This window comes from Barbatula barbatula (assembly GCF_947034865.1).
Source record: "Barbatula barbatula genome assembly, chromosome: 10".
In the NCBI taxonomy this organism is placed as follows: Eukaryota; Metazoa; Chordata; class Actinopteri; order Cypriniformes; family Nemacheilidae; genus Barbatula; species Barbatula barbatula.
Genome location: NC_136773.1, coordinates 9887878 through 10016406, shown reverse-complemented (window position 1 = coordinate 10016406; position 128529 = coordinate 9887878). Strand labels below are relative to the sequence as shown.

At 39.5% G+C, this 128529-nt stretch overlaps 5 protein-coding genes across 7 annotated transcripts; 4 read left to right on the top strand and 1 right to left on the bottom strand.

Moving 5' to 3' along the window:
• Positions 1 to 46371: 46371 nt before the first annotated feature.
• sphkap (SPHK1 interactor, AKAP domain containing) lies at positions 46372 to 94304 on the top strand (the record flags this gene model as incomplete). The annotated part of the gene is made up of 13 exons (XM_079465347.1): positions 46372 to 46383; positions 48486 to 48577; positions 67404 to 67506; positions 71974 to 72084; positions 81976 to 82035; positions 82652 to 82789; positions 82881 to 83124; positions 84989 to 88334; positions 88772 to 88942; positions 91095 to 91178; positions 91586 to 91632; positions 92537 to 92721; positions 92904 to 94304. The coding sequence occupies 13 exons, from the start codon at positions 46372 to 46374 to the stop codon at positions 93051 to 93053; spliced, it is 4743 nt and encodes a 1580-aa protein (XP_079321473.1). The 3' UTR covers positions 93054 to 94304.
• On the bottom strand, positions 94162 to 101567 carry daw1 (dynein assembly factor with WDR repeat domains 1). 2 transcript variants are annotated; one of them, XM_079465223.1, is made up of 14 exons: positions 101551 to 101567; positions 101204 to 101376; positions 100951 to 101023; positions 99314 to 99458; positions 98679 to 98737; positions 98471 to 98593; positions 98124 to 98223; positions 97784 to 97891; positions 97122 to 97228; positions 96714 to 96816; positions 96106 to 96220; positions 95573 to 95649; positions 94808 to 94970; positions 94162 to 94706 (listed from the first exon to the last, which is right to left on the bottom strand). In XM_079465223.1, the coding sequence occupies exons 2-14, from the start codon at positions 101241 to 101243 to the stop codon at positions 94672 to 94674; spliced, it is 1248 nt and encodes a 415-aa protein (XP_079321349.1). In that variant the 5' UTR covers positions 101244 to 101376; positions 101551 to 101567; the 3' UTR covers positions 94162 to 94671. The 2 variants fall into 2 exon arrangements, with proteins under 2 accessions (XP_079321349.1, XP_079321348.1); XM_079465222.1 differs by lacking the exon at positions 101551 to 101567 and having other exon boundaries at positions 94302 to 94706; positions 99386 to 99458; positions 101204 to 101346.
• slc19a3b (solute carrier family 19 member 3b) lies at positions 101510 to 105103 on the top strand. 2 transcript variants are annotated; one of them, XM_079465220.1, is made up of 5 exons: positions 101510 to 101821; positions 102225 to 102972; positions 103308 to 103500; positions 103612 to 103753; positions 103898 to 105103. In XM_079465220.1, exons 1-5 carry the CDS (start codon positions 101675 to 101677, stop codon positions 104084 to 104086), a joined length of 1419 nt encoding a protein of 472 aa, XP_079321346.1. In that variant the 5' UTR covers positions 101510 to 101674; the 3' UTR covers positions 104087 to 105103. The 2 variants fall into 2 exon arrangements, with proteins under 2 accessions (XP_079321346.1, XP_079321347.1); XM_079465221.1 differs by having other exon boundaries at positions 101551 to 101821; positions 102380 to 102972.
• On the top strand, positions 105055 to 108717 carry irf2bp1 (interferon regulatory factor 2 binding protein 1). Its single transcript, XM_079465219.1, has 2 exons — positions 105055 to 107165; positions 107309 to 108717. The coding sequence occupies exon 1, from the start codon at positions 105305 to 105307 to the stop codon at positions 107150 to 107152; it is 1848 nt and encodes a 615-aa protein (XP_079321345.1). The 5' UTR covers positions 105055 to 105304; the 3' UTR covers positions 107153 to 107165; positions 107309 to 108717.
• Positions 108718 to 112235: 3518 nt separating this feature from the next.
• On the top strand, positions 112236 to 115865 carry foxa3 (forkhead box A3). The gene is made up of 2 exons (XM_079466302.1): positions 112236 to 112656; positions 113505 to 115865. Exons 1-2 carry the CDS (start codon positions 112585 to 112587, stop codon positions 114750 to 114752), a joined length of 1320 nt encoding a protein of 439 aa, XP_079322428.1. The 5' UTR covers positions 112236 to 112584; the 3' UTR covers positions 114753 to 115865.
• Positions 115866 to 128529: the final 12664 nt, after the last annotated feature.

Genomic DNA, 128529 nt, shown 5'->3' with positions numbered 1-128529 from the left:
ACAACCATTGACTTTCCTCGTGTAGAATTGTTTTGGTTTAGTCCATCAGGAATCGATTGAAGGAAAAGTGGATACCACTGGATTAAGAATTATGACGTATTTGTGACATTCAGAGGACAAACTATATCGATAGCTCAGTGGTTAGAGCGCCAGCAGTGCCAAGGTTGTGGGTTCGATCTCCGGGGAGTCTACATACTTAGAATCAAATGTCTAGGACAATGCAATGCAAGTCGCTTTGGATAAAAGCGTCTGCCAAATACATAAATGTAAATGACTACTATAAACATTCATTGTATTACCTTCTAGTGTAATAATCCTGTTCTTCTATGGAATTTTAGGAGGAACGTTGAAGACTAGGCACACTGAAAAATCATTGAAGTGTAGTGAGTTGTAAACATTTGACCAGTAAAATTTCTGATATTTTTATATCGGGAAAACTGTGTGTGTGTGTGTGAGAGAGAGAGACATGAGGGCCACAGATGATGCTCACTGGGTGAATGGAGAAATTGAACAAAAGGATGTGCAACACAGCGAAAAGCCGGGATATAATTGAGAGCAAAATAAAGGTCAAACAGAAATGGGAAGAGAAGAAAGAGTAGACGAAAATCACATTTTGGCTCCGTTGTTCACTGTAGGCTTTATTGAGGTAACGCTTATTTCATTTCTTTGTGTGAGACGTATTGCGAGATAACAGATACACTGTATTCCAGGGGAAGATTTTATTCTCTCTGCTGTCATAAGATCTTCATTCTCACTGCTCTGAATTGATTACTCTGGTGTGAGAATTGTTTGGAAACAAACATCAGACACTTGCAGTCGGTTGGATGTTGTGCTGGATCGCAGCGGGGTAAATTGATCACCAGAGAGACACAACAGTAGGTATCCTGAAGTTGGGAGGAAGGGAAATTGGAGATATTGAATTTGTTGAATTTTATTTCCTGGCTTATGGTTCCAGGCTGGTCCCTGGTGAATGAGGGTTGTATTGAGGGATGGACGCGGTCGTATCCAAAGACATATTCAGACCTGAGGGTGGGCTTTTTTTAACTTGGCCCAGTAGTGAATCTACCTAGCAACCCCCATCCAAAGACAAATGTATTAAAGGAACTGCATAGCTCTTCCCTTGACCCGGCACACTGAATCTTTTCAAATACAAATATCCAAATATATATTTTATGTTTTCTTTTTAGTTCATATTTTAGGTCACTTTCCTTGTCAAGTAAATATATCAAATATAGTGATATAATATAAATGATTTGCATCAGCCTGTATTTTTGAACGGATTGGACGTTATGTTTTATCGGCCAGTCAGCCACAGTGCTTTCTTAAAGGTACAGTTTGTGAAAACCGCCGCTACAGGGCGTAGTATCAAAACAACAACAATGCCTTAGTTTGACGACGCTGTGAAGGAGCGCAATTAATCAGACGGGAACGAGAAATCATGTTAGCGGATGAGGTAAAGTAATAAAGTTTTATAAATATTTAACTGCAAATGTCACACACTGCACCTTTAATATCGGTGACAGCTTTGATCGTTACCATTTATCAAATATAAATACTGGTAAAAATATTATTGAAAATAGGGTAAGAAAACTTTAGGTGACTTGAGAATAGCTCTGTTATTCAATTAAGTGCCTAATTCAAGTTTATTTTTCTTACCCTTTCTTTAGATTTTTGCTCAGTTAAACATAAACTTTCATGATACGACACTAAATATCTTTGTCACTTTCCTGGTGAAGTAAATGTATATTGATAAGACATTTTTGATATTTGTGCTATATTATGGTCAGTAAGAAAATTATTTTTCGCAGTGTACCAAGAAATTATTTTTCTTTGCTACCATTTACTGTACATCAGCCCAGCATTGTGCTGGTGAATTGAGCAAGCGCCACTTAAAAACAAGTCATTCTTTATATCTTTTGACACATACGCCATTCAGACAACAATCTAGGGTCAACTAGCAAGGCAAAGAGACCAACTTACACAAACCCATTTTCAAGATGTGTGCGAGTGTCTGTTTGAAGGAGAAAAGTAGTTAGTGAGAAAATGACAGACGGAGCGAGTGTCATGTGTGTCTAAGTGCATGCCGGGTAATCCTGTTATCTAGTCGGGAGCAGGCTATGATTTCTGTTGTGTTACTTGAGAGCTTTTTGACTATGGTACATCTAAAGCTGCACTATTGATTTGCTCTAATGGAATTCTTTCTTCAAAGGTCTGCTTTTCTTTTACATTAGGGTTGTGCGTGCGTTCACTCTTCTCACAAACAGTCATTTCACGGCAGTAGGCTTCAGAAATAGACCTCATTAATATTGCACTGCTAAACAAGAAACACAACAACAACAACAAAATGTGCTATAAAATATGTGGGCTGTCTTTAAAGGGCAAATGGCTGCGGTTGCAAAGGTTGCAATTTGTGTGCTGGTGCCAATAGGAGGTTCTGTTCCTGCTGCTTGTCGTGATGGTGACATGGCATTGTGGGGTTTGGGGTCACCATAGCGCCGTGAGTCAGTCAGACAAGATAATTACTGAGCACCCTCGGAGGGATGAAACAAACGACCAATCAAAGCGACCAAAGATCCCCCATGCCAACAGAAAGCCCCCTCCCACTCTCTTTTGTTAAGGGGAATTGTTTTGTGTCCTGTAAAATTGATCATTTTTTGTTACATATGGGAATTACATTCAAGAATTGGATGAAATTATTTCAGATCAATATCCCTGACCGTGGATGGCAGACTTTCTCAAATTGTGCTCAGATTTGCCAAGATAACATTGTTGAGATCACATCTAAAGAAAGGGACATACATCAATGTTTCCCATAGGATTTTGAGAGACTATGGCGCTGTGATGTCACACACCAGTTAGCATATTTGTGATGTCATCAGATGCTTCAGGAGAGTCGCATCTCTACAATCAATTAAGCTGTGAAGGGAGATATTTCTTTCCTACTATGACCATAGTAGGAAAACATTGAGTAATGTTTTGGTTCTGTTAAACACAAAAGAAGATATCAATGTTTATAGCTCTGGATGTATGCTTGGTATTACATTAATGAATCATCCTATGTATGCTGACGATTTGGTTATCTTTTCTCCAAGTAGTAATGGTTTTCAATAGCTGCTAAACAGTTCGGATTATGGGATCAAATATGATGTGCAATATAATAAAAAAAAAGAGTGCTGTCATATGTAGAACGAAAGCAGATATGGATCTTAATTTTACAGATTTTTATCTGGCAGGGCAAGTACTAAATGTACGCACTAAAATAAAATATTTGGGACAGATTATTAGCAGCACCGTATGCTATATGCCCAAGCCAATATGTTAGTAAGAAAATGTTACATGTGTTTAGATGAGGTTAAGATATACCTGTTAGGACATTTTGTACAGCTTTTATACTGCTCCTTTATGGGTCAAGTTTAAAACAGTGAGCATGCAAGCTTCAAACTGCCTGAAGTGATTGTATGAGATTTATTTATTTGTCGGCTGGATACTTCACAGAATGCTATTATCATGTTGTTGTCAAATCCTAGGAAAAGTGTGATCCGATACCAGTCATCTATGAGAATATACTGGTATAATTGTCTTTTTTAAATGTTGTGTATTGTATGCGTTGTATGTTTCTTTTCTAATGGACCTTGAGTCTGAGTGAGTGAATGAATGAATCCTGAATAACCAAGCAAAGGTTCTTAGTTTGTCGCTGTTGTTTGTGAATGTGTACCGGAAGTCAAGGGCAGTCCACGAACGCTTGCATGTGCAGTAACGTTTTTTTATGTTGTCACGTTGAAACGGTCTATAAGATTGATGGGGAGAAAGAACATTAGAAACATCCAACAGAAAAACATAGTGATGATGGATTCTGAGCAGAGATATGAAAGAGAATAGTTGGTGAGAAGAGGAGTGTGAAAGACACAAGCCTCTGGATTTGCGTGCACATGTTCAATAGAGGAAAAGAGAGACAGGTCTGTGCTCAAGTCTCATGGGTTGTGCTGGAAGACCCGTAGAGGCGTCTTATCATCCGTAGACAGATGGTCCTTCCTGCTAACTTCTGTCTCTTCTGGTTTCATCAGTTAGCACCTCTCTCTCTCTCTCCTCTTCATCGACTCTCTCTTGATGTCCTTTTGTTCATTTTTCCTCCACTGATCTGATCAGCCATTGTCAGGTTTATTTTGAAGGGACAGTTCACCCAAAAAAAAGAAAATTTACTCTAACCCTCAGATTTGTCCAAACCTGTATACATTTCTTTGTTCTGCTAAACACAAAGGAAGATATTTGGAAGAGTGTCAGTAACCAAACAGATCTTATCCCCCATTTACTTCCATAGTATGGAAAATAAATACTATAAAATAAATGTGAACATAATTTTAATGTTATAAACAGTTACATTTTTGAGGTATCCCGCAGTTTCTATTTAGCTTCATTATAGAGATTTTCCTAAATTGTATCTTTTGGGTAACAAATGCTTTGGAATGACTTGAGGGTTAGTAAATAGTTTCTGGGTGAACTGCTTTAAAGGAGCATTGTGGAAATGCGGCGTCTAGTGGTGAGGTTGCAAATTGCAACCAACGGCTCACTCCACCCCTCCCTTTCGAAGCACGTCCACCGGAGTCCATGTAAGGAGACAAAGGCAAGAATGGAGAAGACCTGGAGAGAACAGCACCAAGAAGGGAATGAGAACAACAGCAGCCCGTTCAGCCCAAACATATATATTTCATTTCATAAAGTGATAAATGGAGCGGTTGGTTCTTCCCTCTCCTCCCTTAAACCTCTACCCGCTCCGCTGCGTTCAATCAGGTGAAGAAACAGGGGTCCTCGGCCTGTCGTAAGGTCTTTGCATCTCTTGCCTGGCCAGTTGGTTTTTTCTGTGTTACTCTGACCATTAAAGACCCACCTGATTCCAGGTCCGTCTAGCCTTAAATGGGGCGGCAATAAAGTGCTGTAATGTCAAACTCAGATGGCATTATTACAGTCCATTCGCTGACCATCTTATGCACATAACACACTAAAGGGTTATACATTTTGCTAAAAGTCAAGAGTCTGCCAATGCTGACAGGTTGTATTTTGCATGTCAGAACAGAGAATTAATTACTTCCAGTCGTAATAGGATCGAGCTTGTTGTAAGCTTGCTGCATCTTATGATTAATAGTTTTGTATCTTTATCTTATAAGCCTGGCTTGCTGTCAGACACCTTAAGGAATTAATCAGAACATCACACTTTTCTTTCATCTCTCTCCATTGACCATTGTGCCAATAATATTGCTTTATTCAATTTTGGGTCTCTAAACCCCAGTTTTTCTTATGGCAGGGTGCTTTGTACATGCTGTTCTGAGTCTGGTTACAGATGCACAAAACTATGTAAAATCGTCAGGATTTCATCTTTAACTGCGTACAGAAACGCACACTTCCCCGAGCTTAATTTCATGGGTTCTGAGAAAAGGATGTCTGCTGTTTAGCCTCACTGATCCGTACAGAACAATTCGCAGCGGGATAGACAGAACTGTGATGAAGTGTATGTATGTATTGGAGGGTGATAAGCTGGAATTGTCTCTCTCTTTCGCTCTCTCTCATGCTGTCTTGTCAGTATTATTGGCTGTGATTGGTGTAAACACGCATGTACGGAGAAAGGTACAGGGTAAACGTTGTTCTGTCAGGTGACCTTTAAAATGAACCTTCATGGAGTGAATTAGTAGGTTCAAAATGCATTGATTTAACCTGAAGGCATAAGGTTAAGACAAACACTCATTTATAAGGGTCAGGTCAGGTGACAGAAGCTTCTGAGACTGTTGCGTTTTGCTTTATGTATGCAAAGCAAATACATTCTATATACTATTTATTTATATTGATGCAACAGAAATTAATATTAATTTATAACGCAAATGTTATGCTCGCAAAAAAACAAACTTTATTTCTTGAGTATAAAGTGTAAGTACTCAAGATAAACATGAGATTTGCCAGAGTAGGATGGAACCCTTCAAATATCTGCAGTGTCTTTAGTTTGATCACATTTATAAAAGACGGATACAGCTATATATGATTATTTCCATAAACATGCGACGCGTGTGGGGGGCGGAACTAAAGCACGTGCGCACACATTGCTAAGAAAACACAGACATCGGTTTCACTTACCGCGTGCAGTTCATGTCCGGCATCTTTTAGCGCTGGGACCGCCGCTCCATCTATCAGTTTCAAACGATCTCAATATCCACATGTAATATTACATTCATCACCCAAATGCAGCGAACAAACAACACGGCTGAACTTCGCGAACATAGCGCTCTCTCTCCTGCACACAACTGAAAGTGACAAGTTTTAAAAGTACAAAGGCCCAAAAAGAACACCATGCCATCATTTGGGTGTAAAACAAGTTGTGATGCAGTGGACGTCAGAGGTGGAATTCTGCATTATTATTTTCATGAATTACAACATTAATGTGCTTTGATTTTATTTCAACACAACACTACCGTGGTTTAATCAAAGATGTTTGATTAAAATAAACCAACTAATCCTGTTATGAAATATGTTTACAAGTCATATCATTGAAATGGGATTGAATATAAGCAACAACGCTGATTATTATATTTCGGATGTAGTTTGTTTATACATAATGTAGAAGAACTCTGAGACTATACAGTGGTGGCCAAAAATGATGTCCAATGTTATTAAATAATATATTATTAAAGATGTGCGTCATCTTTCACTCAAACTATAAGCAAAATATGAATAAACGAAACCCTTTGGGTTATAGCTAGCAAAATAACATCCATGCAATAAATGTCCCGATGACTGTCATGCCTCTAAAAAACACGAACACTCTCTCTTCTCATTAATTTGCATGCGTCAGCCCCCAGACGGAGCGGGCAGGTCACCGAATGCAAATAAAATGTATATCTGAGTAAGAACTGGTCCACGCGCGGACATGCATAACACAGTCCTCAGGTCAGGCTCTACATGTGGTCAGTTAGAAGGATGTCGGGAGAGGGCACCACAATATTCATGTCCATAGTTTCTGACTGCTACCATCTTTTATCTAAAAAATGTAATCCTGTGCCATGGGAATGCAGACCTCTACTCTATTGTGTACCGTATACCTCATATTTTGGTGGTTCGATCAAACCTTCGATAGCATTCAAAGCTAATATTGTGTAAAGATGCCCTCTGGTCATCACTTTTGGCCACTACTAAACTGTAGCAATCTGGATAAAATAAGTAATGAATTAAATGAATATGGAATGTGAGAATGGCTTTTGAATCAGTATGTCCCAATACAATCTTTTGTTTGGACCCTGTGAGTTCATGCTAAACTGATGGCCTGTGTTTGCCCAGCGTGATTTTAAGAACATTCAAAAGAACATGTTGTGTGCTTCATTGGAGGCAAGCAAATCTGACCTTTTGTGAAAAGTTAACACACTCAACGTCACAGTGGGTTTGTTGACCTACTGCTGACCTAGAAATAGCTGAGAATGTGGTTTACAATGCAATTTACATCATTTATATGAAAGATTTAGATTTGTTGACCTAAAGTAATGTAAGAATTTGTATTATTATTTAATGAATTTAATTGTTTTCAGAGCTGTAAAATATTTAGTTTTTATAATAAAAGTGAACAAAAAGAAATCTAAATCTATTTCTTTAATGTATGATGAAAAGAATGAAAAAATGTGATGATGATTGAAAAGTATCATGTAATGTATCAAAAACACTAAAATTATGATTGGTCAGATCACCTGTCAATCAAACTGCTTGCGAAGGGTCAATTGGTAATGTTCGATCGAGGAGATGTTCAGGAGATGTGGGTCGACTAATACACATCATATTTCATCACAACATAAACCTGTTTCAATCTTTGTATTTTTATGTTTATCTGATGGTGAGAGAAAAATTGTGACGGGAGATAAAAAAACATGTTTATCTCTGGAATGAAACGCTCTTTGCCATTTCTTGCCTTTTCTGGCAGACTTTCTAGATTTGTTATTAAGTGAATGGATGGCAGTTAGCATGCGCTCATTAATATTAAGAGGAAGAGAGAGACGGAGTGACACCGTCCACAGCAATTTCAGCTTCTCACATTTCAAATGGCCTCCAACCACTTTGGGTGAATGCGTTTGGGCATGTGGAATGTCCTTGCTTTAGTGTGATTTTGAGTTTTTTGCCAGCATAAGATTGCATCATGTCATGTGCCTGCTCTCGTACATGTCAGAAGGTTTTGGCTCTGTACTTCAGGAAAGTAGTCGCCACTGTTCGCCAGTAGCTCTTTCATGCCTTGTCTTCTGTTGTACCATAAGAAAGTAATGCACAGGCAATGCGGCAGGTGGTAGCGTTCAATTTTCTCACTTATCGGTGTATCTTCTTCTGCCTTTGATGTTATTACCTTGCGAGTTTGATCTGATAAATGCAAGCAGATGTAACAAGTGGACCTGTCAGATCTCTGGCAGATTGTTGCAGTGATATACTGCGTGTACATAATTGAGCCCCGGCCCTTTAAGATCCTAATTTCGATAGGATTTTTCCATTTATGCTGAAACTTAAATGGCTTTCTTGGACTTTTTGTGTGTTTTCGTGTACGTTTGTGTGTGAGTGTGTGCCATTGTGTGTGTGAACGAGAGATAGAAAAGTGAAAGGAAACAGGTGGGGTGGTGAGGTTCAAATCAATGGCATTTAATTAGAAAGATATCTGTCAAGGGTGATGTTATAGATCAAACGTCTACATGCAGTACAGATATCAGTGTCACTATGGATACCATCGTTGCCGCGGTAGCATAGCGATTAGTCTAGAGAGGGCCACGGTGGTCAAGTGTTGCCTTTCATGCTCGGTTTCCATTGATACATACACGAGCACGTCAGTTCAAACACTCTTAAAGAAACAAGGTCACAAAATGACACCTCCAAGATGTGATGCTCAAGTGTCTCAGATATTTCTTTCTGGGGAAATTAATGATAGTAGATAGATAGATGATAGTAATTGTGCAATCGTCCAATTACATGAAGATGTCAACCTTACCGTGAAAAAATGCTGCTTTCCGAATTGTCACTTCAATAACGTCCATATCCGTGAATGGAAATGAAAATAAAAGAACTATTTTGTGTTCTGTGAAGTGTCATCACATCTTTATTTGTTGCGTATTATTGCTTCTGGGTTGTGCAATTTCTTTCACAGAAATCCTACAAAGATGTTGTTTCTAAGAAATGTTGTCACATCCATAACGCATGTATAATCTAAAAAACTGATATCTGCTGTTTAGACTATCCTCGGGGTAAAATATATACAGATTCTTCAATATATAAACTCTCAGAGAATGTACGTTACCAATATGTCACATCCATAACGCTGGAATTGGCCAATAAATAATACATACTGTACATTAGGATGAACATTGATAGATCAAATAATTGGGTCTTGGAAAATTTACAGTGAAACGACGATCTCAGCTTTTTGTTTTTATTTCATGGCCCTGTTTGGGGAAAAATGCTGAAACTCGCTCAAGATGGTTAAATCGGTCTGGTCCAGATCTATAGGCTGGTCTTTCTTGAATGGTTTCATAAGGGCTCTTGTCAGCTGGTAAAAAAAATCAACTTTTAGAAAGGATGACAGCATATCTCAAAGTCTGTTATGAAAAACGTTCAACATCAGATTCCACCAAGACCCAATTTTCAGAGGCATCAATGCTCGTTTTACATATTCATACTCTTGCTGTTTGTCAGCATGAAATTTATTTGTGCCCATTTGAAACGTTTCATTGAAGTATTGCATCTGATAATTCGATAAAAGAAAAATGGAAAACTATTAAAGTGTCCGCTATGACATGAAATTATTTTTTTGACAGAATGCAATATAATGTAACAATTGACAATGAACAATTATATGCTATTAGGACAAAAAACTAGACAAGCAGAAAACAAGCCAATGTCCCTGTTTGCGCCCCAGTTCATCTCATTTCAATCTCGGCGAGCAAATCGAGAAAAATATCCTGCCTGTAATTTTTTTACGTCTGTGAATCTTAAATGATATACAGAGGAACAATATGTCAAAATGAATGGAGGAAGGGACTGATGGATGAAATGAGCGGACTATAAGATAAAAAAATGAAAGAATACTTGCAGATGGGAAAGCAGGTACAAAAGTGAGGGGAATAAAAACATCCATGTCCTCTGGGCGCCCTTGCAATGAGGAGATGGACGAGTTAATCAGGGCTCAATAATGGGACATTAAGAAATTGACTGAGACCATGACCTGGGGCCTCATGTATAAACCTCGCCGTAGATTTCATCCTAAAAGTGTTCTAGCGCGCAGAGCTATTATCCCTCTATATTTTTGCATATTCTTTGCATCTCCACATCGTCTCCTCCCGGAAAGTACAACGCCTAGTTTTACTCTGCACAACGTCATCTGCATATAATATCAATGCATAATCCAACCGTTACAATACTTTGAGAAAATATGAGATACAGATTAGCCTTTAAATGCCATTTGTTACAATACATATCACATTGTTCCAAAATCATCCAGTATCATTGTTATGCTTTAGAATGAATGTTTCAAAATGTCCATAAAACTATTTAATAGTTCTCAGATAAAGACTTTAGAAGTGATCTCATTCTTTTCCACTGGCCACATATTATTTCAATTGTTTTAAAAATACAAATCTAATTAGAAATCTATCTAGTTTTGCTGATAAGGCAACATCTGTTAGCTATTTTAATGAAAACGGATATATTGCGATTGTACAATTGTCTTACTCTGCGTATTTTAAAAAGGTGTAAAACTTTCATTTCATAATGTTGTGGAAATGCCTTCACACGACATCAACCTCTAGCTGCGATTGTACCGAAAACTATTCATCATTAGATTCATTTTTCAAACCAGACAATGGACCGCTCGACCGCCGCGTCTAATAGTGCCTACCGTAATATTGCAGTAAGTGCGCATCAATGATTATTGTTCACGATAAATAGTTATATCTTCTCGTAACCTGAGACATTTGTGCACCTACAACATGCACTTCTGTCATTAAAGCATAGCATCCCACAGAAAGTGATCAAGCACATCCACCAGAAATATGTGTATGTTTTAAGGGAGTCCTCGACTAAGGATTTACATAGTCGAATCAGAATTGTCATGTCTTGCCACATACTAGATCTCGCCTCAAACCTTTTTTTTTAAACTTCTCGATAATAATTATCTCGCCTACTCTCTCGCTCACCTGTATCAGACTTCATTTCTTCTGTTCCCATTTACTTCAATTGTACTACTCTCTCTACTGTTAACCCCCGAGCGAAGTGTACTTAACTAAGTATAGATATTGTGCACTAGCCAGGTCCATCAGATAACTTAAAAATTATTTTATCTATTACAGCTATAGATCACACAGATGCTAGACCACCTAGGAATTCTTGCCTGTATTCCTGTGCAGTCCTAACCTAACCTGAACAAATGAGGATGTCACTGCATTGCTTATAACAGGAGCATTTTAGTTTTGGCTCATTGTAGACGTGGTGGTAGAGAAACACAATCTGCAGTGTAATGGCTGTGGATCAGATCATGGATTAGAGAACTAAACTGGATTTAAATTGAAAAGATCAGATTTAATAGGTTTACAGAACTAAATCCTGTGTATCACACGGAAAAACAGATTTCCAGTGTGAAATGGTGAATGCACTGGATTCAGTTTGGAGTTAAATAGATTATTCTGTCTTTCTGGTTGTTTTTTATGATTGCATTTTCTCTTGGTTTTTAGATTCTTCATTAACTCATTTTATTCATTCTGGTTTGTGTTCTTAAACTGTGTGCTTTAGTTCAGTAGCTGCACCTGCATTATAAATGCTTCTTGGTTTTTAGGCTCCTTAGGTTATAAAATAAAAAATGCAAGTCCCCCTTTGTTGAAAATCACATTTTTAAAGTTGTTTATATGTGTTTGTGGTGTTTTTAATACATAAGATATTGTAATATTGTAAGATAAACCTAGGGCTAATACATCATTTTAAACTGTTGCGTAAATATGAGTATAAACTCCATACCACGTTTAAAAAAGGTGTTTTTAAAATGCATCTGTTGACGACATCACAAACAGATATGAGCCATAGATACTGACATTTTTTTAAATAAAGCTTTTTTTCAGATTTTTCATGTGTAACGTTATGGGATTTTCTAGTTATTAACAGATTTTTGAAATACGGTCAAAAACTGTCAAATTACAGAACGCAAAAACAGGTCATTTACAGGAAAATACCTACAGGTTTTTTCCAGCACGTTTTTAGTCTACTTTTGAAATTCGGTAGAAACCGTCAAATTACAAGAAAACTGGAAAAGTGTTATTTCCAGGAAAATTTGACGAATATTTCTGGCACCCCAGCTCCCGGTAAATGTCCCATTTTAACAGGATTTTTGCAATTGATGTAAGGCGGCATCAATGTACCAACAGTCCTGAATGGATGCGGAGACTTATTTGCATATTTATGAATCTGTGTATACTAAATGAGGGGTTTAGTTACATTTAAGTAATTACCATCACAGGAAAACATTAGCATATTCTTGTGTAATGCTTAGATACGTTTTTAGTGTTAAAATCGCCAAATTCAGTGGGACTTTAAAAACAAAGTTTTGAGCATAGGTCCAACAATGTTCTATTGATGTAAGAAAGTAATTTTGGTCAATTCTTATTCTAATAAAATACACACACATTTGACAGTCAAGGCTCTTACTGCCACCAATCAAGGGCATGGTGTGGTCTTCTAATGTTCTCTCTCTCTCTCTCTCTCTCTCTCTCTTTCTCTCTTTCTTTCTTTCTTTCTTTCTTTCTTTCTTTCTTTCTTTCTTTCTTTTCTTTTCTTTGTTTCTCTGTAGTAGTGAAATCAGAAGGCTGGTGCGGAAATTCAACTCATCACAATGGGCTGAAACAAGAGAAAATTGGCCTTTTATCTCCTGTTTTCACTGGGAATAGCTTACCTACAGAGCAGCTCTTTACTTGTGTTTACGTGGCACCAAGTTTGAATGCTTTTGCCATTGCCGTGTGTGTGTGTATATGTGTGCATGTTGATGATTGCCCAGTCCTGTAAAAGTAACACACACACACACACTTCTGTTCTGGTGTCTGCTGTCAGATGTGAGATGTGAATTTAACCCCATGAACCAGTGCTGTGAATCTTCAGTGACACGCCTGTCAAAACATGAGAATGCCACGCTAATGCAGAGCAGGGAATTATAAAGCCAGCAATGACATCATTTGAGTAGACCTTTCAAATACACATTTATATAAACTGCTGTCAAGAAAAGAAATATTAAAAGATAAATACAAATTAAAATAAAAAATGTAATTAAAGATTTTTTTGGATAAAAAATAGAACTGAAATTAAAAACATGAAATTGTATATTCAAAAGCTAATCATAAAAGCTGCTTGTATTAAAAAATATACTGTATTTGTATTAGGAGAATAACTATTGTCATTGTGTTTGAGTGTTTGAGATTTTTCGACTGATTGGTAATTTGGGCAACATAACAAAAAATGTGTTTTCTTCTACACAGACAACACTGCCTACATAACTTCTGTCATGATCATCAGCTTGGGTTTTGTCTCAGTTTTACACTGTGATCATTTTATTTTCTTAAAGCTTCAACAAACTCAATGCAGAACTGTCTGAGAATATTGACACGTTTAATCTTATGTATTTTCCGAACGACTGCACTGTTTATATGTTTGGGGTTTATCCATCCATCCTCTGAGTCCACTTGTTCTCTGCAGGGTCTCGGGGGGCTGGAGTCTATCGCAGGGTCTTGTTAGATGGCCAGTGATCTTAAAGATGATAAAATGATATTTTAAAATTAACAAAGAAACTTATTAGAAATGTTTACATTCATTTTTTTTAAGAATAAGCTTCTTTTTTAATCACAAAATGCACGCATACCTTTTATTAGATGTTTTACAGTATTTTAAAGTATATGTAGTATACAGTATATTATTATATTATCCTATATATGTTTTGTCATACCGATTTTGTCAAATTTAGATCCACTTTTGACAAAAATTATATCAACTATAAAAGAAACATTAAAATTTGACAGTGACCAAAATCAAACCAATATATTCAGTTTGGTTAATATGTCCCTGCGGGAAGTCATTACTGTGAACAATGTCGCTTGTTTCTACATTAGAACAATGATAATTTTATTGGCATATATATCTTGTTCTACCATGACTTCATAATGCCTCCAGGGCTTTATAATATCTTACCAGTCGGGTTAAAACTCCCAGATGCACTTATTTCATTGCCAAGATGATAAAAGTTTGTTTAGGGGTTTTGTTCTTGTACTATGTAGCTCTCTGCTGGAACATCACACATTATGTTGGTGTTTGACATGATTTTGACTGACAGGCCACCCACGGATGTAGATGCAGACTACTTGCTTCGGTTGAGGGGTCAAATAATCCAAACACGGACAGAAGTCAAACGATTTTCAACATTATAATCCTCAAAGTAGGCTCTCTGGATGGTTTAGACAGACCAGTCCAACCAGACTCGGAAGAGAAATCAAACATTGAGGTTTTTTGACATTAAAAACATTATAGAAGATCATAAAGACATTTGTACTTTTCTACTATTCCATCTGCTCTATATAAATGAAATTAGGGGCTGGGGTGGTCGCACACATATCGGGCCCAAACTAAACTATATAATTGCAATACCCAGGGCATTTAATCGATGATCTTTCTTCCTGAAATGTTTGATATTTTCAACATTATTTCCTCTAAAACCTTACGGTACATGCCTACTGTATACAGATGGGATTGTCTGAAATATTCACTTGAGAATGAATTGTAACAACTCGCCTGCTCTCATCTCCATTAATCGTCAAACAAATAACTTGCTTTGTTGTTTGATCTCTGCACGGCTCTCCTGACAACGTTTTGAATATCATATTCATGTTTGGATTGATTCGCCGTGATAGGATGGAAAATTGCTTAGCTTTTTTGGTTAATAAGGGCTTTTTAAAGTTACTCTTTAGTTTCAATTGATGTCAAGCTTGGAAGTCAAATAGAGAATCTGCGTTGAGGATGGAGGCTTTGGCCCATTAAATAAGTCTTTGCATTTCATTTACATTTATGCATTTGGCAGATGCTTTTATCCAAAGTGACTTACATTGGCTTATCCTATACATTTATACATGGGTATGCGCAATCCCCTGGGATCCAACCCAATGCTCTTACCACTGAGCTACAGGAAAGCATTAAAAGTATATTTCACAACTAGTCAGAAAGTTGGAGCACTCTCTGTGAACGTTATCAGAAGATATTTTCTTTGCAGTCTCGTGTGATGTATTACATTATTATGAGTCTCTTGTGATCCGCTGTTAACTCGATTATTGGTGCTGTTAATTGAAACATAATGACTAACATGTTACAGTGGCCACTGACGTCAATGTCATAGATTTTTCTCCAATCCGGACACGCATCATTTCCTGTTTGCTTGAGAACATATCTTCTCACTTTAAAGTTTAGACTTCCTACTGTATCAAATAACGGAACCGTAAATCGAAAGATGGAGTTATTTTTGTCTAGTTGCTGCTTTTACTGAAATTCAAAGTTGGTTTTTGTTTGTGTTCTTTATAAATCTGTACACATTTTTAACAAAGTTTAATTAAATACATATTAGTAAATGTGTACAGATTTACGAAGACTTATTTACCAATATGTATTTTATTAAACTTTGTGTTCTATCTCTCTACCTACTGAATCAATTTCCCGAGATTCATCACAGAGACTCTTTTGAAAGCGATTAAGGTTGTTTTGGCATTCGTGACATTTCATAGACAGAAAATCTTTTCGTCTCTGCTTTAGGCTTGCGAGAAGCCAGGCCCAGAGCACCCTGAGCTCCCGATTCAGGCATTACATTTTTCTTCAAGAAAAAAATGCCGTGCTTTGGGAACAAAGTGCACCTCAGGCACTGAAATGCATTATGGGTGGTGCACTGCATTGCGGTGAGGCAAAGAGCAAGATGATTTTGAAGACCATCTTAGGCCGGATCCTGACCATAATTATTATTAGACCAAACACAAATACAGAAGTGCTCAGCCCACACCTGGTCCTGAAGGGCAAGATGGATGATCGCAGCACCAGTGTGGCCAACACATCATCCAAGAGTCTCTACGCAGCAGAGAGGAAAATATTGGCTGTGCAATCTGAGTAATTGAAAGGTAAATGAAGTGTTTGGAAATATGTATGCATTTGGCACGGCTGTAGAGAACATGCTTTTAAACATCACCTGATGCAGCAGCATGTTCATAGTGAAGCAAATATACACACACACACACACACTGAAGTGCATTTGACGGCAAAGCAGAAAATGTGCTTGTGGACAAAAGAAAAACGGAAGGCAGGCAAAGGTTACATATGAGATCTGGGAGATGGAGGACTAGGAGAGCAAAAGTGTGTGGGAACATTACAAATCATGTTTTGGACAGCGTACAGGGCGTTTACTTTTACAAGTAACTTCTATTCCGCAGGTATTTAACTGAATCTTAACTACACTGCGTTCTGGTATACTTCGCTCTGATTGGTTAATTGAAGCATTACATAATTTTGTATGACGATAGTAAAACTGTATTTGACCGATAAAATTGCCGCTACTTTGTCTTGTATCATTCCACAGTCCTTTTCTTTTCGCATGGTGCCAACACAGGTTGATTTGTACGGTTCTGCAACTCCAAATAGGTGAAAATCGCCTAAAAAGAAATGAACCTTGTCAGGGTAACGCAAATGGGTGGTTGTGGTTTATTCTGTGTTATGAGCGAATGGCAACATAACGGAGCTTTTTGTGGCTTTTTGTTAAATATTTTGGTCATGTTGCATGTCATGGGCACATGAAAGAGTAAATAGCGTCTTAAACATGGAGATGCTTAACAAAACAATTTGGCAACACTCTTGTTTTACATTACAGTTTACTGTATGTCAACTACAAAGAAAAAGAGGAGGAAAAGATAGAAGCACTGCAAATATCTGCAGATGGTAATAAAGAACCACCTGGTTTTTCCCTGATCTTGCCTTGTTAGATGTCTTTCGTCTCTCTTATAGTGATCCTGAGTGACTTCTATCTGTCTGATGTGAAGTCACTCACCCTGCCTGACCTGCTTTTCTTACTGCTCGCTCTCGCTCTCTCTCTCTCTCTGTCTCTCTCTCTCTCTCTCTCCTCTCTCTCTCTCTCTCTCTCTCTCGCTCTCTCTCTCTCTCGCTCTCTCTCGCTCTCTCTCTCTCTCGCTCTCTCTCGCTCTCTCTCGCTCTCTCTCACTCTCTCTCTCTCTCGCTCTCTCTCGCTCTCTCTCTCTCTCGCTCTCGCTCTCGCTCTCGCTCTCTCGCTCTCGCTCTTTCGTTCGCTCATTCAAACTGTAGTTGCAGAATGATGCACTTTTCATCCATTACGGACCGTGAACAGTGCGTAATAATCAGTTAATTTTGTTTATGAAGAAATGTGAAGATGAATGTGTTTCATTGGCTTGAACATAACCTTCGCGGTCGTCCAGCTTCAACTCACTGTGTGATCTAGCACCACTGTACATCACAACAGAACATGGGATGCTGGGATGTTTGACCTTGATGTTCTGGACAAGATGTTTGTTGTTGTTATGATGCCACTGATCAGCAATGTTTAATCACACAGCGTGTCAGACCGTGTCATCTTCAGGGTCTGGCACATCATTTATTCAAGCTGTGTACTTCTATTTAAAGGTTTATTACATTTTGCGACATCTAGCGGCGAGGTTGCGAATTGCAACCAATGGCTCAACCACCGCCTCCGTTTCAAAGCACTACAGAGACTGACACATTTTCGCTTCTTTGCTGAAGGAGAGAAAGTATTTAAGAAATGCGGTCTGTAGAGAAGTTTGACCGTTTAGGGCTACTGTAGAAACAACATGAAGAATTACATGTACCGGGACCCGCTGTGTATTGTTTGTAGATAGAAATAACTAATTCCAAGATAATAAAAAATTTAACCTTAACTTATGTATTTCAATTATATGTCAATTTTCCATTCAATTTATTTACATAAATCCAACGAAAATGAAAGCTTTTTCTTTTAGCTTTGCCATCACGATCAGTGTACGTGAACAAATTAAATTATCATTTCACATAATATTTAAGTATGATTAAAGATTGTGCGATACATAATATTTACTCTTTTCAAATAACTTATTACTTTTTATATAGATATATATAATTTAATTCTATTAAGTAAATTATCCAAAACAATTGAATTAACAAGCATTTATTACGTTGCAATTGCTCTATGAGTCAAAGTAACATTCAATCTTAATACAAGCATATTCAGGCAACTGTTTACTTCGGTTTCATTCCTTTAACATTCTAGTTATGTTTGTTTTAAATATGTGCCAGCATGTCGGGAATCACAAGGAACCATGTTTCAGCATTGAACAGTATTTTACCATTTTCAAGGTAACATTGAATTTGTGCTTTCTCCTCATCTGGAAGTTGTAACACAAGTCACTTAAAGAAAAGAAAATGTACAAATTTATATAAAAAAAGAGGAACGCTGTTCTAACTTGACAGTTTACAGTAACAACCTTTTAACATTTTGACATAGCAAGTTTTCACATTAAAACATTTAAGGCAGTAGTGTCCTACTTACTGCTTCAGCTGCTTAAACAAGCTCTAAGCAGGGTATGCGACATACATAACGGTTTTACTAGAACATGGGAACAACAAAAACCCTTTTTTACTTTTAACTTTTACAGTTGTTGACACTGGTTCAACAGCACAGGGGTTGACACATTTTGTGTCAAGAGTATCAGAGATACAGGAAGAAGGAAGGCATCTCGGGTGCATTCTCTTGCATCAGTGTTGTCACTTCAGAGAAAATGTTTTTCAGGGTATTCATGTCCCATCCCAAGTGTGAGTTTTCAATGTATTTCCAGTCGTTGGAAACATCAAGTTAGGCAGTTAATTTCAACATTTTCTGAAACATTTTAATTTTAAGAGTTTGAATTTTTGGGGAAAGATGGCTACCATCCAAATTCATCATTACCTTCTGGAAGAATTCAAATGTGAATTTGAGACTCTGAAGGTAGCTTAAGTTGAGAACGTTTCCGCATTTAGTCATTTGGCAGATGCTTTTATCCAAAGCGACTTGCATTGCATTATCCTATACATTTTACATAGGTATCTGCAATCCCCTGAGTTTGTACCCCCAACCTTGCGTTGTTAACACAGTGCTCTTACCACTGAGCTACAGGAAAGCATGAATTCTGCGTTTATCCAGTTTATTGTTGTTTACAAAAATGAATTGTTTTTACAACACTTACATCATTTACTGTGACAGTGCCGGCAACCTGCTTTGTAAATCAGAAACCATCGCCCTGTCCTCAAACAGCTCTTGTCGTCTATAGGAGAAGGTCAATTGCATTTTTCCTTGATGACTGCTTCATTACTTTTCTTTTTCTCTTCGGTCAAGAGAGCAATTCTTTCCTTCTCCTTGCTCTCTGCTGTTTGTCCTTTTGGGAGGCAAGGAAGGAAATTTACCTCAGCTTTCCTTGGCTTTTTATGTCCTTGGCTGCTGCCTTACTTTGACCTTTACGCTTATTCTTAAGAGAATTCACTGTGATTTCAGGGTGTCCAATCTTGCTGAGTTTTAAGTGAAAATTTGCCATCTTAATCTTTAGGTAGTGTTTCCATCCTTCATGGCCAGTGTGAGTTCCTTGTTCCCTCAAGTAAGGGTGAGCATTTATCAGGGATTCAGCTGCCTGATCAAGTTGATTATCTGTGGGATATGCAGTAAACCAAAAAACTGCTCCGCCGTGCCTCCAAGAATGTCCGATCTTAGTTTTGGTTGTGGAATAAGTAGTGTTCCACTTTTGTTGAATTCTGCATCAGCTCTCTGAAGATGAATTTCAGCAGGGCATGAAAACCAAGGAATTACAAAAACCTGAGGCCAAGAACTGGTTCTTGACTCAGGAGATTAAACTACGACAGTATCAGCACTCATGGAAGCCCAGTCATCAGATAAGTTGACTTCTTGGGCTGTGACCATAGAAGAGGGGCTTCCATTTGTCACGGCAGCAGCATCACAGGTAGCTGTACTAAATGTACTAGGTGAAGGAACATGAGTGGTGGTGCAGTAAGCTGCAGCAGGCTCTGTCTCTTGCATGCTGGAATTAGAGTCCTCAGTTGATAGAAAAATCAGTTTCAGGGTATCACTGTATTAGATTTCACTGGTAGACATGAGATTCACATATTCATTTCCAAAGTCCTTATCTTTGTACTGCAGACTGAACTTTTGCTTCACCCCAAAAACATTGATTACTTCATGGACAAAGTCATCGACAGGCACTGGGATTCTTTTCTTGGGTGTAAGTTTTCTTGCATCATCCTCCCCACCAAAGACAATCCTCAGAATCACTGCTGACAATTTTCTCTTTTCTAAAATAAAAATAGATTAATACAGTTTTTCATTGTTAATGTACTAAATAAAAACTTCATAAACATTTTACCTTATATGAGAATGTGCCTCTTCAAGGTTACCATTCATCGTCCTCCTACCATATAATCATACAGTGGATAAGCATCAGTTAGCTGCTCAAGATCAATCAGGGCAACCTCTCTATCAGGTGAGACAGTCAATTGAAAAGCTCTGAAATGTTCCTGATACCAAGCACATAGTATCTTCACAACAAAATGCAATATGCTCCTGACGATACATACGATTTTAGTCCATTGCCCAACCAAAGGTCCAAAACTCTTTATCATTTGTGGATAGTGTTCAACGTAACGATGTTTTGGCAACAATTTGAAAAGAGTTCGACAAATTTGTGTCTGTGGTTTGCAATTTTGCAGTTTAAGTAGGCTATGGTTTCTTCATTTTGAATAGGGGCAACTGCAAGTTCAACTATTTCTTTCAATTCAAGAAGAATAAGCCAGTCTGGCTCAGCCTCTGGTATCAAGTCCCCGAAAATGAATGGAAGCAATCTCAATAAATTCCAATTTTCATGTGCATTGCCTCCAATGGACCTCTTGGAGGCATGTGTATATGGGATAACGTTGGGTCGATTGGTTCTGTCACCCCACTTATAGGTAAAGTTTAAGATCAGTGTGTTGTATCAAGAGATGGGTGCTTCTTGGAAATCAATTCTCTTAAACAGGGTGCAATCTCCAATGGCACAATACCCTCAAATACGTCTTGTAAAATGTCAGCAGGGCCTTGAGTGTTTCTCTGTTAACACACAACCCCTTTTTACTTCACAAATTATGGCAGAGTTTTCCTTTGCAGATGAAACATGTGTCTCATGAGTTCCCTTAGTTTGAAGAGCAAAATCCCCAGTCTGAACAGAGCCTGGATCTCAAACCTCTTCGCTACACAAAACCTGCAAAAGTATTTACCAGAAAAACTTTCTATAAAACTGGCTACACCATGCGGCCCTATATTATCTATGATGACAGACTGGACTGTACCTTTCACAAACCGTCCCAGTTCTGGAATATACACCCCGTGACTCTCTAAAGTGATCAATTCCTGCAAAAGAGGCTCTAAAATCGTGCCATATCCATGTGACTTCATGTTCACTCTAGCATAAAACTTAGAAGAAAGTTATTCAAAATCCAATTTACTCCACAAAGTTTATGCTGCTTGCGTGACGTGCCTAATGGGTTACAGAGTTCGAAATCATCAATGTACAATGACAAAGATATTTTTAATTCCTCGCCACAAAAAAAGGTCCTGTACTGCTTATCTTTCTTTAAACCTGAGTCTCTCGTGGTCATCACTCTAAAATATTACTGCAACTTTACAGCAGGTGAAGAGAAGGCAAAATAGGTATATACTGTCTTTTTAGTCTTTTGATCTAGGATAAACTCGGGGGTCCACCTTTTTCTATGGCTTTAACCAAGGGATTGGACTTGCTAGGTGCTTGGTAAGCTCTTGAATGACACACTCATCAATTTCGAAGTTATGATTTTGCTACGAGTCACTGGAGTTGATGCAGAGGTTAATGAAGAATGTAGTTCAAGAAGTAATTCACCGACTGCTGTGGCTGGGACATGCAAAATGTTTTCAATTTGAATAAAACCAGGGCAAAAATGTAAACAATTGTCTTAGAAAATATCTTCATGGTTATTCATTTCACTGCATGACCATGATTCTGAAAATGAATCTGTTGAACAAGAGGGAAAATCAATAGGTGGATCGGCTGCATTGATAACCTCCGATTTAAAGTCAGTTAGACAATTGGGATTGTTTTCTATTTTTGTGTGTATGTACTTTTAAATGTACATTATTTAAACACACAAGTCACGGTTTCATGATTGCGCAAATGCTCAGTTACATGTCTGAAGTAATCTCTTTCATTTGACTCCATGCATGTACACAGCTGACATGAAAATGTGGATATTGTCCTTGTTTTGGAGATGACTGATCTAGGTGGGCACGGTGTATGTGACTTAAGAGATTTTTCCATGATTTAAAAGTGCAAGGACAATTACTCTATACACAAGGATGATTAAACATTGAATGTTTTAGTTAATCATACCTGCTGGATACCTCTGTGCCCCAGTTTTACATTGCCACGTTCCCAGAACTGAAAGTACAATAATACATCAATATTTGAAATCAACACACTGAACACAGTAAAGTTTAATAATAATAAAAACACATATCTTCATTGAATGGTTTTCTCAAACCAAAAACTTGGAATAATACAATTTTCAAATGTCTCTGAAATAGTAAAGATGACATTTAGTTAGACTTTATTTAAAGCAATAACAATATTAAAACGATACCTTCTCCATTGCATGGACATAATTTGTTAAAAGTGTGCAGGTAGATAACATATTTATGCTCGATTAAATGTGTTTGTAGACCTTTGTTGAACGTTTCTGCATTAAGTGCAAAGAACATAGCAAATAAAATACGGTGTGTACATAAAAATGATGCATGTAAGTCGACCAATCTTCTTAAACAATACAAATATAGAGATGATGATGCCATTTTCGGTATTTTCTTTTAAATCATGTATGCGTAAACTCCCTAGGTGCAAAAATGACAAACATACATAAAACATCAAGTTTATTCGCTTAAAATAATTTACGTGATGGCGAAATTATGATTTTTATTCGTGTGAAGTGCTAGCATGTGTTTTATAAGGTATAAAGACAATTGATGTTAAAGCCTAAATCATTCAAATATTCCTCCTGAATGCTGCTGAGTCAACCACGCGCCAATACAGTCACGAAAAATAAAGTTTTAAAGCATATCATTCCCCAATCCCCTCGGGTTCATTTGTTTTTCAGCACCCGACGATTTGAGTCTTTCACCTTCCTGCCTCACACAGGTGACATTTTAGGCTATTTCCTGAAAGTTACTATAGCTCGATGTTCCCTCTGCATCTTAAAAGCTGTTTTATCACCGTGGCATTTAAGTTTTCCTGTTTGCTGTTCTGTTTTCACCTCAACTGTTGTAAACATCTACGCTCAGGGAACACAAGTTCTTGCTTGTGTGAAAGTGTGGGCATCAACCCTCTTCGTATGTGTGTGCGAGGTTGCATTTTGAGGGCGTAAAAAAATCAAACTCTCCTGGCACCATCTCCATCATGTGTAGAGAACCCTCGCGCTGCAATTAGCATTCTTCTCGCTCTCATTAGCTGCACAATCGAACCTGTGTGTCCCTTTAACAAGCCTTTTATTTTCTCATTATAAAAGCCGTCTCATATTGAGCAGTCTGCTGGGAAACGGTCGTCATGGCGGCACATGAAGGAATCACGGGGTGCTGAGACACCAGGACCTGAATTGACATGAACACAGTCAGCCAGATCATGTCCTTGGCTTTTTACACATTCGCTCAAATCGAGAAGAGGTGATGCACCCTAGTGAGAGGACACTTTTCAAACTTTGCACCACTGAACTGAGTTCTAGTACATGGACAAAATCAAGTCTCCTTTACATTTAGTCTCCTTTCAGACGCCATTTTACTCCTGCATGTACGCACGGATATATGTCAGGAATCCTGATGCGTAAAAGACAATTGTTTCTTGCCGACTTTAAGTTATATCAAGTTTCACTTATTATAAATTGTTAAAGCTTGTTTTTGTCGCATTTCGTGTAACTACATATAATAAAATTGTATTAAGTGTGTAATCTCGCTGTCGTTCTCAGTTTAGTTCCGCGTCACTCGGTGCAATGCCCGCCTACGTTCCATTTGTGACACTGTACACGTTAGACCAATCACAGCAGACTAGACCATCTGACCAATCAGATCAGAGTTTGCTGACAGAAAGGAGGGCATTAGACGGATGAATCGCCGAACGAATCATTTGAGAGAAAGTCAAGAAGTATGGTAGTAATAACTGACTATTATTAGAAAATGAAAGTGTTTATACACCTTGTAGATACGTACACTTGTTGGACACTCCATAAACCAAACTAGGACCTAAAAGATCACACAATATTCACTCATATATTTTTAAACAGTAATATAATGTACGTATAGGTGACTTGTAATCCAACTTAATTTGATTTAAACATTTATGGCAGGTTTTCAACTAAAGCTTTTGCGTTGAATGGTAAATGCCATTTTTTTACTGAAATGTAAACAAGTCTGTGGTTAAAAATCAAGGGGTTTAGCTAAAGAACTAGATGTCTCACGATTTTAGTTGTGTTTTTTTATTTTGATTTGGTTTATGGAGTTTCGTTAGCTAACCCAGGCTTTCCGACTCGCACCCACCGAAGGACAGACAACTTGTGTCATATTGTTGTGTGCCATAGAATCAAAAGGTTCAGCTGACAAAATGTAAAAAAGCTTTTTCTAAAACCGTCTAGAAAACATGTATTATAAAATTAGACATGAGACTTTAGACACTGTCAGATTGTATGTAAGCCTCACAGCCTTGTCATGCAAATATGTCTGACAAACATGCGCTGCTGGATTTCTGTTTCAGAACTGTGTTGAATATTTCAACCGTTTTGACAGACTGTCTGCTTTTTCATTAATGGCTTTATGATTGAAGAACGATGCTAACACATCCGTGCCAAAACAAACACACACAACCTCATTTGTAGTCATAAGCTTGTTCTCCGGCGTGACTTAATAAACAAGCTGTTTAGCATGCGCCATACAGAAATAGATCCGTTTGACTTCAGAATCTCTCTAAAAATCGTCTATGGTTAGGATGTGTAGGCTGTATCTTCCACAGCTGAGCTTTACATGAACAGAGGAGAGGGTGTGTGCACTCATGTCATGTTTTAATTTGAATCATTTCAACAGTGAATATCTAAGCAGGCTCATTTTTATTTATGAACATTCAGTTTTTGCACCAATTTTATTCTCCTCCTGGGTGTCTCTAAATGTCACACACCCACTCTCACCCTTAACTTTTAACCTACATGCCTGTATATACATTAAATGTGGGCACCTGAAGTAGGATCGCTTCACTTTCTCATTAAATATCCGACACATGCTAGGCACATTTGGCTTCTCAGGCCCGTTTCTCTCCATAACAGGAAAGCTGCACATCAAAGACAGAGCAGCCAAGCCTACAGCAAAAGAACAGCATCTCTACGCTGCTTATATTTATAGATTTACACACACGCGCACTTCTAAGGGCTACGCATTGAGAATCGTCTCACTCCAAAAAAAAAGACGTTGTCTCCTGCCAGCCAAGCGTAGCACACACACACATCATGTTCCCATCACTCCTGAAACACATTGTTACCTTGTAGTTTGTACACCGACAATGATTCAGAGTCATCCAAAAATAGCCCAGACCCTGCTGATGTCACACCTTCCTCTGTTTTTACCAACAATCCTTTTCAGCGGGTAACTAGAGTGCTTCTCACATCCAGCACAAACATGAGAGTCGAGAGCAAATGTGAGTGGAACGAAATGTCAGTAATGGTTACCTGGCATACAAGGTCACCTGTTATAAATATGTTTGATCAGACATTGGATTTGTGAGTATAACATTTGACCCTGGACCACAACACAAATCATAAAAAGCAAGAGTATATTTGCACATTTACATTACATTTAGTCATTTAGCAGACGCGAGAGTGACTTTTTTCCTTTTTGGGATGGTACCACTAGTCGTTGTTCCTTTGCAGACCGCAGGGATCTGGCAGGAACATAGATCTGCATTAGCGAGTGAGATACGATGGTGCAGACCCGGTGGTGGTCTTGTAAGCCAGGAGCCGGTAGTGATCTTGTAGCAATAGACAGCAATACATTGTCTTGATTTTTTAATGTCGCCCAAAATCATTAGGATATTTAGTAAAGATCATGTTCCAAGAAGATATTTTGTAATTGTCCTACCGTTAATATATCAACTTTTTTTTTTGGTGAGTGGATCCAACAAAATGTCCGGAAACACACCTACAAACTTCACTCGCATCTGTCCGCTCTTTGAGAATGACCCACTCAAGTTTGGTATCTCTGTAAAGCATAGAATTTCTGCTTTAGGGTTAATCTAGTCTCCACATCATCATTACAGCAGGAAAGCCAATAGAGAGCGTTAAAATGAACCAGTTTCTTCTTCGCTATGGCCTGCTACAGCACCTCTGCTGGACAACTTTTAAAGCGATTTTCTCAATATTTCGATTTTTTTGCACCCTCACATTCCAGTTTTCAAATAGTTGTATCTTGATCCAAATATTATCCTATCCTAACAAACCATACATCACGGGAAGCTTATTTATTCAGCTTTCAGATGAAGTTATCTTGTTTTGTGGTTCAGGGTCAGGCTGGATATATTCTATGTAATATTATTGCAATATAAGTGTAAATCAGAGGGACCTGAGGAGCGGTTCACCTGGTGGGGAATTGACACTCACACAACAGCGGCTCACTGCTCCAGGGAACCATTTGTCATTATTACTGGACATTAATGTAACATCTTACAGACACAACAATAGTGCGCTTGTTATTGTCTTGTTATGATGTAATAAATGGGGAATGTGGTCTCTTCCACTGGTTGGCACTTGCAACACCAAGGTCACAGGTTCGATCCCAGGGATTGCACATACTCGTGTGTGTATATATATATATCAGATGTATAGTATAATTTAATGTAAGTCGCTTTGGATAAAAGCATCTGCCAAAATGTGATGTAAATGTGATTTATAAATTATAAGTATAAACTATACAGTATATATTGGACACACATCTCTCTCTCTCTCTGGATATGAAGTATGTCATTTAGGTATATTCAACACACAGGTCTTAAGGTTGTCTTGTGACAGCAGAATGTAATTGTCCGTCAGAACACTCATCAATCAAGAAGCGAAACCTGTCAGCATATAACAATTATGTTTGTATTTCGGGGTTTGTGTGCGTGCAGGTGAAGGTCTGACTTTTATTTCCCACAAGCCACATGCTCCCTACTCTTTTATAATGTATCGACAATCTGTTAAAACAGGAAGCACATGAACGAGGGGAAAAAAGCGACCCTTAACTTGCCTAAAATGCATCGATTTTACAATGTGCCACTTTCAAAGCTGAAAGGTTTATGAAATATTGAGTTTTAAATATAGTTACAAGCAGACCAATAAACGGGTCTGAGATTTAAAGCTGCAGTCATTTCCCAGCTTTGATTTTATACACTGCCCCAACTGTTTCCTTGCATGTACACGCTTTAATGGAAGTTCACACTATAAAGATAAACAATAACTAAGTTATAACTTTTATAAAAATCATTCTAAATGATGGAGGAAAGCTGAGTTCACATCACAACTATACCAATACAGAGACGATATTGTTGCAATCATTACTGTACGGATTACAAACGGAAGCGTTCGGAAAGTGGTGTTTTAAGACTATATCCTGAATGTCCCCTCGAATGCATATTGCAGACCTTTCAGTCTGAAATCGGCTTGTCATTTCTCCAGAAATTCTTCACTATTTCCCTAGGGAGTGCACAAATTTACAGTGGGAGCGCATGGCTGATACCGACAGCTTGTCAGACAGGAACGAAGGGGGCGGGGTTTTTCGAAGGGTCAATTGTTACTTTGACAGTGAGTTCTCCTGAGAGTCCGCTTTTAAAGGAATAGTTAACCCAAAAATTTAAATGATGTAAAAAAATGTCAATTTCAAACCTTTTTGGCTTTATTTCTATGGCAGAACACAAAAGATGATGTTTTCAAGAAAGTTGGTAACCAAACCGCGACGGTTCCCTTTTACTTCTATGGACACAAAACAAATAAAAGTTGATAACGTTCTTAAAAAAATATATATATTTTGTGTTCTGCGGAAGGAAAGCAACAAAGGTTAGTAAATGATGAGAGAATCTTCATTTTTGGGTGAATTATCCCTTTTAATGTTTTTTTTTGTAAGTTAAATCTAATTGGCTTTACTAGCCATTATATGAAACTAACTTAAGATATTTTATAAACTTATGAATCGAAGTCATTTAAAATATAACTCTTTCTTTTTCTTTCAGTGTATAGTGTCATTCTTTACAGTCTATGTATTCCGATCAATGACTCAAACAGTGCGGTGAGTATGTTATTCCAAGTCAAAGATTTCAATATGAGCTTGAATATTTCTCATCTAATTCTTTTGGATAAAATTGCACACTAAATAAAAGAAAATAAAGAAAAAGAGTTGAGTCGCGCACGCCACTGCAGCCTATAAAATTGCCTTTGGTTTTGGGCTTAAATTAAGTTCTCTTTCATGATGACAACTGCAATTTCCTCTCATTTTCTCTGCATGACCAAAGCTCTATAATGACAGAGAGGTAGAGAGAAAGGCAAATCACAAAAACGCATGCAAACAAGCCCACGAATGTGCACTTACGTAGATAGGAGGGAACACAAGTGCACTTGAGTCTCCTCCAATCAGAATCTTGGAATATGCTAATTATTAATGAACCAAGAGACCAAATAAATACAGGGAACAGATTGCACAATGATTATCTTTTTAGGTTATGTTATTTCTCTGACATATAGATTCAGAAACTGTTGGGCTGACGAAAACATATGTCAGTATTTGACCCCTGCTGGTGTATGTGGGAGGGTCACACAGAACAAATGACTTATATTATGTTGTGTCATTTCCGTTTCCCCATGCGTATTTCACAACACTCGCATAGATCTGATTCAGCCGGATGAGGCATGAGAGTTTGAATGTGGCATTGTCAATGGGTTGGAGTTGTGCGGTTCTGGCAGCAAATAGACAGGAGGCACAGAGAGCATGAAGGAGTCACATACTCCAGTGTGTTTAATCTTATCCATTAATACAATTACACGGACAAAACCCCCCCACTTCAATTCAATTGAGTTTACTGTCCAGAAGCTAATTCAGATAAATAATCAGTTCACATTGAAGAGCTTGGCTGCTTTGCAAACAGTCATCCCGTTTACAGATGTTCGACTTGGGTGAGTCTGGTCTCCAGGGAGGCTGCGGCTATGTCAGGCAGCTAAACTGCCTGGTGCTTATATTGAAATGGAGATCAATTCTGTTTTTACCGTGTGTGTGCAAAGGTACGAGAAGAGTTGAATAGAGGGCTTTTGATCATCGGCTGAAGCAGGGAAAGACCTCTCAGGGTTATTTTCAGCTTCATTTGGCCTTTTCAGTATTTTCGTTTAAAGTAGTTTTGGTTTTGCATTAGCCAGTGGGAGTTCCTCTGTTTAAGAGTCGACCGCTTCCTATTCTATCAGAGCTAATGAGAGACTTCAATTAAGAATGTGTTCACATCACTTCAAAGAGACACGCAGTGTGCTTGGTTAGGGGGCGTCCATAAAGAGCAGTCCTCCGAAGAACCGTTTTATACATTTGAATGCATTACGACTTTTTAAATGATGTTTTCTTGGAAGGGACCTGTACAGCTTGTCACCTCATTTGTGTAAATGGCTTTAGCGTCAAACGGCTGCAGCAGAAAAACCATGTTAGCAATAAGCTTCAACTGCTTTAACCCTGTCAGGATTGTTTCTTTGTATTTTATGGGGGTTTTTTTGTTGTCTTGAAAAGGAAAGCGACGCTCTGACTCTTTTGTAAATTGTAGGGTTTTATTAGAAAGTCAAATATATCTTTCACCATATACAGACATGCAAGCATTACACTTTGCAAGGTCATTACTGTGTTTGTGATGACAATACAGAGGTTTCTAGATATAACTGGAGAGAGGGGAGAATTGTTGAATTCGATTCAGAAGATTACTATTGCAAGGATGGAATCGCCAAGCTGTGTTGCCTTTATTGCTGTTTTGTCAAAGTAAAAGACCCCTGGAAAACATGGTCAAGCTGGGATTTGGAACATGGTTATTATTTTAGATTTTTATATGTAAAGATATATATAGAGTATAGCACATCCCAGTCCACCACCAACTGGTTTTCACCTAGACCCATTTGGACTAGCTAAAAACCACACTAAAAATAAATGACTTCTTTACAACAATTATATTAAAACATTGCAAACAGGTCCCAGACACAGACCACACAAGGGTTAAGGTGATGATTTTTAGCAGTGTTGACTGAACTGAGGTTCAGGAACTACTTTGTTATTACAACAGTGATGGGAAATCAATGAAGCAAAGCCGTAACATCACATAAAAGAGGTTATCGATGAGAACTGTTAATAACAGTTATATAACATAGCGTTTTTACATCAACATATATTTGTACCAACCAGCACGTTCTCAGAGAGAGGAAGTCAACCCTGATTTGTAAATGTCATTGGTGTCTTGTGCCTTGCTCTGCTGGTCGTGTCAGATGGACTGTGTGTGTGTGTGTGATGCAGCAGGGGTTTAATGGAAGCTGACAGATGTGCAAAATTGATCTTGGTCAGGTGGGAGTGACTTGACTCATCCCGGCTCCATGGAAATTGGGCAAGCATGACCCATTACTACATAATGATATATAGATGCTGTTAAATAAAAAATTTTTTGACTGAAACCCAAAATGTTTTCTTAGTATGTATTGCTGCGAACAGGGCAAATACAATCTTTTTTTAATAACGTGCAAGGTAAAATTTCACAGGGAGACTTCAATCGGTGCGAGTGCGTAAAACACATTTTTGCCCCGCCAAAGATTAGTTTTATGTGATTTATGAGTGGTGAATGACGCCCTTGTGATAAGAGCAAGCAGAGAGCTCGTGGACTTTAGTTTGTAGAATGGAGACAGAGCGTGTTTGTCTTCATTCGGTATTGCACGGACCAATCGGCATAAAATCATCGCAGGACAGACTGCTCCACATGCTTTTAAAACGTTCTGACCAAATTTTTATGTCTTATTCCGATCGAACACGTCGGTTTCTGAACTGTACTGGGTATCTTGTTAAAATTTTATTTTGCCTTAAATATAATTTTAAATGTACATTTTCCTATGTGTGCTTTGCTTGGTGTTTTTCTGTCAAGCACTTTGGTCAGTCAAGTGGCTGTTGTAAATGTGCTATACAAATAAAATAAAATGAACTTGAACTGTCTTTCTCCCTCGCAAGTTAATCACAAGCAAGGTCTGAAGACAGAATCCATGTTTCACGTGGCACATACAGAGAATAATTTTTACTTAAATTGCAGCCGGGTGTAAAATTCTTGTTCGGCACATGCAGCTGACAAAAAGGAAAAATCGTATTCAGTGAAGTGTTTCCGTGTTAAAGGGTAAAAATGAAAATTCTACCATTAATTACTCGCAGTCAAGTAGTTTAACATCTGTATGACTTCCATTTTTTCCAAAAACGCAAATTAAGGGACTATCCACCTGTGTTTTGTGGCTTTTTTTAAGTACCGATTTAGGCACCGTTTAGGCATGGTACCATTTTAAGTATCAATGTGGCACCGGTATAGAAAAAGCCCAAACAATACCAAACCCTAGGAAAGACATATTAAAATTGTCCATACGACTTCGGTGGTTCAGTATAAATTAATATTATGCGACGAGGATACTTTTTGTGCGCAAACATCCGGTGTCATCATCGCTCGACGCATGCGCGTTCTGAAGTAGAGTCTGTGTGGTCAGAACGCGCATGCGTCGAGCGATGCTGACACCGGATGCACTGTCATGTGGCTCGTGTGTTTGGTTGCGTTGCAATCTAAGGAGGAGTCTGAAAGCGTAATAAAGTACTACTGAGTTTCTTATGGAGTTTTGTGCTAGCTATTTTAACTTAATTTGTAAAAATAGACTCATTATTAAAAATAAGGTCTGGCAAATGAAGAACAGTGGAAAATTAAAGCTTTTTGCAAGAGTGCAACAAAGGAGGATTGTGAAGAGTGACAGGTTATATTTGTGTCAGATCATTTCATAGCCAATATATAACTTGAAACTTACTATTCATTATTATTTTATACAGTTGTAATTATTATCTTTCACTAAGTGACAAATTAATAGAATGAACTGAGGTCAATATGCAAGGTCATGAGGATTACTATCCAAAAGGTGCGACCAACTGAGAAAGTAGAGCTCTGTGTGCAGAACTTTTGGCAGCACCAAATTGTTGTTTAAACTGGTAAGTGAAGTGAAAGGAATTAAAAAATAGTTGCCTTGAAATAGCGTTTCGCAACAAACTTGAGCAAACAAAGCATGTGCTTTTGTTCTCTTCAGAAAGGGTTTTGTCTGCTCTTAGAGAAGAGATTGGGAACTCACTGCTGCCCACCGTGGACTGGCACTGTGCTGGAGCCCTAATAACTGTTATTGAAATCTAACAAGGGTTAAAGAAGGCCAGAGTTTGAGCTCCTGTTTCAGAGCTTGTTAAAACACGCCTGTGTGGCCAGTCAAGCAGTCAGCTGAAGAGTAAACCTAATAATCACTTAATAAATCCTAGAAAAACGTCACTATACACCTTTAATGGAAGGTAGAGAATGCAACCAAAGAGACAATCGGTCTTCATGTGTTTGTGTTCTAACACTTGAAACGACATGAGCGAGTGAATGATAGAAATACTTCATTTTTGTGAACTATCCCTTTATGAATAATTCGTTAAATAGAGGATATGCACCTGATGTCACGGCACACACACGTCAAATGGGGGGTAATATTATAATAAGAACCCCCTCCTACACTACAGAAGATGAACTGTTGGTTCAACTACTAAAGGGCCTTCAGGACACTCATCTCCGGTGAATGTTTACAGTCTGTGATAATGCAATTGTGGTTACTTTTTTGTTTAAAAAATCTGAAAAACTTACAAAGATGAGATTTTACAAATATGTGATAGAAAAGGGGACAAGAAAATATATATTGATAAAAGAATATATTAAAAACTGACCAGCTCTGGTCCTGCATGTATGACACAACATGAAACTATAGCTCTCCAGACTGCCTTGAATGTGTGTTCGTCGAGGCTGTTGGTTACATGCAATGTACATTTTCATGTTCAGTCCCACCATTAGTCATTTCTGTGACCCAGCCTGTGAAAACCAAGCGGATAGCTGTAAACACAAGATTAGAGACTTGCATCATTGTTTTGGGCGAGATATATATGAACAAATTACAGCAAACTTGTTAATATGTTGAAATCCTCTCAGCCTTGAGCGTTCTGTCCCGCTCCCCATGCGCTTCCCGCGTATCTCGCGAGTTAAGATATTGACAGATGGAAAGATTACATCGATCACATAGTTTATCTTTCTGTCTATCAAACTATCTAGTTTAAGTTAATTTAGACACATCCTCCCAACATCCAAACTGAATATATCCATTTATACAGCGAGCGTCCCTGTCGGTGGGGACAGAATTTATGTTTATAACGTGTTTTATGTCTTGTCGCTTTGCTTCGGGCCGCCTGTGTTCGTACCATTACGACCTGTATATAGCAAACGTAAGGTCACGCAAGTTCAAATCTCGGTTATTTCGTCGCATTCATGTTAACAAACAACTTTCAATATGTAACATTTTGTTATTAAATCAAACGTCCAACGTTTCTTCCATCTGATCAGACAAATTCATAGCCAGGATAAGACCGTGGAGAAGAGAATAAGAGAACGTGGGTCCTTACAGGGAAATTTTACGTTTACTGAAAGTGAGAAATTTGAGTAATCAAGAATTTCTGTGCGGTTAAGTTGAAAAAGTGTACAATTCTGAGTTGCTTTTCGGAAATCCAAAGACTATGTAAACCAGACTTGAATAGTTAAGCTCTCCGACAAACCCCCATGTTCACTTTTTACAGTGTTCTGTCATTGACTGCACAGACGAACACGAATCCTTATTTAGAGTCACAGCCTCGGAGGAGACGAGAGGAGTGGATTTATTTTATTTTTAGTGGCAATCCCTTAGAAACCATAAGTAAAAACCTGCTTGTTTGTGCGAATCACTTCGAGCCGGAGTGCTTTATCAACCTGGGACCGTACAAGCAGGATTACCTTCAAAGATGTTCCTCAAGAGTGATCGAGACCAACTGAACAAGACAAAGCTGCTGATGGAAGTAATATTTATCAACAGTCTAAATTGACGTAAATGTACTATATATATATATATATATATATATATATATATATAGGAGGATAACGTTAGCATATGAAAGCGAAAGTAGCAAAGTCTGCCACAGGCTTAATAGAACAATCAAAGCCAGTGTTAAATTTACTCTATATTTGTGTTATTTGACAAATGGGCACTTGGAGTTTAGCTGTATGTATGTTAATACATTATGTGGATTAGCTGCGGCTAGCTGTCCCTATCGTTTTGCTAATGAACCAGGGCGAACACTGCGGTTAGTTTAGTTTTAAACGTCTCAAATCATTCGTCCTTAGGCTAAAAATAGTTTTTTAACTAAACTTAACGCGGAGGAGTATAGGAAATATAATTTCGAGTGCCATGGCAGTACTATATGTGTGTTGTGTTGACATGCCAGACGGAAGGGGAGTCCGGTGCACAGTAACTCATTATCATTTAAAGAGACGTACACCAAAACGGGTTTTGTTGCACAGCAATTGAGTGTTTTTAAGCAAAATATGTTCGACATTTCATGTAGTCCATAATAAATCATACCAAATTGTTGAAAGTGGTAATCCGATTGAGACCTTTAAACCACTAAACATGTTTTGCTTGAGTAGAAAATGTTTACGGCTTTGCTTTGTGTATCTCCCCTGGCATTGAAATCAGGTATGTGACGACCCAGAGTCTCCTCCTCCTGAGTCAATTGGTGCTGATCGTGGGAGTCCCTGATTGGCTTTCTTATGCTAATTGATAAATTAGTTAAAGTATATGACAGTGTTGTGCGTTATTGAAATGGGGCACTCTCTGGAGAAGTACTCTTCGGGAGTGTCTCTTACCTATGGTGTTTCTTACACATGTAGCGTCAATTTTGTTATAGTTGCTTGCGGTTTCTTTGTTTTCCCATATCCCTAGATTTCTGTTTGTTACGATTGTTGTTATTATTATTATTATTATTTGTGGCATATGTTTAAATGAATAAATTCTATTGATTGAACGTTTTGGTTGATCTCTCTCTCATGTTGCGATTTGAAATGAGCTGGTCGTAACAGGTACGAAATAAATATCAGGAAACGCAAATCCGCCCAACATTTCAGTGTCCAAGTACACCTGGTTCCCATGTTAGTCCTATGGATCACTGTCGAGTCCAGCTGCTTTTAATTTCAGCAAATAAATGTGTGGTTAAGTCCCCCTTTTTTGTTTTTCCTATTCAAAGGAGCCATTTTGCAGAGTGATTTGCCACTACTGGCGTGTGCATGTGGGAAAGTGACGGCCATTGGTACCCTCTATACTAGATTGCATGTTACCTTACCTCTTTGTGTTGAAATTTCAGGGTATGATAAAGATTGGACACATATTTTTGTAATATCCAGTTTCTTATAATATCCAGTGTATGGAGAATCCATTCTTTTGTACAATTAGCTTAAATTCAAAGTTTATATTTTGCTTTATATTTTTTTTATAAAAGTGAAAAGTTCTGTTGCCTCCCTTGCTTTCTTTTTTGCCCTTTGTTTTTTATTTGCCAATAAATAAATGAAACAAATAGTATTTTAAAGCTGTCGTGTGTGCCAATAAAAAGTCAGCAATAAATGCTACATAATTATAACTCAACAATGTTGATTTATTTAGCACAAGGAAAACGTGCTATACTGAGAGCACTGCCACAGCCCTTATTATTAACCACAGTCAATTGATTAACTGCAGTTGTATCCCAATATTTACAATGGTTTGAAAACACAAAGTTTACAAGGCCTACATCATTGACCTTTGGGGTTGCTGTGTAAATTTGAGAATATATTATGTGCACAAGTTCATAGTCAAAGGATCCACATCCTTTGTTGAGTTTGAAAATAAACTGAGACATTTTAGACTCCCACTAGCCGCCATGTTTGCTCCCTGAAACTTAGTGAAGAGCAAAACGTGATTAGCTGAAGTTAGAACGTGCCCTATTGGTCAACGAAAGCGGAAGTTACCTGATTGGCTTGCGTAGATAGTGGGCGGAGCCCACCTATTTGTCCATGTGTTGATGTTAGAAATGTTTCAAGATCCACAAATGCACAGAGAGTGATCCACAAATGCGCAGAAGGCGATCCACAAATGCGCGCAGTGATCCACAAATGCGCAGAAGGCGATCCACAAATGCGCCGAGTGATCCACAAATGCGCAGAAGGCGATCCACAAATGCGCGCAGTGATCCACAAATGCGCAGAAGGCGATCCACAAATGCGCAGAAGGCGATCCACAAATGCGCGCAGTGATCCACAAATGCGCAGAAGGCAATCCACAAATGCGCGCAGTGATCCACAAATGCGCGCAGTGATCCACAAATGCGCGCAGTGATCCACAAATGCGCGCAGTGATCCACAAATGCGCAGAAGGCGATCCACAAATGCGCGCAGTGATCCACAAATGCGCAGAAGGCGATCCACAAATGCGCAGAAGGCGATCCACAAATGCGCAGAAGGCAATCCACAAATGCGCGCAGTGATCCACAAATGCGCAGAAGGCGATCCACAAATGCGCAGAAGGCGATCCACAAATGCGCGCAGTGATCCACAAATGCGCAGAAGGCAATCCACAAATGCGCGCAGTGATCCACAAATGCGCGCAGTGATCCACAAATGCGCGCAGTGATCCACAAATGCGCAGAAGGCGATCCACAAATGCGCGCAGTGATCCACAAATGCGCAGAAGGCGATCCACAAATGCGCAGAAGGCGATCCACAAATGCGCAGAAGGCAATCCACAAATGCGCGGAAGGCGATCCACAAATGCGCGGAAGGCATTCCACAAATGCGCGGAAGGCGATCCACAAATGCGCAGAAGGCGATCCACAAATGCGCAGAAGGCGATCCACAAACGCGCAGAAGGCGATCCACAAACGCCACAAATGCGCAGAAGGCGATCCACAAATGCGCAGAAGGCGATCCACAAACGCGCAGAAGGCGATCCACAAACGCGCAGAAGGCGATCCACAAACGCGCAGAAGGCGATCCACAAACGCGCAGAAGGCGATCCACAAACGCGCAGAAGGCGATCCACAAACGCGCAGAAGGCGATCCACAAACGCGCAGAAGGCGATCCACAAACGCGCAGAAGGCGATCCACAAACGCGCAGAAGGCGATCCACAAACGCGCAGAAGGCGATCCACAAACGCGCAGAAGGCGATCCACAAACGCGCAGAAGGCGATCCACAAACGCGCAGAAGGCGATCCACAAACGCGCAGAAGGCGATCCACAAACGCGCAGAAACGCGCAGAAGGCGATCCACAAACGCGCAGAAACGCGCAGAAGGCGATCCACAAACGCGCAGAAGGCGATCCACAAACGCGCAGAAGGCGATCCACAAACGCGCAGAAGGCGATCCACAAACGCGCAGAAGGCGATCCACAAACGCGCAGAAGGCGATCCACAAACGCGTTGAAGGCGATCCACAAACGCGCAGAAGGCGATCCACAAACGCGCAGAAGGCGATCCACAAACGCCACAAACGCGCAGAAGGCGATCCACAAACGCGCAGAAGGCGATCCACAAACGCGCAGAAGGCGATCCACAAACGCCACAAATGCGCAGAAGGCGATCCACAAACGCGCAGAAGGCGATCCACAAACGCGCAGAAGGCGATCCACAAACGCGCAGAAGGCGATCCACAAACGCGCAGAAGGCGATCCACAAACGCGCAGAAGGCGATCCACAAACGCGCAGAAGGCGATCCACAAACGCGCAGAAGGCGATCCACAAACGCGCAGAAGGCGATCCACAAACGCGCAGAAGGCGATCCACAAACGCGCAGAAGGCGATCCACAAACGCGCAGAAGGCGATCCACAAACGCGCAGAAGGCGATCCACAAACGCGCAGAAGGCGATCCACAAACGCGCAGAAGGCAATCCACAAACGCACAGAAGGCGATCCACAAACGCGCAGAAGGCGATCCACAAACGCGCAGAAGGCGATCCACAAACGCGCAGAAGGCGATCCACAAACGCGCAGAAGGCGATCCACAAACGCGCAGAAGGCGATCCACAAACGCGCAGAAGGCGATCCACAAACGCGCAGAAGGCGATCCACAAACGCGCAGAAGGCGATCCACAAACGCGCAGAAGGCGATCCACAAACGCGCAGAAGGCAATCCACAAACGCGCAGAAGGCGATCCACAAACGCGCAGAAGGCGATCCACAAACGCCACAAATGCGCAGAAGGCGATCCACAAACGCGCAGAAGGCGATCCACAAACGCGCAGAAGGCGATCCACAAACGCGCAGAAGGCGATCCACAAACGCGCAGAAGGCGATCCACAAACGCGCAGAAGGCGATCCACAAACGCGCAGAAGGCGATCCACAAACGCGCAGAAGGCGATCCACAAACGCGCTGAAGGCGATCCACAAACGCGCAGAAGGCGATCCACGGACGCGCAGAAGGCGATCCACGAACGCGCAGAAGGCGATCCACGAACGCGCAGAAGGCGATCCACGAACGCGCAGAAGGCGATCCACGAACGCGCAGAAGGCGATCCACGAACGCGCAGAAGGCGATCCACAAACGCGCAGAAGGCGATCCACAAACGCGCAGAAGGCGATCCACAAACGCCACAAATGCGCAGAAGGCGATCCACAAACGCGCAGAAGGCGATCCACAAACGCGCAGAAGGCGATCCACAAACGCGCAGAAGGCGATCCACAAACGCGCAGAAGGCGATCCACAAACGCGCAGAAGGCGATCCACAAACGCGCAGAAGGCGATCCACAAACGCGCAGAAGGCGATCCACAAACGCGCAGAAGGCGATCCACAAACGCGCAGAAGGCGATCCACAAACGCGCAGAAGGCGATCCACAAACGCCACAAATGCGCAGAAGGCGATCAACAAATGCGCAGAAGGCGATCCACAATCGCCACAAATGCGCAGAAGGCGATACACAAATGCTCTCTACATTTATTTGCGGATCATAGTTTATTTATTCAGAATAATGCAACAAAGTGTGTGTAGGCAGCAGTTGGCAAGAATGCTGACTAGGTTTTGGAGCAGAGCCCGTTATTTTTTCTGCACTTACAATGTTTCGCCTTTTTCACCCTCACAATTGTTTTTCTCTTTTTATTATGTATTTTCTCTATTTTTTTTCCTACATTCTGTGCCTACATACATTAAATGTCTTTAATAAAAAGCATTAAAGCCTGTGGCATTTCATTAAGACAGTCAATTTGGTTTCTAGGCGTTTTACACACAATTTACTTGTGTGTGGCCTATTTGTGGTCCTGGAAAGATAAAAAAGCAAAACCATTTTTTTGGGTAAAGCAAGGAAGCCTGCTTTTGGAGAGTGAGTGAGTGAGTTGAACCGTCTCTGAGAGGCACAAAATCATTTTCACAAATCTTGCTTTCCCTGTTCTCGCTAGTGACATGATATACGGAGCTCTGCCGAGTCAAAAACAGTCCCTCAGTTTTCAGGAAAAGTTTTCCACAAAAACTGAATTCTAAGCACTAACTGTGCTTCTAAATAAATACCATTTAATCTACTTGGGATGCTCCAATACCATTGTTTAAAGAGTACCGATATTTTTTTCTCTTACTCTATAACTATGCCTTTACCTGTATTTTTGTTTTGTTGAGGTGGCAATTTACCAAGCAAAACACGCTGAAACTAAAAAAAATTTAATGTCTTCTTTATTAAGAAGTCCACCTCAAACACATTATGCAAAAATGCTATAATTTGATGTGCTTGTCACAAACTTTCAAAGCACAAATTTCAGTCAGGTGTGTCACGTGAGGTTTTGGTCCTTGGTATATCTGTGTATCTTAACTAGTACGAGTATGCGTACATGAGCTTTGTGTCGGACCAGTGCATATGTCATGTGTTCAATGGTCTTCTAGCTCAACTAGAAAAGCCATAGGTTTGATTCCCAGAAAACACACAAACGGACAAATTATCTTTGATTCTCCTTTTCCTCTGAAAAATCTTAGGACTTCGTATTAAAGCTCTTCTCATCTTACTGCCTTCATATTATGAATCACTATGTCGTAGTTCCCTTTGGATTAACATGTCTGCTTAATGAATAAATGTGTTAAAGAGGCTGTAATTTCCAGCCTCTCCTCTTTCCTTCGGTCTGTTAATCCGTATTTCTCAAAGGATTACTGGAACAATACCTGTCAGTTGACACACACACAAACGCAGTACAAAGTGTCTCTTCATCCCGTTTTTTTATCTCTGATGACTGTCAAGAGCCTCCATCACCCCGTCTGACCTAAACAATGGAAACTGCTAATCATCACTGTTAAATGATCAATGTCATATTTATAATGACTGCTTATTTGCTGGCAGGATAATCATAGATTTGAACAAATCTTCAAAATGTTCAACTTTTGTGCATTCGTTTTGTATACATTGCCATTTGTGCTACAGAAATGAATGATGCTTCCTCGGATTGTTTGTGTTTTTGTAGAAGAGGTGTTCTGTTTCTTTCATTTAGAGACATGATAAAACATGACTTTCACTTACTGATTTGTACATTTCTAAGGCCACGTTTACAAGATGAAAAAAAGTTTTGAAAAGTTCCACGTACACACGACAATCCGCGTTTACACAGATCCGCAAAAATGACTAAAACGCTGTATTATGACATCACTTTGTAAAGAAAAAATAGCTCATAGAAATGATAATAAAAACATAACGCGTCATTATGTAAAGACTTTATACACCTTTGAAGACATAATGTATATTATATTGCATTTCTGTCAATAGATCTACCAAAAAAAAACATAATGGACCTTTAAAGTCTCAGTGTTTTCTTCAAACTCAAACATTTCCAAACACTTTAAATCCAACTCAGAGAGGCTATGTGTATTCCGTTTTTTAATATTTGTAAAGCTGTCCAAAAATGTAATGCGTTTGAATACTACGAGCCGTGAAAGCTCATGCTATGTTTGCAAAAGACACGTGTGCACAGACACGTGTATGACTCATACAGCCAGAAGGAAGCAGTGACTACAAAATAGGCTGTTTATTTATTAATTTTTTTGTCCACCAGAAAATTTATATAAAAATACCCTCCCTCCATCGCAACACGACCAGTCCTCAAAAACCAGCTGCTGTTTTGTGACCCACACTTTGCCCCGCGGTGTAAATGCATAGGGGACCAGAGCAGAGGATGATGGGATATGTGTGAGAGACGCACAGGAGCGGACATGTTGCTTCCGTTGATTTAACACACCTGCTGTTTGGCCTGTGAGTCATAATGGGACAAGAAATGAACAGGTCTCCACTGTCCCATCTGCCTCTGTGGTGCACCGCTGTGTGGATCTGAAATTACATTAACACCTCTCACTACTGTCTGGCTCCTCCTCACATCCCCCGCCACCCCCGTTCATATACAGTAGACAGACGATGTGAAATATTCTATACAAATCTATTCAGCTATTTCTACTAAATAATTCAAATATGACAACTGAAAAAAACTTGAAACTAGTAACTTTGTATTAGCACCTATCGTACTATTGCTCTTGTTTTGCATATCGCTTATTGCGCTCTGAATTTATAGCGCCTGCTAAATGACTAAATGTAAATATACTGTAGTATACGCTTTCCAATTGTGCAGAAAGCCATACATGTATTTCAGTTCAAACAGTCATAGAATGTCATGAGAAAGAAAATATTTCATCTTAAAGAGAGAGAGAGAGAGAGAGAGAGAGAGGTCAAGTGCGCATGGAGCGATATCTGGACAAACATATAAGGGAGAGATGCAAGCATAGCACCAAATCCTGAACACTTTTCTGAGCATCTCTGAAGTGACAAGATCAATACAAAATAATCTCTGACAAAACAACAGAAGCACAAACACACACACACACACACACACACACACACACACCTTTTACCAGAACAGCTTTAGTATTGAGTTTGATATATATAGACATTGATCACAATCACAAAGATAAAATCATATAAGTATTTTGTTGTGTCTGATCCAAATAAAAGGTTTGGAATATGAACACCGAGACCCAACATCAAATATTTAATATGAGAGACTGCAGGGGGGAGGCTGTAGATTTCCAGCAGACAACGAAACCGATACGAAGACTTGCTAGAGAAATGCTGCCCGTATTTTCCTCACAGCATCTCTCTTTCGAACGTATCCTGAGCCGCCTGTTTTCCTGCGGTTCGAGGAAAACAGCTGGAGGGCTCATGCCTCAACAGCTGTTAAAGTGTCCGATTGATTTCTGCGGCGGACGACTTTTCTCGCCGTGAGATTTTTCTTCACCCTACATCTGAAGATGACTGTAGTGAGGGAAGAAAAACTGAGCTTTCAGGCGATGCAATGCTGAAGGGTTTCTTTGAAGAAACAGAAAAATGAGCAATCGGTTGGAAGAAAGAACACGCAACGTCTATTTTGTGTGTTGTAAGAGTAATTCTATCTCTTTAAAGTGAATTCCAACATTCATCAAGTGTCTAAGAAACATGTGTATTATTGGTCTTTGTATGCTGCCAATGCGGCCATATATAATAATCGATAACACTTTAAAAAATGTATTCTGAGACGCACAATCTCATTTTTCTCTTTGTCATTTCTGTCTTTTATTTCTGGTGCTTGCTTGGACTGTTGGACTCAGAAAAATTTTCAGAAAATTTTCCTTCTATATATTACTTTTTACTCGATGGAACACAAAATATATTTTGTCTCCGTGGTTTTGTGTCCATAAAATGGACGTCAATGGGATCGAGTGTTGTTTGGTTATCAAAATTCCTCAAAATATCCCCTGCAGAAGAACGAATGAGAGTGCAGAGACAAGTTTGATATGACAAGAGGTTGAATAACTGATGCAAGGTTTTAATCTCACTGTTCTTCACTGTAAAAACTCGTTTCTTTACTCGATTGAATTGTGCAAACTCGTAGCCTTGATTCAATCAAGCTTAAATGAATTGTATTATGTCCATTTGAAATGTAACTTACTAAAGTAAAGGAATCCTGACTGAATTTTCATGTAACAAATCAAGTTAAAATGACTTATAATGTGTTGTCAAAGTTTACAAACACTCAATACTGTGTATTAGTTAGATATTTGTAAAACCCAGTGACAAACGTACAAGGTGATCAATAATGATCATATATGACAAACAATTTGAATCGCTAAATATGGTTTGAGAATCAATAAAAATACTAAATCCTAAAATGTTTCATATTTTGCATGACTTATTGGTGTATGTTATGCAATTTCTTCACAAGTCGTCCTCTTTTTAGTAGTGTTTGGAGAGTGCCATTAAGAGCAAGCACTTTCACACTATTAAAAGTCATTACCTGACAATACATGCCATTTATCCACAGCCATTTACAACATCTATTACATAATTTATGGTAATACAAAGCAGCAGTTGGAGGCTGTTAGAACGGAGAAATAAACCCTGAACTTAATTGTAGTTTTTCTTTAGTATACAATTATTGCAGTGGGTGCAATTTGGCAACAAATCTAAAGGCAAAGAAAGAAAATGGAACAATAGCAAGCGTCCGCAGCTGCAATCCCATTTGTGAATTAGGGATGGTCAGAATGACTGAGTGAAGAGCGATGAAGACCTACAGTACGGACCCCACGAACACCAGTTTATAACACCAGTCATATACTGCACTCCATTGTTTGTGCATATATTCAGACTTCATTGTTATACTTATCTTTCTTCCTACTGTATGCATATGATACAGCCAGAAGATAAATTTAAATAAATAATACATCTCATTATCAGAACTTAATTCGATATCTTAAGTAGATTTTTATAACTTGCCTTCATTTTAACTATGATGAGCATTCAAGTGAACTGTAATAAATAAATGAAATCAATCTAGGAAAAATGAGGTATAAGATATAGAAATAAAAAAGGAGATAGTTTCATTTCGCGGGAACACTAGGTTTCACGGTAACAATTCATTCCGCCCACCTCTAGTGTGAATATACAGGAACTTCATGTAAATATACACACACAGCTGTAAACGTTCAACAAATGCATTTGCAAACAAATGATGCCGAATCGCTGCTTATCATGGTCCTAAGCTCATTTTAGTGGATGTATGAGGTCTACATCACCTCATGTTCACGCAGGTGTGGTGTTCTGTAAAAAGCGGGATTTTATGTAAACGAAAGTGGTAGCTTTGAATGTACTCGAGGATTAAAAGATTAAAAACATTTATTTATGAAATGTAGTGGAGCATAAAGTATTATGTGCTTTATAATATAGGGAAGTATTTTTTGTCCAAAGTAAAAACACTCCGATAAAGTACAGATAATTTAAAATGTTGTGTAAAAATGCTCTGGCAATAAAAGATAAAAATATATGCAATTCCACGTTGATCAAGAAAAACAATGCTTGTATCGGATTAGGATCGGTATCGTCCGAGGTATCGGAATCGGCCAAGGAAGAAGTTGTATCGGTGCATTTCTTGTTAGGAACAATGTATGGTTGAGTAATTCATGGCAGAATTTTCAACTATCCCTTTAAGTTGAATATTTTGGTGGTCTAAGCCAGACGTCAGAACACTTAACTTCAGAAAATTCGGAGTCGTCCTCTTATTGGTTGAATTCATAAACTAAGGTTTAAAATGTGATTGGTTGCTTAACCTGTCAGTCATATGGTCTTTTAGGCGGTCCTTGGTTCCCAAACCTTCAATACGAAGGTCTGGCTACACAAGACCACAGTTGTTATCCAATGCAGTGACATTCATACAATGTGTGACATACTGTATGTGCATATAAGAGCAGTTTTGGGTTTGTAACTTGAGTCTTGTTCGTTTCATTTCTTTTTGCCCAGAAGAAAGAAGTAAGAGGTAAACTTTTAAAGGACTTTTTTGTAAATGTGTAATAATGCAGAGCGCAGGTGAGATAAATGGTGTCGGTAATGCTGCGTGATGCCATCCAGCGCTGCACCTTGGGCAGTCAGGAGGAGAAAGATATTATCATTACCTTTTCATTGCAAATTGTTTTAGCACGTATATTGAAAAGGCTCCTGTGGAGAATAAAACCGCTCTGAATTGAATTAGATTTTTTGAACAAACGGTCCATGAAGGTGTGAGCTGAGACTTGTGCGACGTAGTGTTGTGCACCTGTGAGTTGTGTTGCTTCTGTGCTACATTGGGCTGATTTTCCTGGTTATCTGTACCTCACTAGAGTGTGAACAGTAAAATCAATATTTCACTCGTCTTTCTGTCAGCTTAAGATGGATAGAGGCACTTTGGCCTGCACACACACACACACACACACACGCATACACATACAGCATGAAGTCACTGATCCAAGTTTAGCAGTGTAATGGATTACACGCCATGCCTTTATAACTGGACTTTAATGAATGATGGATATTATCTCATTCTCATTTTCCTCGCTTTTCTACACCTGTCAATCATATTTCCTCTTTGTGCCCTTCTTTATTCCATTAAAACACTGTAAAACTGACTCGAGTGTTGAAAGGAGAGTAACACAATATAGGAAAAGGTTCTGGATGCGAGACGCTATTTAGTGGTCGTGTATTATGAGGAGGCTATCGCGTTGCCTTAACCATTCCGTAATTACCCAGAATGCTTTGCATGTTGAGCATTTAAAACCAAGGGTAGTGAGAGGCTAAATGGTTTTGAATTGGTTACTATTATTATACCAATGTGCTTACTGAACTGGTTTACAGGCACATTAAAGATGTGACAGAGCGTGTAAAGTGTTTTTTAGGTAGAGACTATTTGCTTTCTTTATGAGGTGTTAAAGTACACATCAGTTTTAGCACACACATCGTGTCTGAAGTTGTTTGTGAAGGTATGTGCAGGTTTTCTGTGGACACTGTGATGAATTTATTCTCACCGTTCTGTAAAGCAGGAGGATATGAACACCTGCTTTTTGATGCCCAGGGAAACCACAGGGCTTCACAAGAACCAAGACACAGAATGCCATCTGTTTCACATTCACAAACGCATTTATCAAATGTTTGCTTTGTTCAGAGATGACCCTGTTATCCACCTTATTTTTGAACACGGAGTAAATGATGTGACCACCGTAAGTCTAAACACAAACAGCTCAAAGATGGCAGCACTGGTACCTACGATGTGAGAAATGCATTTCTGCAAGTAAACTTTGACCACGTGTGACATTTATTTTGATCCTCCTAAATAATGTTGCTTTTAATGTCAAAAAGCACAAAGAATGTTTATACAGTATAAACGTGAAGGAAAGTTTCTATCACGTGAAGACAACATATATTCCACCGAAAAAGCAACATTCTGTCATCATTCACTCACCCTCAAGTTCTTCCAAATCTTTTGTTCCACCGAACAAAAAGAAAGATATTTGGAAGAATGTTTGTAACCAAACAGATCTGGGGCACTATAGACTTCCATAGTAGGACTAGGAAGGTACTATATGGAACTACATCTACAATTCAACAATATTTACCATGGTAGATAATGGTTCCCCAGAACTGTTTAGTTTCCCACATTCTTTAAAATATCATTTGTGTTCAACAAACAGGTTTGGGTCAACAGACTTAAACATAAAAGTGCTTAAAAGGTTCTCCAGAGCGATGCCATTGAAGAACCATGTTTGGTTCCACAAAGAACCATTCGGTCTCTAAAGAACCATCTCTTTCTTTCCATGTATTAATCTGAATACATTTCGTTACACTGTACTTGTTTGTGTGTAATGACAATAAATTGAATCCAATCCAAAACATGTGTATGTTTGTTAGTTTGACCGCAAACTTGCATATTCCTCCATTTATTTTATATATGCTGCTCTAACTGCCCTTAAAATGCATGAGTCATTTGTTGAAAGTGTTTTATCGCTGCATTTATGAAATATCAAAGTAAATGTCAGATTGATATTCCAAATACACTTTTCAATGAAAACAATTGACAAAAGTAGGTTTGTTAGATTTTAAATGGTAAAACAATAAAGATATTGTTTGAAATGACTATATGTTTTTGGTTGTCAAACTTCAGTAGAAAATGTCTAAATGTCACAGATCTACAGCTGTGGTTACTCTGTTAAGGGGATAGTTCACCCAAAAATAAACATTCGGTCCTCGTTTAGCATCGCTCTGGAGAACCTTTTAAGCACTTTTATGTTTAAGTGTGTTGATCCAAACCTGTGTGTGAACAAAAAAATGCATTTGTAAGAATGTTTGTAACCAATCAGGTTTTGTGTTAAACACAAATGATATTTTAAAGAATGTGGGAAACTAAACAGTTCTGGGGAACCATTATCTACCATGGTAAATATTGTTGAATTGTAGATGTAGTTCCATATAGTACCTTCCTAGTCCTACTATGGAAGTCTATAGTGCCCCAGATCTGTTTGGTTACAAACATTCTTCCAAATATCTTTCTTTTTGTTCGGTGGAACAACAGATTTGTAAGAACTTGAGGGTGAGTGAATGATGACTGTTTATTTTTCGGTGGAATATTCCTCTAAGACGGACATAAAACAGACTTCATACAGTACACTACACTGAAATAACCTTGGTATAAGCTGTTTAAAAGTATTGTTAAAGCATGGGAAAAGTGTTAAGATTCAGTAAGTTCTTTTTTGGTCGTGTAACACCAGTCCAAAAAGTAAAAATAAAAGAGTTTTAACCGAATTCCCAAATTTTAACTAGAGGGGCACCATAATAATAGTGAAATGCAAGCCCCTAACCCCAACAGTACCCCTTTACACAACCCAACATCTTGTAATACACAAAACCCTGCACAGTCAAGGTCACAGATTGTGCAATGAACAGTTTGACTACAGAACAGTCATACAAATGCAAAGTGCAAAATAACAAAATAAACCGCGTTTGTTTACTGATCACATTTTGTTTTGGAATATACATTTTAAATTTGACGTATTCCTTGAAACGGCTTTTGGATATTGCAGTTTCATAATGATTTCTTGTCGTTATCAAGTAATGCATGCTAATAAAACAAGTCCTTGAATTATTGATAAGGACACCACCATAAAATTGTCCCCGGATGTAATTAAACGGACTGAAATGGCACATTTGAACATTACGTACTCAGCACCACAATCCCATAATAGGCCAATCCTTGACCCTGGGAAGTGATGCAACGTTTTCACACAAACGTTTTACTTCCTCATTATTGTTTTTATTTTTATACTTTTATTTTAGTATTGTGTAATGTTGCTCTTTTCTCTTTCAGGCAGACTACAACCCATTGGGATTGGAAGAAGTGGTGAAAGTTGTGAACATGCTGGCCAACCTGCTCGCCATCCTACAAAACTTCACAGAGAGGCGAGTTTCTTTTTATTCCCCAACTGCTGATGTTAAAGCCTGTTTTTGTTTGTTCCGATGGTTTTTATGGTCTTATAAGTATTTTGCCTTGAAGTGGTCCTTTTAAATATGCTGCTAATCCTTCTAATACTTTCTATGTAAAATCTCTCTGCTAAGCCGTGTACATCCTTTATATTTACCAGGCCACAATAAGATGCCCGCTTTTAACAAACCTGCAGGAAAGGTGGATTATATTCCTCTTTGTTCCGTTATGAAGGGAGGTGGTAGTCAGGCGAGAGGTCTGCAGAGGATTAGTCTCACTGAGTCACTGTTATAAATGAGTGAATTATCATCTTCTTAAGTGCTCCCCGCCCCAGTGTTTCCTCAAACGTGTTCTCCTTCAAGTGGAGATATTAGTGTATTCTAATGCCTGCTAAAAGGTTTTGGCTGTAAATAGCTTTTGTGTGCTAGATTAATCTATCTGTTTATGGGTTGTGTGCCGTTTGCGCCTTCATTAAATCCTTGTTTGCTCTGTCTGGTTACTGCTTGCTTTAACCGCTGAAATTGAAGGAAGCTTCCTATTGTTTGAAAAAATCATAACCTTTTCTTCTGTTTCCCCCCACACCTGTAGGGGCAGCACAGGGCTGTTGTTTTTCCTTAGGAACAAATATAATAAAGCGCCACCACTCATCGTGGTAATGGCATAATAGCTGAGGGGCGCAGATGTAGATGTTAGAATGGAAAGGCCAGCACTTCTGTGTGCCACCGAGATACGCCATGGGGGGGGCATTTTTGGCCAACACTTGTAAACCTATTTACTACATATGCCTGCTCGGATAAAAAAAAGGTGACACATTGAACATTGAAATATTTGATTGAATGTGTAGCTGCTGCCGTTTATTCAAATAACAGACTTTGCCCGACGCAAAGAATTGTGGGTTATCTCAGCAACGAAGGATACACCTCATGTTTCCTCCGAATTCTCGTGAAAGTAGGTTGCATACAGGGCGGCCTACCTGCTTTTATGAAACGAGACAGCCTCGATGACATAGCAGGCTTCAAATGAGAACTTCAGAGGATGCAGCCTTTGCGAAACAAAACACAGCTTGTGTGTGCGCACCTATGAATGGCTGAGATTAATAGCTGGTATGATGCAAAATATTTTTTTTCTTAAATAACATTAAAATGTCATTGATTTTTTTTAAACTTCATATTAATTCTCGGTTTTACGGGCAATATTTTAACAAAAATATATATATATTTGTGTTGAGTCACCAATATGACATTTTCTTCAATGGATTTTTTTTTTTAAAGATTTATTGTTCAAAATCGTGTCGTTCACCTTCGTCTTTAAAATAAGCGCTACAACAGGTTCTTCACAGAGATTCCAAAAGCTATTTAGACACTGGTTAGTTAAAATAATGAAGTTTTTCTTAACCATAGTTTACAAACTACATTTTTCATCCGGCCTTTCGCCTCCTATCTGCATTCAAATCAGCAGTAGACCCCTGAAGTGACGAAAGCTAGCCAACAGTAGGGTGTTTAAAAATAAAGACAACTGGGTGCTGTGGTCAGGTCTGTGTTCTTGTTGTGGGTTTCTTGATGCAGTGTGTGTTGCATTGGGGTATAGAGACGTAGCGCAACGCTTCATAATCTGAAAAACCTTAGAGAACGCATCGGGTGCTGCGCGAGAGCAGGAAGCCTACGTTAGAGAGAATTAAAAGCAGGCTGTCCTAATCTACGTGCAAAATGTAAAAACAGTGCATCCGGAAAGTATTCACAGCGCTTCACTTTTTCCACATTTTGTCATGTCACAGCCTTATTCATTATTTTCCTCAATTCTACAAGCAATACTCCTTAATGACAACGTGAAAGAAGTTTGTTTGAAATCTTTGCAAATTTATTAAAAGGAAAAAGAAAAAAGCACATGTACATGGGCTTTCACAGCCTTTGCTCAATACTTTGTTGAAGCACCTTTGACACCAATTACAGCCTCAAGTCGTGTTGAGTATGATGCTGCAAGCTTGTCACGCCTATTTTTGGGCAGGTTCTCCCATTCGTCTTTGCAAGATCTCTTAAGCTCCATCAGGTTGGATGTGGAGCGTCGGTGCACAGCCATTTTCAGATCTCTCCACAGATGTTCAATAGGGTTCAAGTCTGGGCTCTGGCTGGGCCTCTCAAGGACATTCACAGAGTTGTCCTGTAGCCACTCCTTTGTCATCTTGCCTGTGTGCTTGGGGTCATTGTCCTGTTGGAAGATGAACCTTCGCCCCAGTCTGAGGTCCAGAGCACTCTGGAGCAGGTTTTCATAGAGGATGTCTCTGTACATTGCTGCATTCATCTTTCCCTCGATCCTGACTAGTCTTCCAGTTCCTGCAGCTGAAAAACATCCCCACAGCATGATGCTGCCACCACCCTGCTTCACTGTAGGGATGGTATTGGCCAGGTGATGAGCGGTGCCTGGTTTCCTCCAGACATGACGCTTGCCATTCAGGCCGAAGAGTTCAATCTTTGTTTCATTAGACCAGATCATTTTGTTTCTCATGATCTGAGAGTCCTTCAGGTGCCTTTTGGCAAACTCCAGGCGGGCTGTCATGTGTCTTTTACTGAGGAGTGGCTTCCGACTAGTACTTACTAGTCATAACAGGAGCTGCTCCACCTCTGCTGCATGGAAGAATCTACAAATATAACATACAGTCTATCAGATGCATAGTCAAGAAATTTAGTATGAAGTGCCAGATTCATTGAAAGAAAACAAACAAGAGTAGAGGCAAAACACTGAAAACAAGAAGGATGGTATCCAGAAAATATATAATATATTTTTTTAAATTGCAGAATTAGTATTTCTAGGTTTACTCATTCATATACTATGATTCATACAATAATTTGCTTGTTAAGAAAACTATTAGCCTACTATTATATTAAAATAACCATTTGGCCAGTATATTCCATCCTGTTAACATAAATATATACATATTTATAAAAATGTCCTGTAAGAGCTCATAAGAAACCAAACTGCCAAAAACAGCCCGTGGATCACCAGGTTATTGTTTGTTGGGACATTAGGTATTCTTGTATGATCAACATAATACATATCTTTTTAATTCTTTCTGTATCTCTGTTCAAAATGTATATTACAAATCAATCTGTTATTTTCAGTCATGATGCTGTTAAAAATATTTGAGGTTGAGGCCTCATGGTTTATGTAAATGATCACACTGCATAAATAAGTGATTATGTGCGAGATGGAATATGCTGGTAGTAATAATAATGCTGTAGTTATTTCAATAGTTTTTATTTATTTTGTGTAAAATCTCAACAATGTTGAAATTGAGATGTACTTTGGGCTTCTTTTTTTTCACTGAAAGGAATGTTTTTATTACAGAGAGTCAAGTACCGAAAAAAGGTACCGTTTTGTACCGGCACCGTATCGGTACACAACCCTACTTAATGTTTACTGCACACGTATTGTTACATATACTCAGGCATACGGAGTGTGTCAGGATCCCGCAATTGAGCTATTCTTCCCACATCTTATTGCCTGTATATAGTTTTGCACCTTGAAGTCTGGCATTTACGATTCGCTAGCATATAAAAACGTAGTTCTGGGTTGTTTAGCTTGTTTAGCTCGTCACACAGCAGCTTTTAGACATTGTTCTGTTTTCTTGTTATAAGTCAGATTCTTTAAGAATCATATGAAAACCTAGATCTTATGTCATTACTTGACCCATTAGTTCTGACTTCTCTTAAATCCTTAAAAGAAACAAAAACCCTTAGGCTCTGTATACTGTGGTAGGCTATATGAGACCAGTTTTATTGCGCTTTCTGTTGTCCTTATGTTGTTCCAATTGCTTCCATTGTTTACCTCATTTGTAAGTCACTTTGGGTAAAAGTCACTTTTGGGTGCATTGTTTTCCCCTCCGTTGTGGGCGTGGCCTAAATCCGCTCTGTCGATATGTGTAACATTACACGACTAAACCGTAAAACAGAACTTGCGCATACGAAAGACCTGAACGCCATGAGACCTGTTCTCCGGTATACGCATGTGACGTTCGACTACAGAAAAAGCAAAATGGAGTTGAAACACTGACAGGGCCATGTATTTTATATTGCATTTCCGTCAGTAGATCCTCCAAAAAGTTACACACCGGACCTTTAACAGTGACAAAGTCATTGAAGCTGCAGAGAAAGTTGAGGCCACATCGCGTCAAAGTGTGTATGCGTGTGTTTAGTTTATTAATGAGGATTGAGGGTCTTCAATCTGATTGGGGTCAGGAAGGTAATGAAAAGATGTTCTCATTAGTGTGCATCTGTGGCTATGAGTGTCTTCAGAGGACCTGGGTGTAATCATCTGTGTCTCTCTGTCTGATGCATTACCTCGCTCGCATGTCCACGTGGGTGTGGGAGTCTATATTTGCATAATGTGGCAAATATAACGCCACTGAATGAGCAAATAATTAGACCACACTCAGCTGTACTTGATTTCCAATTTAAAGTGTGTGGAGAGCCCACAGGTGTGTGTTTATTAAAGGAATAGTTGAATTCGCCCTTATATCATTTCACACTCTTTCTGCTGTGAAGCATAAATGGAGATTTTTTTTAAGTATAGTACCCGTTTTGTTTCTCATGCATTTACAATGAATAGAAATGAGAAATGAGTTTTAGGTATCAAAAAGGACACAAAAGCACCATGAAATGATCGTAAAAATGATTCATTTGACATTTGACCGTGTATGCACCATAGTCCGATCCGTTCTGGTTCTCCCCGGTGTGTTTTTTTAAGACTTTGTGAGAAAAAGAGCAATGTCTGATTCATGAATCCGGTTCAGATCTTTTCAATTAATTGCTTTATGCAGTTCGCAGAGATGGGAGCGAGCTGGTTCTCAAGTGCAAATGATTCAATGATCCGGTCCCAGCAGACCTCACGGCTCACCGGATTTGAAGATTATCAGTGAATAATGACTTTAATTTCACTCTGTTTCTCACACAAAGTTATTGTACGGCTTTATTAGACTTTGAGTATAGTGCAGACGTCATATGGACGACTTTTCTGGTGCTTTTGCGTCATTTTAAAGTGTAAAACCATTAATTTACTTCCAAAGTTTCTTCTATGTTCACAAAAGAAGGAAACGACAGTATTGATATTTTAGGGTGAGCTATTCTTTTAATGTGTACGACAGTGAAATTGTATGTGGGCACCAACGTAACACCTTTCAGACTTCATGTGTCTGAGATCTTCAGACCTCCTGATAACATCAGACAAACGGAGTCGGCATGACTCACCCTGCCCCCCTTCGCTTTTTTATTCTCTCTCGGCTGCCTTGTATTTTGCTTTGGCATGTAGGCCTCAAGCTATTCTTTGAGCTTTCCATTTTATTTGTGATGTTATGTGTTTATTGATTGGCCAGTAGCGTCTAGACCTGCATTGATTGAGGTCTTTTATGTCTCCATAGTGGGGTTATATCGGAGCTGCCAGGTAATGATATTAGGCCGGGTTCAGGTTTGCAAACACTCCCACAGACATAAACGCACATACATGCAAACACAAAGAATCATATGACACCCCAATGAGGGCTTTGGCAGGAAGCGGTGCGGCAGGTCCCACTGAGGTCGGCTGTGATGGACTACGTTAATTTGTCGATTGATTCTTTGAGTGGCCTCGTTGCTTGCATGTGATCAGAATCACTTTCATTGCTTGTATGCGAGAATACTTTCTACATGAAATCAATATTGGCTTGTTTAATACATACAGCTGCTCAATACAATCTCACAGGTGTTCATAATAGTTTTCCGAGGTGGCTAGTTCGTATGATTTCAAACAGTCTTATTTGAAGGTGTTTGAGACTTTTGTATTATTCATTTTTTGTATGTTGCTTTATAAGATGAAATCATTTTTAGTTTTGCTTGATTATTTTAGTTTATTGATTATTAGTTTTAAACTTAATTCAAGTCTTTGCTAGTTTATTTTTTCCCCAAAGAAATTGGCCAATATTTTATTTCAATAAACAAAAACGCTTTCAAAGTTTACATTTTGTTTAGAAAACTAAAACTATTTGAAATTTATTTTAATATCGCAGTTTAGTTTTGTTATTTGGCATAAAAGATATTTTAATTTGACAAAGAAATGTGCAGCGTTTGAGAAATAAAAATGGCGCTTGTTCATTTCTAATGAATCTCAACTCATTTCGTTAAAAATTAATTGTGAATAAATCGTATCGTGAAGTAAATCGTTATATAGGTTTAATACATAATGCATATTTTGTACGCTATTCGTGTGGTGTTTGTATGTTATTTATGTTATCCATACGTTATTTGGATGTCAATCATACAATTTGCTTTCGCTCCAGTGACGTTGGGTTTAGAGTTGTGACTTTAGTATTGTACGTTTCACAATATACGAAATCATACGTATTAACCACCTTGTAAAATAGTTATGAGTTCCCATAAGATCAGGTTGAACTGCGTACGTTATTTATTTTTAATGTATGTTAAGTTTTTTTTCTAAACAAAGTAATGACATGGACCATCTCAGAAACCTCATCATTAGCCAAAAATCCAAGTCTTGTCCATTTCTTTCCACATACCGTATTCAGTTCACACACCGTTAATACAGTTCATAAGTAAAAGGGCTAACAAATGCCATTTGTTGACTTTAAGAGAGAAAGAAAATCATCCGGAACAGAGGACAAAGTGTATCCGGGTGGACGTAACTGTGCACTTTTGACACAGTCATAAGGACACACCCTCTGTTTTTGCTTTGTCAAATCCTTCCAGTGTTTGTTGTACCCGTGCCATGTAGACTCTTCGCCCCTCTTCCATTCTCTCTCTCTCTCTGTTTTCTCTCTGGTCTGTGAGATAAACACAATTTGAATTTTAATCCGTAACGGTAATGCTCACTTCTCTAGCGCGGTAGTCCGGCTATGGAAGAAAGCGAGTGACAGAACTGTCAACCATGCAAAATCAACACAATAGCCATTGTATTAGAAGTATCACACAGCAGGCGTATAACACTGTGGTAAACATCAACACAAATGAACAACACTGACACAAGAAGGATAGCGAAAACCAGCATGCTGAAATGTCAAAAAAGGTGCTGAAGAAACGAGAGAAGTAAACATGTGTTCCCTAAAGATGCATGGCAACCTACAGATTGTTTTAATAAATGATAGTGGCCCCTAAAGCACAGGAGCAGGCCAAACGACGGGACATGCGGCTCACAGCGAGTGGCAGGGTGGAAGTGGAAAAAAAGGGGAATACAGTAGCACTCGCTGCTGCCCGGCTCTGTTTGGCATCTGCAGATTGATCTGTCTGTTAGCACCAGCGCTAGCGTTTTAAACCTCAAAATGAAAATTCTGTCATTTACTCATGTCATTTCAAAACTGCGCGACTTTCTTTCGTTTGCAGAACACAAAAGAAAATATTAAAACATAGTTAAAACATATTTTGAAGAATGTTTTAACCAAACAACATTGGACCCCATTGACTTCCATAATATGGACACAATACCACTTTCTTAAAATATTGTCTTTTCTGTTCCCAGAGAGAGTCATATACATCTCAGTAGAGGGCAAGGTCATACAGGCCCAGCAGGGTGTGATTATGAAGGTCATACGTGTGACGTCAGAAGCTAAAAATGCCCAGCGTGGTCTCGTCTCACTTTCTCCTCTCGCTCCGCTCCTTTGATTCCTGTTACCTGCTGTTTCTATTGCTGGGTTTAATTTATAATTGATTTAAAAGGCGGTCATACATCATTTATTGCTGTTTGCTAATGAGGACTGAAAGACATTGACAGATCCAGTTGAGTATTATTTTTCCAAAGGCACGGAGTTAATTGACAGTCCCAATGAATATCGGCTGAGGTCTGGACCCTATTTCATTATTGATAGCGATTGATTAACTTTGATACCGACACCCACCGACAAGTCTGTGCGAAGGCAACTGCGGCTTAACCGAGTGTTGCATTAATGGGGTCAAACATGATCTCTTCTCAACCTGATTTATTTTCATTTTGGCCCTTTTTTAAGCAAGACCTTTATTAGGTGACTCGTTGGATTTTCTCTGCTTATTTGGAAGCCATTACTGCCTTTGCAAGAGTCATTGGAAAGTGATACTTTTAGTAGATTGTTCTGTAATGTTCAGAAAATAAAATCTATTGATTTTTTTTTTCTTTTAGAAAATGATTCCGAGATAGTAGGAATTATCTTTTACATTACAGTAACTGCCTCACACATGTATGGAGAGGTGCCAGTCATGGGTCAACTGTGAGGGTGGTTTTTGCTTAAGTTTTTTGTCAGTTAAAATGTAGAACATGTTCGAGAGCATGACAACAAATGTAGAAGAGAGTTAAAATGTGAAACCTCGATTTTTAAATATGAATTCTAGCGTTGCATACAATACTGTATATTCAGTTGTGGTCGAGTGATGTCCGTAGAGCATATTTATACAATATTTGCCCTCTCAGGTTAAGGAGCACGTATGGTCCGCACACCACCCGCATGATGTAATTTTCATCATCAGGAGGGTCCGCGGTCGTCCGCACACCCCGTCTGCGTGCAGCCCATTTTTGCAGACCCCGCGGACATGATGCGTACAACAGCTAGGGGTCAATACACACACAAAGTGTGCAGTGTGCCGTTGTCGAAGAACGACGATACAACACCAACACGCTGAAACCAAAAACAGTTAGCTAAGAAGCATTTCCTTTTTCCATACGGTTTGGTTGTTGTTCTTGTCGTCTTGCTGTTTGCTTCAATTGTTTGCCATTGGTTTCACAATTGCAATTCACAACCTCACTGCTAGATATCGCTATATTTCGCTGACTGGTCCTCTAAATCAGTGACTTGTTTAAGATTATGTTTTTATTTGGGGGGCGCAAAGCGATGCACTCTACATAAAGGGGGCCTTACAACGAAAAGGTTTGAGAACCGCTGCTCTAAATGATTACCCAAAACATTCAGATCAATAGCTTTCTGCAAGAGGAGCCAGTGTAGTTATTCAGATCTCATCGTCTAAAACTACAAAATCCAGCATGAATTGTTTTGCAAACCCAACACCGTGCAATGCAGGTTTTACATTTGGGTGGCTTTTATGAGACTGAAAAGTTAAGGTCATTAGAACATGACACATTAAAAGATATATGTAGTTTTGTGCTAGTTTACAGATTTCAATAAAGGACACTTGATTTAACTTTACTACTCAAGACAGGGGCTGTTATTGAAGGATGCTGATTTTCTTGAACCCGACGAAATAACAGCTACCCAATGGCATTAACGGCCATTTTTATAGACATGCCCGTTTAATTATAAAGCTCAGATAGAGGGTGGAAACTAAAAAAGATGATTTTAATATTTTAATTGGTTCTCTGGGAAATAAAAAAATGTATAATATGCTTCTTGTACATCCTGAATTGCTTTTTCTTAATTACATTTTACACTGTGGTCTCATGTGCAGCCTCTGCGAAACACTGATATAGGTGTGGGTGTACATTCAGTGCCAGTATAATCTAATGCGTTCACACATTGCCCAGCAAGACCACAGACGCTGGCATCACACAACTTTTTTCACGCCAAGTAGTAAACCATTTAGATATAAAAGCACAGGATAGTCCACTATTTGAAAAGAGTACGTAAATTACAAAAACATGTATGGACAATCTTTTCTCATGCTACTTTAAACACAACATTTCACATATGAAACTTAATAATATAACTAGAATGAAATGTTTACCTTACTCTGCATGTTTATAATTATATCGAATACTGTATACATTATATTATATGTATTTATAATGTACAAGTTACATTACAACACAATTCATGCAATTTATTAACATTAATATACATCTGCATCATGTCTGCGTGTGTTTGCGTGCAGTATTTATCTGTGATGTCAGCCGCGCTGTTGTGTCAGCCTTATCGTTTTGTTTTTAGGCCCGTCCTAATGATGCACATTTCAGTCTCATTTCCACAGATCATTAGAACAGCTTCCATATTCCAGGAATGGATGTGGCCGACGGTGTGTGTCATTATTATCAGTGAATTATTCCTCTTTTGTGTACGATAATGTCCTGTGATATGCCACTTAGCTGTCTGGATTCTAAACCTGATCCGTAATTATTGTATGTACTGCCCTGCCATGCAAGTCGACTGCCATTAAAGGAGCATTAATTGAATTGAGAAGACCAAACACCTGCTATTCCATTTGGTTTGCATGTTAATTAACAAGCTTAATTAAGTTGTCCGTGGCATCCGCTTGACTAATTAAAAAGCAAAGTATTCTCTCGGCATCTCTACACGCAATGTGAAATAAATAAATAACATGCATGTTGGGTTTGTCATTGGTTCTTGTGCGTTATCACATGAACCAGTGACATCCAGGGTTTTTCCTGGCTCAAAATGAGGAGGGGTGGTGCCAACCGGATCTTGTACACGTGTTTGCCTACTGTACCTTTAAGTGGCTTTACCAAACACTTCACATATTAAAACCTATAAAAAATTGATGAAAATGACAATTATTCTGTTATATCATTTTGACTTTGATTCAACCAAACAGAAATGTTTTTAAATCCAATAAAGTGTTTGAATCTATGAATACAAGATATGTCCGCCAACTCCTTAAAATGTATAAACATGACGTTGTTTCACCAACTGCACAGCAAATGCATTTTGGAGACCATGAAATAAAAGATTACTGGAAGCTATATCACCCGATACCGATCACAGATTACAGCGTCTATTTAAAGCAGCCTTCTATTTATCATTGTTTATTAAACTATATTTAACAACAATGTACATTAAGTATTACAATTAAGAGAAGACAGCTTATCATGAATTGACAACTGTGTATTTATTTGCAAGCAACATGTTCAGCATATTAACTTAGCAGCCTGTGCTTGGTTATTGGGAACGGTTTAGGGCTTGACCAATACAACTTTCCTGTAGAATATAAAATAAAATAAAGACGGAACATCTAAACGTCTTTAAATTTAGCTTTAGACTTTAAACTAAAAACTTTAAACCAAACTATTGTTGAAATGACCGACGATGCATCTTCCAGAGGCGATCATATCAGTGATGCTGCGTTGACATAATTCCCTCGGTCACGGCGCTGAAGTGAATGCGCAGCAGTAGCCTCCGCGTTGTGTGACCCCTAAAACTCGTGTAGAACAACTTGTTTGAAGTTTTGATGAATGAACTGCGCAGTGAGGTTCAACATGTGACATTTGGAGTGCGCGTGTATGTCCCAAGTGAAACCAATTCATGTTATGTTGTCCTTCATAAGGCTGTCGATATGTAAACACTGTTTGGTATAACTGCGGCAGGCACACATCAGTGGAATATTGACGCCCTGGCATAGTGTAACGTGAATCTGAATAGGACATGAGTCGCCGAAACCCTTCGTCTTCCACAATAGACAGTGGCTGGTGATCTAGGCAAATTAATTCCATTATTTTGTCAGATATTTCTTTATGCTTCATACAGTCCCTTCTGTAGGTTTGCTGTGTTTGAAACGTCTCTGTTACCGACAGCTGAGTGAGTGGCACATGAGTTGCTGTCTTAGCGCTAGCTAATTTAGAAAACTCCTTTACGTGACTAACCTTCAAATGTCTGATGAGGTTGGTGGTGTTAAAATGTTAAGCTTTCCGCCTCGTGGGATTTTGCAGATTGCTAATGTATTGTCTTTTTCACACACCTTGTACAATTGCCAGACAGGTGAAGCCATTTTTAGCAGCGCGTAAAAAATAGTCTCGCGAGTTTTGCGTCATCTGATCAGCTTTTCTGGATCGGCCTTCATAGAGACCGGCGACCGATCAATCGGAGCACCCTTATGTCCGAGTGATAGGAATTGGATTAAAAGTGGAAAGGAGATGAGAAGACACATGAGCGTAATCCAGATGAGAGGAAAATGGACAAGGAATAAATATGTCACATTGAAAGACCTAGACACGCACCAAGAAAGACATGATGGGCAACCGATGCCCTGAAAGAGAGAGAGAGAGATCTTGGCATTGTTCTTGTTCTGAATAGTGATGCTCTCTCACCAGTGGTCTGGAAACACAATCAGTCTGCATAATCTTTCCACCTCTTCCGGAAACCCGCATTGATGCCCAAGAGATGCAAACACTCATGTTTGCTTACGCAAGGTTACCTACACGATTTCTCCGGTTAGCCTTCTAAATCTTTCCGTATTCACAGAGGCATGGCCCATTGCTCACAATTTCTGCAAAAGCGGCACACGCACAAACACACACAGACATTCACTCTGTCGCGGTATAAAGAAAGCTGATGGTGGCTCTCAGCCCTGGCTGCAGGTCGTAACTATCTGAAATGTGAGAGCGAGCTGATGTGCAGAGGACATGGGCGCGCTTATAAATCTGCTCGATACGAATAACATCAGCAAGACTCCTTGATTATACTGATCAACTGTACCATTAAAACTAATTACACCCACGTGGGCCAAACCCTGTGCCTCCTCAAAACATCTGCGAAGGTGTGTGTGTCTCTGTGTCTGTATACTTGAATAAAGTGTGTACGACACTGCGGGAATTTCTCCTGAGAGAGGGCACTTTCTGTCTTTGATGTTATAAAAGGCCCCGCTTATCCGACTGTTGGATTGGATGAAAATAATTGTCAATTTAATTTTCATTCTCGGGCACAGCTGTGTAGTAATGCACATGGACATGTGCGCCCTCTCTCTCTCTCTACACACAACACACACACACACTCAGTGCATTGTGATAGAATATCTTGCATCTGTAAACACACCTTGTCTGACTCCTACACATCCCGTCTAATTAGATGACAGACTTCTGTCTTTACGGCATTTAGATAACACCGAGAATTAGCATATCATTAAACTGACACATGGAATTTGCATTTCATTTGCATAACTCATCTGCGGTTTAATACGGCCCCTGGCATAGGCACACACGCCGTGAAGGAAAGCAGTATCTGTATGTGTTATGTGCCTGACCTTTCCCATGAGCCCTCGGGCCTACAGGTCATGGCACCTATATCCCATAAATATCTCCGTTAGTGTCACATCCGCTCGTCCTCATCTCTGCCTCCGTCATCTCGTCCCCTGCAGGCTCTCTCGTGCTCACGTTTGTTTTCATCTGTCTGTGTGTACAGTGGATACTCAAGAGTCGATTTTCGCAGCGCTCCTCTCTCTATTTTCGGTCTCTCGATTTCACTTTTCTTATTTCATCAAAGCAGACTCCCTCGCAGGCTGTTTTTTTGGAGAAAGCTCAAGCGCTTCTCATCTTTGGCTTTGAGAATGAATTTCAGAAAGCACGTCGAAGCAGTTTATTATTGTTTCACCGCTTGTCGTATTTCGCTACACTTTCTATCATACAGGAAACGTTGCAACAAAGCTTCGAAAAGGAAATGAAATATATTTATTTGACTGAGCTTCAATTGTAGAGAGTGGTTTCAAACAGGTTTTTCCCTTAACATGAACAGGATCTACGGGTCTAAAAAAAATGTTAACCCTTTTTTTATATTATTATTCAATCAACTATCACAAACTATGCATCATTAATGATCATTTAATCTAAATCACTCAACATTTATTTTCGGAACTTGTTGTTGCTATCAATAAAATTCTCAAAAAAGCAGCGCTTGTATAAGAGGTTAATATTATGATCAACAGTAAGTCTTTTTTTCTAAAACAAACGCATTAAAAGTATACGAACCAAACCGAAGCTCTCTGGCTCAACAATGGCATGTATGTAATCCAATGTAACCCAGGATGGAGATATTTTTCTCTTTGTACACTAAATTATGTGTAACAGGTCCTACCCGAACCATCTAAAAGCTGGATCTGAACTCGTTTGGGTTCTCCATCTGTTACTAGAGCACATCTTGAGACCGAGGAGTGAAGTTTACACTTTGCACAGCTTTTTACACATTATATGACCTACACGTGAACTTTCACAGATTTGTTTAGAGCCTGCAGTCATCTGTATTTTTGTATGACCTGCATAAAGATATGCGAAACATCCCAGAACCAAGTCAGAAGAACGGTTACATGTATGCCTTTCTAGTCGTCACATTTATATGTATAGCTTTTCAAAAAGAAACATAATTCAGAAACATCGTAACTCAGTTCAGTCTTCCCGCCGGTCTATACTGACCAAAACTGCTCGGCTCTCATTTCATCTTAAGAAAAAGAAATAGCTTAAAGTGCATAAAGAGTATGAGCAATATAGTTCACCCATGTCCATTACATCAAAGTCACAGTGGCAACTGCCAGTCGCATAAGTTCTGCTTAACTCGCATTAACTCGCTGCTGTCTGTCCAGTGAGAAGGATGAGAGAGAGACATCAGAGACAACCCAGCCGGATACAGGACCTCACGCTGCGGTACTGTATCATTGTGTGACAAATAACAGCTCGGTTTCACTCAAGTCATAAAAAACAGAACAAGCTCTGTTCATGTCAGTGTCTGAACTTCAAACCTTAATTAGTCAAAGAGTAAAACCTTAACCAAGAATGCAACAAAAGCAATTCCCTGCGGGACATTTTCAGGCAACTTTAAGATAACCTGTTGTAAAGTTGACCGGGGATAGAAATTGTGGTTTTGCGTCATAGGGTGTGGATAATGTGCTGTAGATGGTCAGGTGGTGATGTCTTTTGGGGGAGGAATTGTACAAGTGATGCTTATCTATGAAGTTATATCTGGGGAAACCGATGACTGAGGTTTTGTCCTTTGTAATGCACTGAAGGTGATGCCTTCTCCTCCCTTATAGAGTTCATCTATAGCACATACGCAATAATTATTCTTTATGAAGAAGTGAGTCCCTCTGTTGTCTTTTCAGCATCGTCATGTCACCTGCTTTAATTCACTAAACGTGCCCAATTATGCCTTCTCAATTAGTATGGCTTCCCTAAAACCGCATGTATAGAAGTTATATAGAGTTGAGAAAATTGTATATTGTGTATTCAATAAAACCGCAGTGACGCGCTCACGCGTGACCGGTCTCGTACCCCTATGTGCCGCGCACTACAGTACAGTCATTGCGCAGCTCGCGCGCACGACCATATGAACTAAAGCCACAGCGCGAGCGCTGAAATTCCTCCGCTGATGCTCAGTCCGTGACGTGCTCGCGCTCGGGACAGGGCACCTGCGCGCTCCCCGCCGCTCTCGCTCTTCTGCACGCAGGATATATGAATATAAATCTCTCGCTTTTCGAGAGGTGGACTGACAGAAACACACTTTCTTTTGGGAACATTGGGGTAAGTGCTTTCGTTTGAACCCTTTTCCTGAAGATGCTGAACCAGGAGGCATCGCGAGCGCATGTCTTGGGGTGAGATAAATAAAATGCGCGTTTTTATGCTTCGGTGTGTTTGTTTTTAGTGTTCGTGGGTATATAAATGTTATTCATCCGTTTGTGAGATGACTTTATGATCCCTTTCAAAAAGTAGGCTGAGCGTTTTTTGCGCTCCTCTGGTACTACAAGACGCCCAAAAGTAAGCACGCTTTGAGATGTGTCGTGTTTGCATGTTCACAGTTTGCTCTTTTTCATTGACGCTTTTCATTTAGATTTCAGTTCACGTGTTTTGGGCTCCAATCTCATGTTTTGAAATATGTGCGGTAAAATGCACGAACTGAACTGGAATCAACGCTCGCGTCTGTGTGCGGTTGTGCACAGAAAGTAAGCGAACATAACGTGACGTGGTGAATAAAACGGCCGTTTATCTCAGGTGCCTCATGACGTCGCGCTGTGCGCATCTGTTCGCGCGCGGACTGTTGGGAAACTATGTGATTTATTTGTTTTATTCCCTCGCATGCTGACCCACGGCGTAATCCCACATATACACGGAACGACAGGAATCGCCGTTTAAGATCGACTGACAGCTGGGGTCGGTTGTCACGAGATTTTTAAGGGGAAGAATCGTGTCAGTCAGGCGTCTCTCCAAACTCACACCCGAACGGTCAACGGGGTCATTTTAAAACTAACCCTGACAGCGGGATCAATTATTCACGGAGAAAATCTGATGAAAAACGTCAAATACCGCAAAAGCATATTAAATGAAAGAGGAGTCGTGTCCCGTCGCTTGAGAGAACAGGAGCCAGAGGAAAAACACGTTCTCTCGCGCGCGGTTCAGCGCTGTAATATGGTGATTATAAACAATATTGGCTGTAATATTGATTTATGCGAGTGTGCGTTGCTCTGGATGATTTCCTTTGCTGACGTCCAGCTGGAGGTTTGAACATTTCCAGAGACAAAACTAATTGCTAAAGTGTATTGACAGCTCTAATAAACGACAAAGAGTCGAGGGTGCGGCCCTCAGTTTTGTATCCAATCAGAAGCGATCTCTTTCTGTCAATCATTTTGGACATTGTTGACACACGTGGCAGTTTAATAATTTTTTCAGCGATCTCGTGTTTTCGCTCTTCATCATCATCATCATCAACTGTCAAAGTCCAGTTCCAATACTCATGCTGCGTTTTATACAATCGGGATTTCGGATATTCCCATTCCTCAAACCCGGAGGTAAACATCTGTAACCTCACTCGAAGTCGAACATGGGACCACTGAACTTGGAGTGAGATCCCCTACCTCGGGTAGACGCGTCATATGACGTCACGCCTAAATTGTTTCTAGTAAGAATAACGCTGAATTAACTATCATAAAAACGCATTGAGGTCGGACATTTAAACTGGGATGTTCCCATCTTTGACTGTATCTGGAACGCGGCACAAACGACAGAAGTAGAGGAAACGCATGAATGTACCTGTATGTGTTTTGGATATCAAGAATGCATCGAATGCGTTCCGAAGTCCCAGCAGTCATGGCGGCACGTCCATCCAAGTTCTTTCTGGCAAGACAGCCAAAATACTGTAGCTTACAACGGCAAGTTCAACATAATGTTGTGTTTATTACCATCGTGTAAATATCACCAGATGAATTTCGTGACCAAAACCAGAAGGAGATTTGAACCGTTCTGGTAGCCATATGACCAAGTGAGGATGGGTCTACAACACTATTCATTTGCGGTCTGACAGACTGAGAAAACCAAATGTGACTGGGCTCCCTGAGAGTAAAGTGATAGTGTTTCTTCAAATGACTTTCAACGACATCTGTGCAGTTCATACACCATTACTGCCCTCTGACAATAAAATGTGTTATTTCCATAAATAAGCGACCCTTCACGTATCCAAATAGATGATTCATTTCCATAAAGACTGGAGATTCGGTGTGCTTAGGCCCAGACACATCAAATCACATCACGCAGCTGCATTCATCCCCTCGGGGGATAATTGAGGATTTTCAGCATCTGTTTTTATTCTCCTGCAAAGTGATCACACTGTGTCAAGAGCGCATTTGGTAGCTGTCAAATGGCGTTTATGATTTCATGTCATAATCCCATTACGTGAGATGGAGGAAGGGAGTTCAGTATGTCGAGCTGTATTAGACAAGGGTCTACTTTCTTGCAAATGAAATACAGACAGCAGTAATGGGCTTAATTTGAGCGCAAATCAAGATTAATGGGGACTAATGGTTAAACATTATGAGAAAAAGGTTTTTGAAACCGTTTTACTGGTATATGGATGGGAACCCAATGATTTTTGATTCTGGATACTTTTTCAGTTGCCAGGCTTTGATTTGTTTTGATGTACGTTTCGATGCGTTCTTCGTTTTGATTTAACAAGAAATAAATATAAAATCAGATAACCACTTGAGGACTGAGGGCTTCTTTCCTAGGCTGCTCCACATTTGTCCTTTGTAAAAAATGTTTTTACTCAACATGCACGTTGTGCGGTAGCTCGAGTTGCTGGAAGTCCCTTCTCATCCCGTTGAGAATGATTTAGACGTACGCTCTACGTCCTATCTGTTGCTTGACTAAAGCATTAATGGAAGTGATTGAAAGGCGTTCCTTATTTTCAAATCTATCCACTCCATCAACTGAGCCACGTATTAGGTTTCTTTGAGTGTTTAATGCAGGAAGATCCCACATGAGTCCTTCAATGCTCACGGGTAATCCTTAATAGCGACTGAAAGATATTCAAAGCACTTTGGGTGTACAAAAGCCAACATCCCAGGACACTGCAGCACCTCTGAAGGAAGCATTTAAGTCTTTTGCTCCAGGGTTTACCTTCTTCAGTGGATAGCTTATGTTATTTGTTATCGAACCTGTAATTACCTCAAGGAATCCCCAGCTGAACTGGGCTTTACTCAGGGGCATCTTATGTACACATTCAGACTAATGAGAGAAAAGACAAGCGCAGAGAAGAAAAGAGTGAAACAAACACACACACGCCCCTTTGGTTTGCAGGTGCTTGCTTAATACAAAGTTCAACTTTGGACTTTTTTGAAGTTTTAGGAGTTTGCAGTCATTCACCACAGCGCTAAATAATTCTAGAACAAAAACGGCACAGTTTGTACACTAGGAAAGTAATACGGAGTCTTCACAAACACTTGATCTCACAATTAACCTTGTTGAAGGACCAGTTAGTGCTGCCTTTAAAACCTACGCAGATGATCAATTCTGCTGGGAACATCTTTGCACTGTATTTATGAAGTCTTTTATTATAGAAACAAAAGAGGTTAATTTGTCCTGTTCAGATAGAAAATGAAGTGCGGATAAAATACTCAAGAACAGAGGAACTCTCAGTGCACACTGTACAGTAATGGTTCTTCCTCTGCCACTTCAGAGAACTGAATGACTGACTACGGCTTTCTTACAAAATGTACCCCAGCAGTCAATTTATCCTTAAGATTAAAATGAAGTTTGCGTTTTTTCTTTTTCACTCACTAGCTACAGTTGAAAAAGCAGCAAATACATTTTTCATTTAAAATGAAAATCTAAGTTCAAATCTCTCTCTTCTGGCTCGTTCCACAGTCATTTCCAGGCGTCTGCCATGCATGAGGGGTCCGAGTCCGTGGAGACACAGGAAGTCAGAACTGAGAGCACCCTTGGGTCCTCTGTCTCTGCCTGCAAGAAGGTACATGACCGCCTGTGTGTATTTTGCCACCGTGTCCTGTGAAGTTCCATCAGAATCAATGCGAGTACATTGAATGCGAATGTTTCTGCATGCAGGGTGGTTTCATACGTCACTGCTTTTTGAAATGTGTCAGTACATGCAGTGTGCTGTGTCAGCGGTGTTATAGCAGGCATTAGTACAATCTTCTCTCTCTCTCTCTTTATCAGAAATGATTTGAGTGGAGCCTTTTGGACAAAGTTATAAATGCCAGATTTATTGTTCAGTTGCTCTGAATAATCCTTTTTTTGGAGTTGTGTCCAGACACGTGGAGAGCTGAAGTAATCAAATGAAAGTACATTGCTTTTCTAAAGTAATTAATTCACTGGATTATCTAATTATAGGCATTGCCATAAAGCCATGTTTTTTAATATGCAAAGAATAAGCTCCCATTGACTCTCCATTGTAGGAATTAAAATGACTATGGAAAGTGAATTGGGGAACATTTTGAAGTGAACTACTCCTTTAAAGCTGCAATCTATAACACTTGCTTCTCAATCGTCATCTCTGTTTTTCAAATTGCAGGTTACTTTACATGCTTATCTATGCTGGATGAAGCCAAATGACATATTTTTGCCGAAATTGTAACTTGTTACTCAAATTATAAATTATTTTTAAAAGCTTATTGTTTTGAATAGAGGTTTCAAATAGTTTTTAGTTTTTTGATTAAAAAAACTAATTTGTTCCAGCTTTTAATCATTTCTGGTACATAGCATTTGGCTGGTATAAATGGTTGTAGTGGATATACACACCTATCCAGAAGTTAACTTCCAGACTTATTTTTTGACCGGTCCGGCTAGTGGCTAATAACGCAACTATTTCTATTTCATTCAATTTATATTAATGTTATTTTGTATTAATATTTTATAGTATAATAATCGTATAAAACCATTTGTTGCTCTGAATCCGTCAATAGACCGCTTTGCAAGATGTAAACACTGGTCCAGTTTTGTAATCTTGCATATATAATGAAATCTTGGAGATTTGTTAAAGAACTGAAACAGGAAGTGCTTCCGGATCAGCATTGAACCATCGTTGGTTACGTCATGCGAGGTGGTCTATGCAATTTCTTCAAACCTCATGTTCCAATCAGAGCCTCATCACAGTCCGTGTGATTATAATGAAACCTTACTGATGGGCTGACTGCTCCCACCTGTCCACGGACAGAGATTTTGGCTTTTTTGCCATCAGCACTTCACTCTGTAGGCAGCTGCACTACAAGTCAGGTTACATTAGCTGATGTTCTGCCAGCGTGAGTTCAGTGTAGAGAAAAGAAAGGCTACAAAAACAAGCGAGGGACATTGAGATGGAGAGAAAGGGAGTGCGATGGAACAAGCAGCATGATTAGTAAAAGATCTAATTTGTCTTCTGGTTCTTTATACTTTACGCCTCTTTCAACCAAGCACTTTATTAGTGGATTGGCTATAGAGGTAAATGGCCCCTCTGGGAGCAGATGCAGGATTAAGAGAAGGGGGGTTACAATAGAGTGACATTGGACTGATCATTTTTGTAGCTCTCATGGGAGCTGTCCGGAGATCAGAAAGATGGGGCGTTATTGAAAAGGATAGCGCTACATGAAGCAGTTTGTCATCTTGTTAATATCTCTAGTAATGTTATTTTATATGTCTGCTGTGACATCGATAAAAAGTTAAGCAATATGATTTATCGCCCAGTGCACAAAAATATAAAATATTGACCGATATCAGTTGATCCCTAGTTTCAACCATAGACCATATAAAATATGGACGACACGGCCCTATTCACTTCTGTTTTAGAAATATGAAGCCAAAATATCTGTGTGCCTCCGAGATGACACATTTTTGTAGGCTAACACGGACGTAAGCGCTGTGCTGGTTCCCTCAACCGAAACCCTTTGCATTTTTACCATAGACTGAAGCAAAAGTAAGCTCTGTAAATATATTTTTTTAATGATGTTTACTAGTTTTGTATATCAAGATAATATTTACAGATGAACACAAAAGCCTAAATACAATTAACAGAAGTAAAAAGCTAACATGAGGCTATTAGACACACTACGATCACTCGATATCGAAGCTCCTGACAAGTTTCTTAAACTGTATTAAAAACGTGTTCCCTGGTAAGCAATTAAGTAATGAATCCCCAATGCTGTTTTTAGAGATTTTATTTGTGAGATTTATATGCGCAATGACGTTTTTGCCAAAGGAATTTTAGCAAACTGTTAGCAACCACCATTTTAAAGACACGATAAAGGTGTGCGAGCACAGGGGATAGTAGGATCACCCATCTCATCACGAATCTTCCCGTTACCCAGCAAAAGAGCGGCACAGACCAATCCGTGTCTACTTCAAACTCATATCTGCTGTCAAAATACCCTGTACAGCTCCGACCTCTGATATAGCATGATAGTTATGTCAGAGGTTTAAGCGTGGCGCAATCGTCCCAGCTACCCTATCATATGGTTCTGCGCCCGGAAAACAGTCAGTACAGATGGCACACACAGCAGAGGGCAGAGAAAACACACATGTGCTCACGCAGGAAAAACACACATACAAAGACCCACACATTCCTTCCAATCCGAGGCAGTAAACACATACACCACAGACTGGAGAAGGGCACACTCACACACACAAGATGTGAGGTAATTAATGCTTATAGGGCCAGGGCACAGATAATGAATCAAGCTGAAGGTTAAACATACACACATTGATGGGGTGAGGTTATGTTTATGTCAGGGATGTTTAACATACTAATACTAGTGGTGATTCAATTAGACGTCTATATTAAGAATTTTCACCGTTTGCGTCAGTGCTTAAAACTATTTACACATGCATATTGCATACAAAACACCAAAGATATGGTGGAGTCAAACAAGGCGACTGGACTGTTTCTTAATGTGTTTGTATATTCATGATGTGCAAGTATCTTAAGGTTCGCATCTGGAGAGACACTTGTGTGCTGAATGTGTGACAGAGTTCAAAATACTTCAAGGGTGAGAGACTGAAACATTGAACTATAAAGTATGCTGTGTAGAGCAGCAAAGCAGAAAATAATATACAAATATTATAAAACTGTGAACTTTTTCTCTGTTGTAGTATAATGTCTGTGTTTTGGACAGCGTGGTCAGTGTGGTCAACCTGGTGTTTCGGGTGATCCAAATGGAAAGCGGTAATAAACAGTCAGATCTCATTCAGAGGTGATCGATAATAGTTAGCAAATATGTTGTTATTTGTAAGCATTGAACCAAAACAAACGTTTTGTTGACAGTGTACAGCAGCCCTTCTCAAAGTCCGTACTCCGGTCCGGAGGTAATTCGTTCCGGACCTGCCATGTGCCAAACAAACACACATGCAGGCACGGGTGTACACACAGGCATGTTGAGCGTACAAACCAGTGTAGGGGTCGTTCTCATTCCACTCTGTGTCATCCGGTATATGTAAATGGTTTCATTTTCTACCGCACAGTTGATAACGGACATTTTTAGAATGTAAACACAAACACGTCACGTGCTGCCTTGGTAACACAAGAGATGAAGCTATAACGCCTCTGGTCGCATTCATTAGCACGATTCAGCACCGTTAGACAACCGTATAGAAAAAGTGGAGACATAAACGCCCGGGCGTCTCGTGTTTTTGTCGCCTTTAGCAGTGCTTACCGTTCTTTTGAATAAGTAATAATGTAAAATACAGGTTACACAATAAAAACATAAACATAAAAGCCTTATATAATGAAGCGTTATGTTTGTTTTTATTACCTTCGAATGAGCTATTTCTATCTACATACATGGGTGCTCTTACATGCCATGTTGTTTCTACAGCAGCCCTAAACAGACAAACTGCTCTACAGAGCGCGTTTCATCTTTGTGTTATCTCCTTCAGCAAAGAAGCAAAAACATGACGACCTCTTAGTTCTGAGTCAGACATCTTTGTGCTCTAAAAGGGAGCGGTGAAGTGAGCCATTGGTTGCAATTCACAACCTCACCACAAGATGCCGCTTAATTTCCTACACTGGACCTTTAAAAGCAATTAACAACAACTTGATACATATAAATGCACAAGATGTCTCATAATAACAAGAAGTGACACCGTAAAAGAAAGAGATTTGATATCAGAGACCCGATTATTTGACGAAACCCGATCGTACAATATTTCAAGGTGTAAATAATCTGTCTGGCCTGATCACATGACCGGCAATGGATGTTAAAAGGGTCTTAATTAAGTTTTCCTATTTTCTATAGTTTCAATAAGTAATGTCTTTTTCACGGGAGAGGAGGCTTGAAGTTCACTGAACTTTTGTATTTGAAAAGATTAAGGGAAATGTAATTCCCCATTCTAGGAATTCAATGTTTCTGTAATACAAGGTTTAATGAGCCCTGCAACACAAGATAGTCTTTCATGCCAAAGTTTTTCTTGAAATGATGTTCGTCAGAGTAAATGTGTGCGTTTGTGTTAGGTTTTGTGCGGTAACAGTGTGCTGGATTCATCTGAATACTGGTTGAAGAACGATAAGGCGCTCTGCAGAACTGGATTTCTGGAGCACCAGCATGAGGGAAGCTGCCCTACAGTGAGTCTCTGTCTCTCTCACACACACACAGATGTGCTAAAGTAATCTGCATGCATATATCCATACCTGTGATTAACGTTGCATGGTTGTGTGGGTGTGCATGTGTTGTGTCATTTATATCTTCAATGCTAAACGCTGTCTTGATTGGGGTGATAATGATGTTGGCCTGAATAATACAGTATATGCAGTAATAGTGAGAGTGCATTTAGCTGCACATGGATAACTGCTGCACTATCTGCACGACAGCAAAATGAGTGTCTAACAACAGATTTTAGACCTCAATTTACTTTCATGACAAGTCTTTAGTCTCTTGAAAATGGCGGAGAAATATTTTGGATGTTGTTGTGCATAATGTTATGGCTGGATCGTGTTCAAAATTCTGCTTCTTGTGGATGGTACATGACTGTCTAGATGGGCGGAATGGTAAACATATGGTAATTTTTCGCAAGGATTCTTAAGTAATACTCTATAGACCTTTCCTTTTTTGTGGACTTCTAACTAGAAATCAACAAATACAAGAAAATAGTTTGAAACAAACAAACAATGTTAATGAATTGTAATTGTTTGAATTAGCCCCAAAAAATGTTTGTATGTTTGAAAACGTCATCAGTCATTTATTGTATTAAGGCAGATTTACCTACATTGGGCAGGTCACCTATTTATGTTTTGAGTGTGGAATCGAAATGTTTAGAAAAATTGTTTCTTGGAGCTGGAAGAAGCTCTAATATCTATTATTAATATTAATGTTGAAAAATCAAAGAAACTGCATGTTGACAAGCAAAAAAAGACGGAATCCAGCAATGCTTTTAATTGCGCATGGAGGGGTTAATGACCATCTCTTCTGTACAGTATCTAGGACATGACAGGCCATAATATGTGATGGCAGAAAGTCACATAAGGTTTTCCAGATCTGTGCATTGGGCGGCTCAGAGTGAGACGTATAAAGGCCCCGGGCTCAGGTGCAGTCAGAATAGGTTTTTGTAGGACTGTGCATTAACTGTGCTTATGTCACACATGATGTTCCTTTAACACAAAGGCTCCACACAGGGAATCAAAGCCCACACACACCAGCTGGCACTGAAATTTTAATGCCAAGGCTGAGTGCCAATGCCACGGAGAGTAAGTGAGAGAACGTAAATGCAGGAAATATGACTTTTGGAGTTTTATGAAGTATCTTTACATTTACATTTATGCATTTGGCAGACGCTTTTATCCAAAGCGACTTACATTGCATTGTCCTATACATTTTTTTCTGACTATGTGCAATCCTCTGGGATCGAAGCCATGACCTTGGCGTTGCTAGCGCCATGCTCTAACCACTGAGGCACAGGAAAGCTTTGTTTTGTGTATGAAATGTTCCTCTCGCTTAAAAGGTATAGCATTAGGTTACTCATAGCGAAGATCAATGGTTTAATTCCCAGGGAAATTATACTAATAAAATGTATACTTTAATAGTAAGTGTTTGCATGGGAAATACGTAGATGCATAAATTTCACCCAGTCTCTCAAAACCGTGTCCTAAAAATGTAATTCCGTCATTAAATTCACTACGATTTCAATCAGTCAATATTATAGAAATCAAGACTACTTCACAGAATGATCTTTACATTATGTAGGATGATAAAAAAGATTCCCCAGACACAAATGTTAAATGAAAATGTGACTGCAATCATATCAAAAATCTCATTAAAGTCCAATCATCTGCTGGATCTCAGTCATACTGTCCTCACACACAGCCCAGTGTCACGTCCACGCTGCTGCTTTCACTGCAATTATCAGTAGTCAGTCGTATAATCTCTACAGCCCGTCAGACATGTTGTAATGACCCAAATTATTTTTGTGAAATGCAGAGGCATGCAGTCTGGCTTCAGAAATATTGCATTAGCGAAATGTTGTGCAATAAAGTTATTCTGCCATTCCAACATAAGTATTTATTTTATTTAACAGATTGATTTCCCATTCATGCACACATTGAATAGACTTAATGTTGGTATACAACAGAAAAACAGTTATCCCCAAAAGACATGACAAACACCACAATCAGTCGTCAAAATATTGTAAAATGTGAGTTCGGTTTTTTAAGGTCGCAGAGCATCCATCCACATGTTTCCATCACGGTCCAAAGTAAGCCCCACCCATTCCAGGTTGTTGACTTGCATGTTGTCATTTAACATAATTGGTGTAAGACCAAAATAAAGATGTGTTCATTTCGTTTGCGACCTTTATGTGAAGAAAGAACACATGATATGACATTACAAGGTCATTAGTGTAAGATTATGCAAATACAGTCACACATTTTTTCGCATTTATTTGCATACAGTTGAATCTGAACGAACTGTCAAAATAACTAATAAAAATGAATCCTGCAAGGTAAACATATGTCATGGAGTAAGCCTAGAATATTCACAGCTTTCATGTGTCTTTACATTATTGCAATCTCTCACACACTGTTGGTTGACTTTGTGTCATTCCTGAGGTTTGTTTCAGTGGAAATTGTATTGGACTTGCCCCACACATGCAGAAATCCTGATAAAAGGCAAAACTGGAGGGAGTTCCTGATACACATTCTCCCACTGGTTTTCTATTAGTAAACAAAACACGAATGTAGGTGTAAGTGTAACTTCTGTGATTAAAGCTACAGCATTTCATTTCTGTAACATCACAACGTTCCGTTCGGCTGTAAAAGTACACACTGCACCCTTAAATACAGTTGGATTTATTTTCGCAGGTCAAAGTGTGTGTGCGTTTGTCAGTGTGTAGGGTGTTTATGTGTGGTAACTGTATATATTCAGAGAGTGTGTGGTATATACTGTAATAATGTGGGTTTGGATTAGAAGCAGGGGTCAGTGTCAGGCTTGGGGTTGGATGAGAGGAGGTGCCAGGTTACTGTGTATACCGAATAGCATAATCAATAGCTGCATTTTGTAATTAAATGATGAGATCTTGCCATTTTAGTTATTGCTTGATGACTAAAAAAGGTAGAGAGAGATGTTTGTTTTGTAAAGTTGTCAGTCCTTTGAAAGCCTCCTCTCGTCTGTCATCTCCTGTCCTGGCCTCTCGTCTCATCTTCTCTGTCCTTTCAACTCATTTTTTTGCCTTTGATTCTGGAGGGAAGTGTGTGTACTATAGTGTGAGGTAACAGAGGTCATGTCCGTGTACTGTATGTGTGTGTGTTATACCAGAGCTGAAGGCCACACTGGAGTCTCTGTTTGTTTTAATGAGATTACACACACTGATTGTTCAAGTTTTCTCGTTTTTGGCCTCTAGGGTGGGACATAGATCAGTCCTATACCATCTACTCCTATCCCATACGACTGTAACTAAGGTAACCGTGAACATTATTTTCACCCTTAATGTCAGTGTTACACAGACAGGACTCTTCATCTGAGATGCTTACCTGTTTGGCTGTATTGAACCTGCCCACAAAGGTGACTCAAAAGCGACTTACATTGCATTGTCATATACATTTTGTTTCTAAGTATGTGCAATCCCCTTGGATCGAACCCACAACCTTGGCGTTGTTAACGTCATGCTCTTACCACTGAGCTACAGGAAAGGATACAGAGAGGAAAAGACATTGTGATTGAGCATGTGTGCCACTTCATGAAATGTATAAAACAATTGTTCTTACTATGGTAGTCAATGGGGTCCAAGAACTGTTTGGTTATAAGCATTCTTCCAAATATCTTTCTGTGTTCATCAGAACAAAGAAATGTATACAGATTTGGAACACAACGAGGGTATAGTAAATGAGGACAACATTTTTATTTGTGAGTGAACTGTTCAGATCAGGCTCAAATGATCAGCCACTAACCTAATGTTGAGATTTGTTTGAAGGTTATGCCGAGATTCATGTGATACACTCAAGAACGCCACAAAATGTGGTTTAATGTGGTTTGTATTTAAATTTTACACTATTCGTTAATTTGGAGGCGTCATTGAGTAAATGTGGGTGGTCCGCTTTACACGTGTTAATGCATTCATTTAACTGACGATAGCACGTTCAGAATGAATGTATTTCGTCGACTTCTCTGATTCATGTAGAGAGAGGTTTTAGGATGAGGCTTGAATTGGTAAATAGTTGCAGGCAGATCTTTCCTGCGGGATGTGACAGTCTTGCGTGGTCACATCCACAGGCACAGATGTGAATTTGCTTCCTGACTGGGCACCTAGTGAAGCAAGATGTCTCAGGCGATGTCGACACAAAACACATAATAAAACATGAAAACTTGAACTCTTTGAAACAAACCGTCCGTGAGAGTAGTGGTCACATTACCAAATGTTTATTAGAAGTAGTGTTATAAGCAGACTTCTTTATATAAAAGAAAGTTTATATACATTTGTTTTTCTTTTTTTTTTGCTTACAGCAATATTAAGTTTAAAGGTCCAGTTTGTAATTTTGCGAAGGATCTATTGACAGAAATGCAATATAATATACATATCTGTCTTCTGAGCTTTCTAAAGACCATGTTTTTATTACCTTAGAATGAGTTATTTCTATCTACATACACCGCAGGTCTCCTTACATGGATTTGTTTTTCTACAGTAGCCCTAAACTGACAAACTGCTCTACAGAGCACATTCTGTAAATGCGTTATCTCCTTCGGCAAAAAGCGAAAATGTGACGACATCTTAGTCCTGTGTCAGACCCCGTAGTGCTTCGAAAGGGAGGCGGAGAGATCGGTTTGTTGCAATTCACAACCTCATCACCAGATGCTGCTAAAATCTCCACATCGCTCCTTCGAGTAAATATGTAGACAAAACACATCTCAATTATATATAATCAAATGACCTATTGTCATATATATATTAAAAAGTACAAAAGCTGGCAAATTCAAAACCGTGCATTCACATGTTTATTAAGCTATCATAACCTATATAAAAGCCTTGTAATTTATCCATGACTGTTTGTGTATAAACCCTGTTAGAAACATACTAGGGTTGGGACGATAGACGATGACATCGTCCATCGCATGTGATTTTGAAGCTCCGCAACGCGAATGCCTGCGAGACTGAGACGGACGTAGAAAGTAAAAAGCAAACAGTGAATCGTAGTAATGCGCTCACGATGTGTGTGAGTAAACTTGTCAATGACGACCTGAACTGTGCGCGTCCGCGGGAAACATAATTGACGCGTAACACACGCACACACACATAGATCTACTCGTCTTTCCACATGAAATAACAACTGGAAGAAATTCCAAATTTGCAGGTCGTGCATACGCGAGTACTTGTTAAAATGCTCAGGCTGTTTGTACACATTGAAACACTGTACACATTGAATCTGGTTGACATTGCACAACCCTAATACATACACAAACAACACTTATAGTATGGTCAGAAATGTCTTTTGATACTTTAGAAACACAGATACTACTGCATTTCCTGTTTCATTTTAGAATTGGCTTGGTACAGAAGTACTGGTGCTGTTTAGAAAATGTGACAACAACCTAATTGCATGTGCACACATACACACCAGTACATTCTTACACTCATAATTTAACAAATGTTTTACAAATGACTGGAGATGTCACAGATATGTGATGAGGATGAGGGTGCTTTTGTGTGTCTGAATTTTCACTCCTTCTATGCCCCATTTAAAAGCTCAGTGGATGTGATAACGTGTGTGCGTGAACGCACTCAGTCAGAGATGATAAAGAGCACGCCTGCTTTTCTCCAGTAGTGAAATATGGCAACATCTCAAAACAACCTCTTTCCGCTCCCATGATCCCCAGCTTTGTTCTTTTATCCAGCCCTCTCCATCCATTTCCATTATTGTCATCTCTCTCTCTCTCTCTCTCGCTCGCTCGCTGTGTGTGTGCTGGTTTGAGTTTTTAGGTGGTGATGTATCCCAGCAGAGGTAATTTTAGCCACGGTGGCGTTGGTCTTGCTATCTCCCCTCTGATGATAATGGGTGAAATGAGTTTGTCCTTGGCAAGGATGACGCTCAGCCATCTCTATCCTAACATCCTTCACTTTAAAATTCCCATCATCCTCTCCCACTCTTTCACTAACACCCTCTTCTCTTTTTCAAGCGTGTGTGTCTCTTGCTTTAATCTGTCTTGCTGTCTGCTCCTCCAGTGAAGAGTGGAATGTTCCGAGTTGTGATTTGACCTCTTCAACCTAACAGTTTTGGGGATTTGCGCAGTCTGTGGGGGGAGTGATAGTGTCCAACAGTTTGGTGTCCCATCACAAATTACTTTTCGACATAGTAAATTTGTGTAATCTTTATCGTACTGAATGGAAAATTAGCTCTGAAATGTTTTAGCTCATTGTCATGGAGATATAATAATCATCTGAATTCGGACATTAAAGGCCATTTGTGCACCTATGTCCTAAGGCATAACGTTTACATGTGTAATAGATTTATATGACTTGAATTAAAGTATGATGGTGATTATTATCTCTATTATAAATAAGAAATGTTATATTGGCTTCATATGTTTTGGTGTTTTTCACCTACGTCATAGTCGTGTCACATGAAGGGCAGGGCTCCGCACTAAAATAGTGTCATAAGTCGATGTGATAAAATGGATAGTGATATCCACGTTCTCTGCCCTGCTAATGCATTTTGGTCCTAACCAGCTGTGACGAAAGTGTGCAATGGCTTTTTGTAAATACTTTTTTTATTTTAAATACGTTTTTTGTGCCGCTAGTCTGGGTTTTTGGGCCACTTTTATTTGGAATAATATGACTCATAAACCATATAGCATTGCAGCAATACCGCTCAGTTTAAAGGTGACATTTGTTCATACTTCCAAATCATATCACACGCTGTTAGAGGAAGAATATTGTCTCATCCAGAATGTGTGCACACGTATGTACACTTCAGTAAAGCAATGTTAGTGAATGTATTAAGATAAACAAGACGAACAGATGGACAGTCAGACAAGCAGAGATGTGCAGGATGTGAGAGGGAAGATTGTGTTCTCTATTGTGTCAGTGAGATTTCAGCTCTGCATAAACAGACACTAGCCCTCCAAATTCTCATCCATAACTTTAAACACTATAAAATGTGTGGTCAAATGATCAACATATTAGTGATGCTCACTGTAGCAAGCTTCTACCTAGAAATTGAAACTGTTAAACCTCGACATATAACTAGTGGACACTGTTTTTAGCTTTGAACAAAATAATACTTCAAATATGGCTAGTTTAGGATCAGTGCTAATACATTTCCACCGAGTGACAAAATTGCTCTCAAAATAACAGCAGAGACTTGCGCAGGCATACAGGCACACATTGTCTTCAGAAAATGTACAAATCTAGTTAGGCTTACTATTTATTTTAGGAATATTTATTATGGGTTTTTGCATGTGTTAGGAGAAAAGACATTGACTGACGCGTATACGAGCAGCACAGTAGATTAATTGTACCATCTGACAGCTGAGACACTCTAAACCTTCAGCACAGCATCTGTTCTTAAGTGTGCCTGTGACAGTTCGGGACCATTATGACAGGTTACTCTCTCTCTCTCTCTCTCTCTCTCTCTCTCTCACTCACACACTCACACAAACACACATTCACAAATGGACTCCTCAGCACAAAACTATCACAACACCCAGCCTTTAAAGCAGGACAGTGTATATCAACATTGGGTTTCTAGGTCATTCGATATTGTGTTAAGCACCAGCAATAGGAATAAGAGAAAGCTACAGTTATGATTGTACTGCATCTGTTAGACCTAATGATGAAATACACCCTCGCTCAGTGAGACCTACAGATGCAGATGCGTTTGCCACAAATGTATATTTTTAGAGAGAGGCTTTAGAGATCTAGTTCTCTCATCTGTGCATATGGATCCATTGTTGACCAAAACAGACAATTGTAACTTTGTATGGAATTTTGCAGTGTTTATATAAATGAATTTAATGCAGGTCATAAAAAATGAGTGCTGGGCAACGATTAAAAATTGGAATCGAGTTAATCGCATGACTTTTGTGATAAATCGCATTGTGAAATTCAATAATGCATTGAAAAGTTCAAGTTTCAGAAGTACTGCTATATGAACAAAACTGCAATAAGATTAGGTTTGCAAACACTTTAAACAAATAATGTGCTTTTCACATCAGTATTAACTTTACATTGTAGCATTAACAATTTTAACTTAAAATATTTCTCAACTTAAACATTAATGTAGTCAAATTAGATACAAAACCGAAGCTATCTGCCACTGCCAGGGCATTAACGTTCTGTGTAGTTTGATATAGAAAAACAAAATTTTATTGCTTTTACATTAACTCTCTTTCAACACAAAGTGTAAAGTGTACTGTTTTTAAATCTAACAACAACTAAATTATTGTATTAACATTGTCTTAACAATTTATATAAGGAGAATATCCATTAATATGAGTGTTTTAGGCCCGTCCTTTATTGTTTGATGAACATTCTAAACTGAGATTTTGCTGCTGCCCCTTTAAAAGCGCTCCATACAGATATACAGATCTAATATAATGTGAAGCGTCCGTTTTGTTTCCCACGTTTACATGGACCCTTGCAATTTTGTGTTTATTTGTCCATTTCAGAGTAAGAAGATGTGAACGAGAACTCGGTTTAGTAGTTTGCGGTCTGACTCTCTAAGCCAGTCATCCTAGGCGGTCCGGACCTTTGCTTCGTTCCATCCGGACCAGACAATAAACCATTTAAAACTTTTTACTATTTTGGTTGTTAAAATTGCAAACACTAGCAGCCACGCAGAGCAGGTAAATGGACACACAACAGTAAACAAAATACATTACATTTGCTGTTTGCATGTTGTCAGTAGTTCTTTTATTTACAATTATCTTTTATTTAATTATCAGACTTCTATTGAGAGGGCATTCCCCTAAAACCAATACATTCATATATCAAAATATGAAAGAAACGGCTTGATAAAAGATCATATCTTTTATACAGTATATCCAACTGTGCTAAATTGATTAAATATTTATTTATTTTCTAAAAACATATTGTCCGGACCTCCGTTTGAAGAGAATTTAAAGACCGGACCTCTTGAAACTTTAGTTGAATTCCCGCACGCATGTTTATGTTTTCCTACTGCATACCACACTCGCACCACAATTGTTATAGTTGCTGTTTTGTACCCTAGCTGGGTTTTTATTTTTTGTATTCCTCCCATTTATCATCAAAAGCAATAAATGAGCCTCTCACACCCGCACATATAACATCATTGTGGGCGCGGTTACTGATAGATAAGCGCATGGCTGAAGGAGGGGAGACGAAATGGAGTGGTTTGTTCGATCAACTCCGCCGTTAGGAAGAGATTTAAAACTTAAGTTTCCATGTAAGAGCTCAGTACCTTTCCATTCTGGTTTTCCTGGTTCATGTGCGCGCTTCAGCAGTCTTAGGCCCACCCCTAATGCTCTCATTGGTTGTGGCGCCATTGCATTGTACCATAGATTTGTTTCTGACTTTGTGCAATCCCCTGGGATCGAACCCACGACCTTGGCGTCGCTAGCGCCATGCTCTAAACAGTGTCTTTAATAGGCCTAAATGTGACAAACAAGTTTTTAAAAGTGCAGCTATTCCATGTGATCTTTCAGTAAATAAGAGGTCATGAAAACATTCGTGGCATTCATATTAATTATACACTGTTTGATGTAAAATGCTGAACACAGACTGAAAATAGATGCAGCTTAAAACAGTACAAACATGCTTTGAGCAGAATGCTGTGAGGGTGAAGGAAAGAGAAGATTAAAATATACTGTGACCGAGGGGGTTGCTAATGCAGAAATGTCTATGACTGTTATTTTGAGATGAAATGTTTGCATGAAGGTGTGTGTGTGTGTAATAAGTTGTGCCTGTTAATGTGCTAATACAATCGTCCAGATACAACTTCACCTTTCTACAGGTGTGTGCTAATGTCTCACAAGCTTATCTTCACTGTTCCTAGATCTGCTTCATAAACCTGGACGGACACACCTCTGATCCCCATGACGACAGCTATGTAAAGGTGGGTGGAGCTTTTCTTTCCTCCATTTACAGCAGGTTAAATTTGGGTTTTTATAATCAATTATGTCATGTTTGTAACGCTGTGGGGCTTTTTTCACAATTTTAGTTCACAATTTGGAATCCTGACACCTTTTTTCACTCATGTCTTTCACGTCCATTGAACACAAAAGGAGAATGTAACCACTTCCTGTTAACTTTAAAATGGACAAAGGAGTACCATAAAAATAGTCCTCTTGAGTCAGACTGAAACTGATGCTTCCCCCCCACTGACAACCGTTCCCATCTTGATAGTTCTCATCATTTAATTTTCGGGTCAACTAACACTTTCAGATTGAAATGTTCACAGTTTTATTGATCGGCTGTCTAGTTTCTTCTCTTTATTGCTTGCTAGGTTTTCATTAATATCCATAAATATCGGGACCCTCCTCTCCAACCCTCTCTTTTTTAATTCATGTTAATGTAGAAACAAAATGGTCTTCAATCATTTCCCAAGCACACGACATAAACAATGTTTCACCTAATGAAAGGGAAATTAAAAACAAAACAAATGACCGAGATAATGCAGGCACAGAAACAAATGTATGTGGTGTGAATAACAGCCTAAAATGTTCTTCCAGAAACTGGCCTCAGTATGCCCAGAGCTTCCTCGCTTAATTGAGTCTCTGGGAGTGCGGCAACCCCAAAAAAATGAGATCCTGCTTCTCAGCAGCCTCGAGTCACCTGACACCTGCCAGCATGACCCCAGCAGCCCGCAGGTAAGACATGAATTTGGAACAGAACATTCAACTTTATTTCCAGCTTAAAGTCTGCAAACTATAACAAACTATGAGTGTTCCTGTATTTCAGAACCAGAGAGCTGCTGATGTCTTTCTGGTACATTGTTCCTCTGGTCGTCGTCCTTCCCAGACAAACAGTGTCATTTTTGAAATCAACAAGTTTCTGATTGGTCTACAGTCAGGCCAGGAAAGGCAGCAGCATGGACGATTGGCTGGTCAGCGAGCTGCCGAGGATGACACAAACCGCTCTGTTTCGTCCATAGAAGAAGATTTCCTTACTGCTTCTGAACAGCTTGGGGAAGACAGTGAAAATGGTGAAAAGTCCTTCAAAAACTAAACGCTCAATCAAAATCTTTTTTCACTTCTTTAGCCCATATGTGGTATTTTCTGTCTTTAAAGTCCCTGTGAACCGCTTGCGATCATTTTTATTTCCGTATTTTGACACATTTCCGGGTCAAATCGAATGAGGAAAGAAAGTGGGCGTGGCTTGTTTTTCGCCACAATTTGATTCGATTTTTGAAATAAACCTGCCAGCAGACTGACAGTTGAAGGGGAGGAGTTAATCGATACTCCGCAAAAGCTATCTAACATTCGTCATTTAAGATGGATAGTCATGCATTTTAACTGAAGATGATGAGGGCACACACATTTTTAAAAGACAATTACTCACATTTATAAGCTATTTACAATAAGTGCTGCAGTATTTCATGAAAAAATAGGTTGTAATTAAAAAAATGAAATTATAATTTTTAAATTCACTGGGACTTTAATGCTTGGACCTGCTTGGATTTGGACTAAAAGAGCCACTATAGTGTATTTAAGACCCTTTATCTGCTCTCTATGCCTTGAGTAGACAGCTATATTTTGACTGAAATAGCACTCACTCAATTACCATTTTTAGCCTTCTTCAGTATATTTCTGCGCCCCAGTCACTGCCAAAGAGATTATGGTTTTCAACCGAGCTGGAAACAACGCATTTCCCTATAATCGATTACCTTGACAGATGAGACGCGGTATTGCAACACATTAGAAAAGGTATCTTTTCCATGTTATTTATAGATGTGATCCTATCCAGGGGCACTGGTGATACGCTGCAATGGATTCTATATGAGACACGTCAAGTCCAATGAGAACACTGCATCAGATGAGGCGCCACACAGAAAAATCTGATTTAAAAAAAATCTTCAATATAGAATCTATTCCAGCTTGCCGGCTTTCGCCAATGTAGCTGGTTAGGACCAAAACTTGAAATAACATGGGAAAGAAAATTTTTCTAATGTGTTGCAATACCGTGTCTGCTTAAAAGTCACCATGTTGTACCATGCTTAGTTTTCAAGTTATATGGGTATTTTACAAGTCTACATTGGTTATCATTAAAGAAAATTAGCTGGATACGTATTTAAATACAAAGTAACCAAGCAACGGCATACATGAACCAAAATACACCAGATTTTTTTTCTATTGAATCAATGTCTATGTATCAATGAATTTGTTGTCCCCAAAACGTCTTGTGTGCGTTTTCATTTAAAATGTCTGAAAACGTGTTTTTCTTGCTTTATTCTTTGCCACAAGCCTTGGCATCTAACTGCATGACAAACCGACAAATGTCTACATGCAGTGATTCTCGCCTCGAGTCTAATACTAAGCAGACAACATACAGTAAACTGGCCCCTGCTGCCACAAGGCATGAGTAATCTATAATTAATCTCTCATATGAAATTACAGCCAACACTGTGTGAAGGTTATGCTCTCCTCAAAGCCGATGTAATATTCAGAATCAGATCGGCCTAGATACAAATTTGTAGAGGGTTGGTTATGTAAACGGAAAAATGCATCTAAATACAGCAGTGTGTTATGGATAGCATCCTTCAGAGCACAGACTGGATCCTAAAGGCCTCCAGTGGACACAGCAGGCAAGATAAAATAAACACTATATAGACACCATGTCTTTTACTTTATCTCTTTTCTTAGTTTTGTCTTCTTTTCATACACCACATCATGCCAGTTGTTGTCTTCCTCTCATTCCTTTTTTGCTTCATGAATGAGCTTTGTCCATATGCGTTTAATTAGGCTTTTTATGTAGATTTTGAAAGCATTATGATGGCATGCGTTTAATTGGACTTTTTTCTCTATGCCCCCACCCCTCACCTACCCTGCCAAACATCCTTCTCTCTGCAGATGCTGAGATTTCTGCCATGCCAGAGGCGGTTAAGGTGTTAAGAGCAGCCCACGCTCAAAGAACAATTGAAATGGAAAGATACGACAGCGAGGACTCTGAGACCCTCTGCACCTCTTCCAACTCCCAGAAGCTCCTGAAAACATACTCAACCCCCTCCAGAGGCCCATCCACCACCTCAAAACAAGTCAGCCGTCACACCAACAAGTCAGCGGGTCACTATGCCACCAATCTGGCAGAGTCTGTCCTTCAAGATGCTTTCATACGTTTATCGCAAGATGAACCTTCTTTTGCCCCGGAGGCGGCTGTGAGTGTCTCTAATCACTCGGGTGATGTGAACCCCTCCACCGATGAGCCACAGAGGGCTCGAGCCTGCTCTTTTGAACTACCTAAAATCGTGATTGTCCAGAGTCCTGACAACAGTGAGGAGGTGACAGAATGGCCGGAAGCACAGTCACATGGAGATGAAGTGCAGAAGGCCAAAACAAAACACGGTACACCCCCCAAGCATAACTCGCCAATTGGTCACCCTGTTAAGTCAGTGGAAATAGCATTGGCATGTGCTGCGAGCATCATCGGTACTATTACGACCCCTCAGGTTACAGACCAGCTCACATTTGACTCAGGAGAAGATGATGACGAGGATGAAGAAGAAGGGAGTGAAACAGAACAAGGGGAGTATTCATTTTCCTCCGCAGTATGTGGAATGTCTCAGGTCGCTGGAGCAGTTGCTGCTGTTGATCTCGCAGAAGACTCTGGAAATACCGAAGACTCTGCAGTGATGTATTCTGCCTCTATGGGACTTCTGTCAGCTGCCCAAGCCACAACTGCAATACCTCTTCACTGTAGCATTGTTGAGGGCACCAGCGTCGAGGCTTTTAGGACCAATGTTGCTGAAGTTCTCCTCAGTGAAGCATCGGCTGTACTCACCCACAGACAAAGTTACTCGAGTGTTGCAAATTTCCTCGAGACCACACATAACAAGATAGTGGATGGAATCACAAATCCAAGAAGGCCCTATCAGGAACAACAGGAGGTGGATAATTTCACCCAGGACATGTCAGACACAATCTTTCAATATGCCCTTGAGAAGGCTGAAAAGAAAAAGGAGCTGGAGGGTCCTGGAAAAGATTCTCCAAACATTTATACTTTCCTCTTGGATTGCGTGAACGATATGCTCTTTGATGTCCTTCGTGTTACGTCAAGAAAAATCTGTGACATTTCGAAATGTAATTCTGGGTCATGTTACACGCAAGAAGGCAACGGCAGCTTTAGGGCGTGTGAGGCTGATATCAAGTCTGGCAGAGAATCATTAAGCCAATTACAACATTTGATCGAGCCAGGCCAGGCTTATAATCACGGTGAGAGGCGTAACAGTGTGGAAAAGCTGTCTCTGCTTGTAGGAAAGAGAGAGAGAGTGCAGAAATACATTTTGGAGGAGAGAGAAAACGAGGCGAAGCAAAAAGAACCCTACAGACTTACTCTGAGCAGAGTGACTGCTAATTTAGTCAAAGAACAATCTGAGCTGCAAGGCCAGCTGGGCAGGAGTGAGAAAAGTTCAGACTCGACACTTCCTTCAGCTGAAAGCTCACCACTTCATGTACCACGCGGGAAGGCAGGAGGAGAGAATGACACCAGGCAGCATTCTTTGTTGTCCTCTTCAGGAACATTTAAAATAGATTCGGCGGAGTCCAAAACTCCTGTCACATGCTTCGCTGAAGACTTGGCGACTACAGTGGTCTCCATGGCGACAGAGCTGGCAGCGATATGCCTGGAGAACTCAAGTGGAAAGCAGCCGTGGTTCTGCGCCTTAAAGGGTGGTTCAGAAGGTCATGAGGGGCTGCTTCTTCCCTGCTGCACAGCTGTTGCCCTCCGCCGTAAAGAGGCACAGAATGGTACAGCCGTCACTAAGAAGCACAGACCTCCACGCCTCAGTGAAATCAAACGGAAGACCGAAGAGCAGCCTGAGCTCATGGAGCGCCTGGTCAACCGTGTTGTGGATGAGACCGTTAACCTAGATGAACCCACAAGCTCTGACCCATTCGCGCTTTTTGCATCGGAGGTCACAGCCAGGATATTGAACTGCCCAGAGTTGAGCGTGGTGGACACTTCAAAGTCTGCCCAATCGTCTCGAAGCCGTTTACAGTGTGAGAGATGGAGCAGTAGAGGAAAAGCATCAAGCTACGAGAGCATTCCAGAAGAAGACATGGATCCTTCCGGTATACCAAACACTTTGGGACCATGGAACAGGCTTGGGCATAATTTGAGCAGAGGAAGCTCTATTTCCAAGCAGTCCAGCTGTGAGAGCATTACGGATGAGTTCTCTTGCTTCATGGTTAATCAGATGGAGACAGAGGGCCGTGGATTTGACCTTCTGCTGGACTATTACGCTGGAAAAAATGCCAGCAGCATCCTTGCAGCAGCTGTTCAGCAGGCTGCCAGTAAAAAAAATGGACATCTCAATGTGCGGGCATCATCTTGTCTCTCTAAGCAGTCCAGCACGGAGAGCATCACAGAGGAATTTTACCGCTTCATGCTGAAAGACATGGACAAGGAGAACAAGGATTACAGCATGACCAAGACCAAAGAGTGGAGTAATAGTCTGTTACCCCCATCCCCCAGAACCCCATATTGCATTCGTCAGTCATCTGTTCCCGACAGACGATCATCAGATTCCAGACTAACTGTAAACTCGCCCATCAAGGCAAATTCATTTGATGGTTTTGCACGAAATGTACATGGGGACTCTCTCAACATCTATCCGAGCAACTCTGTCTCATCGACAGGACTCTGCAAATCAGATTCGTGTTTGTATCGGCGTGGTCAAACGGACCAAATCACAGACATGCTGATTCATGAGACCTGGGCGAGCTCTATTGAGTCTCTAATGCGCAAAAATAAGATCATTGCGGAGCCTTCGGAAGATAGCGTGGAACTGGATTCTGCAGATTCACAGCCGCATGTACAGCTCTTTGCTAATCGGCTTGCAGCAGATATCGTAGAGAGCGGTAAATCTTTGCTCGGGTGCCAGCAGGAATTGAGTGCGGCTGCATGTCAGTCACAAGTTCCTGTAGGAGAGAAGCGTCATGGCTTTAAACAGTCTCACAGAGAAAGAGGTGGAAACAGGCCAAGTGTACAGCATCATGAAAATAATGTTAACCCCCACAGTTCCTCCTGTATGAGGCGAGCATGGCGGGGTCAGAGGGAGGTACCACTGATCCACATTGAACCAGATCAAAGAGAAGAGGTCTCTGAACATACAGGGAGGGACAGGGCCCACCACAGAGAAGCTCCCCATCAGGTCCAGCCACAAAGCAGCAAAGAGAGTGGGACAGGGGCTAGAAACAGGTACAGTCAACAAAAAAGCGCACACATACTTTTTTCCAGAGTTTTACTCTGAATAACTGCTCGGAGCACATTGTGTGCTAAAACACCTCCGATAAACACTGTTGCTTACGTCCGCGTGTGAGAGAGGAGCTGAAGAACAGATGTAAACAATGAAAATTGGTTACTAATATTTTCCATTTAATATGACAATTTGCACAAAAGCATGTAATGTCACCACACAGTGTTTCTAAAAAGGTATAGGTCATCTCTATTAAAGGGAATGAGAGTTTCATTCTGTTTTCCATAAAATGTCCCACCTCCCTTGACCTTAATGGACCTTAAAGGTATAATGAAAGATATTATTAAATACGTAGCAGAGACCATCATCTGCTGCCCGGGGAACTGGTAGTTCTTTGTGACGCTGCAGTTTTTCCGTGTATCCTCTTCTCCCTCTTCAGCAGTGCCAAAGACAGGTGTTCATCAGAGGCTACAGTGTCCTCTGCAGATGTGGAACGACGCTCTTTCAGCGCTAGCAGTGAGGAAAGTGGCTCAGGCAGCTGGGCCCAGAATGCCCTTGACGACGACCCCCAGGAGGAGACCATCGGTAGCTTTATCCAGTTAAGCGAGGGGTCAGTCTTTCAGTAGACCATTATGCCTCGCTAGATGGTGTGGCTTTCCCATTTGGCTTTCCATTAGCTACATGTGCTAAATGCTCATTTATGACTGCGCTGGGTCTATCCAGAGTGCAGTGTAGCATGCATATGTGAACCTGCTTCCCCCTTATCTTTGTAGACGAGCTTGATTTGATGAATCAGAGATCCTACAAATGAAGCCGTTGGTCTGTATATACTGTAGAACTAATTTAGTTCGTAAAATAGGCAGATAATTCTTGTCCTTCTACATAAGTATTTTCGACGTTTTGATTCTATTATAAATGTTCTGTTAGCTTTTATTTTGTACAAACGTTTGTGTAGTGTTACAAATCTAAAATGGGAAGTTCTGCTGGACCAGCATTGTTTACACACTTCGAAATGGTCTATAGTAATTTAGTCTTACCCCCTTAGTCACTATGAATTTTCATTTAATGATAAAAAAAATACCAGCCACGTGAATTTAGAATAACGAGTGTAGGCAAATAATGACAAAATGTTAATTTTGGCAAGAAACCTTTCACATTAATGATTTTTACTATTGCTGTCAATCTTTTGAAGAGGATTTTGATCAAGTTAATTACATGATATATTTTTAATTCCAACTGTTTTTATGATTTAATTGACTTGTTTTTTGTACACCGAAAATGAACAGTCTTCGTTTTTCTATAAGGTTATTTCATACCATTCACAATGAGCAAAAGCCAGAGGTAGTGTAGCTCTCTGAAGTGAGACAGACTCCATTTGTGAGTGTAGTCCAGCACAGCCGTCTCAGTAAACAGCTCTGACAGCATGACATAAGCCTAAAGCAGACCTTCCTCTCAAGCTCTCACACCACAGCCAATGAACAGAACCCTGACAGGGTCTGCCTCACACTGACAGGCAGGTGCCTTATGTCACATCCTCTTGACCTCAGTTTGAAGAGGAGGTAATGAGTGTGCATATCCTCCTCACTGATTGAATCATGCCCAGCCTGCTCATTGACGCTGCCCGCCGGCTCAATGCCATCCTCACCTGCCCGAGTCAGGGTACCTAGCCTTTCGCCTCCATCTGGCTTTCACTTTACCTCACTTCATTCCTCCGTTTTCTTTCCACCCCGTAAAGGGAAAAAGTTGCTCTCTGCTTTGTCCACCTGTATACTGCCAGCGCTGGCACAGTTTCATCCCCTTCAGCAGGAAGCGTGCCAGTGATGCCCATGCTAATCAATTTCATGGCCGCGTTCATGCCTTCTTTCTCCAATTCAAGCCCTGCTGCTGTTTATGCCTTGGTGATCATTGTTAAAAATTAGCAGCTTCTGCATTATTGGTGCTCTGTAGAATTGTGTCTTTTGTGTGTGGTATTTCATATTACTTAACAATTCAGCGAAAACAGGCAACACCGTTATATTGAAAAAGAAATCTTGTTCCAAACCCGTATAATTGGGTTTGTTCCTTTTTTATTTTACTGTGATATGTAAATAGGGTTTAAAATAGATGCACCCTTCTTTAACAAGGCTTACAATAGATGCACAGCTTTCCTGCGGCTCAATGTCTAGAGCATGGCGCTAGTAATGCCAAGGTCATGGGTTCAAAACACAGGGGATTGCACATAGTCAGATACAAATGTATAATACAATGCAATGTAAGTCACTTTGGATAAAAGCGTCTGCCAAATGCATAAATGTAATGCACCTGGTCTTTTGCTTGCTATTTGCTTTGTACCGAAGCTATTTAAACTGTAAATAAATAACGGGAAATTTACTAGTAATAGCAAGCGATAGACTACTCAAAATCTAAATTCTGTCATTCAAAACCTATGTAAGACATTTCATGAAACACAAAGATATTCTGCGAAATGTCTCTGTAAAGAGCCGATTCAGGTGTGACCAACCACAGAGGTGAAATGATGCTTAAAAGTTTCAGTAAAGAATGCCAGACCGCTGTAGATTGCTGCACCACCACAATCTAGTGCTTAGAGCAACCGTTATTGTGTGGGCCCGTTTGCAGATTTACCAGATTTGCATAGTTTCTTTAGTGAACCAGGTGCTAAAACTACACAGACAGCAGGTGCAATGTATTTCCACTAAATTCATCCCGAAATACTTTGTGTATTTGTCCACAGTTATCCCTTAATGTGCATGTGTGCATTTCAGAAATGGGAACAGTAGTGCTTCCAGTGTTGGATTGGCAGACCAGGAGGGCTTTCCAGACTATTCCATCTCCAGCAGCCTAATCAGGTATCCAACAGCAACACACTTAGTGAGAGACTAATGGCCGCTAAGCGCTCATCCATAACCCTGAGGGCTTTCCAAAAGCCCGCTACAGGCAGAGGACAGAAACTAGGTTAAATGAAACTAGGTTAAATTAGCATCACGTATTTTCATGCACACCATTCACGGTGTATGCTGACTAAGCAGGAGTCAAGGGGTTTGTCTGTAAATTAGCGTCTGGGAACAATCTCAAGCGCCAACAGTTCTAATGGGCCTTGTCGCCAAAGACTTGCAGTCATGTTCTATTTTGAGCTTTTTATTAGATGAGTGCAATAGAGTACTGCCCCCTGAAGGGCTCCGTAATGTTGTAACATTGCCAGCATTGCTCCGTACAGCTCTATACCACCCCGTAATGATAGCCTATCTGTTTGCAGTGAGGAGAGAGAGAGGAAAGCACCACACTGTCAGGATCCAGCAGACGGTGAGTGATGTTTTCTCTTAAACTGCAACAAACAAACCGGTCTAAATAAGTCTTGGGTCTTTATAATTTTGTGCTCATGTGTCAATATGTTTATTATAATCTTTCACCCGACCTCTATATAATTCTTCCTCTGCTGTTATTTATACAACAGCCTTTCGTCACGGTCTCCCTCTATCTGATTAAAGTTTGCATACACGCTCTCGTCTTAAAATAGCATATATACAGCCTGAAGCCGCATTACTTGCCCTCTACCCCTCATCCTTCACTACAGTCTGCTTCTCGTCTAGCAGATAGACAGCCGCTCCGTCAGCTAAAGTGACTTTTGTATCACCAGCACAAACTCACACCTTGCAAATGACTCATTCACATGCAAGAGAACAAAAGCTACTTTCAGTTACCCAGACACGAGGTAGATGACAGGCAGAGCGTCATCCTGCTACGAGAGAGCGAGAGATGAGACGACGGGTGCGAGAGATTCATTTTGGAACAGATTCTAAGGATAGAGACGTCATGACCAAATGAATATGTTTTTAAGAGCAATGCTCTCTTTAGATTATGAGCTTAAAATAAAGAATATTTAAGAATGTTTAGTTGTGACTCTCTCTGAGCGAGAGAGATGAGATCAGTCTCAGAATGGCTGTTAAACAATAAGTTTTAGCACAAAAACACAAACATTTGGGGCTACAGAAACGTAATGGCTAAAATGCTAACTCGCTTCTGGCGTTTGCATACAAAAGCACAGGTTTCTAAGGTGCTCTATTACACATTACTGTAGAGTCTGCGGTTTATCAGTATCAATACAAGCTAAAGACTCACTACATGGACACAGATCACATCCAGCATGGATGTGGAAGTTACCTCACTTTTTTACCTCACAAAGTTTATTTTGATGTTGTTTTTGCAGAGGTTACGTCAGGTTTGTCCACTGCAGGCAGCAGCTGTCAAAGAGAGCTCCTGGTGGTAAACTTTGACCTGGAGTCCGAGTGTGTGAATGTAGAACTGAGGGCAGCACTTCAGTGGATCGCTGCATCTGAACTTGGAGTACCAGCACTTTATTTTAACAAGACTCAGGAGCACAATCTCGCCAAGGTGAGGGCAAGAGGAAATAATTGTGCTAAAACAGAATTGGCCCACGATCATACATTCACAGCATCACCCACCAGTAATTTCATTAATAGTAGTACGCCTTTACCCTGAAATGACAAAAAACTATAGTGAATATTGACAGTCACCTGCATGCAGTGAGTGAACAGAATGTATTTGTTTTTCAGTTTCACAGAGTGGTACAGTTGGCCAATCAGAAGGCTTGGCGTGTAGGGGACTTGTTCAGTGCCGTGGCCCAGTTCTGCCAACTCAACCAGGAGCACAGAGAGCAGGCTGTGCCCAGCCTGTTTGACTGGATATTGAAAACAAAGCGCTAGAGCCCACACATCCACCGCATGGATCAAAAGCTTGAGACACCACATATCCGTCCTGTGCTAGCACAAGTATATAGTCTGGAACAAACATCTCTTGAGACCACCTCCTCACACAGAGACTGCTCCTATAATGCCTCAGCTTCAACATCCAATCCCTTTCAATTACTACCATATTCACTAGTTGGCTCCACAAATTCTGCTGTTGCTGTACATCGACACACTTCCCCAGAGCTCTATAAGCTGCGAGGCTCCACATATCACAAGTTAGCAGGTTGGTTGTATAGGTATTCATGGCTCTCAATCCCTGGATTCTTAGCATAAGACTCAGTATGGAATCTGTACTTCACACTCAGTGGTAACATGTGAACTTGCTATCTGCAAACACCAGCACATCCCACACTCTTCCCTTTGATATGCTCATTAGGATTCACGGCTTACACCCAATACAAACCTTTATTCTGATCCTGCACCTTCTGTCACAAGTGTAAGTCTTTTATAGATCACAGGAATTTTGAGATGTACTGTAGAAAGAAATGCCTTGTCCATAACTTATCATCACATAAAATGGGCTGGAAATGCCCTTTGGCCCATTGCATATCTCAACAGATTTCCCTTTAAATTGCGCATGTTCCTGTCTTTACATGCACGGAAAACTTAGATCCGCCAGCTCTGGTTAGAGGGACATGGTTAAAACGAACCAATCAGCCTTGAGATTTTGTAGCCTGCTCATTTTTACCGTACAACAAACCCCTGTCAAAAATATGGAAGCTATGCTGTTCAATGTTTGTATAGATAGATATAAAGATCCCATTCCCAAGCACACAAGATGTTAATTTAAAGTTTACGTTTGCACACACTGTTTTATTGTATCTCTCAGACTGAATTGTGTGTTTAGTTTTCTGTGACTGCTGTTATTCAAAAGATGTTATTTTGCCTAGATGTAAATATTTTAGACTGTGAGTTATGTACACGGACTGCAAATGTAAATTTCAGGTTTTGTTTTTGATTGCCCAGAGGTCCACAGGCTAAAGGCAGACTGTCAAAGTATAGAGTGTTTAGAATATGTACGGTACAATACAGTTGTGTCACGTAAAAGTCGACTTGTAAACGTGAAATCTGGTGCGTTTGCGGTTTTCTCTTCATAGTGACAATGTAAGTGTTTTATTATCAGCGTTGAAAGCACACAAAACTATCCGGTCTGTCACAGTATACCTGAATGTATTCATCTTTTCGAAATAAAAGTTGCGTACGGTCATTCAGATGTCTGCAGCCTTTATTTGGAAAGAGACACACATATGTAAAGGAACTGCAGAAAAGGTGTCTTTGTAAATCTGCATATACGTCATTTTAACCGTAGACAGATTAAATACAGTAGATAATCTTCCTAATTTACTCAGAAAACAATATGTGGCTAGTAACATTGGAAGTCAATAGACAACCACACAACAATTTGCCTTATTAACTCCCATAATTTCTCTGTACTTGTTTTCCAGACTGATAAAATGTGTCTCGATAAAGTCTAGCAGTGTGACTTGAGATACTCTGTATCGCTCTATAAATTGTAAAGGTTAATCCTACGAGCTGTAGTATTTCAATCCATCCTCCCGCAGGGTTCAGTATCTCAGTGCCAAATCCTGCAGGTGTTATCTTTACTGCCTGCAGAAAGAGCGACAACCAGGTTGAAATTTGCTGCTGTATGATTGCGTGTGAATATTTTGTTATGGGTGATGTGTGCATTTCTGAATGTGTGTAATTGCCTGTAATGATGGTGTCCCCCTCATAGTTGAAAGCGCAAGAGAAGATTTCATCGGTGTGTCCCTCCAGCACCTGCAAGCACGCTCCCGTGCTCACACACCACACGCGTGCCGTCTTATCCATGCTTGCTGTCAGAATGCACCTCCCCTGCGGATTAAAACAAACCTATGGTGCGAGAGAGAGAGACAAAAAGCAAATTATATTTCATGCCTTTTGTTATGATAATGCATTGGGACAGTCCTTCATTGTGGTGCTAGTGGGAACATCCTTTTTCAATGTGATAAGAGAAAAAAGCAGAGGGCGGCATAGACACACTGACGGACAGAAAAAAGACAGCTGAACTGAATTTGACCTGTGTTGATGTGACAGGCGAAGCGTGTGCGTACAGTTGAGTTATTGACTTTTACGCAGGAAATGGAAATATTCTGACGCAATGGTGATGTTGAGGAGGGAGGGCAGAGAAGACAGGATATTATGGCTAGATGGTTTAAAGATAAGTCTGAACGTAAACAGAAGAGAGGACGCATGGAAAGAGCAATGAGAGAGAATACAAATGAGTTAAAGACGATGGGGATTCTGGGTTATAAAGAGGGCAACACCGGTGGAGATAAACGGTAAGGAACTATGACAGGAAATGAGTAGTTGAAGAGACAAAAATCAAGAACCACGACAAAATGTAAAGAGGAGAGGGTTATTAATCCACAGTGGACATTTGAGTGACTTAAGATTGATAAAGCAAGTAAAAAGCATCTTTGCGATTTTCTTACCTTTGATATCTCTTCTTTGTGTCCCTCTAATTTACATAAACATTGAAATGTTTCTGCACTATACACTCTTGATGTACCTGCACACAAACACACACAATACATTCTGTGTTGTCTATTTATGCAGCGTATTAATGGGACCAAATATTTCAACACTTAACAGTTGAAGAAATAGTTAATCCAAAAAAATTATATTCTTTAATTTACTTCAAACCTGTATGACTTAATACTGCAAAAAACCCTTTGACATTCATATTTGTGGGGTTAAATGTCCCAGTTTTTTTGCCATTAATGCATTATGCGATACAGTTGATTTGGAAATGCCAGACCACCTTAATGCAACGAATGACTAATCACAGAATGAATGTATTTCAGAGAACCATGTACCATTACAGTAATAAAATAATGCATTGATGATTTTGAGGTAAAAACTTGTGCAAAATGTCTAAACGTGTTCTTTACAGTTTTCCTAAAGTGTGTGCACATCCTCTATTAACCTAATATCACAAATAGATATGGAAGTTGTGGTGTCTTACCATCCGCAGAGGCTGTTGCGATCAATTGCCCGGTGTAGTTAAAACACACGTCCAATATCTCATCACTATGACCTAAGAGGGTGGCCAAACACTTACCGCTGTCCACATCCCACACCTAAACACACACAGAAACTTATGACAAACAATCCACAAAATTCACATTGACAAACACGCCACATACTATCGACTGTCAGAAAAACACCTTAACTTCTGCATCACACCCATGATGTACATGCATACAACTATCTATTCCCAGAAACACCAAAAGCACAGAAGTGTAAAAATCTCCACTAAAAATGATGAAGACTTTGTCTCACTGTGTTTGAGAAACATCAGAGTCTGTTGAATAATAAGGAGTCTCTAGAAACAGATAGACAATGTGAGAATTGTATATCTGGAATGATGAAAATGAATGAAACATGGAAGAAATTTGGTATGTGAGTTAATGTCAACTGTTCAGAACTCAGAACACATCCACTTTTGCCGAGTTGCTGAACAACAGTTGCTTCAGCGAAAGTGTGCAGAATTGACCTGAATTTAAAATAAAAGTACTTCTTGGTGCCTATAAGAAAGACAATTTAATAAGGAAAGAGATGAATGTGTAAGACCTTGCAGGTTTTGTCCAGAGATGCAGTGGCAATGAGGGAACAGTCCCAGTTAAACTGTACACAACTGATCTCTCCACGATGACCTGCGAGAATATAAACTTTCCTGGAAGAGAAGAAAACACTAATTATAATGATAATGTCAACACCTGTACACTTTATCATGACCAAAGTTAACTCCAAATCACGATATACATGTTTTAAGCACGCCATGGTAAGTAACAACATTCTTGTTCAGCTGTCATTGTTGTTCACTGAAGTATTTTTGCATTTCCATGTACACGTCCACAGGCCATAAATCACATCTCAACCACAGTATTTCAAAATCCTAAAAAAAGACAAACTAAAACAAAACCACAGACTCGTTCACTGATTATGAGCAGCAACTTTCTTCAAGATTCGGACACTAACCTGCCTGAAGGAACGTCCCACAGAATGGCTGTGTGGTCAAACGAACCTGTGACCAACCGATCACCCGTTGTGTTAAAGGCGAGAGAGATTACCTCAGCGAAGTGACCCTGAGAAAGTGTTCAACAGAGATATATTGTGAAAGAATGGAAGAAACAGTTTTCCACTTTCAAGCAAAGAAATATTATATAAATTTTCCCCAATTCGTCACCAAGATCTGGCTGAGCTATTCATAATTTAGATTCATAGGGAAATAATTAGAGGTAATTACCCAGCACACACACACACAGCTCTGTCATGTGCTGTGAAGAGGAATAGACCCCCACGCTCCACAGCATCACAGGGCACATTTGTTTACATTTATCTGTATGAGTGTTACGGAACTGTTCAGCTAAACAAAGTGCCACTCATGGCCATGAGACGTAATGGATGAATAATCACATAAATGGGATTAATGAGAGATTTAATGATGAACTCATTAATAAACACTCCCATGGGTGCAGTTTTCACTGATCACTAGAGATCAATGAGAATAAAAGAGAAATCATTATAATTCTCTTGAGGAGGAACGATGGAAGAATGAAAGACAGGAGGGAATAGTGTAGGATGAGGCGTGATGCAGGAACTAACAAAAGAAAATACAGGATAAAAACGTAGACACTTACTGCCAACGTGCATGCCTCTTCCCCACTCTCAACATCCCATAATTTGGCTGTGGTGTCCATGCTGCCTGTGGCAACAAATGTACTCTGAGGGTTAAAAGCCAAGCATACCTAATACAGAAATCAGAGAGATTTGTTATAAAGACATTTGAGCATATACAGTATAAACAGGTGCTTTTGTCCACCACAGTTGCCGGAAAACACACTATTTTACCAGCAATGATTATTTTGATTGAGATATAAATAAACTAAGTAATTTCGTTTTCGGGTAAACTATTCTTTCCAAAGCTAACAATAATGTAAATATGAAAAACAAATGTGATTCTGGTGTTGCCAGACGTACGATTTCAGCCGTGTGCCCTCTGAACGTGTAGAAGCATTTTCCTGTTTCGGCGCTCCACAATTTGCAGGTCTTGTCAAATGAGCCAGTGGCAACCTTGTCGCTGAGAGAGACAAACAGAAAAAGGACCAAAGACCTCCTGTTATGACTCAAAGTGACAAATGCTCTGATTGTAATAACAAACAAGTCACCCTCCAGAGAACTAAGAGGAATGAGACAGACAGGTTAGCGGAGGCCTTTCTCAAAGTGAAAAACATTATAAGAGAAATAAAGGGAAAGTGGGTAAGCCGTTCAGAACGGTGGGTTGGAAGGCGGTACGTGATTAAAATGTATGAGAGGGGTGTAATTACCCGTAAGGGTTGTTGAAGGCGATGGCATATACAACATTCTTATGACCCTGCAAAGTGTCCAGCTCCTCCCCAGATGCCGTGTCCCATATTTTACATGTCCTATCGTAGCTTCCAGTTATAAAACTGCAAACAGATGGAGAGTTAAGGAGACATACTGAATTATAGAGATGTTTGGGGGTAAGCATGTGAGCACTCCTGATAACCTCACCGTGATCCTGATTTATTGAAGGCTACATTTGTCAGGGGTAAGATGTGAGCATGAAGCACCTGTGGAGAACAGAAAACATAAACACTAGTGGAGCACACTGATTTATTTTACATTCATACGCTTGAGTGTGCTGTTTCCATACATTGGTAGGAATAACTTTGTATAGCAACGTCAATAAAAACCTGCAGACCTCTGCTGCCATCTAGTGGTTAATGTTGAAATCTTGAACTGAGTAAGTTCTGGGCATCACAAACCTATTCAAAACCTGCCCAGTATAATAAGCAACAACTACACAATATAGGATGTTTAAGGCTCTTCGTGCAATTGATGAACTCCAAAAGATGCCAGGTGTATACAGCACAGACACGTATTTGAACATTCTTGTATGAATTGCATTGCATTAGATACAAACTACCTTTACTTTTATAGTTTCAACATCTAAGTGAGGGACATTCATACAGTTTTAAGTGTGACTTATGTCGTTTCTGTGCACTGTTTTTACACCGACCGAGTTTCATCATGTCAAAACAAAACAATGAGATGAACTTAACAGATGTGTTCATAGAATGCACTGAAACATGTTTGTGCATTACAGTAATAAAACAGATCATTAATAAATAAATATTTATTAATACCCTGAAAGAGCAGAACTTGCGTTCATCTTTTTGACCGATTTTGTCCTGTAGTTTGTGGATGAGGATTTTCACCTGCTCAACACAGGAAGAAGTGATGAGAGGCTCAGCAGCTCTAATGTTTGACACCAACTCATTCACATCAGTCCTAGAAAGAAAGAAACATATAACTGTCCTTCTGTGTCAAAGTAACCACATTTTGAAGAGTATTGTAAATAATTTCTCTGAAAAAAGACAGACATAAACAGTGATGGTGGCCAAAATAATACATGTTATGGCTGAATATGTCATGAGTAATCTATATGTTAAAAGCCAAATTGGGTAAAATAGGTTAGTAAAATCTGTTTACTTTAGCTATCTTTATTTTAAAAAATGCCACTGTTGTCCGTCTATATGCAAACCTTTTACAAAGTTTGTATGCCTGCCTTTACAGAAAAGCGAAACGGTGTGATCATGTGAAAAACATTAAATTTGTGTTATTTCTGTAAGGGTGCAAACTGAACCTTTTTTTAATGGTCAAATGCAGACATTTGGTAACATTAAATAAAGCTAAAGAGAAGTGTTCATTTCCAAAAACTGAACATGTTTTTATTGTGCAAAGCAGTATCAATCAAACTGCAGTTGTTTTTATTAAGTAATAAATCTAACTAAAACATATCATAATAAAACTCATGATATAAAAACTTTACATTTTCTTTCTTTTAAAACAACTAACTTCAAGTCAATTTGAACAGAATCTCAGTGCCAAAAGGGCTCTTAATGCATTTAAGATTTCATCTATATTTGTTTTATTGAAATTGAAAATGTGATTTTGTTCATTAGGAGCCGATGATGAGTTTATTATCCCTGAATGAGTTCTTCGCTGGGTCTAAACAGGTTCAAAAAACGTTGTACACACGACAGAGGGGAACATTTACATCTGATGGGAATCAGAATGAAGTAGTAATCCCAGAGTGCACTTCGGAATAGCCTACTTGAAATGAAGCGTGGCAAAATGGTTAGATAGCGCCACCCACAAAACTCACAGAAACACTCTCACTGTGTCAGTCTCGTGTCCATGTATGAAAAAATTCTGAAAATATCCTCTAACAGATACAACAGGTCATTTGTCACTTCCCTCAAATATAACCTTTAGTATCTTTTTAAGACTTATAACGCACTGTAAAGCATCTGCCAGTGTAACAATGTACATTTACTAGATACTAAGGAGGACTTCACGAAAGTATAAACAAATGTAAATGTTTCACAAAGAAACTGACTATTTCTAGCAACCCGGTGTGCACAATGGGCCCAATATGCTTACAGCCTTCCATTTATACAAAAACGTGCTTTTTTAACTTAAAAGTATATTAGGCAATAAGGAATGCTAGTCAACCAATCTCTATCGTAAATATACAGTCATTTTGCTGCCATCTTTTGATAAAATAGTGGAATAACCAGTAGGCCTAAATATTTTTATTTCTTGGGAAATTTTAGCTGATCTAAGACTTATTAAAGAAGACATTCGACGTTTTGGGATTCACTCAATACAGTAAGTGAGCTCTGCTGTACCAGTAACGACGACGCGTGTTCAGTTTCACCACAGCACGAGGAAGTTTGAGTTATTTTTCTGTTATTTCTTTATATACATCCATACTTACTCCGGTGTCAAATCTAACAGATCGATGGATTTCGTTCTCACATCTCCCCCTTTCTCATAATCCAGGAATATTCCTGTAAAATGACATAAAACGTTGAACCTCGATTCACACGTTTTCGGTTTGGCCTGACTGAAAACAAACCGTCGCTCGAAAGCAGACACGCCATTACAAATACTTCTTATAATAATGCTTTAATAATATATTTGTTTTATAAACTGTTTATTAAGTTTACGAATGTAAACGTGTGAATTACCTGGCGGGTAGTACCGTATGTGCAGCCGTTTGAGCCTCATCACGCCAATGAAGATAATCAACGAACCGTTACCATGGTGATCATACACGTGCGCACCGAAATGAGCATGCGCAGAGTAACGTTTGCGTCCGATTACACTTTCTTTGATTATTTCCCCCGTTTCTCTTCTTTTCCTTACAACATTACGCACAACATAATAAACAGACGCAGAATAATATCTAATATTTCTTTACATTACAATAAAATTGGTATAATCTCAATCCTGTATTATAATATATAATATAACTAACACACACACGTATGCACACAGATCAAAGTCCCTATCATAAATAAAAGTAATTACCCACCTTGCACATGCTTTAAAATCAAGAACTGGACTCAACTTTCTTTACACTTCATAGCAACATATCCGTTTAAATAAACCAAAACAACAGAAGGAAATAGATAGATAGATTGGTAGTGAATGGAAGAATGAAGTGCTGGGGGGACATGAGGAGGTCAGACTGGGTTTTCCCCACGGCCATACTCTCTCTTTATGGTTTCTTTGCCAACTGCAGACCGGCAGAGCCTTTCCTTACACCTTACCTGGTGGGGCCCAAAAACATTTCGGAGGAAGTGGTGAGAAAAGCTTTTTTATTTCATTTTTATTATAAGAGTTTGCTCAGAACAACCATTCAGCACTGTACAATTTAGATCATAATAAATGCAGTGTGTTCCCTATTCTTCCCTGTTGTCTAGTTTTGATTGGATTTTGTTCTGTCAATATCTTACAAAAGATGAAAACATATTTCACTAAACAAATCATTTGCATGGTACATTGGTCCCACATTATTATGTTATCAGTTATTTACCATCAGCCGAGTGAGACAAAATGATTACAATGTCTCATGCCGCACATGCTCCGAAGTCATTTGTCTGTCTTACCTTAATAATGTGTGTTTTGCAATTTACGTCAGCACTTCTGACTCCCATGCCTTTTTTAGTCAAATAACAAGGGACAATCTTCTTTCCTCTCGTGCAGGTAACAAACTACCTGTTTCCAATCTGGACATATTCATATATGTCCCTTCTCTGCCCAGTTTTCCTCTTAACAGATTTCCTAAGATATAAACCTGTAATAGTAACTCAAGGTCTCTTTCTAGTCATAAATTACGTGCTACTTTGCTTCACACACAGCATTACTGCCATGACCTACCTGCAGTTCAACTTTGCGATGGTCACCTCCACAGAGGTGGGCTACTTTTCATATATCTACAGCGTCATACCGCCAGAACGCTATCAGCAAGCTACAGGATATGTCCGTAGTGCTATGCTGACTGGATATACATTTGGAGCCACGTTAGGCCAGCTGCTAGTATCATTGGCCAATACAAGCTACTTCCATGTAAACACAATCACTTTGGGACTCATGGGGGTAGCGTTGCTCATCTCTTTAGGCCTGCCAATGCCAAAGAATGGAATGTTTTTCAAAAGTGGGATCGGGGTGTCTGTGGACACTCTGGATGAAGAGGCATCTGAGGGAGGAAAGGAAGCCAAGGAAAGATGCGGTGCTTGGGAAAACGTTAAACGTTCTGGGAAGCAAATGTGGGAGAGCCTTCGAGAATCCTACTCCTCCATGAAAATGCTAAAGTGGTCCATCTGGTGGGCTCTGGCCACCGCTGGATACGGGCAGGTTTTTAACTATGTGCAGCTGATGTGGGACCACATCGAGCCCTCCAGTACGTCATCAGTGTATAATGGTGGAGTGGAGGCGGTCTGCACTCTTGTAGGTGAGGCATTTTGTGGAACATGGTTAAATCATCTATTGAAAAGAAATCCACCATCGGTTGTCTTCATTTGTATGCAATTAATTTGCACAAGACTATTTCTCCCGGTTTGTATGAGAGAACGTAATTTTAACAAATAAAACAGTGGGGGTGTGATAGTCCCTTTAATTCCACCAGAAGACAATGTCTCTGTGTTTTTATGTCTTGAAAGACAGAGAACATTCAAGCAAAGTCAACATAACTTAAATTAGACCGAAAATGTCTCAATACAGTGTACTGGAAAATGTTATGGTTACCTTCATTCTTTTTTCTCGGATCTGACGTCATGTTTCTAACAGGTGCAGCTGCAGCCTTCTCTGTGGGCCATATCAGAATACAGTGGGGCATGTGGGGCGAGCTCTCTCTGGGTGTGTTCTCTGCTATAGGTGCTGGGTGTGTCTTTCTTATGGGTCTCACCAATAACATTTGGCTGTGTTACACTGGTTATGCTATCTTCAAAGCCTCATACATGTTCCTGATCACAATGACAATGTAGGTTAATCATTATATCAGTGATCTACAGTTATGCATTTGGCACACGCTTTTAAGCAACTTACAATGCATTCAAGCTATACATTTTTCTAGTTTTTTTTCTTCTCAAAGGTTTCAGATAGCGGTTAACCTCTCTATGGAATGTTATGCGCTAACCTTTGGCATAAACACCTTTGTTGCCCTCACTTTACAAACTATACTTACTGCTATTGTGGTGGACAATTCAGCACTGGGACTGGACATCGCAACACAGGTTGGGTCTTACTGCACTAAATATTGGCAAATTTTACAGATGGTTAGAGAGCAACATTTATACTATGTTTGACTATTTATTTCTTTATAGGCTATTTATAAACTATACATTTCACATAAATTTGTGCCTTCTTTTCAATTACAGTTCCTTGTATATGGAGGTTATTACTCCATGATCTCCGTCCTCTTCCTAACCCAAGGAGTGTACACAGTTTATAAGCACTGCCATATATCTGCAGACAGACCACCCGAGAACACAGACCGACCACCGCAGGAAACTCTGGAAAAGCAATGTGTACCAGACACACATGGGAAAGAACATTCAATACCATAAGAAACGTACATATTTTTATTTTATTTTATTTTGCTGATGCCAGGGTACACCGATAAAATACCGTTTTACGTTTTGTTCTTTTTAATTATGAGTAATATTAAGTATTTATTCCATAAATGCCGTTTCCTTTCGAACGCAATTGTAATGTTATGCTACAGAATTATTTTATACACACAGTAAAACAGTTCAAATGAAACACAAGCACTTTGTTTACTACATTTACATCGAGGTGTCTCCTTTGCGCCATTTGTAACACTGTGCCGGAAGTGTTTAAAACGCGTCGAAGTGAATAGCGGACGAGTCGTCACACCCGCAGTGCAAAGTGGGAATTGCAGTCGGATAACACACGAAGACAAATTCCACAATTCACGTCAATTCACTCATATTGCAAGGTTATCATAAGGTTTATATTTTTTCACACATTTATACAGGGTGATATAAACGTTGTTGTTTTTAGAGTTAATCTTGCTATGAACGTGTAATACATTTACTAAAATACGTAAATGGACGGTATTTGTCTTAACTTGTTATTTGTCTAGCTTCCGTTGCTTGAAAAATGATTTGCAAGGACTTTTCAAATACAATGTCTTTTTTGGAATTCAAAATATTTTTCTTAATTTTATTGTTATGGCCCTAACCCCTTATTTGTGAGTTTTTAAAAATGCAATGGAAATAATTGACTACTAGATATGTGATATAGCCTACTATGCCCAATGTGTATGTACAAAACGATGTCGGTATAGTCCTTAACATTTATTTTGTTCTTGATTTTTTCTATTTATTTGTTGATGGGAGATTCTTTATTGGCAATGAGTTATTTCTGTAAAAATCGTATTTCATTGATGTAAAATTTCACGAAAACAATAAATAAGAGAGAACCGCGCGTGATTTTAATTCCCTTACCATTTAAGTTTGAACATGTTGACTGTGCTTGTCAATTGAAAAAAAACATGCTCCAGCGCACCAGCGACACTACATTTCCCACAATGCACCCAGTCAGAGTTGTGTAACTTTCGGAACGTCTTCCAGGAGAAACTCTGCGGCCCAGACGACTTGGCAGAAACATCAAACATATCCATCCTGAATGACACAAAATCCAACGGAGTTGCACGCAATCGACCGTAACGAGACATCTGGCGATCGAAAGCGCTCGGAGGCTGGCTTTAAAACGACACCAGGGTGGATTTGCGAACGCAAGATCGCGAGGGCCTATTAAATATGTCCTCTTCCTCGCAGGCGTCTTCCAGGCGGCAATGGTGCTACCTTTGCGACTTGCCGAAGATGCCTTGGGCTATGATCTGGGACTTTAGCGAGGCGGTGTGCAGAGGGTGTGTGAACTACGAGGGAGCGGACAGAATAGAGCTGCTCATTGACACAGCCCGACAGCTAAAGAGAACACATGTGATGCAAGACGGCAGATCTCCGGGTCCACAGCCTGGTGGTAAACACGGCCCCGGTGGTAAGGAGGGTCCTATGGAGGCAGGCAGACCGCCTTCCGAGCGTTATGAGAGGGCTAGAGGAGAGTACGTGTCCTCCCGACTGCCAAACGGGCTGCCTAGACTAGAAGATGGTGGTCCTCCCGAGGTCAGTAGACAGAGTCCTAATGCCAGAAGGACTATGGTAGGGGCTGTGCCACCCAATTTAATGGCTCAGGGGCTCGTTGGAGCCCCGCATGGTTTACTGACGGCAATGCCTGGTCTGAATGCAAGAGCTGGCAGTGCTCCCTTGGCCATTTCTGCTCCCATGTTAAACGAGATCAGTAAAAGGCAGGCCATGGGCATGGGCATGAGCATGGGCGTGGGTATGGCCTCTTTCATGAACCCTGAGTTTGAAAAAGAGCTGAAGGAGAAGCAGAGGAACGTGGAGGCGCTCGGCGAGCTTTCCGAAAGCACAAGGCACCGCGCAGATGACTGGGCCGGACGTCCTAAAGCTGTTCGGGACGCATTGCACACCCTCTCCGGTTGCACCCCTTTCAACATTCGTTTTAAAAAGGACCACGGCCTGGTGGGCAGAGTTCTTGCTTTCGATGCCAAGCACATGCTCGAGTTTGAGCTGAAAGTCTTCATAGAGTACCCGTGTGGATCTGGCAACGTGTTCTCCAGCATATTAGCGTTAGTCAAGCAGATGTTTCACGACTCTCAGAAAGACACAGGCAAAGTCATCAACTCTGGCTACAAATATGTTGAGTATGAGAAACGGCACACCACTGGCGACTGGCGTCTCCTCTCTGAGCTTCTCAGCGATTCAGTACGGGCGTTCAAAGATGCTCCGCTCCCCGAAACCCTCCCGCAGCCGTACCTGGATGCCAGCTGCTCCATGCCGCCCGCCTTCATAGGCCGCCCCACGCAGCCCAGAGTACGCAGACGTAAAGCTTCGCCTGAGCCGGACAGCGCTGAGAGGATGGCCACAGACCACTGGGCTCTAGGCGCGTACCCTGTTCTGCCCGCCCACATGACCGCTACCTCACTGGCTGGTGCCGGACAACCTCCCACCCTCCAAGAGGGCATGGGAGCTCACAGTAGTGACCCGTCTCCTATCACAGCACTCATGAGCGTGGCGGATAACGTCGGCACGACCCCCCAGTCTTCAAAAGATGCCCCAGGCGGTAGCGGTGCTCATTCCAACGTAGGCCGCCAGAACAGCTCCAGTCCCTCACCTGGAGGTCAGCGACGCCTGCCCTCACGCAACGGAGAACCCTCAGCCAGCAGCAGTACGGGAGGGCTGGCCACGACCGTCACCATGCCCCCCGCTAGCGGAGGTGACCAAGGTTCCGTCACGAGTGGTGAAGCCTCGGGAGGCGGAGGTCCTCCTTTGTGTTGTACCATCTGCCACGAGCGTCTGGAAGACACGCACTTCGTCCAGTGTCCATCGGTGCCGGGACATAAATTCTGTTTCCCCTGCACCCGGGACTTCATCCGCAGACAGGGCTCGGGGAGCGAGGTGTACTGCCCCAGCGGGGAGAAGTGTCCTCTGGTGGGCTCTAATGTGCCGTGGGCATTCATGCAAGGAGAGATCTCCACCATCCTGGCAGGAGATGTGAAGGTGAAAAAGGAAAGAGACCCTTAACGGCTTACAGCAGGTTAGAAATCTAGTTTATTATCTGAAGATTGTATATCTATATATTTAAGTATGATTTATAATTACAAATGTGACACGTTGAATTGTGACGTCATTTAAATTTTTGGCTGAATGAATTGTTTATATCTGTTTTCTTCCATGTAGATGTGAACCTCACACAGATGGAGCTGTGTTCCTGAGCCCCAAAGATGGCCACCGTGACCACATGGCCCACAGCGTTATGGACATGACTGCTGGTGGGCAGGTTCCCTTCCTCCCTTTTTCCCTTCCGCTCTCCTTTTACCTCCTTTCCTTCCTTCCACTTTTCCTCCTGAGACGGAGGAGCATACAGCCATTATTCTCTTTAGAGATGACCTTGTGTTAAAACCCCACTGCACTTCAGTCTCTTAGATTTGTCGCCCCATATAGATTCATCCACAGCGCTTAAAGAACTCACAGTCATGAAAACAAACAGGTTAATGTGCCGTGTCATATTTACAATGCTATTCAGAGACGCGCAGTTGGGTGAACAGCTATTTCCCAGAAAGTGTTATCACCAGACAGATGCAGATTGTACAGCGGGAATCTTATTTGGAAATGCAGCATCCTTTACAATCACAAAAACTGTTTCAGCTGCGAGCTACAGACTTCTTGTTTTGCTGTCGTCTATGCTGCATAGAACTGTTAAATAGTCCAGGAATATTACTAAGTGCTGAAAGCCCTTCCTAAAAAAATGCTTTTCGATCCAGCATGTACAATAGATATCTTTATGTTTTTTACTTTGTGTAGATTGTACGAATGTATCCCTTTCAATGGTTTTATAGATGTGCATTCTCTAGATTTGATACCGTATCGCTTTATGTACCACTAAGTCTTTGAATGAATAGAATACCAAAGATAGACTTGCTGAAATATCGTTGTATCATATGATCCTTAAACATATATTTTTGTGGTAAAATGTTTTTGTGGCTTTCATCTGATAACAAGGAATGTTTTACATTGGGAACTATATTTAAACCTATATGGGTGGACACAAAGTAGATTTTTATTACAAGCAAGCAGATCACTATATTTTCTATTGTAACCCATTGGCTTTTAAAGCGTTGGAGGCGATGACTAGTCTAATAATATAAAACAGAGCTAAATGTTTCTTTACACGTATATGGTGCATTACTCTTTCATTTTTACTTGTCAAAGGCATACATTATACCTTATACAAAGACATTTTGATGCAAGTGATAAAATAATTGACATAGCAGGCCTGAAACTGTGGCTTCAAAGGGTATTAGGACACTTAAAATGTCTTCATTTCATTGCATTTGGCAAATGCCAAATTTTTCGTGGTTTGTAAACAGATAATATTAAGTGTCTTAATATTTTTAGGGCGCTGTAGGTTTTGATCTCCATTTTGTTTTGACATGTCTTCAGTCTGGTTTTATGTCATTGAAAATATATATATGAGACTAAATATATATATATATAAATGCACAAAGGACTGTTCTGGAAGAATTTTGTTTAATCGGCTTTATGTTACAGCTCAAATTGTATTTAAATTAAAAGATTGACTTTTCACAAACTTCTAGAGATTGTTGCTGTTTTTAAATGGTGGTTTGGTAACAATGTTGTGACCATTCAAATGTGAGCCAAATATCTGTACACAGACTAAAACTTTGACCCTGCTATTCATGGGCTTTTTTTCAAAGGGTTTAGATGACAGATCATTTTTGTTTTGATGGTATTCAACATTCACAAATATTTACATTTATGCATTTGGCAGACGTTTTTATCCAAAGCAACTAACATAGCATTATCCTATACAGGTATCTGCAATCCAACCCACAATCTTGAGTTGTTAACGCAATGCTCTTACCACTGAGCTACAGGAAAGCCTTCTATTATTAGGATGTATTGTTAAATATACCGAGTGTATAGTTTTTATAAACTATTGCTTTGTATTCTAAACATTGCACACTGAGTGGTTAAGGAATTTGGGCTAATTGTAAACCCATTTATTTAAATAGAAGTTCTGCATTATTTTTACAGAATTGCCAGAATATTATAGAAATAATATTGAAAATCGTGTCATCTCAAACTGTATCATGTATCAAATTGTGCCAACATATCAATTCCCTTTTAAGAAAATAATCTTTTTTTTTTTAATGGATGACTTCGACCAATTAATAAAGAGCTCTGAATAGATTTGAAATTATATTAATAACTTATAATTGGTAAAACAATGTCAAGAGAATTTTGAAAATTCTAGTTAAAGAATTGCAAAAAGAAAATTGATTTATTTTAGATTCTTTAATTGGCAACATAATTACCAAAGTTATAAATGTGCTACTCCATGAGTTTACTATTATTCTACAAGGTAGAAAACTATAAATAAAGAAAAAGGACACTTGACCGGTACTGTATATCAGTCTTTTTCCATTTAGGTTTCATTGTATTTGATTTAGATGAACCACATAAAATGTGATTGTTTACTGTCAAAACAAATCATACGTCCACGCGTAAAAGCACAAAACTCCCACAATAATAAGAGGAACTGAACTGGACTTTGATTTGATCATTATGAAAGTGTGAGTAGGCCTATATGAGTTGTTTTCATACCTGTTGGTGATTCAGAAACTGTTCAAGGTTAAAGCTTGTTTGCTTTTGTGCTTCTCTCTGTGCTTATCTGCTGTGTGGGGAAAGCACGTGATTTTAAGCAATGTACACCGATGTGTTCATTTAATACTTTAATTTGACAGTTTAAACTTTTATAAGTGGATATTCATATAGATTTATAAATTGATCTATATGAATTAGAATAAACCTTTTTTGCTGTAGTGGTAATGTTTGTCCAGCAGATGGAAGTATTGTACTAATGTATTGTCAGCAACAGAGGAAACCTTATAGAACAGCGTGTTAAGCCTCATCATCAATATCACACTGCATTCAGGAAGTACAAAATCATTCAAATACAACAACAAAAAAGAGAGAATAATGACTGCTGAAATACTAAGTGCAAGAGAACCATTGCGCAATTAAATCATGAAGCATGTTTGTTCAGTAGTCTATGTAGACAGACCGATACAAAATAATAAGATAAACAATATGCAATGTAAATTTGGTTTTTCAATTTGATAGGTACACTATTTACGGAAGGTATTGCCAATGTACCGTTAACACATGCATACCTGCGCATTATTAAGCCTGTCATTGAATAAATATCTAATAATACTTAAACAAAGAGGTCACAAGCACACTTCTCATAATAATTTTAAATAATATAGCAGTACTACAAAAAAACTATTATGACATTATTTTGAGAGTTTTGCTTGCCATAGCCTAAGATTATAGCAAAAAAACGCCTTTACGCGATGTACTGGAGGACAGATTATTCTCTTCTTTTTTCCTTGTTAGATGCACACTATACAGTTAAAATGCGCATGTATTTTAATGCAGTAAAGGTTTTACGTCCATAATAGTTAAAATCATTTAGCTGTGTGTGCGCCTTTCTCCCATATTTAACAAATTTGATTAAGATCGTGGAGAAGTTTGCATGTGTTTTGAACTCGCTATATGTAGCCCAACACCACCATATGCTGATTCCCCCAAAACCCTAAAACACATTTCTAATATTCTGCTTCCTCCATTAGCGTTACCCATTAAGACTATTGTTATCCAATTATAGAGGTGTTAATGAACGATGCGCCTCTGCATTGCAATGACAAGCGCTGAGACAGCAGGAGGATGTTCAGATGTGTGTTCGCCAATACACCATTTAAAGACAGCGAGGGATTATTGAGGAAGTCCGGCAGAAAAGCGTGCCTAATAAAGTAGACACCTCTTCGGTTTATCAGGCCATTTTAACTTGAATTCGCATCATGACATCTGATTTGTCCACGACTGCGTATGGTTTGTGATGTCATTTTGTTGAGTTGTACGTTCTGTGAAGTCAGCAAAAATGGTTTCACAGACCTGACAGTTTTCAAAGAAAATAACAATTTCTGTCATACACTTTTTACATGTGCATTGTTAATTTGTTTATGTTTGAGGTTATTTAGTTTTAATGAATTGTGCGCACATCTCACTGTTGCATTTTGGGGGTCAGCTGTCTTCTTTAGCGACTAATCCTGTCGACCCCCTGCCAACTGATCAATTACATCTCCATTCATTAGCCATTAGGAAATGCATTGACATTGTGATGTTCCTGTCTGCGCCTAACAACGAGATGTGTATTCTCGTACTTGAGTCGTACATCGGTGGTCCCTTTCCAAAGGTCGTTTCAAGTCAGGGAAAGTTTGAAGATCTTCTCACTATAATAATATAAAAAGCCTGAATTCCTAGACAATGTGCACGTCTGACTCTTTACACGCAATTGAAAAACAAAATTTCTCCGGAAAGCCTTTCGGATCAAGACAGTTTGTGTTTTTTCGATTTAAAAGAGCTTAGACTATTACACATTTTGTACGGGTAAGCCTATACAAATTTCTTGAACTATTTAAATTGTTGTATTTTATTTATTCAATTTAATGCACATTCTTTATGAGCTCAAGAAAAGACAGCGTGGCAAGGGAATTAATCACCTTTTACTGTGTCCCATCTGAAAGTGATAGCCGATGGGGATTTAACCCGTTTTGGCACCTTAGATTTCTGACGTGGGACCCCCACCGTGATGAGTTTAAACCCTGATGAGCTTATACCGCCCTGAACACATCAATGACGACAGACAGAAGCGACCACCACATGACGAGAGACCGATGTCATGTTAACTTAATAAAAAGCGATTTTAGTACCAACAAGTCACCAGATATCAATATCAAAGTCGCATACAGCGCAGTATTTATGAACTAAATCGTCACATTTTTAAGCCCGAATCATTTTCTATAGGTTTATCCCACTCGCTTTCATGTCAGCCAGGCCAGAAGTTGTCCGTAATGACAATTGAGACGGACGTGTCCGCCGGCCAATATACAGAACACCAGGGGGCAAGAGAGACCTTTAGGGATCTCTTCCTGAGTCCCGGGACAGTATTCAAATGGCCTTTTGGGGCGGTCCCTTACCTGTGTGCGTTTAAAGCCTGGAGGTTAGACTTTCTTGAAGTACTCACTCACAGCGACCTGACACAGACACATCACGGTCAACGTCTCCACGGCTGCTTCGCTTTGGACTTTTTCAGGATTATTTTTACATTAGATGTTTACAGAATACCGAGTGAAAGAACTCATCATGAGACAACACTTAATTGATCTAAGGGACTGAAGAGAAGAAAACGCATTTGAATCAAGAGAAGAACCCAACGTTATAAACATTTTTTTACTGCAGTTCATGCTTTAGTATTATGTGGATTTTGTGATTTTGGAATTAGAAAGTCTGTGGTGTTTTGGGAAATTTTACACGGGTTAGTCCTCAGTCACTATCCCGTTTTTTTCGAGTTACAACTTTATTTGGGGATGTTGAGCTCTGTGAAGATGGAATCTCATGAAATTCCGGAATGGAATGCGTTCTACAGTGAGACAAGTGAGGTAAGGTTCAAAAGCTCTTCAGTCTTATAAATGTACAACATTTTATGTGGATAAATAAATAGTCTAAAAGATAAATAGATGGATTAGTGATTCATAAAAATATTATTTATTATGTTCGAAAGAACGGAGTTAAATATAGAATATTGGAATTGTTCGAATTCTTATTTTTTAACGCGTGGCCCAAAACGTTTGGTGATAAGCAAAATGTCCACTTTAAATCAGAAGTTACCAAACTTCATATATTTTTCTCATTTTAATTTAAAAAATAACATATGTTAATTATTTCTAAAGGTTACATTTAAACATAGCACGTTTAATAAGGCTGCGTGTAAATGTACGTCTAACATTAATAATAAAACATATAGATGATTTAGCTTGAAATTCGATTTCAATTGGACGCTTTCACACGTTCTTTTTGTCTATAAGTCAAACGGACAATTCTTTCACCATTTTTTTTTCATAAACCCAGAGTTATTTTTAATTTTTAAAACCCCGTTCGAAAGTAAATTGAAAACATTGACCACTCGTGGTTACGTTTCCTTTTTATTTGCTATTTTAAGGTTTCCACACAGAGCAGTATTTTCATTTTAACCACTTGTTCGTTGTTTATAGCTACAGGCAAAACAAGATTAAAAACGAAATAAAGCGAACCAAAAAAGCGCCTTGCAAAATCCATGCAATAAAATATTAAGCAGCAAAGTTTATTGTCGTTCACCATTTTATTTATATGACTGAGATTATACTGCTCTCCGTGCATAAAACTGTGTTTTATAAACGAAGATTTTATTATTAAGCAATTGGTGATATGAAAACACTAATGTTCTCTCTCATTTATTTATTTGTTTTAGATGTATTCAACTCAGACTGCCATGAACTCAATGAGCAGCCTGAACAGCTACATAAATCTGAACTCGGCCTGTTCCACAGCCAGCATGAATATGGGCTACCCCAGCCCAGCTCTCAACAGCAGCTCATTGACAGGCATGGGTGGAGGCCCCAACCACATGAGCCTGTCCCCGGTAGGCTCCTCTTTGAACCCCAGTTCTCTGTCCCAGCTGGGCTCATCTGCCTCTCTGGGTCCTCTCTCCCATTACCAGAGCATGGGTCAGCCTATGTCCCAGATCAGTTACCCGTCTCCAACCTCCCTTAACCGGACTAAGGAGGTGCCGAAGCCCTACCGTCGCTCTCTGACCCACGCCAAGCCACCATACTCCTACATATCCCTCATTACCATGGCGATTCAGCAGTCCGGCAGTAAGATGCTAACACTCAATGAAATCTACCAGTGGATCATGGATCTGTTCCCATACTACCGCGAGAACCAACAGCGCTGGCAGAACTCCATCCGCCACTCTTTGTCCTTCAACGACTGCTTTGTCAAAGTGGCCCGCTCGCCCGACAAACCTGGCAAAGGCTCCTACTGGGCGCTGCATCCCAATTCCGGCAACATGTTCGAGAACGGCTGCTACCTGCGTCGCCAGAAGCGCTTCAAGCTCGAGGAAAAGTTGGGAAAAAAGAGCACGAGCAAATCTCAGGAAGGCGGCAGTGCCAAGGGTGGGCACGGTGGTGAGGGAATGCAGGACGAGGACAGCCCTGGCACGGGCTCAGAGGGTGCCGACTCGGCCCATTCCGACAGCTCCCATGCAGGATCAGCATCAGAGGAGCAGCAGAGGAACCTGGTCCAGCTGGATTGCGCATCACAGGCTCCTGGCCTCTCTCACAGCTCACCGGTGCCTATCCAATCATCTGTGACCTCTTCCATGCCTCCCTCCAGCTCTCACCTGCACTCTCAGGGCATGGCCGGCAGTCCCCACCTGTTGGCCAGCCCAATGCAGCACCTGGATCTGCAAAACGACCCGCTGAAGTCCATGGATCCCCATTACAATTTCAACCACCCGTTCTCCATCACCAACCTCATGTCCAATGAGCAGAAGATGGACCTCAAGTCATATCAGGACCAGGTGATGGCTTACAACAGCTACGCGACGTCTCCTGTGGCCGCCAAACAGATTTATGACAATGCTGGTCCATCCGCCATTGACTCTGGTGCCTACTATCAGACCCTCTACAGCAGGTCTGTCCTGAACGCGTCATAATGCATCTACCAAACAACTCTGTAGACTCTTGACAAAAGCGTTTGGGTGAACCTTTTCTCATTCCTTTTCAGAGACGAATTTCATTTTGCTTTCTTGTTTTGTTGAGTTTGGTCAACTCCCATAAATTCAGGAACTGTAACACAGGAGATGTATCCAAATGATGCAAAGTGTATATACTGTTTGCAAATGTTCTGGGGAGCAGGAGTCAGGCATTTATTTATGAAGGGAAGAATTTAATATATCTTATAATTTTGTGTTTTGAAGTTACATGAAATAATGTGATTATTAGAGGACGTAGGCATGATTGCGGCATGTTTGAGTTCAGGTTACTGCTGTCTGCAGGTGTTACTGTGTTACAGGGAAACTACCATGTCTTGTGTTACAGCAATAGTCATGTTCAGCTTAAATGCACTACACACAGTGCACACTTTTTCCCTTGAAGGAGAGTTGTATACTTTGTGCTTGCTCCTTAGAGAAGCTGAAGAAATGATTTTTTTTACATTTTACGCCATTAATTTAGTCGTTTTGTATATGCTTAATGGAGGTTTTTGTTAGGTAAATATAGACATTACATTTTGACAAAAACTGTGGTAAACCCTTTTTTTTTGTTTCCTCTTTAGAAATATGGTCAGTTGGAAATCATTTCAGTTTGCATCAATTCCATTGTCAAGTATGCAGAGCTCAGCTATGCCATTACTGAGATCAGCAGACAATGTACTTTGGGTCATTTCCATACAATAGTTTGCACTAATGACCCCTTAGTACAAGGGGTGAGATCATTTGGTAACAACAATGCTTTTACACCAGGAAATTATGCAAATTGCCATGAGGTTTTAAGGTCTCAGACATATCTAACCTCCTAAGAGATTTAAAAGCAGAAAATGCCAGGCCATCACATCATAAACAAACTTCTTGCAAGGCTTTATCATTTTGTAAGAAAGCAGGTCAGAATTTATGTTCTTGTACTGTTTAGCTGTAAAAAAACAATGTTTATTTAAACCCAGCTTTTTGATGGTTGGTCTTAGAATTTAAGTGTCTTGATATTAATATATATATATATTGCTTTATGTGGTTGATTGTTTCATGGTATGTTCTTAATGTTCTTTTCTTATTAAAAAAATGAAAAACAAATGAGTTCTTTCCTTAGAGTATTTTTTTACTATCTATTCTGGTCAATAATTAATATGATCAAACCAAAGCTGAGTAAACACATTAAAAACTATAAATAAACCCAAACTAGTAAATGAGAAAATGACTAAAACTTCCCTAAACAGATACAACCAGCATCTATGTAGAAACACATTGGATTCCTAGAACGGCTTATAAACCAACTCTAAGAAATGTACAGTGTAGTGGAACAGATGGGAAGACGTTAAAGGGATATATCACCCTATAATGACTCACTCTGTAGTTGTTCCAAACCTGTATTCTGATGAACTCAGAGAAAGATATTTGTATGAATGCCTGTATCCAAACAGTTCTTGGACCCCATTGACCACTGTAGGAAAAATGACAATGTTGGTCAAAAGTGCCCCAGAACAACGAAACAAAAACAAAAAAAAATATTTTTTTCTTACTGGTAGTAAGAAAATGGGGCCCCATAACTGTTTGGTTACATGGATTTGTCCAAATATCTTTCTCTGTGTTCATCAGAACAAAGAAATGTGTGAGCAAATGATGACAGAATTTTTAATAAAAGCAAAATACATTTTCATCGCAGAGCTGCATTATAAAATGTACATAGTAAATCTTAACACGACTTTACTTGCTGGCGTAATTTTGTAATGCATTTTAAAATCGACTTTAGAAAAGTTTCTAAATAAAACAATTAGAAAACTGGTTTAAATACTCTCTATAAAAAAACATAAAAATGGCATGAGCCATATAACAACCACCAGACATGTTCCATCTGTCAGGATAATAACCCTGCCATCATTTACCGACCCAACAGCATCCGGCTATAATGAACAACTACATCATTTATACATCAACCCTTTCATTGTATTCCTGTTTCCTTCAAATCCTTTCATTTTAAAACCTCCTAATGTCCCCTTTTTCTTCTTAGATTAACAGCCGACAGAACTCCGAAGCCATGTTTAGGTGTTTTTGCTTTATCACGGAGGGATGTGAAACCATTCACACTTGTCACGTTGCTCTGTAGAAGTTTTCAAAGGCAGAGCAGATTGCAAAAGTGAGGGAAAGATGAAAGAGACATGGCTAGAAAAGAGAGCGAATGTAAAATAGACTCTGCCCTGGGTCTCCTGGTGGGAATCTATAGATGCTATTTCTTCATGAGAAACACAAAGGGACCTTGCTGCTGGGGCACTAACCTGATAAGATAGCCACCGCTGGGCTGATATGGTTTCCATGGTGACACAATGGCAAAATATAGGGACAGGTAACAGAGGGCCCTTCCCCTTGTGACTAACCTGCCGCTCACCTTTCTCGTGGAAATTATTGACCCAATCAAGAACTTGGGTTGAAATGAATTGAATGACTCTGTGGATTTATTTTTATTAAACGGTTTCATATGCAGAGCCATTGGGTTCACAATCATGTGCCACACCAAACCCAATGCTTTCAATAGTTCACAGTGTTCTCAAAGTGCAACAGGTGCCAGGTAGTGACGCTGAGAGCGGAAAAACACGCATGACTGTTGTGATGTTGGCTTTTTACAGGACAGAGTGAAGGTGAGTAACAACTTCCGTTCTTTCAGTACTTATACTAGCTGTGAGCCCTATTCATGTTGATATGACACCACAATGATAAGAAACATTTGTTAGAGGACCATAACTGCATATAAAACACTTTCATCTCTACCGCTTCCACATCCTGTTTCCGATTATTTTTTCGGCTACAACAGGTAACAGGTTCGTGGGCAAAGGGTTTAAAGGGATTAAATAATGAAACAGAGCAGGAAATACACAGCATAAACTTAAAGATCTCCCTGGCTCTCCCAAAAGATGTTCTATGCAAATGATAAGCGGAGCATCCTTAACTGTATCCTGTAGGAGGGGTGTGTCGTGTTGACTTTTGCTCATGTTCTGTAAAGACGTGCTCAAATGGGCCTCACATTGCTCCACCCTGTTCATGCCACCGGCGTTTTTTTCAGGTGTCAGGTTTTTAATTTGAGGTGTGCTTCAGGGCAGATGGTTTCAGACTTTCCTTTTTCTTATTCTTTTTTATGGCTGCTGACATTTGACTCATGATAATAAATGGTCGATTTACACGGTACTCATTTTCAAGTAGAATAAGTGTCAATGCATATACATTAATGCATGTATCTTTTCCGAAACGAAATTTTGATAATTAAAAACTATTTTGTCCTTAAATGTGGTTTGATGTTATGTCACACTTTTACTACTTTTATATAACACGGTTCATTAAATGTAAAAGTTAAAGAATTGCCCATTAAAAAACGCATATTTGTTCACCCCTGTTTTGAATATAGAGGGGGTCGTGGCCCTCTGGTTACGGCCATGCAAATAAATGCACAAACTGTTTTGTCCAGGTTTTCTGGCAGCGCACTACTGTATTCCCTCCTCACCCAAAGTACCACAGTGTACCTTGATTCGTGTATGTTTATATTCACAAACTATTTTCAGTACAATTTACTGTCAAGTTGGCTCTTTGGTTTTGGTGCAGAAACTGAGCCAGCAAAGTGCATAAACAAGAGTGTGTGAGAGAGAGAGAGAGAGAGAGAGAGAGAGAGAGAGAGAGCATTCATAGTGCGTAGGTTGGAGGTAGATAAAGTGTTGGACTTTGCTCTATGGCATGCTGTGGGTGAAGGTAAAATGGCTGCTGATTAGCCCAGACAGAGACATCGACAGCCGAACAGCATGATTACATTTTCCTTTCAGAGAGGCAGATTGATCTTGGCTTGATGACTGTGTCAACAAAACAGAGGCCTGGTGTTCTGTGTCACTGCAGGTCTTATAGTCAAATGCAGTCTGTTCTTTCTAGCCTGACCACAAACATTACAGCTAAATGATACTTATACGCTTTAAATCCTTCACTATTTAATGTTGTTTTTTGATCTTCATACGCTGCAAAAACATTTCTGTTTTCTGTGATTCATTCGTTTAATATAACTTAATATATTTCTCTACGTTTAGCCTCAATCACTAGAAGAGGCATTTTGGAATTTCGTAATGAATTTAACAATTTCCAGAGACAAAACAGTCGCGCATCTTTGTTTACTTACAGTGTAGCCTATTCGCAGCGTACTTTCTTAAACAGGTTGCTTAAAATGGGTTAGGGTATGTATCAACACTGTAAAATATGCTTCCTATTCGCTTCACGTCACAGATGTTTCATGAGTTTCATCTGGAACTGAATTGGATTAATGAAATTATAAACATGCAAACGTCAGCATTATGAAAAAAAACTTTTTTTTACCAAAGGTTTTCACCATAATGATAGCACATATTTCAACCTTTGGACCTTTTGTGAATTTTTAGTGCATGATTTTCCATAGTCAGGTAAGTGGCGCTTTTAGAATTGTCACATACATAACGGTCCATATTCCTCATATATAAAAAAAACTATTTTATGTACTGAAAAGAGCCATCCATTTTCTATTTGTTGGGTATTATTGCTTCTGGTTTGTACATTTTAATTAAAAACAATGTAATTTTTCTGTCAAATCCATAACACGTTTACATCCCTCTTTTAAAATAGGAAACCCATCCATAGACTGTAAAAAACACTGAGCAGAATTACGTGTTATGTCCATAAATGTAATTTTATGGCATTTTATTGTTTTATTAACACATCTTTCACGTAGTTTTGAAATACGATCAAAAAACGTCAAATTACAGAAAAGACTGCAAATTAACAAGAGAAACAGAGAAAATCTTGTAATTATACAGAAATAACCTTTTATTGTATGGAAGATTCATTATAGATGTCTAGGCTTATCAACAGACGTATAGTAAAATATAAACAGATGCTTCAATATACTGGCAACAAATACATCCATGTGATGTCGAATCATTACGCTTGACCAAACAAATGTAAAGAACAACAAACTTCAGGTCCAGCAATGAAGTACAGTTACTAAAGTAGTTCTCATCAGAAAAAATGAAAAATATTTGTCTCTGTGTGTGAGTGTGTGTGTGCGACTGATGAAGTATTTCTGGTGGTTAAAGTGAATAAATAGTTTTGAAACTACCCTTTTGTGTTGGAGAGAAGAGCTTTGGCAGGTTTAACAGTCCCATATAGAAATGTGTGTGTGCTCTGGTGATTTACAGGGCCTTGGATAGTGGCTGTCAAGTCAGGCTGTGTTGTCTTTTGGTCTAGTCGAGACTGACACTTTCTTCCTGATCTGTCCTTTAACATGTCCACATGGACCCCAGATGTGCAAAGACATTCCTACTGAATTCATTCTCATGGTACATCCAAATACACACACATAAAAACACAACCATCATCTTTGGCCTCTCACGACCCTTCCGAGATAAAATAACTGTCTGAATAGACAAGGCCCTTCCACAAATCTTTATCTGAAACATTAAATATGTCTGCATTGAAACCTTTTCTTTCTTGAACTGTCACGTGTGATCCTGTAGCTTCACTACTTTTCATTTATCCGCTTACATTGTCTAATAGCATATGCCATACAGTATATCACAGGATATTCCGAAACCTCATGAACATTTCCATGTTTGTAATATTGTAGTCAGTTATATTGTAATGTTTTCTCATGTTTGAGTTTGGCACATGCAAGGGTTAAAAATAAAATTTATTTTTATCATTTATATATATCTAAATGACATTAAAAATGGCATGTTTCCAATACAGTTTAGTTGTAACAATAAAATTAATAAATAAACCTGTTTGTTTCAACAGTCTGAAAAACAGTAATGTAATCACAATACATTTATTTTGTTTTGTTTTATATACTATTTTGTTACTTTTTTTTAAAGTGACCTAGGGGCGATCTGTTGAATGTAATTGCTGACGACTGTTTTTATATCTAGTCTTATATATATTTATATATATTTACATTTAGTCATTTAGCAGACGCTTTTATCCAAAGCAACTTACAAAGAATTCATGTCATAAAAGAGCAAATATATATGTGTGTGTATGGACCTAACAATTCTAATAAATGTCTTTTGGAGAAGCGTGGCCAAAAGTCATGTTTCAATATCTACCCACACTTCCTTTAGTAATAAAACCTTGCTCATGAGTGACAGTGTGTTGTAGAGTAAAATAAGGTTAGTGGGTCTGAACTATAGAAATGAGTGGAGTTTGACCAGAAGACTACACTTGAATGACTGGCAGTCATAATACAAACATAAAAATATAGCAGACTGATAACATTCAGGTGCAGACAAATTGTTTTGAATTATCTGCTGAGGACACGCCCAGTTTCAGACAAATGCTCCACCCCCTCACATATGACTTCATCCAAAGAATCAAAATGAACGCATCTCACATCAGTAATTCTAAATAACTAATAATTCACCATTTTGACTGTTAGACCTTAACTCGCCTCTGCATTCCTCCAGAGGGTTTAAGAAAATATGATCACAAACCTATCAAAAATACAGCAGTGGAAAAAATTAAACCATTTCAAAAGTATTTTCAGTTTTGCTGAATTTACTATTCAAAGCTTTGTGTTTAGGTACATTTTTTAATTTCATTCTGTGAACAATATTTCTCCCAAATTTAAAACAAAATAATGTTTCTATTTTCATTTATTTGCAGGAAATGAAAACTGTAGAAATAGGTCAAAATAACAAGAAGATGCTCTTCATTTTTTCAGACCTCAAATGCTGCAAAGAAAACAGGTTCATATTCACTTTTAAGTGCAGGTATTTATGGGACTTTTTATGTGATAACCTGTATTTTTGTGTCTTGTCATGCCGCCAGTCTTCCACATTGCTGTTGGATGACTTTATGACACTCCTGAGGTTTGATTTTGTTGAAATTCAACAGGCACTAGACTTAAATGGCCAGTAATGCATACTAGAAGAAATGCTGAATAAATGAAAACGTAAAATGGTCTCTCAATTTGTTCCACGGCTGTTTTCTTATATATGCCACTTCCAGCCTATGTAAAGCTTCTGAAGAGTAGCTTAGTGTCAAGCGCTACTTTTTTTTAATAATACTAAATCGTTTTTGATTTATCTCTCAGTTTGAAAGTGTTAAGCCTAGTTTGTAGTGACCTCTGAATACAGCAAGTATAACTTATAGGGCAGACGGACATGTAAGACACAAACAAAATACTATGAAAGTTTGAATGATCTAGCAATTTGGCCAATCACTTTTTATCTTTCGATCGCTTTTAGCGGTTTTGTACATTGATTCATTTGCATAGGAAAAACTGTGAATAATCGGTTATTTTCTTTTGAATGTCTTATTTGTTTGTTATCCGTTCTAAAAAGCCAAGCATGCTTGAAAGCAGCTTCTCGTTTACGAATATTGCTCCAGGGTACACGGAGAGACAGTTGTTGCAGCGTTCCAGCTTGTCTCGGCCACCTGAGTGAAGTGTTGAATTGACTTGGCCTTTTGTGCCTCTGGCCACAACTGTAGCTAATGTTAACTATGGAACACAAAGAGGTATTACATGTCACTCAGATAAGATCAGATAAGTCTCCCTGGTAGATGAAAGTATTTTTAATCTTGAGGTTTGGTAGGCATCGCCAAGTTCTCAGACACTCTTCAACTTGCCACAGTCACGTTACTGGGGGGGTTTGTTTTCGTGCCCTGTCGGTCTCGGGTTCCCCTCGTTTGCACCAATTAGCAATGACAGGAACCCAGCTGGGCCAAATTAACGGTACGCCCTTCTCTCCTTATAGTGGCACGAGGGTCTAAAAACAACACCCTCGTGTGAGGAAGACAGAATCACATCATTCACTAGCCGTAGCACTGGAATGTGTCAAATGCTTCTCCTCCTCATGGGCTTACACATTCTCTCATGTCTCCTCTCATACGCGCACAAGCTTACATTTGTACATTCCACTCTGTCACACATACACCGTGTATATTTATCCATCAATAAATTACTCAGAGGGGCTGCATTTGTGCTTTCGTCAAATAAAATGTTCGCACTCAACCCCTGAAACATTATCACTTAAACCCCCACGATGTCTTAAAGGGACAGTTCACCCAAAAATGAAAATTCTGTTGTTCATTTAGCCTCATGTCAAACCTGTGTGACTTCCTTTCTTCTGCAAAGCACAACAGAATATATTTTAAAGAACGTTGGTAACCAAACAACATTCCAACGTTTGGACACAAAACCACTTTCTCAAAATATCTTCTTTTGTGTTCCACAGGGTCTTAAAGGCGAATAAATTTTTGTGTGAACTCCCTTTAAGACACAATGAATCACATGTATGTACAGGTAAGTAAAATACCCGATAGGATGATTTGAGGACAGTGTCTTTTCTACAAAAGCGTAACAATATTGTCTATCCGAGGCAGGAAAGTCACTTCCATTTTGTCTCCTCACTCCCTTTTTCCATCTTTCTGTTTTTAGGCTACTGGGGTCCATAAACAACTGTGGCTGGAGAGAGGTGGAGGAATGGGGAAGAGAGGCGGCGGTATGAATAGAGCTAATGTCCAGTGGCTCTTTCTGCTCTTGCAACGCTCAAATGTGTTCGTGTCTTATTCTGTATAATCTACTAGATTTTACTACGACAACTATGAAGCAAATGTGATTGATGATTTCTCAAGGACACCCTGCCAACTTAATGTCTAGGTTTGATGTTATACTTGAAGTAAACAAAATGAATGACGGCTTTATGTGTTTGAGAATTTACAACTTATTAAATGTGTATAGTTCAGGGCAGAGATTTGTGGAATTATGGACAAACAGCAAAGCAATGTTTGGTGTACTTTCAGGCCCTATACATTTGGTAAAGGTAGAGAATTTGTTCTCCAAAGAGTGTTCCCTCCTTCCCATCATCATCAATGAGGCCTTCTTCTCAATGAAGTCTGCTCCTAAAATACCTGTTCTTTCCCCCTGCCCAGTCTTCCCCTCTCTCACTACCCACTGTCTAAATAAACAACTCGGGAGTCTTTTTTGAACCTTACCAACACGTGCTCATTTACGCTCATTTGCCTCACGCAGGTGTTATTTATAAACACATCAAAAGGGGCTTTTTCCTTGAAAGGCTGAAGGTATCTCACCGAACCAATGAGAGTGTCTCTCTCTCTCTCTCTCTCTCTCTTTCATTCTCTTTCTCATTGGCATTCCTGCCAGTAGTACCAAACCACTGGGTTAACTTTCCTGGCTCCACGGGACCCCGGACAATCGCTTCTTTCATTGAGGGCAAAAAATTTGGCCCCTGGCTCCTTCCTAGCTGTTAGGCCGCAGGGAGAATTTCGTTGCCTTTCACTCTCTCCGGCACCCAGCTTCACAAAGCTACCTTTTACGGGTTTATATTTAGCCCCCTTCTTCACCGCTGTCCGTTTCTTAGGTGCGGGCAGTTGTGTAGAGTCAAATTAAAAACATTTCTAAATGGCGAGGATCGCAAAAAACATTTGGAAAAAGGTGGCGAGGGTATGGGTGCGGAAAACAGGGGCCGGGAGTGATGGTTTTGCTCGGTTGTTCCCGTAAGCGAGCTGTGTACTTTATGCAAATGAAAGAAAGGTGTAGGCCAAAATAAGACGATAAACAGAGAAAGAGCTAAGAGGTTAAATTGGGAGCGGGCACCGGTGAACGCTTCATATTCTTCAAATCCTTCATATCTACGGTATATATGTTATGGTTTTTGTGAAGAGATGAAAAATAAATATATGTTGGTTTCATATGAGATATTTCAGATTTCAAAGCTGATTGTCTAGGGTAAATTCATGCAGATGGCTGGTAGACACTGATCTCAGACCTGTGGAGCTATGGTGTTAGCAGAAGGACAACTCTGTTCTCTTCTGTTCTTTTTCTGTCTTGCATCCTGGTGTCACGCAAGAGATTTTTTTCCATGAACTTGTGAGGATTTTCACTGAGCTCACAATGTGTGCTCATTCATGACTCACGGCTGCATAAACTTCAATCAACCTTTTCGCCTTCTTCTTTTAATCTCTCTCCCTCTCTGTGTCTAACTCTATCACTCACTCTTTTTGTCAAGCATCTTTATTTGATAACTTTATTAAGATAAACTTTTGAAGAGTTTGAAGAGTTCTTGCTTCAGCTGCTGTTGTCATCCCACCACACTTAAAGAGAGCAGCCAGCACAGAGTGAGAAGCCGCTCACAACATTCAGCTTCTATTATGTAGGCAGAAATGCATGCAAATAAATAAATAAGAAATCAAAAATATGTTTTTTACCACCCCTCCCATTTGAAGTACTATGGTGGCTGACACAGGACTAAGGTGTTGTCACGTTTTTGCTTCTTTGCCGAAGGAGATAACGTATTTACGAAACCCATGTACCATGCAACGGGACCTGTGGATTATGTAGATAGAAATATCTCATTCTAAGATAATACAAACATAACGCTTCACTGTGTAAGGTCTCTTTATACACCTCTGAAGACATAGTTATGTATGTAATAATGAATTTCTGTCAAAAGATCCTCCATAAAATTAATTGGACCTTTAAATAAAGTATGTGGTAATAATTGCTTCATTTTCATTTGGCTTTTTTTTAACTAAATGAAGTTAAATGGGAGCCATAATATAAACTAAACTTTTTGTTTATATTGCAGCTATATGATATAATAATAGTTTAAAACCGGCAGAGAAAAAACATTACAGAATCCGGTGCTTTACATCATAAAAGCACTAGAACACGGGTTTCCTTCCATCAGATGGGTGCGGTGTAGCTGACACCTTCGCCTGACTGTGAGTTTGCATGTGAGTTTGTGCGAGAGACAGAGAGGGAGTGTGTGTGATGGTGTGTGTGTCTGCTGCAGTGTGGCACACTGCCCCGTTCTGTTCATTCGTCCGGCTGAGACGGAATTAGTGATACGGCGGGTGATTTTTCACTGCTCGGGGTCCTCCGCTCCAAACCAAATAAAAAACACCGACTCATTTACTGTTCTTTTTCCCAAATGCTCTTACTCTCTATCTCTCATAAGGACCGTCCAAGCTGAAAAAATCAGTTCCCGCACTGCAAATAGCGTTTTAATGTCGCTTTGAACCTGTGAGGGTAAGTATTGCAAACTTTAAGGACGGACCAGAACCTCCATACCTTAGTTTAGGCCTGACCCTAACTTTCCAACATCACACAGAGGAAGTATCCTTACCTGCCTGGAACATTAATGGCCGGAAAAAGAACGGCCACCAATGCCAAGATGTGTTCTGTGTGTTATTTTTAAAAGATGAGGAATTAGACAGAAACACATTTTGCTGCCGCTGGCGTCACCATGATCCCTTGCTGGCTGGGTATGTTCACATAGTGGCTGGGCACCCAAATATCTTTGGGGGCATTTAAACATGAATATCAAAAAATATCACCTGAAGAGATAGGTAGAAACAAATTCTGTTTGACCATTTGCATTTTTAATTTTTTCAATTGAACTCAACAGGTAATCTTTAATGGATGCATAATGTGCATAGAAAGTGCATTGTGTATTAATTTCTAGCCAATAAAGTATTTATTTGCTAGGGCTGTTAAACGATATATCGCGATTAATCGCATCCAGAATAAAAGTTTGTGTTTACATAATATTAGTATGTGTACGGTGCTTATTAATTTTATACTCATAAACACATAAAAAAAGTATATATTCAAGTTTGTGTTTCTAAATACAAAATAAATATGTACAGTGCACATACATATATTATGTAAACACAAACTTTTATTCTGGATGTGATTAATTGCGATTAGTCGTTTAACAGCCCCAGTTTTATATGTATTTGTGTGTGTAAATTCAATTAGCTTTGATATTTTCTTGTCTAACACAATGGCAAAACTTTAATGCATTTCTTAAGTTTCCAAATTCGTCTTGGGGCCACTGTAAGCACATAAACGTATACGCTTTAATACACACGCACATTTACGCATTCATACAAGCTGCCACGCAGCGGCACGAGTATGGCAACAAAAAGACGAAGGTTGGAAGGGCAAAGTCGGTGAGCAGGTCTGTACAGCGACAACCTCTGACAGTTTCCTTCAAAACATCCGGTCCATGAATTAGACATCTTATTTACCGACCCCCTCCTCACCCCCATCCACTCACCCTGTGCTCCAGGCCTCTGGCTCTACATACACTCAGCTCTGGTGTGCCACCTGTCCCTTCCCCCAGACATTCTGCTTTAACACACTGTCTTTTGTACATTGCAGGTATGTTATAAAATGATATATATTAACTAGCTTACAGTGGGTATAGCCATCATTTGCAAAGAGCTAAAAACGAAAAAAACTATTATGTGTGATCTATAGTACTATAAAATATAGCAATATTCTCAACAGTTGATCTTTCATTGCTCAGGGAACTTAGGTTTCTAAGAAATCTTTTGTCATTATATGTGTGGACTGTTTCTTCAAAACATTCTCAAAAGAAAACAAAATATATGCAAATAATAAGATTGTTGACATAAAGCCAGAGTACACAGCTATCAAATTAATATTGATAGTTAAAATAATTTGTTTTTGCTCAATTGGACTATCTTTAAAATTTGAATACATCTCTCTCTCTCTCTCTGTCTCTCTAATAGGGAACCTATTTCTCCTCATCTGCCTCTCTCTAACTCTCTTATTGAAGTGCTGTGGTTTAGTTGGCTGGGCGATACAGCACTTCTCCGTGTGGTTAATGGATAACTGCTGCAGTCGGGCAGCCATGATGAAACGTTGACATTTCCCTCCGATTATTCATCCACCCCTTTGTTCTGAGTGTTTGCTAATGGCCTGGGCACTGGGCGGAGTGCTCGGGAGATGGAGAGACACGAGGAGGAGGGTGAGAGAGAGAGAGAGAGAGAGAGAGAGAGAGAGAGAGAGAGAGAGAGAGAGAGAGACCGGGGGTATCTAAGGCACACCCCGTTGTTTGTTTGTCGTGTTTGTTCAATATGGCATGTGGGTGTAGGGTCTTAGGGACCAAAGTGACCTGAACTTTGATAGAGTACCAGCCAGGACCCTTAAAGTGTGGTGCGCTAAATGTGTCTAAAAAACAGGTGCAGGTGAATAGACATTATTATGAGTATTACAAATAGATTCAGGTCAGTGTATTTAAGGGCCATATAAAGTTAAAGAAAACCCTTTGTCAGGAAACCAAAAACATGTGCTTAATGTGCTTGAATTTACAGTCACAAATGTAGTTTATCTTGTATTCCAGTTTTTGTCTTGTAAATTTGCTGTCATTTTCTTTCAGTTTACGTTTACGGTGTACATTTCTTTTATATATATTTTTAGTTTGTTTATTTATAAATATACATGCCACACTCATATATTGTATCAACACAAACATGGAGTCGGTTAATTGCAATTAATCGATTTGACAGCACTCATTTGTATAATCTTTTTATTGTTTTTAATAAGCGTACACATATATATATAGTAATATGTATAAATATTTTATATTATGTTTTATCTTACACTAAGAAGAATGATAAAACTATTTATAAAGATGCTGAAATATATTGCTGTTAATAAAGATGCTGAAATATCCATGCTTTAAATACAACCTGGACATGTGTTTGACATGTTTCATGAGTTTGAGCCAAATATTGAAGTATATTATATGCCGAGTGATGTATAGCTTTATATGTACTGTATGCATTATCTAAATTATCAGCATTTCATGGACAGCCGAGGGTTTAGCTTCAGGTTTCTTTCCTTCATGTTGGTTTTAGAGTTCTTAACTGATGTAAACAGTAAAGTCTT

Excerpts from the sequence above, each read along its gene's own strand:
- foxa3 (XM_079466302.1), top strand. The coding sequence starts at position 112,585 with ATGTTGAGCTCTGTGAAGATGGAATCTCATGAAATTCCGGAATGGAAT. Across the intron at positions 112,657-113,504 it reads TCTACAGTGAGACAAGTGAG|ATGTATTCAACTCAGACTGC; the intron begins GTAAGGTTCAAA and ends TATTTGTTTTAG.
- slc19a3b (XM_079465220.1), top strand. The coding sequence starts at position 101,675 with ATGAAGTGCTGGGGGGACATGAGGAGGTCAGACTGGGTTTTCCCCACG. Across the intron at positions 102,973-103,307 it reads GGCGGTCTGCACTCTTGTAG|GTGCAGCTGCAGCCTTCTCT; the intron begins GTGAGGCATTTT and ends TGTTTCTAACAG. Across the intron at positions 103,501-103,611 it reads TTCCTGATCACAATGACAAT|GTTTCAGATAGCGGTTAACC; the intron begins GTAGGTTAATCA and ends TTCTTCTCAAAG.
- daw1 (XM_079465223.1), bottom strand. The coding sequence starts at position 101,243 with ATGAGGCTCAAACGGCTGCACATACGGTACTACCCGCCAG. Across the intron at positions 96,817-97,121 it reads TGGGACGTTCCTTCAGGCAG|GAAAGTTTATATTCTCGCAG; the intron begins GTTAGTGTCCGA and ends CTTCTCTTCCAG. Across the intron at positions 96,221-96,713 it reads CTCTGGACAAAACCTGCAAG|GTGTGGGATGTGGACAGCGG; the intron begins GTCTTACACATT and ends GTGTGTGTTTAG.
- irf2bp1 (XM_079465219.1), top strand. The coding sequence starts at position 105,305 with ATGTCCTCTTCCTCGCAGGCGTCTTCCAGGCGGCAATGGTGCTACCTT.